Below are 144179 nucleotides of genomic sequence, written 5' to 3'. Positions count from 1 at the left end.
ATGGGCCTAGTTTTTCTCAGCTATGGATTTGTTCAAAAGTCAAACACATTTCTTCATAGAAGGAAAAATATATACAAGACCTCACCCTGTCAAGAGCCAAAGTGGAATCTAAAGTCGTGCGGACCTTGAGCTGATGAGCCACATTGCTACAGCAGAGAATGCTTGTGGAGAGAGGTCCTGATCTCCAGACAGTGACAGCCTGGATTCCACTATGAAACACTCCCTCTAGCCTCAAACCCACAGACTCATGTAGCAGAACAACGATGTCTCATAACAGAGAAGAGGGAGTTTGTCTTAAGGTGTTATTGGAATTTAGTCCACATTTCTCCTTCTAGTATACCTCTAGCCAATCAGTTACTCTGAACGAGTTCGAGATAGACATGGACATGACTTGCACACACATTTCATTTCACCTATTATAGCCTCCAGCTGAAGCTCCGTGGGGAGCAAAAAGGGTAGTGTGGACTCTGAGTCCAATACCTTATGTTTGCAATATGCAGTGGAGGGAAACTGTACATCCAGGATCTGGGAACATGGTGATTTTACATAATCCCATCCAGTGCAGACTGAGTCCTTAGTGCTTGCCTGTATGTGACATTTCTCTAAGTATATCTGCCAATCTGTTATAATCAAGAAAGTCCCAGTGAGACACTGAGCGAGGCATCTGCACACCTGACTTTAGATCCCTCCTTTCTCAAAGACCAGAAAAGTCATGTGTTCGCATGAAGTGAGACAAGATGTCAAAGGAGTTTCTACAGTGGCCACATTGTCATCCTTGGCTATTCAAGATGGTTCACCTGTGACAATGCCACCAAGTCACACTAGCAAAGGGATGACCACAGGTGCTCACTGTGGACAGGATGGCTGGGAGAAGTATTCAGTGATGTCATTCCAGGATTAAACCTGGGAAGCATGAAAGCTGGTTCAGAGTCTCCAAAGGGAATGAATGTCTGTTATTCTATGGTTCTCTTTAAAACACTCAGCAAACAAGGAGCTACAAGAGGGCAGTGTAAGCTGGAGAATTCAAATTGGCTCTCTCAGTAATAAGTACTAGGGAGCGCCCAGAATATAGCAGGTAGCTGCTAAACGGTTATAGAGAGAAGGGAAGAGATAGGTTTCTTTTCGTCTCAAGACTTTCATAGCAGGAGTGGATAAGAGGAATTGAGGTTCAAATATGAAGTGTCCCCAAAAAGATCAAGTGTTCTACACTTGTTTCCCAGCTGATGATCCTGAGAGGTGAATGAATCACAAAGTATAGAGCCCCAGTCTAACCAATGGGCTAACACAGTTTAATGATGTTGTTGGGAGTTGATAAATAACTATGAGGTTTGGTCTAGGTGATGAAGTCAGGTCACTGGGTGTGGGTACCATCAAAGGATAGGTCTTTTGTTCCCAGGTACTTCCTGTCTCATGCTGTGCTTCTGATAACCATAGTGAACGAAGCTCCATGCACTTCTGCCATGAGGTTTCTGCCTTGTCATGGGCCTGAAAACCACAGGACCAGCTGCCCATGGACGATTTCTAAAAATGTGTAGCAAGATTGTAAATTACTTGTTTTAGGCACTTGTCCTTGCAATGACTACTAATGCAAAGAATAAAGAAAATTTAGAACTAGAACAAAACTATTTTTAATAACAAGGCAGGCTATAAAGAAATGTTCTTATTTTAAGGTACCAGCCAGAAGCAGAGCTGCTATTGAAAGATCTCTAGGGAAAGAAATCTATTGAGAGGTGACATTAAACTCACTTCTTAATAGCAAAGAGAGGCTGAATAGGCAAGAGGAGTGATGTAAGGAAAAAGCAAGATCAACAGTCTTAAGTAAGAAGTAGACTAAGAGCACAGGAGAGGAAGGACATGGAATTGAAGGAATGGCCAAGACCTGAGCCACATCCAGAGAACCATGGGGGACCAGTAGGCTTTCTTTGGGTTGTTGGAAGAGAGAGGAGTCAGCTGGGGTCAGACTTAGATGGATAAAAGGAATTAAACAGACTATCTGGAAAGAAGTAGAACACTGAGAGGGTGAGGACCAGGTGGTTTGTTCATGCACAGATGAGGCTCTATTTTGCTCTTAGAGTAGGGATAATTCCTGGGCCCCACAGTCCCTATTTTTAATATAGGGAAAGTCATTTCTGGAAATTACATAAAAAATAAGCATGTAAGAAGGAGATGGTAACTCCACTTAAACATGTGTGTATATGTTTATATAATGAAAGAGTGGTTCTCCATGACACTGGGGTCTCCATAAGAGAGAGAACATGCAGGAACATGAAGTGTTGGTCTTTCTAGGTCTACTGTACATGGAGTATAGTGTTACTACTAGAAGCTATAGGTCACCGAATAAAAAGCCCAGGCCAGCTAGAAGTTCCAACAGTTTCAGTGCTGACATGGAAGCTTCCTCCCTGCTGCCCCATATCAGAAGGTGCTATACGGACTGTTAGAGGAGAAAAGAAAAGTCTTATCAAGATGCTAATCTTGTGATCTACGATAATGACTGGCCTAGAAAGCTTTACCCAGGGATGCAAAAGTGTCATGAATGTTACAGGGTAACCAACTACTTTTTTAAAAAAATGGATTTAGAGTCTAACCTATATGTGGAATCATATGTAGGGGAGACATTTAAGAAAAGCCTGTGAATGGGAATCTCATAAGGGTAAACCTACCACTATATTTTGCTAAATAAACATAGTATCAAACTGCATCCTAATTATGCATCTTTATTGTATAAAGCTAATACACATACCCATAGATTAGTGTACCTCTTAGTCTTCATCAGAGGAGTGTCTTTGTGTAGGGGACAGAGACTCATGTCCAGTCAAATTGTGAAAAATAAGTGTCTATGAAGTGTTCAGGCAAATATGGGACATCTACATTACATACATTCCCTCAAGGCTCAGAGAACATTGTTCAAAAGGTGATAAAAAGATTTTAAGAGCCAGAAGTTGGAAATGACTAGGCAAAATGGTGTCTTCTGCATGCAATAGAACTGCAGGATTCATGAACCCATAGCAGATGTGACTGCAACATAAAACCTGCACAAAATTAGGTCAATCAACAATCTAGCATGAATAAAAAGTTCATGTGTACCCACTTCTAGTTGAAGAACTATTGACAGTTGATGTCTACGAGGGGAAGGAGAATCACTTTTCTTTAGGGGTGTGAGCCCTAGTAGGTCAACCATATAGTAGATGGCCCCACACTCATGCCTATGAGTAGCACAAATTGGATGCACTGGAAAAGAAAATAACACAAAATAAAAGAAGATATGATGTTGGGAAGGGGATGGAGAAAAGGAACCTGGGAATAGTTGGAAAGGGGAGGAGTGAATATGGATAAAATATACTGTATGCAACTGTAGGCATGTATGAAATGCTCAAATAATATTTTTAAAATTTTATCAAGAGAAAAAAAGGAGAGAGTGACAGAGACAAAGAAAGAAAGAAAGAGAGAGAGAGAGAGAGAGAGAGAGAGAGAGAGAGAGAGAGAGAAAGCTTCTCATGCCTAGAGGAAAAATGGAAGTCAGAATGGAGTCTGTTTTTCCATGAGCAGATAATAAAGTGAAGGTAGACTGATTAACAGTGTGTGTATGGGGTGAGGGGGATTCTGGGAGTATGTGTGCCGACGCATGCATTAGAAAGACGTGGGACTCTGGGAAGCTGTAGTCTGCTCACAGGTAGAGTGGCCAGGTCCAAGGTGACCTGAACAATGATTTTGCCCAACTGAATTATGTGTCATAAGAGAAACACAAAGGGAACACTGGAGAGTAGATCACTTTCCATTTAAGTACAACAGAGATGAAACTACCTTGAAGCTTGGCAGAGGGAAAGAGCAAGGATCAAACAGCTAGATGCACTTAAGAATCCAGGGAGGCAGGACTCCCTGATAAATTAAAAGCAAAACTGAAAACACCTTCAATGATTGAAAACATATAGAAGTTGGACAGTGATGGTGAGGAAAATGTATGGAGCCCTCCCGTACTCCCACTCCCCCACTTACCCACTGCTGGGATTAAAACTCCTAGTTTCATCCATACAGAGCAAATGCTTTAACATTGAGCTATACTCCAAAGTCTTTTACTGGTCACATTCTAGTACTTTTATTGGTGGTATGTTAATAATATTTCCCTAGCTTATGAATTTAGAAACTAATTCTACAAAATTGTCCTGTGTGTTAGGCAAACCTGGAATAAAGTAGGCTTCTACCTGAAGCCAACATCCTGCTCTCTTTTATTTCTCCTTTTAGCCTTGAGGCTAACTGGAAGAATGCACTCCTAGACCTCAGTGTGCGTATTGGGTGAGACTGAGCAAACCAGGAGACTAGAAAGGAAAGATCTCCCAGCAGGAACGGAACAGGAAGAGCCCAAGCCACCGGGATATGAGGAATCCCAAAAAGGAGCTGATGTCAGGTACTGAATGGGGAACACACTAGGTCACGGGCACCACTTGTAAACGAGAGTTAGAGGTGGCAGTGACCACCACCCAGGCCAGTATTCTATGAACTAAATGAAAAATAGAAAGATTGGATCTAGAAAGAGAATCAAGCACAGGAGCCCTGATCTAGCTTCAGGACAGGACAGGCCCCGTGGAGGGAGCTGCTGCAGATATTCATGAACTAGTTACAACTCTTGTTTATAAAATTCTCATTTAGGGAAAGAGAAGGCATACCTACTCCCTACTTGGTAAGAAGAGTGGGGACCCTTGCCAGGAACCTAAGCAAGATAGAATGAGGAGTGGCCACTAGTGCATGGGAATGACAGTATTTATGATGAAAAGTATCCTGGTCAGGATAAACATGGGAGAATGGGGCTCTAAGGGACCTGAGCAGGACTGTATTATCAGGGAAGTTCTCTCCATCTTCAAAATGACTCAGCAGGGCTCTCAATGCTCACATTTGTGGCAAAAGTAATTTGCCTTTTCTACCTGTGCTGTGATGACCTGCTCTGTGGCTATTTGAGCGGCAGAAGCCTCAAGGGATCTTGAATGGGTGTTGAGCCATCAGAGGAAGATGAGGTGAAGGTAGAAAGTTCAGTAATGGTATTTAATTCTGAGACATATGAAAAATGGCTCCCTTCTCCTTGATAAGCATCACTGCTCTCCCTGCAGGGATACACATGAATCATTCCAGGGCCCATTACAGGAACAATGTTGAGTGGAAAGCAAAGGTGCGACTTAATGAATTCAAGCTGCCAATGATCAAAGAGTAACTGAAAGATCAGAACTTCCGGGACAGAGGATGCTGTTACTGGGACAGCTCTGCTGCCCTGTTGCCCATGAGCATCCATGTGTGAATGGAACAGTAGTAGTGAGTGTGGCAGCCAGTCCTGGTTGGATGCTTGGATCTCAATAACCCAGATGACCAACAAGCTGACTAACCGGAGCTTTATCACTGAGGTGATTGGCACAGACCACCTGCTCTGGAGCCCTGCCTCCACCCTGTACCAGTAGTGCTTCTGGAAAGTCCCATGGCCAGAGCTTCTGAAGCCTTCCCTTATGCTGTAGGCATGAGAATACTGCCATGTTCAAAGACTGAAAACATTCAATAAACCAATGTGTATAATGTACATGGCATATAGTAATTTTTCCATAAAATTCATCTTTCAATTATTCTTCACTCTACTGGGGAGGAAAGAAAATGTCTGGTGTGTTCTTTGACTCTCATGTAGTACAAGCTAAAATAGTAGACTCCCCTCTATTTCCCTTTGGATCTTACTGGTCATCTTGACCTCCTCTACCTTTCTGAGGACCTTCTAGGACTACATGTGAAAACACTCTGGAGATGCTAGGAATGTCTATCTTTGGAGACAGTATACAGACAATGACCATCCAGTCTCTACTGGTCTATTGGTGTGTCCCAAACTAACCTGCTTAGAGAAAACCCAAAGGAAACCAGTCAGCAAGTTCTTACACCAGGAGAAAATTGTCTTTGCATGACTCTGGAGTGCATCGTTTTTGCTACCCTGCTTTAAGCTCTGGGTGGACAGTGTTACCAGCCCTGCCCAGATTCCCCCGGATCCACAGATGAAACATAAACACACGTTAACTAATTTTCAACATGCCTTATTGGCTCAATGGGTGGGCACATCTAATCTCCTGAGGCTAGTGTAGCCTTCCCTATACTCTTGGCTTAGCACCTCTTAAACTACCCTCAGTTTTAGTTGCTCAGTTACCTTTAGTCCCATCTTAACACCCCAAATTTCCCTCAGCTTAGTTGTTTCTAACCTCCTGCCTGGAGAAGTGGCCTATGGCTGCTACACCTGAGATCTCACGTGGCTGGTCAAATTCCGCCCTCTGAAGTATGAAGAAATTCTCTCTTTTCCTCTGTGTCTCTTAGCCTGCCTCTGGAGACCCAAAAGTCCTGCCACTTATCTTCTCCCCAGAAATTGGACTTGGGTATCATTATTGATTAATCAAGGACCAATTGGGGAATAGTATCTTAGCATCAGAACCACCCTCTACACAACTCTGACGTCATCTTCCCTTCTAATGGGACCCTCTTATCTCAACCACCAGGGATGGTGCCTATCAGTGAATTTATACAAAGAGAGGTTTGCATCCATCACTAAGACCCATCTCTTCTTTGCGGTGATTTTGACTCAGATGGGGTCAGTGTTACTTTTGTTCTCTGAGCCTGGGCTACTTGTATTCACCTCAGGCCATTATAGAGTATTATAAGGACTGTGTCAGGGGATGTGCAATAAGGACTTGTCCCTGTGTGACTTTATACTGTAATACTTCAAAGGGACAGCAGAGATTTTCACTGGCAATGCCACTGCCCTTATAAAGCCTCACTAGAAGCCCTGGCTTCCACATCGTCTGGTTCCATCAGGATCGTTGACTTGAATTAGTTGAGAAATACTTATACTAATAAATACTAATAAATAAATACTAATAAAGTCTACTTCTGGGGTATCTATGAGGAAGCTTCCAGAAAGGACTAAGAGGTTCACTCTGAATGTGGTGGCACCCATCTATAGACTGGACCCTAGATAGAATTAAAGGGGAAAGGAGAAATATTTTTGTTTCTCTATTTCTCTCTGCCTCTCCTCACTCACTCCTTTCCTTCTTATTCACCCCTGAAAAAAATCCTAGCTCAAACCTCAGTATTTTGCTCAAACATCCCCCTTCCTAAGATGAGTTTCTAACTTCATCAGAGTCTCATCATCACCTTAACCTGCCATACATGCTAAAGATTTGGTTTCCAAAACTCCATTTTATATACACTCTGGGAAATGTGTACTCATTCAAGTTGGATGGCCAGTATAATATGTCTTTCAGTTGTAGGTTTGAAATTTTTCTCTTTCTTGCTTTTCCTGCATATTCTTCTCTCTCTCTCTCTCTCTCTCTCTCTCTCTCTCTCTCTCTCTCTCTCTCTCTCTCTCTCTCGTGTGTGTGTGTGTGTGTGTGTGTGCGCGCGCGTGTTTTAAAGTATGGTAAGATGGGCTTGTGAGATGGCTCAGCACGTAAGGCTGTTTGCTCTGAAAACCTAGAGACTCCAATTCAATCCCTGACAACTGTAACAAGATAGAAGGAGAGAACCAATACCACAAATTGCCTTCTGACCTCCATATGTGCTCTCCAGCAAATGTATCCACCCCACATATGAATATTTTAAAGACTGTGTAGGTATACCACATGTGTGATGCATGACCCCCACTATGCATAGAAATGTACAGACAAAGTCTGTACTTGAAATTAGCAAGTCAAAGGATTTGGACAGCTCTTGCCTAGAAAAGCCTGACATTCACAAACACGAGCTCTAACTTTAACTCGGGCATTTTCCCTACCCTTTTGCATTCTGTCATGGCATGAATGGCTAGATGTCCCACACTGGAGCCAGCCATTTAATGGATATCAATTAAGCCACATCTCTAAATTCTGTCGGAGATTATTAGGAATGACTTTGATTGTTAGCAGTAGCTTAGCCTCTGAGTACGACAGTCAGCAGCTGCTTTGGACACAATTGACCTGTCCAAAACTACTGAAACTGTGGTTTCAGTAGTTGCCAGCTCAGGGCAAATGTTTAGAAGTTTGTAAAGGAACAAACTGAATTTGTGATTTTATATTATGGGGTTTCATATATATTTTATACATGGATTACATATTTAGGCATATATTATATATAGTATATGTATACTATAATGTATGTTGTATATGTATTATCTATATAGATATAATTAATTAATAACATTTCCTATACCATCTTTGAGCCCGTTTCCCTAACTTCTTACTGCATAGTTAGACAAAATAACAATTTTACATGCTGTCTAGGGTGATACATGTAAATGGGCCTTTTATTCTTGCGGCTGTTTTCTGAGGCAGTGATGTAAAATTTCTCTAGCTATTAGGCATGGGATGAAAACTAGGGAAAGTGACCAAGTTAGCAAAATAAAAAGGTGGGTCCATGGAAACTGGACGACAAACACTCTGCCTAAAAACATTCCCAATAATCAGAGCTGGTATGGTTCACTGGTTTGCACAAGCTCTTGATCCTAGCTATAGCACCAATTGAAAGTACTCAGATTCTGACAATTTACAATGTTGTATTACTTCCAGCTAAATAAGTGCAAATTTCTCCAATATTCATAAGAAAGTAATTTTGAAGATGTATACCCCAGTTTTGTCACCAAAGAAGACAAAGAATTTGGGGTAGATGAATGGATTAGGTCACTGATCCACTTAGGTTAACTAAAAGATAACAGTTTTCAATCAGACCCAAAAATATAAGTTCTACCCTTTTTGTCCAACACCACTATCCTTATAAAATCTAGTCTATACTGTGATGTAGAAAGACTGCCTCTCTGCTAAGATATCTCCAAAGCCAGTACCTGCTTTGCCAAAGCTCTTCTGTAGTCTCCCCCAAAATAACATCACTCACCCCTTAAACTCTCCAGCTGCATAATCTGGGAAAGCAGACACCTATACTTTCCTTCTCCTTTAAAAACTCACTTGTTTATTTATTTAATGTATATGAGTATTCAGTCTGCATGTAAGTCTGTTCACCATACATGTGCTTGATTCTCAGGAAGGTCACAAGAGGACATCCGATTCCCTGGAACTGGACTTATAGACATATGGTGGTGGGATGAATCCTCTGCCAAAGCAGCCAGTATTCCTAACTCCTGACCCATTTCTCCAGACTTCAGGCACCTTGCACTTTCAAACCTTTGTGAATCTGCCCTTCCTTTATGTGCACATACTCTATGACTATTTTCTCTGCTTCTCCTCTTAACCCTAACCCACATACTTTCCTTCACATTCACACTCAGCTCCCTCTGCTTTAATTATTTTACTGGTGCTGTGACAAAACACTATGTCTAAGGAAACTTATACAGAAAGAAGCTTATTTGGACTTATGGGTTCAGAAAGGTAGGAAGATATAAAATGAGCAAAGATCACAAGCTTTTCTGTCTACCAACAATAATCTGGCCAAAAAATAAGTCAGGGAAAATATCTCATTCATGATACCATCAAAAATTAACTAGGATTAAACTTCAGAGTGGCTAATGACTTGTACAATGAAAAATTACTAAAGAAAGAAAAAGAAGACAATAGAATATGTCCCATCGTCATGAGTTGGCAGAATTGATATTGTGAAGATGCTATGTAACTGAGAGTGCCTTCTCTGAGAGTCCAGAACAGGATTTTAATGACATTCTTCACAGAAGCATAAATAAATTCTAAAATTCAAGTGAAAATACAAAATCCCCAAATAGCCATGCAATGAGAGCTAAGCAGGCTGAGCGATGCTTCAGATATCTCAGCACTAGAGCCATGACATCAAAGACGGCATGGTGCTGGCACAAAAACAGACTTGGAAAGCAATGAATTGAATAGAATATTCAAAAGTAAACTCACAAACCTGCAGTCACCTAAAATTTTAAAAGGTATCAAAAACATACACTGAGGATCAATAAATGGTAGTAGGAAAACTGAGCAACTTCATGGACTGGAATGGTATTGAATACACCTCTCTCACTCTGTACAAACAACAATTACTTCAAAACGGAACAGAGACTTGGTGTTCAAAGTGCTGGAAGAGAACATTCAAAAGCTGGCATAGGCTGACAGTTTCTGGAAAATGATGTAATAGAAGAAAATAACTCAAAGAATGAATAAGTAGGATTATGTGACATAAACAAGCTCTGTTTGGCAGAGAAACGAGGAAGAGGGAAGAGACAGCTTACAAGTGGGAAGGACTCTTCTGGAACCATTCAAGGGTTAATGTCTAGAATATGTAAATAATAATCAAATCAAACAGCAAACATCTCAATTTTTCAGTAAGGAGACAGTTCTCAAAAGAAGAGAACAAATAGATAACAAAGAGCAAACCACTGAACTGAGAAGAGGACCCCGTTGAAGGAATCAGAGAAAGGACTGAAATAGCTGAAGGGGCTTGGGACCCCATATGAACAACAATGCCAACCAACCAGAGCTTCCAGGGACTAAGCCACTACCCAAAGACTACACATGGACTGACCTTGGGCTCCAACTGCATAGGTAGCAATGAATAGCCTAGTAAGAGCACCAGTGGAAGGGGAAGCCCTTGGTCCTGCCAAGTCTGGACCCCCAGTGAATGGGATTCTACGGAGGAGGGCGGTAATGAGGAGAGGATGGGGAGGGGAACACGAATAGAGAAGGGGAGGGGGAGGGGTTAGGAGGATGTTGGCCTGGAAACCGAGAAAGGGAATAACATTTGAAATGTAAATAAGAAATACTCAATTTAATAAAGATGGGGAAAAAATTGGAAAGTTCAAAATTCCTTAACCACCGGGAATTACAAATTGAAACTACTTGAAAGTAAGTCTCCCATTATTCAGAATGGCTGACATGTAGGGAACGAGTGAGGGAGGAGAGATGGCTCAGCAGTAAGAGCATCCACTGCTCTTGCAGAGGACCTGAGTTTGGTTACCAGGACCCAAGGCAAGCAGCAGCTGTGGGTAACTCCAGCTCTGGACACGCTGGCACCCTCTTCTAGTCTCTCTGGGTACTACATGTCCATTCGCACACCCTCCCTGAGCAAATAAATACACGCATAATTTAAAGATAAAAAAATCAAGTGACGGATATGGTAGGGACGAGAAGAAAGAAAGGGACGATGTAAAAGAGTGAAATTCTATTTTAATTAAAATGGAAAAGAGAAAAACAACAAAAACAAAATAGTTTTTAAAAATTAATGACGATACACACTGGTGAGGATGTAAAGAAATAGGGTCCTTTATGTGCAGTGGTTCGAGTATAAACTGGTACAGCTGCTATGAAAATCAGCATTGAATTTTCTAAATAATAAATAAATAAATAAATCTACCATATGACCCAGCTGTCCCTGATGACGGTATACCACCAAAAACTATGTCCCAGTACAAAGACACTTGCACATACATTGTTCACTGCTGTTCTATTCATAACAGCAAGGACGTGTAATCAAGCTAGATGTTTATCAACAGAAGAACGGGTGAAGAAAATATGGTACATATTCACAATGGGATTTTATTCTATTTTAAAGAAAAATAAAATCATACTACTTTCAGAAAAGAAAAAACATGAATATGAAAACTACTATGTTACAATAAATAAGACAGAAATAAAATATGGGAAGTTTAAATCTGTGTGTGTGGGTGTGTGTGTGTGTGATGAAACTAGAAAGGGAACTGTAAAAGGAGAAAAAGAGATCTTAAGTGAATACTAAAGAGGAAAGGGTATGGCATGAAAGCAGAGACACCCTTGGGGGTGGGGAAGGAAGGGTGTCAGTAAAAGAGGTCATGTGGGGAAGGAGATATAGGCCTACGGATTAATGAGAATGAAGCATCTACAAAAACATCGCAATGAAACCATGAACTATGCTTTCTGACTTGAAAAGATAAGAATAATAAGTAGCTCTATAACCAAGGAATTGACTCCAAAGCATAAATGGCTCCCTAAGTGTTTTGAACATCCACCTTTAAGTTGATGAAGACTTTTTTAGGATAGAAAGAGCAATGCTTTCTGATGGTACGCATATGCTTTTAGCACCGGTATAAAATTATCACATTGCCAGGTGAAAGGTCAATCTTCTGATTCATGGGATCTCTATGCTATAATCTCTGGGATATTTTTAAACTCACCTGAAGTCCAGAATTAATTCTTCTTCAAATTAGAATGGGGAAACAGATGGGGAAGACACAGCAGCCCTCCACTGCCACATCTCACTCCAGAACTGACACATTTCACTCCTGCTCACGCTCCAGAAGCTGGAGCTGCTCATGTGGGCATAGCCTAATTGCTAAGGAAGCTGGGTGTGATGACTATCATGGTTGTCATCTTGACACTTCTGGGAAGAAGGAAGCCTCAATTGAGACATGGCCTCCTTCCGATTGGCCTGTGGGCATGTTCTTACTTACTAATTGGTGGAGGAGGACCATCATCCTAGGCAGGCAAGCCAACTATGGAGAGCAAGCAGTGAGCAGTGTTTGTCTATCATTTCTGCTTTAGGTCCTGCCTCCAGATTCACACCTTGGTTTCCCTCAGTGATGGATTGATTACAACGTGTAAGCCAAACAAAGCCTTTCATCCCCAAGTTGGTTTTAGTATGAATGTTTATTGTAGCAATAGAAAACAAGCAAACACATAGGAGTTCCTTGAAAATACGGTGTTTGCTGGTAAATTCCAGATATTCTCCTGTAAAACTATCCTGACACAAATTAAAGTCACCTGAGAGGAGGAAACCTCAATTAAGAAAATGCTTCCATAAGATTGGGCTGTAGGCAAAACTGTAGGGTATTTTAGTGATTGAAGCGGGAGAGCCCAGCCTGTTCTGGGTGGTGCTGTCCCTGGGTTTGTGGTCCCAGGTTCTCTAAAAAGGCAGGGTGAGAAAACCATGTTTCCTAGGTCTGTAAGTAGCACTTCTCCATCACTCTGCATCAACTCCTGCCTCCAGGATCCTGACGGCTTAAGTTCCTGCCCTGACTTCCTTCGATGATGCACGGTGCTGTGGAAGTGTAAGTAAGAAGCCAAACCTACTCCATTTTGGGACCAGCCTCCTCCATCTTAAAAGTAAAAAGCAAACAAACAAACAAACAAACAAAAAACAGAGAACTTGACCTGCAGCAGAACTCAAGCTGCACCCATGTATCAGGAAGAACCCCATCCACGCTTGTCTTTGGCTAGAGTTACACTCTAGCTACTTCCTAGCAACAGTTAATCAAAGATTTGTCCGATTGTTTCAAATATACTTTCAGACATACAGTCTTGCTTCAGAGCACTCACCTGTTGGCCTATAGGTCCTTCTACTAGATGCTTGACAGACAGGACAGCTCCTCCCCACACCTTTACTTGCTCCTATTCTCCTTGTCCTGCTGAGGGATCAAGGCTGCTATGCCTTACCTTTCTGCCCCACATGGATTGGAGGAGAGCCCAAGCCTGAGCCTTTAATAAAGAGACCCTAATGCTATCACATCGAAGACAGCTCTTTGGTGGTCTTTTGGGATTGGGAACACTTCCTGGTACAACATAAACTGGGTGAAAAGAGAGAGGGGGGGAGAGGGAGAGGGAGAGGGAGAGGGAGAGGGAGAGGGAGGGGGAGGGGGAGAGGGAGAGGGAGAGGGAGAGGGAGAGGGAGGGAGGGAGAGAGAGAGAGAGAGAGAGAGAGAGAGAGAGAGAGAGAGAGATCTGTGCCCTGGACTACTTGCCTCCTGATCCTTCCTGCCTTTGTGGGTTGGAGGTGAGGTGTCACAGAGTCAATGACACAGATTTCAGGAGCAGGTGAGAAACTGCAGCAAGCTCACCTGAACACTGCTGTGAGCTCTTTAATACCCTGCACACATACCCCATTGGTCCCAAGAAAGCATCTCTTCTAAACAGCAATTCCTGATAGACAGGCATTGTCTGCACCAGCAATCCTTAGTCTCTCAGGCAGTCCTCAATTAGGTCTTCCTGTAAATGATGATGCTTTTTTGATTGCGCAACCCCCCCCACACACACACACCCATACCCACCCACGGCATTCCAGCCAAGTTTCTTTGGTCATGGTATTTCATCACAGCAATAGTACCTCTAATTAAGACACCTCCACAACAGAGGTGTCTTACATCACAACCAGGAAGGAAAGAAAGGGTCTTGGGGATTTTTTAAATTGTATTCATAGAATGTTGTAGGTAGTTGATATAATGGTATGACCGAGAGAGCTAGAATAATTTAGAAGGCGTTTCCTTTTCCAGAGGAAAGGAGGAATAAGAAGCAGCTCCAGGATGAGAAGGTGAGTGTGGAAGGATGAACCATAGTTATATAGGCAGGGATAGGACTCAAGAGGAATTCCAGGCGATGGAAACCCAAGTAGCTAAATGGAGAGGTACAAAGGTAAGGAATACATCTGTCAGGGTGGGGGATGGGTTGGGGGTAGCAAGCTGTACAACAGCATAAAGAGGAAGGGGAAATAAAGTCAGAATCCAAAGAATCTCAAATGCTAAGTCTAAAAACTTGGACATTGGCAACTGCATTAGTTAGTTTTTTTGTTGCTGTGATGTAAGTGACCAAAAGTGACTCGTAGAAGAATCTGTTTCCTTTGGCTCACAGTTACAGGGGGATGAAGTGCATAACGGTGAGGACACCACCTGCTAATGGCAGGAACAGGAAGCTGGCTGACCACATCTTCAACCTTAAAAGCCAAACAGAAAGTAAACTGGAAACAGGGTAAGGATCTAAAATCTCAAAGCAGTCTGCGAAGATGTGCTTCGTCCACCCAGTTTGCTGCTCCTAAAGTTTCCATGACAACCCCAAACAGTACCACCAACTCGGACCAAGTTTCCAAGTACAAGAGTCTAGGGGAAAGACTATACATGGACTGACCCTGGACTCTGACCTCATAGGTAGCAATGAATATCCTAGTAAGAGCACCAGTGGAAGGGGAAGCCCTGGGTCCTGCTAAGACTGAACCCCCAGTGAACTAGACTGTTGGGGGGAGGGCGGCAATGGGGGGAGGGTTGGGAGGGGAACACCCATAAGGAAGGGGAGGGGGAGGGGGATGTTTGCCCGGAAACCAAAGAATTATTATTAAGTATTAAATAAATTAAAAAAAAAGAATTAGAAAAAAAATACTCTGATATTTCTGGTCAAGCCCAATTCAAGTCTGTTATTTCATCCATCCTTACTGATCTCTATCCTGAGACATTGGATCTATAGTTGTGGGGGCGGGGGACTGAGGACAGCCTGTTGCCTGTGAGAGAAAGAAAACAGTATGTATATTGTTCTGCTTGACCTCTAGCCTTCCCTGCTGCCCTTGCCACCTTTGCTTTCCTCCCAGGTGCTCACGGTCTCATTCACGCCTCCCGTAACCTCATGAGCAGCCTGAGGCAACAGTGATCTACGATGTTCACAACTGGCTCCCCATTTAACCTTTACAAAGTATTTGATAAATGTATGTTAAAAGAAGGATAAAGGACTCCTGCTACATTTACTTACTTCTATTTATGTATGTGAGCCTGAGTGAGTTTATGTGCAGGAACTGCTGGAAGACAGAAAAATGAGACCAAATCTCCTGAGACTGCAATTACTGAAGATTGTGAGCCACCGTGTGGGTGCTAAGAATTGAACCTGGAGGGCTGGAGATGGCTCAGTGGTTAAGAGCACTCACTGCTCTTCCAAAGGTCCTGAGTTCAATTCCCAGCAGCCACACCTGTCTGATGTTGTCTTCTAGTGTGCAGATATACATGCAAAGTACCCAAATACATAAATAAATAGATCTTAAAAGATTTAAAAATAAAGGAATTGAATCTGGGTCCCCTGGAAGAGCAGCCAGTGCTCTTGGCCATATAGCCATCTCACCATATTTTCTTGAGTTCTGATTGTTTGAGGTCTAGATGTAGTATTACATACTTTTTTTTTCTTCTTTTTTCCGGAGCTGGGGACCGAACCCAGGGCCTTGCACTTGCTAGGCAAGCGCTCTACCACTGAGCTAAATCCCCAACCCCCAGTATTACATATTTTTAATCCAAGCACTTAGGAGGCAGAGGTAAGCCGAGTTGTAAGTATAAGGCCAGCAGCCTGGTCTATATAACAAGTGCAGTCTACATAAGTGCCAAGCTAACCAGAGCTACATCCAGAGCTACATCGAGAGACTCAGTCTCAAATAAGCAAATCGTGAAGTTAGGGAGTTAGAAAGATGGCTTCTCAACTAAAGACACTTAATACTGAAATTGACAGCTTGAGTTTGATAGCCAGGACCTGCATGGTGGAAGAAGAAAGGAGTACTGAAAATTGTCTTCTGATCTACACATATGTTCCATGGTATCTGGACACACACGCACATGCACACATACATGGACATGTGCACATGCACGCACACAAAGATGAATGAAGAAAGGATGTTCAGTGCAATGCTACTCTGCAATGTTGAAAACTAGAAAGTATACCAGAGCAATGAATGAATAGTAAGTGTAAAGTTTTGAAACGTTAGTCAAGCATTGACATGCTAACTTAGGGGCAGTAAGAGAAAACAGACAAACAATAAATAAATAATAAACAAACAATAAATAAACAAACAGATACATTTTCTTAAGTATGTTTTTCTGATTCTAACAAAGTTTTTGCAGTAAAAACATATTCTACAATTTGAAAAGAAATGTTTGGGGTTTTAAATGTGCCCAACAAACTAAGAAAAAGTGAAAGGATAGAAATCATAAGAACAAGAGAATTAGGGTTGGAGCAATGGCTCAGTGGTTAAGAGCGCTGACTGCTCTTCCAGAGGTCCCGAGTTCAATTCCCAGCAACCACATGATGGTTCACAACCATTTGTAATGGGATCTGATGTCTTCTTCTGGTGTGTCTGAAGACAGCTACAGTGTACTCATATAACATAAAATAAATAAATCTTTTTAAAAAAACAGAAAAAAAAGAGTCTAGGGGAACCATTCCTCATTCAGACCACAGCAGTAATCAAATATCATTGGCGAAGGTGGAAGGCAGAAAGGGATCCGTGGGCAGTCTTCTAAGGCAGTCCAGGTTTCTTCGGTTTGACCCTGATTGAGTGCGTCTGAGGCTTAGGTCCAGAACTAAAACGGAAGAAACGAGATTTAGCGCCTGCGTATGGGCAGTGAGATTTTAAAACAATAATAAATACAAACCCTCTTTTGGACCAATGAGGTGTAAAAAGAAGGTACCACGGAGAAAATAAAATCCAGTAAGTTCAACGTTATTTTCTTTAAAATGAAAAGATTATTTTAGACCTTAGCTGCAGAGTTCTAGAATATTGGAAAATGCAAATGTATTTCATCATCTTACAAACTTCTTATTCAGTGGAAGCTGACCTTTTACCTTTGTGTTATATATGGAGGCCCGATTCATTCTGCTACGCTGGTCTCAGCTGCCTTGAGCACTGCTTCACAAGACACACAGAGTAAGCTGAAATACTGTGTGCCCAGGGCTTCGTGGGAGGTCTGACTTGCCAGAGGCTTGACTCGGTGTTTGCTATTATCATTGTAGTTGTGAAGATATTAAGACATGAAAGCTTGCCTGACACTATTTGCTATCACCAAGGCTTCAAGTCAACTTCTAAAGTTTCTATTGGTGCTTATTTGATGAACAGAGAGTTACGGGCGTCACAGAGACAATTTCTTCCCTGCATGTACTTCGTATTTACCCAAGTACCTCAAATCCCCTCCTTTTGTTCCTGCAGCCCTCCCCTTTCTCTTTTGTCCCATTCCTTCAAATCTTCCTTGCTGTAGTCAGTCTGTTTCCTCTCATTAATAAAAAGAATGTCTGAAAATTGTCTGTTTTTATACACTTGACTTTCTCCGGGTCTTCTTCCCTACTGAGTATCAAAAACTTCTCAATTTGTTGTCCAAAAGCCATTGTCTTTTAATTCAGTAGAGCAAGCGACAACTACTTATCGGAAAAGCATATTTATCGTGATTATGTAACCAAACTGGCAGGCTTCAGAGAGGTCAGTATATAGTGTAGGTAATCAGATTAGAGCTGCTGAGCTGGCTCAGTGAGTAAGGGGCTGGCTGCTAAGCCTGAAGGTCTGAGTTTGATTCCCAGGAATCACACACAGGGTGGAAGGAGAGAACTGACCCCTGAGAGTTCTCCTCTGACCTCCACACAGGCCTGTGGTACACATGCATTCATGCACATGCATGCACATACACAATTAAGTAAATAACTGGGCGTGGTGGTATATGACTTTGGTTGCAACACCCAGGAAGCAGAGGCAGGTAAAACACCGAGTTCCAGACAAACTAGGGCTGCTAGTGAAACTACCTAAAAAAATACAATTTTTTACATTATCAAAATTGATTATATTTGTCAATTGTGATCCTAGTATGATCACTCCTAGGCATGAAAACATCAGATAGCAAGTGTAAAAAGTAAATAGGCACTGCTAAATAGTGAGGAAATTAAGAAGTCACCCAAGATAGGGATGACCTTGAGTAATTCATGCCATTCTGGTTCTCTTCCACAGTTCCCCTGGGATTTTCTCTTTCAATTTCGACATTACTGAACATGTTAGGGAACAACAAATTGCTAATGTCTGAGCATTCTCTAATTGCTTTGCTTGTATGATAATCCAATACAGAAGGTGGCCCAGAAACTAAATCCAAGGGAAAATTGTACTGAAATGCCCAATGTCCAGCCAGGCAAACTTGTAATCCCAGTAGCACTCAGGAGGCAGGGCCAGGAGGATCTTGGAAAATACAAGCTTAGTCTGGATACAATAATGAGACCCTATTTTGATAGGTAGACAGACAGACAGATAGACAGACAGACAGACAGATGGATGATGGGTGGGTGGGTGGACAGATTAGACAAACAAACAAATGGATAAAATGAAAAAAACCCTGGAGAGCATGCTTGAGGAAGAGCCTTGCCTAAAGTGTCTGACCAGTAACTCCAAACCCTTGCCAGTTTATTCTGTTAGCTTCACCTAACAGAAGCATCTGTTATTGGCCCTGAGGCCCTGGACATTGCCTTGACCTTTCTGAATCTCCAGTCATTCGTGAGACTTTGGATCAATAATTCCAAGGTTGTGCAAGTATAGTTTTACTGAAAGTACATAAAAATAACCTAAAATTCAGTAAATCTCAGGTCAAGTTGCACAACATCAAAGTTGAGCCCCAGCTGCACTATCACTCTTTCCTAAGCAAAGCAGACAGAACAAAAGAGAAATCTTGCCTTTTAAAAAAGCTTTATGGAAAAAGAGCCTACTGCTAAAGGCCCATCACTCCAAGTACTTGGAGGGTTGAGGGAGGAAGATCACAGGTTCAGAGCCAGCCTGGGATACAGAGTGAGTTCAAAGTCATCCTGAGAAACTTAGTGAGATCCCCCGTCTTGGTATAAAAACTGGAAAGTCTGTTGGAGTCACATATCAGAGATAGAGTACCTGCCTAACGGATGTGTAATCTTGGGTTCCATCCTTAGGACTTGAAAAAGAGGTTTGACCAGCCCAGAATGCACCATTATGCATATTAGGCAGTCTGCCACAAGAGAGATATTGCCAGAAACTTATCGAAAGTTATCTTTGCCAGGGATAGTATTGATTGCTTAAGCCAGGGGTCCTCAAGCTGTGGGTTGTGGTGCTTTAGGGCTCGAATGACCCTTTCTGAGGGGTTACCTAAGACCATTGGGAAACACAGGTCTTTACACCTAACAGTAGCAAAATTATTGTTATGAGGTAGTAATTAAAATGATTTTGTTGGTAGGAGTCATCAGAATATGATGAACTGAATTAAAGGGTTGCAGCATAAGGAAGATTTAAAACCACTGGCTTAAGCAGTACTACCAAAGAGGCCGACTCTGAAAGACCTATTATGCAGCCATTTCTTAGTTACTGTTCTATAGGTGTGAAGAGAGATACCATGACCAAGGCAACACTCATATAATAAACCATTTAATTGGGGACTTGCTTGCACTTTTAGAGGGTTGGTCCATGATCAGCATAGCAAGAAGCAGACATGCATGGCACTGGAGCACTGAAGCAGTAGGTAAGAGGGCTTTATATCCTGATCCACTGGCAGACGAGGGAAAAAGAGGGAGAGAGAGGGGGGGGGGGGTGCTTGACCTGGGCTTTTGAAAGCTCAAAGACCACCTGCAGTGACATACTCCTCTAAGGCCATGCCTTTTTCAATAAGACCACATCTTATATAACCCTTCCAAATGGTGCCAACAACTGTGGACCAAGCATTTGAATATATGAGACTGCGGGGACCACTCTCATTTAAACCACTGCAACTCTCTCTCCATCAAACTAGTTTAGATATGTGCTACCAACAGCCTCATGTGGGAAAATCATTGGTTGGGGGCCAGGGAAGTAGCACAGCAGGTAAAGGCATCTACTGCCAAAGGTGATGAATTAGCTCAATATGTGGGACTCATGCAGCGGAAGGAGAGAACTCTCTAGTGCTTATACTTTTGGTGTGGTCTATAGGACCGCCACTACCAAAACACATTCAGTGTAATAAAAAAGAAAAACAACAGTTTAAATTTTACTTACCTCTGTGTTTAGATATATATGAGGAAAATTCAACTAAATGAAGATCCAATCATTAATAAGTGAACAATTAATAGATAGTCTGGGATAATAGAAGAGAAAATAGGATGAAGGCCAATTTCCTTTGGAAGTTTGATTTGCTCGACTTCATGGACATGTGACCAAATCTGAGAAGTCTGTGTCCAGTAAGCATGTGCCTGACCCACAGACATCATTCAGACTTAACGGGGAAGACAGGAAAGGACTGAGCAACCCATTTCACACCTTAAAGGCTTGCAGCTCACCAGACCCTCATCTTGGATCCTGGGTTAGTGACTTTCACATCTCTGTGGCAGAAAGAACAAGTCAGAAATGAAGGAAGAGTTACTATGGTGCAGGGTTGTAGACCATCCAGTCCACCCTGTCAGGGAGACATGGCTGAGACTATGGTGATGAGAGACTGTGATAGTAGCTCTCACACCATGTAACATCGGCGAGCAGAAACACTAGACTCAGGCCACTGCAACCTTCTCACATTCGGTGGGTTACTTTTGCCAAAATGGTTACACCTCATCTCCCCAAATAGCACCGTCGACCTGTACTTAAAACATAAGCCCTAGGAGACATTCCATATTCAAACCATGAGCATCACCGGGACCTAGTTCCTGAGAACTTTGTCCCACACTCGACACTACTTTTAGAGGTCATGAAAGACCAAAGTAACAGTTTTACCAAAGTCTAACTTGGTGGCCAAAAGTATTAATGGGAGTGTAGATGAAGGAGCCCCTGACAAGAAGTGGGGATGACTCAAAACCAACTAGCCGCATCCCCAGGAAGCCCATCCCAGCACAGCTCAAGACTCACAAAATTATAACCCAGGAGCCCTCTGCCCAGCTTGCTGGCAGCTCCACAATCCAGCTACCTCTTAGCACCGTGGTTCTGTTCAGAGTCTGGCACCCATGCAGTTGTTTACTCCTCAGTAATGCTGAGGAAGGGCTCACCAAAATCTTCCAAGTCTCTGTTCTCCCAGCATGTGACCTTTTTGGAGATTTTCTTTTTTTTTTTTTTGGTTCTTTTTTTTTTTTGGTTCTTTTTTTCCGGAGCTGGGGACCGAACCCAGGGCCTTCCGCTTCCTAGTCAAGCGCTCTACCACTGAGCTAAATCCCCAACCCCTGGAGATTTTCTGAGACTCGTGAGCGCAGCAGTTTGAATGAGATGTCTGTCATAAATCTGGGCATTGGAAACTTGGTCCCTAGTTGTTGATGGTTTGGGAACAATTAGGAGGCATGACCTTGTTGAAAGAGGTGTGTCACTGCAGGGCAGGCTTTGAGGTTTCAAAAGAATCATGCATTTCCCAGTATGCTCTGTGCTTCCTGCTTATGGTTTGAGATTTGAGCTCTCCGCTGTTCTTGTCCTCATGCTTTCCCTCTGCCGTCATGGGCTCTAAACATCTTAAATCATAAGCCCTGTTAAATGCTTTCTTTCAAAATGTGAATGCTTCACTCCTTCTTTAAATGAGGAAAAAGAATACCCTTGGCAGGGAAGGGAGAGGCAAAGATTAAAACAGAGACTGAAGGAACACCCATTCAGAGCCTGCCCCACATGTGGCCCATACATATACAGCCACCCAATTAGACAAGATGGATGAAGCAAAGAAGTGCAGACCGACAGGAGCCGGATGTAGATCGCTCCTGAGAGACACAGCCAGAATACAGCAAATATAGAGGCGAATGCCAGCAGCAAACCACTGAACTGAGAATAGGTCCCCTATTGAAGGAATCAGAGAAAGAACTGGAAGAGCTTGAAGGGGCTCGAGACCCCAAAAGTACAACAATGCCAAGCAACCAGAGCTTCCAGGGACTAAGCCACTACCTAAAGACTATACATGGACTGACCCTGGACTCTGACCCCATAGGTAGCAATGAATATCCTAGTAAGAGCACCAGTGGAAGGGGAAGCCCTGGGTCCTGCTAAGACTGAACCCACAGTGAACTAGTCTATGGGGGGAGGGCGGCAATGGGGGGAGGGTTGGGAGGGGAACACCCATAAGGAAGGGGAGGGGGGAGGGGGATGTTTGCCCGGAAACCGGGAAAGGGAATAACACTCGAAATGTATATAAGAAATACTCAAGTTAATAAAAAAAAAAAAAAATGCTTTCTTTCTTAAGTTGCCTTGGTCATGGTATTTGAGATTTTTTTGTTTGTTTATTTGATTTATTTTTGACATAATTTAATTACAGCATTTCTCCCTTCTATTTGCTCTCTCCAAACCTTTTCATACACCACTCCTTGCTCCCCTTCAAATTTTATAACCTCTTTATTCACTAATCGTTATTGCATGCATACGTGCATCTGTGTGTGTGTGTGTGTGTGTGTGTGTGTGTGTGTGTGTGTGTGTCTGTCTGTGTCTGTGTCTTTAAATGTAACTTGTTGGTTCTATATAATGTTGCTCGTATGCATGTTTTTAGCACTGACTAGTAAATAAGACAGCAAGTTTCCTCCTCCCTCCTCAGGGGAATGTTCCAGTTCAGAAGAAACTTCTGAACAATCTTAATTGTGGTGGGTTTTCTAAAAGAGGGTTCTTCTATAGCATGGGACAGAAGGTTTTTAGGAAATTATATAAACTCCTCTCTAGTAAAAGCATTTCTGACTGTGTCCAGAATCAGAACCCAGAGCCAGTTCAGGACTACTCTAAGTGCTGGCCAGCTCCCTGTGTTTGCTGGTTTGGGGGTGCTTTCCCTAGGCGCTGAGTCTGCTTTCCAGGCCTGGCAGTGCCTCTTTTTTATTTTGATCTTGATTTCTAAAATATTTTGCTGATTTTTTTTGTTTTGTTTTGTTTCTTGTGTGTTTTTTGTTTGTTTGTTTGTTTGTTTGTTTTTTGTTTTTTGTTTTTTGTTTTTTTTTTGCTTTAAGCCTAGCTGGCCAACACCTGACAGGTATTTGTTTGTTAGATTTATTATGTGTGTGTGTGTGTGTGTGTGTGTGTGTGTGTGTGTGTGTGTGTGTGTGTGTGTTTGTGTATGTGTGTGTATGTGCATGTGTGTCTGTGTGTGTATGTGCGTGTGCGTGTGTGTGTGTGTGTGTGTGTGTGTGTGTGTGTGTATACACCATTTAAGTATGATCCATATGTAGACAACAGATATCTCTGGAGCTGGAGTTGTGAGCTTCATGAACGGGTACAGGGGATCGAACTCAGGACCTCTGCGTGAGTACTACACCCTTTTAACCAGTGATTCTTCTATCCAGCCCCAGAACTAAGCCATTTTTAACAATGTCCCAGACCTTGGCTGATGTGCTATTCATCTCTATCCCAATGTGCAGAGACTATCGTGATTAAGAATTTATTCTGGCCTCGCATGGCTATAACAAGCAGTGGGTAAGAGATAAAATACATTATGTCATTATAGCTTGAGTGGCATTGTAGTGACAGAAGGGAATGAAGGACTTTGAAGGAGGTATTTTCAGTGTGCTACATAATTTAATGGTGGGATTACTTCCCCAAGTGCTGTGGCTTAGGAAATGGTCTCCCGTGTCAGTCAAGTGTTGTGCATCATAAAGGGTATGAAAGTCTATGCATATGATGGACAGATTTTAACAAGAACTGGTTGGCAAAATAAATGTGCTCCCCATCTCTCAACGCCTGCCAGAGCGAGCAGGAAGGACAGAGGTCAACAGGACTCTGAGAATGGCCTGGAAATGTACAAGGTAAGTGAAAACAGAAAATAAAATGCCACTAGATTCTCCAAGTCAATGCTCACTTTTTTTTTTTTTTGCAATGCTGCAGCACAAAAAAAAATGCACCACTCAAGGCTAATTTTGTAGATGTGCTTTGCAGCTTAAATATTGAAATCCTGTCAGACGTAGAAACTAATTCCCTCAATTTATATTTTCAGTTTTCACTGTCTCTATCCTTTTCTCACATTACTACAATTGCAGGAAAACAGCTTTGTTCGAAATAGGTGTACACCAGGAAAAAAAAAAGCAAAAACCTCACACATTCAAATTTTCATCATTTTGGAAAATGGATAGCGAATTGAACAGTTTTCGTATAATGAGATATTCAGAGTGACAGAACACATATGTGTGTGTATACAAAGACACAAAATGTGATATAAAAGAAACAAAAGAACAAAAGTTTGATAGGTATGTGGATTTTTATTTGAAATCCAAAAGCAGGTGTTATGGTTTAAATAGGAAATGTCCCCCGAGAGGACATTTGGGAGCAGGACTGCCAGCTGTTAGGCTTCTGGGAAGTGATTGTATCCAGAGGGCTCTGGCCTCAGGGATGGATTAATTCCCCTGAGGGAATGTGATTAATTCCCCTGATAGAATCTGGTAGTGTGATTGGGAGGGCTGGAAAGGTTAGACATGGGATTTAGCAGTGTGTTTGTGTGTGTGTGTGTGTGTGTGTGTGTGTGTGTGTGTGTGTGTGTGTGTAAGAGGTGTGCATAGGAAATATGAATCTCAGGCACTTTATCTTTTTTTTTCTACCTGCTGACCTCCATGAGGCAAACAGCCTTTACTACCCGTCACTCTTTCTACCCTGATTTCTGCCTCACCTCAAGCCCCCAACAAGGTAGGGCAGCTAATCACAGGGTCCACAACTTTGGAAGCTGTAAGCCCAAGAAAATCTTTGCTTCTTCAAAGTAGTTCTCTTCCAGATTTGTCACAATGACAAAAATGAAGCTAGCACAAAGGGTCACACTACTGATGGCCAGCGTCGTGATTATCTCAGTGGGATTATTAACTAGTGAAAGGTGCTGGAAAAATTGCACTTCCTGGTGGGTAGTGGTTACAGAAATAGATACTTTTATAAAATGTACTGTGACAGCTTCCATTTTCCTCTCAGAACTATTAAGAGCTGTCAGCTGCCATTCCCAGCTCCCTGGAATCTCAGAAGGGATCAGTGTGCCTGGAGAAAGAAAGGAGATGTGGACATGGGTTTGTGCAAGCAGAATAGCCAGCCGCCATGGATAAAACCCAACCAGAATAGCTGAGCTGGAGGTACCTGTGGGCTGGTGGCTGGAGAAGCTCCTTTGTGTCACAAATGTGGGAAGAGAAAAGAATAAACTCTCATTGGCTTTTTCGTTACAAATTACACTAGAAACTGTAAGGGGAGATTGCCAGGTAGAGGGCTTGAGCAAGCTCTAGTACATCCTGAGGTGGCCTCACAGGGAGCATCAGTGCAGACTGACCAGTGGCCTGCCTCCTCTCTTCCCCTAGGAACAAAGCATTTGTGTGTGTGGAAAAAAGCAAGGGACATTTAGTTCCTTGACAGCCTTGGGAAAACTCATTGAAGCTGGGAAAGGAAACAGAAAACATATCCCTATTTCTGTACAAAGGATGTGTGATGATGTAGGAATCAAACAGGATAAGGGACAGATACTCTGAAATCCACAACCCAGAACAAGAGATTAGTGTCTGAAGACGTTTATTTGTTTGTTTGTTTCTTTGTTTTTTAACTAGAGCATCAGAGAAGCCATCCCTTATCTCTTCTACTGCCAACCAGGCACAGTGGGACCTTGTAAACCCACTTTGAGCAAAGTAGGGTCACTTGGCACAAGGTACAATCTGTTTGGGGACAGCTCTGTAATTGCTGGTGGTGGAGCAAGGCTTCAGTACTTGCAGATGGCTCTCAAACTACTCCAGATGCCACTCAACAGGGCTTCTGGGCCCTAGAGCAGCCACTGAGGTGCTCCCTTGCAGGAGGTGGGAGAAGTGTAGTATTAATACTCTGCCATCTATCAACCTAGCAGAAGGTGGGAAGTAACCTTCCCGTGTAACACCAACAGTAACGCTGAGCACAAATGTCAATTCCTCCTGACTTATGTTTAACCCTTCGCAAGAGTTGAACTCAGAGTAGACACTGGACACTGAATCTGAGGCAAGGGCGCCATCTGGAGGCGAGAAGAGATAGGAACACTTGCTCTCAGGAGTGGACCCTACTGGATTGAGTCAGAAATTCACAAACATGGATGCTCTGTGATTGTTGAAATATCTCCTTCTCTGTAAGGTGGGAGGAGAGGGGTTGTTGGGTGAGGGCAGAAGCTTAGTAGATCACCTGCCCTGCAAGCTCCTTCCCCAACCCATAAATCCCAAAGTGTGTTTGCCAAAACTAACACAAAACAAAAGTCTGAGCTTGGAAATTTACATTGCAATGTAGACCAATGGATGAGGAGCAGCACCTGTCAGAAGTGCCCTGAAGTCAGCCAAGATTCTCTGCCTGTTCTGCTGTAGGGTAAACCCTTAAACAATGTGTATGGAGTAGGGGTGTAGATGGGGAGGGGTGATAAAATTCTTACCCAAGAGGATTAAGGAAAGAAATCAAAGAGCAAATCAACCTGTTTATGAGGAGAAGCAGGGATATAGGAACATGCACTGGGTTCAGAACCCTACATATTCAGTGGGAGGGAACACAAGAGTTCTGAGAAGAGTTCAGAGATTGTGGTGGTTTGAATGGTTTGAATGAGAATGGCCACCATAGCCTGGCTCATGTGTTTGAATACTTTGTCCCCAGTTAATGGAACTGTTTGTGAAGAATTAGAAGGTATGGCCTTGTAGAAGGAGATGCGTTACTATGGGTGGACTTTGGGGCTTTAAAAGCCAATGCCAGGCCCAATCTCTCTCTCTCTCTCTCTCTCTCTCTCTCTCTCTCTCTCTCTCTCTCTCTCTCTCTCTCTCTGCCTTCTACTGTTGCATCAGAATTAAGCTCTCAGCTTGGATGCACCCCACCATGATGGTTATGGATAAGTCCTCTGAACACTAATCTTTCAATTAAATATTTCTTTCATAAATTGCCTTAGTCATGGTTGTAGCAGGAGAACAGTAACTAAGACAAACACTTTGTGTAAACATAGGATGACTCCACCCTCCCACCACTGAGCTCAAGTTTTAAGACTCTTTTTGGGACAGCTCTTGGCTTTAGTAGAGTGCAGCTCAGGTCTGCTTCTTCCTTTGGGTTATCCAGGCACTGCTGTTCTGAAGAAAGGAAGCTTACCTGGGTGTATGGGTTGGTAGGATCTTGGAGGTTGTGAATGCGAGAGGAATAGCTTTCTCCAGAGATTATTTTCAATGAAACAGATCCCCTCTATTGGGGGCAGCAAGGACGATATAATCCTTGGGGAATGGGCAGGAGTTTTAGGGGTGAGTGGGCATTATTGGCTGGTGTCAAGGTGCTGGGAATGCTCCATTTACATGAAGAGGAATTCCAGGTGCTTCCTGGTCACATTCTTATAGGGAGAGAGGAAGTTTAACCTGTAATTTGGCCACCAGGCTATGTGACTATCTCAAGGGTGGTGGAGGTGGGGGTTGTGAGGCTTAGGTGCATTGGAGCATACAGGCCCAGAGCAAGGAGGAAGCAGCCATACTCCTGCTAGTTTCAGGATGAGATTTGGGGTGGAGTGGGGAAGGGAGTAGGACATATCTCAACCTCACCCTTGCTCTGGACTGACTATGATAGTAGCATGGCTTTCTGGTACCACAGTGCAAGAAGCCTGAAAGAGGTGAAGACCCACATGTTTGTAGTCTATAGCCACTTGCCAGCTGCATTAGACTTTCTCCAGCTCATCTCTAAATCCAGCTTAGCTCTGCCAGGGTTCCAGGGACTCTGTAAGAGTGGCTCAGGTTAGTCCTATGCCTCAGCTCTCTGATGAGTATTTAAAAACAACAACAACAACAACAATAAAAACAACAACAAAAACCCTATCACCTCTCTGAGTCACAACTGGAGTAGCTGTAACAAAGTAGACTTCAAACGAAAGTCTACTGTGCTGAAATATTTGACTTTCAAAGAAAGCATATCAACCCTAAGTAATGCATTAATCCAGATAGCTTCAAAATATGTGAAGAAAAACATCAAAAGCACTTGGACATGCAGGATCTATTGCTGTGGTTGTCCATTCTGTCCATACACCTCCCTCTGTAGTTCCTGGGGAGACTTCAGTGATATCTGTGTATCAGCCACCTTTGCCTAACTGATACTTACTGAATGCCCTTCCCAGACCAATTCACTACATTTAGTCCACTTAAGTAGAGTACACTCATGAAGATACTGCATACACCATAGAAGAAGAATCTGAAGAAGTATAAAATTGTAGAATATTATGAAATGTACTCTTAGATCCTGAAAGACATAAACTAAAGATCAATAACAAATACTTAGGGAATCCCTATGCATTGTTAAAGGAAGAAAAAATGCCATCAAGTCAAAACATTAGAATCTCTGGTCTGGTGAAGACATAACATTCCAGTCAGGCTAGGTCAATTACCCAAGGAATGATGGGTCACCTTAAACCTTGTGCTTCAGACTTAGAAGAATAACTATTTCTTGAATGTGACACTATACTTCCCTGTCCCTAGGGCAGCTCACCAGGTCTCAGTAGTACAACATCACACCTGCCTACTCTTCTAAATTATTCAGAAAAGTATAACTTCTCTATTTTCCCATTCTCTCTGTGCTGAGCCTGCTTTTCCCAACATTCTGGCTTTTACTGACATTTTGGACTCACTTGCTCTTCTAAGACCCCCTTCTTTATCATGTCCCCACTTGTCTGTCATTGTTTGACCTCCATGTTGGACTTTTGCCACGTCTCTCCTCCTGCAAGCTCCTGATCAGGTTTATAGATTATCTTCCCTGAGGGATTTCTTAATTCTAATAAAATTATACTCAATCCATTCTTAAATATTTTTTATTATCGACACTAAGAACCCCAAGAGGTGACCCCAATTTCCCTTGCATCATCTGATAACCACAAAGAGACCCCAAGAGTTCAGTGACAACATTTAGAAAATAAACCTATTTCCCCATGCCCTGGAGTAGTTTTCAGCCATAAAAAGGAATGGATTGCTTATATCACTACTATGGGGATAAAATTCTAAAACTTTACATTAAGTGAAAGAAACCAGACCCCAAAGACTACATATGAACTGTTATGAAATATAGAATAGGCAAGTTTATAGGATCAGAAACCTCACTTGCAGTTTCCACAGTAGGAATTAGATTGAAGCCTAACAGTCAATAGCCACACACATTTTTTTTTGTTCTTTCTCCTTTTTAAAATTTTCTTGAGATAGAATGTCTCCATGCCACCTGCTATGAAATATAATACAGTGGGGTACCTGGCAGGCTCACGAGAAATCACACCATGCCATGTAACAGACCTGGCATAAAGGAGGTTTATTTGGGGGGAAGAGAGGGGATTGAGGACCTGGATAAGTGGTTAAGTCAGATGTATGGAAGCAGAGCCGTGAGGGTAGACAAGGGGAGACAGAGAAGGACAGAAAGAAGAGCAGAATTGGGAGAGAAAGACTAGCTGGGAGCATGTGAGAACAGAGAGAGAAAATAAAAGAACTGGATGGCAAACAGTCCTTTTGTTCCAACCCATACTTGGCAGGGGCAGGTAATGGCAGCAGTTGATGACCTAAGCCATTGCTAGGTCCCTGGGATGGCCCTAGTGCAATCACCTCTAAGCCAACACAGCCCACACTAGCCTTAGAAATGGACTTAGAAGTGTCTCACCATGGAGACAGCAAACTGATGTGACCAGGACACAGAATTTGTAGCCCTCCTGTCTATGCCTCTCAGTTTCTGGGATTATGTGCTTGTGTCACTGTACCCTCAGCATGTCATTGTGTGGAGATGGTTACATTGTGCAGAGGATGGGGACAGTCATTTGGCTTGTGAATACATTAAAGGTCACTGAACAGCACTGTTGAACATTTTAAATACTCAAGAATATTACAATTTTTAACATTTACATTCAATCATCTATGTCCGTTCAACTAGTCCAAACATCTCTAAAAGGAATATTTATCCTAACATTCAGAGTCGGAAGCATTTCCTTGGTCCTCACAAATACTTGTAAAGGCTTAAAATGGGGTCATTTGCATAGGTCACCAAGGTCTACCAGACATGTGCTATCTATGGATGCCCAGCAAATCCCTGCCTGCAACTAGGAAGACTGAAAAACAGGGAGAGAATGACACACAGTCCCCTCATAACTGTGGAAGGCTGAACTGGAGATTTCAGCTGTGGACAGAGTGTAGGAGAGTAGAGATCTACACAGACACCAAGAGCTTGACCTAATCTAATGAGGGATGCCCTATGCTGTGGCAAAACTAGCAACAAGTATGTGAAACATTGCAGCATTCGTTCAGATCGTTATGAGAGTCAGTTCTTTTAAATAAACCCTTATTTACAACACAGTCTGCTTCAGACCAGTAAGACATACTTAGAATCTCAGACTCTGTCTACTCCTCTTTGCTTTTCAGTATGCCCAAGATTAAAAAGACAGTTGGAAGTAGTTTTATTTAATTTCTTAAGACATAGTCTCTATGTGGCCTGGATTGGCCTCAAACTCAAGATCTCCCTCTGGGATCCCAGGCACCTCCCCCAAGCTTAGCTCCAAATGAAGTTAACACTGAGATTATAAGTGTCCAACCACAGAGACATCAAACTGATATAACCAGGACATGGCAAAACTAATGCCTTCATCTTTTTGAAGCATCCAAGAAGCTGATGAATTCAAATTTCCCCAAACTTCATAACTTTACTTCATATCTGAAGAAAAGAGTGCCCCAAATCGCTGCCCTCTGGACAGGGATTTCACTCAAGATATTAAAGGAATGAGACTCTCACAATTCCCCTTTCTCAACTTTGATTAAAACACACATCTGTAGAAGCTTGCTTTATAAATACCCCCTGTGAATTCTCTTAGGAATTTCACTCGTTTATTTATTAAAGACAAATTTTTCTGATACTTTTTTGGGCATCAGAGAACGTTGACACTCCCAGGACAGAATGGGGACCAAAACAGCATAGACCTTCGACCCTTACATTATAGAGCAAGGCCCTGTCACTTATTCATCTTAAAAACACACAGTGTGGATGTGGCTCAGATGTTAGGAAGAGGGACTACGAGAAGCCACTAAGGGGAGTTTCTTAGACATGAGCTAAAAGAAGGCCGTTTGCAGAAATGATACTTGATGGAGGATGGATAGGGTGGTGCTTCTAGTGAGAATCAGTCATGTTAATGGTAGCCATTCTGACACACATTCATGGGTGTGGAAAGCCGTGATAGCATTCACCATTACAAGATGGCACCGGCTTCTGCTGCGCCAGCCCGACTTCCTTTCAGGAAGCTAGCTATGTGCGCATGTGCAAGAGTGTGTTCGTGCCAAGTCTTTGCCCACCCCGGGGCGTGCCTATGAGATCATGGGTAAGCGACAAATCAGGTGTGGACGCGCCGCGCTAGGGTGTATATAAGCAGCGCCTTTCTGGGCCCCGGGTCTCTCCTCTTCAAGATGTAATAAACGCTTTGCTGCAGAAGGATCCTGGTGTCTGTGCGTCCTTCCTGCTGGCGAGAAGTTGGGCGCGTGACACATGGGTGTATACCGGGCTCCCTTACAGGGTTCAAATTATGTTCCTTTAATGAAGAATGATATTGAATGATATTGAATGATCATCTACTCATTCAGTCATCTCTGATCCCTTTTTGAGATGTCTATCTCTATTCTGAGTTATGTCCTTTAAACACTGTGCAAACGGGACCTCCTTTTCTCAGGTTGTATTTTGCCAAAAATATTTCATCAGCAACTTACATTTTTATTTTCTAAATAGTCTCTTTAGAAGATGTCAGTTTTAATTTGGAAAACTCAAATGTATTATTCTTTTTCTATTACAGTCAGTATACTTTGTGTTCTAATAGATCGTTGCCCAGCCAGAGACATTTGGTTTCCATGTGCCGTGTCCCAGAACGTTAGAGTTTTGTTTTTAACTGTGAGCCCCAGGAAACCCTAACACTTAAGTCTATGGCTCATTTAAGGATGATTTTCTAAATGATGTGAAGAAAAGATTGAGACTCGAGTTTACTTATGTGATTGCTTAATGTCCCTGCTCCATTTATAAAAAGACAGTTTTCCCCATTAAAGTGACTTCAAGCTCTAATCAATTGACTATGTATACACTATATATGTATTCGGTGGTCTATTGATCTACCTGCTAGCCCTACACCAGAACTACATTCTACTGACCACTCATGCATTAAAATATCTGTTGAAATCACACAGTAGCAGAAGCCCTCTCCTAGCCTTCAACATACAACAGCCCTCCCCACCCCCCTCAGCTAGAGCCTAGGTATATGTGCAGTACACAGCTCAGAACCATTCAGAAAACACTACCCAGCAATTTTTGCAGGTTTTTATTCGAATTGCATTGAAACACAAGCAGAAAACACTTGTGTTTTCAACTATTAAAGCATCTTCAGACCTCCTCAATTCTTTAATCAGTTCTTTCATTTCTCTGAACAACTGTTAGTGGTCCTGAGTGAAACTGTTTTGTATAGATTTTAATAAATGTACAATTTCCTAATGTTTCTTATCACTTGGTGGTATTTTTAAGGAAATTTTAACATAGTTTAAAATGTTTTTATTTATATCTTATTTTTACTATTGATATATATTTATTTGCTATTTGAGAATTTCATGCCATGTATTTTGATCATATTCACCCTCCAAGTACTAGTACTTGGAGCAGCATCCCTAACTTCTCCCAGATCTGCTCTCAGCTTCTTCCCCAATCAACGTCTCTCTGTCTGTCTCTGTCTCTGTCTCTGTGTCTCTTTCTCTCTCTCCTTCCTTCCCTCCCTATTTAATAGCCCACCAGCTTCAATTTGTGCTAGCCATATGCTCATGGTGTGGATGCAACCTCTGTTCTAAACTAAGTTTTCTTTATTTTTCAACTTCTGTCATTCTTATGTTTTTGAGACTCAGTCTAACTTTGTAATCCTAGCTTACCTGGAACTCCCTATGTAGCTCAGGCAGGCCTTTAACTGGTGGACAGCTTCTCACCAGGATTATGCTTTTTTATTTTATTATGTTTAAATAAAATATTTCCTAGTTCTACATTTGTCCTTTCTTCCTTGTTTACCAAAAGTAAGTGATTTAGCCTTTAGTTACTCAAGTATAGATACCTTTTTATGACTAATTTAGCTTCATCATGGAAAGGTAGGTGTGTACAGCTTTAAGACTTTTCAATGTTGTTTACTCCACCAGCACTGGACAAGTTTCCGTCTCCACAGCCTTACTAATAGCTAAGGTTGTTTAACATATTAAATAATGTTTCCCAGTCATTTGTGTTTCTTCCTTTGAGAACTCTCTGTCATTAACCCACTTATTGACTGGCAGCTTTGTGGTTTTGTTGCGTAATTAAAAGGCAACCACAGTTGTAGACTTCCTTAGTCGAGCATCTCACCAGACCATAAGATTAATAAAGTAAATAAACAATTGAAAAATAGTAAAAACACTACAAACTATGAGCCAGCAAGCAAAGGTCTTTGGGCGCAGAGTGGTCTGAAGTTATTTTGGCACCTTACACTATGAGGAGCTAATGTGCTGAAGAACTTTTCTGTAAAGTCAGTCTGCTGCTCTACTGAGAGGCTGAGTCTCACGGAACTGATTCCAGTTCCACAATAGACTGATGCAGGTTTTGCCTGGCACTTGGAGAGGGCTTGTCTTCAAGCCCATGAGCTGTAATGTGTGCTAGCCTCTGCCAAGTGATGGTGCAACTTACCCTCAAGACCCAGGATCTGATGGATATCACATTTCTGGAGAAAGAAATACAAATCTGTTTTCCTACTTTCAAAACATGAGGTTTTTTTGTTTGTTTTGTTTTGTTTTTGTAATGACCAATAAAATATATTTATCTGTACAGGAAAATAGGCTGGTTCTAATTGGGAAAAGGGTAGTGATTTAGTTAATTTAAAATGACTTAAGCATATCCCTGGTATCTAGGCAGTTTCTTTAGAGAGGCACATATACTTACTGTCACTGGATCCTGGTTTATTTTTTTGTTTTTGTTTTTTTGATGTGTTATTTTTTTAAATGGGGGGTGGTATTAGGGAGAGGATTGGGAGGGGAACACCCATATAGAAGGGGAGGGGGGCTAGGGAGATGTTGGCATGGAAACCGGGAAAGGGAATAACATTGGATCCTGTTTTGAAGGCATCAATATTTCATTTACTAGAATCATTTAAACCAGCATACTTATCACATCTCCGAGGCACTCAGCCAGAGAGATAAACATCTAGAACTTCCATGAATAGCCAGCATCCACCATACTTGCCCAGAAAATGGACTGTAGTGTATTTTTTTTCTCAAATCACATATATTTTTGTCAGGAGTCATCTTTAAGGAAAGAGAAGATTCTAGACACAGTAGGACTCCAACTGATTGGCTAAAAGCTGAACATGATCTACCCCCATTTTAGAGTTATAGTTTGTGTGTTTGTCAGATGTTTTTGAAGCACCATCTATTAAAACAATCATTATGATAACAGCATCATCGTCATCATCGCTGTCATCATCTTTCAAGCAATACTAAAAATGGTTCTTTAAGTCCTGATTTTGAAATACAAAGAAGTGGAAGAGCAGAGATGACAACGGATTTGGCGCAGTCAGAAATCAGCTAAACTACCAAGCCCTCGAGCCTCGGCCACAACCAGAGCTCTGAGCCTTTTGCAGCTTCGTCTCCTCTGTCATCTGATGTCTCCACGCAACCAAGAGTCACCCCTCCTAGTGATATTAGATAAGAAAATCTCTGCTGCATATGCAGCTGGAGCCATGGTCATCCCCTCCTGCCCCCATCTCCTGTGTATTCTTTAGTTGGTGGCTTAGTCCCTGGGAGCTTAGGGGAATTGGTTGGTTGATACTGTTGTTCTTCATATGGGGTTCCACCCCTACAGTCCTTGCCCTGACGTCCCCATTGGGAATCCCATGCTCAATCCAATGTTTGGCTGTGCATATCTGCATATGTATTGGTCTGGCTCTGGCAGAGCCTCTTGTGGGGCAGTTATACTGGGTTCCTGTCAGTAAGCACTTCTTGGCATCAGCAATATTGCCTGGGTTTCTTGTCTGCAAATGGAATGGATCCCTAGTTGGGGCAGTCTCTGGATGGCCTTTTCTTAAGTTTCTGCTCCACTCTTTGTCCCTGCATTTCCTTTTGACAGGAGAAATACTGGATTAATATTTTTGAAGTGAGTGGGTGGCCCCACCCCTCAATCAGGGCTGTGCCTATCCACTGGATATGGTCTCTACAGGTTCTATCTCCCCTTTGCTGGATATTTTGGCTAATGTCCTTCCTGTTGGGTCCTGGGAACCTCTTGGGTTCCTGACATCTGGGACTTTGTAGTGGCTACTCTTATTTCCCCGTCCCCCACTGCTACACACCTACTTTTAAATTCCTGACCCTCTGTACTTCTCCTCCATCTCCTGCCATATCTGAACTGACCCCTTTTCCTTGCCCTTCCTATCTCCCTCCCAGATCCATCTCTCTCCCTCCTTGCCTGAGATTATTTTCTTCCACCTTCTAAGTAGGACTGTAGCATCCACATTTTGGTGTGATTTTCTTTCCTCTTGGGTTTCATATGGTCTGTGAGTTGTATCATGGGTATTCCGAGCTTCATTTTGGCTAATATCCACTTACCACTGAGTACATACCATGTGTGTTCTTTTGTTACTGAGTTACCTCACTCAGGATGATATTTTCAACTTCTACCCATTTGCCTATAAATTTCATGAAGTAATTGTTTTTTATAACTGAGTAATATTCCATTGTGTAGATGTACCACATTTTCTGTATTCATTCCTCTGTTGAAAGGCATCTGGGTCCTTTCCAGCTTCTGGCTATTATAAATAAGACTTCTATGAACAACGCAGAGCATGTGTCCTTGTTATATGTTGGAGAATCTTTAGGATATATACTCAGGAGTGGTGTAACTGGGTCCTCAGGTAGAACTATGTCCAATTTTCTGAGGAACCATGAGACTGATTTCCAGAGTGGTTGTACCAGTCTGCAATCCCACCAACAATGGAAGAGTGTTCCTCTTTCGCCACATCCTCATCAGCATCTGCTATCACCTGAGTTTTTGATCTTAGCAATTCTGACTGGTGTAAGGTAGAATCTCAGAGTTGTTTTGATTTGCATTTCCTGATGAGTAAGGATATTGAACATTTCTTTAAGTGCTTCTCTGCCATTTGAGATTTCTCAATTGAGAATTCTGTTTAGCTCTGTACCCCAATTTTAATAGGGTTATTTGGTTCTCTGGAGTCTAATTTCCTGAGTACTTTGTATATTTTGGATGTTAGTCCTTCACACACCCCCAATCTGTTGGTTGCCATTTTGTCCTAATAACAGTGTACTTTGCCTTACAGAAGCTTTTTGCTTTTATGAGGTCTCATTTCTCAATTCTTGATCTTAGAAAATAAGCCATTTGAGTTCTGTTCAGGAAATTTTCACCTGTGCCAAAGTGTTCAATTCTTTCCCGCTTCATCTTCTATTAGATACATCATATCTGGTTTATTGGGAGGTACTTGATTCACTTGGACTTGAGCTTTTTACAGGGACATAAGAGTGAGTCAATTTGCATTCTTCTACATGCTGGCCTCTAGTTGAACCAGCACCATTTGTTGAAAATGCTGTCTTTTTTTCACTGGATGATTTTGGCTCCTTTGTCAAAGACAAAGTGACCAAAGGTATATAAGTTCATTTCTGGGTCATTAATTCAATTCCACTGATAGACCTGCCTATCTCTGTACCAATAAAATGCAGTTTTTTAATCACTATTGCCCTGTAGCATAGCTTGAGATCAGGGATGGTTATTTCCCCAGAAGTTCATATATTTTTGAGAATGGTTTTTGATATCCTGGGTTTGTTGTTATTCCAGATAAATTTGAGAATTACTCTTTCTATCTCTTCAAAAAATTGGGTTAGAATTTTGATGGAGATTGCATTGAATCTGTAAATTGCTTTTGGTAAAATAACCATTTTTCCTATGTTAATCCTGCCAATCCATGATTATGGGAAGTCTTCCCATCTCCTGAGATCTTCTTCAATTTCTTTTTTCAGAGACTTGAAATTCTCATCATACAGATCTTACAGATCTTTCACTTGCTTGATTAGCATCACACCAAGATATTTCATATTATTTGTGACTATTGTAAAGGGTATCATTTCCCTAATTTCTTTCTCAGCCAATTTTTCCTTGAGGAGAGGAAGACTATTGATCTGTTAGAATTAATTTTGTATCCAGTAACTTTGCTGAAGTTATTTATCAGCTGTAGAAGTTCTCTCATGGATCTTTTTTTGGAGGGAAGGTCACTTAGGTAGCTTATCATGTCATCTGCAAATTCCTCCTCTTTAATTTTATCCCTTTGGCCTCCTTTAGTTGTCTAATTGCTCTGGCTAGGACTATATTGAATAGGTAGGGAGAGAGTGGTCAGCCTTGTCTAGTCCCAGATTTTAGTGGGATTGCTTGAAGTTTCCTCCACTTAGTTTGATGTTGGCTATAGGCTTGATGTATATTTCTTTTACTAAATTTATGTATGGACCTTGAATTGCGAGTCTCTCCAATACTTTTATCATGAAGACATGTTGTATTTTGTCAAAGGCTTTTTTAGCATCTAATGAGATGATCATTTGGTTTATTTCTTTGAGTTTGTTTATATAGTGGATTACATTTATAGATTTCCATATACTGTATCATTCCTGCATACCTGGGATGAAGCCTACTTGGTCATGTTGAATAATTGTTCTGATATTTCTGGGATTCAGTTTGTGAGAATTTTATTGAGCATTTTTGCACTGATATTCATAAGGGAAATTGGTCTAAATCTCTCTTTTTTGTTGGGTCTTTGTGTGGTTTAGGTATGAGTGCAACTGTGTTCATAGAATGTATTAGTATTGTTCCTTCTATTTTTATTTTATGAAATACTTTGAGAAGTATTGGTATTAGGTCTTCTTTGAAGGTCTGATAGAGTTCTGCAATAAAACCATCTGGTCTTGGGGATTTTTTGGTTAGGAGATTTTTAATGACTTCTTCTAGTTACTTAGGTTTTATAGGACTGTTTAGATGGTATAGCTGAACCTGATTTAACTTTGGTACTTGGTATCTGTATAGAAAATCATCCATTAAATCTAGATTTTCCAGTTTTGTTGAGTATAGACTTTTGTAATAGGATATGATAAATTTTTAATTTCTTCAGTTTCTGTTGTTATGTTTTCCTTTTCATTTCTGATTTTGTTAATTTGGATACTGCCTCTGTGCCCTCTGGTTAGTCTGGCTAAGGGTTTATCTATTTTGTTGATTTTCTCAAGGAGCCAGCTCCTGGTTTTGTTGAATCTTGGTATAGTTCTTATTCTTTCTACTTGGTTGACTTCAGCCCTGAGTTTGATTATTTCCTGCTGTCTACTCCTCTTGGGAGAATTTGCTGCTTTTTGTTCTAGAGCTTTTAGGTGTGCTGTCAAGCTGCTACTGTATTCTCTCTCCAGTTTATTTATGGAAGCACTGAGAGCTACCAGTTTTCATATTAGCACTGCTTTCATTGTGTCCCATAATTTTGGTTATATTGTTTCTTCATTTTCATTAAATTCTAAAAAGTCTTTAAATTCTTTCTTATTTCTTCCATGACCAAGTTATCATTGAGTAGAGCTCCATGGTCAGCTTCCATATGTATGTGGGCTTCCTGATGTTTTTGTTGTTGTTGAAGATAAGCCTTTGTTCCTGGTGTTCTGATAAGACGCTTGGGATTATTTCAATCTCTTTGTATCTATTGAGACCTGTTTTGTGACAAACTATATGGTCAGTTTTGGAGAAGGTACTGTGAGGTGCTGAGAAGAAGGTATATTCCTTTGCTTTAAGATTAAATGTTCTCCACTCTCTCCCTATTTATTAAATATAGTACTCAAAGTCCTAGCCAGAGCAATCAGACAACAAAAGGAGGTCAAAGGAATACATATTAGAAAGAAAGAAGTCAAAATATCACTATTTGCAGACAATATGATAGTATACTTGAGTGACCCCAAAAGTTCCACCAGAGAACTACTAAGCCTGATGAATAACTTAAGCAAAGTGGCTGGGTATAAAATTAACTCAAACAAATCAGTAGCCTTCCTCTACTCAAAGGATAAACAGGCTGAAAAAGAAATTAGGAAAATGAAACCATTCACAATAGTCACAAATTACATAAAATACCTCGCTGTTACTCTAATCAAACAAGTTAAAGATCTTGTACAAGAACTTCGAGTCTCTGAAGAAAGAAATTTGTAAGATCTCAGAAGATGGAAAGACCTCCCACACTCAGGGATTGAGAGAATTAATATAGTAAAAAAATGACCATTTTGCCAAAAGCAATCTACAGAATCAGTGCAATCCCCATCAAAACTTCAACCCAATTCTTCATAGATTTAGAAAGAGCAATTTGCAAATTCATTTAGAATAACAAAAAAACAGGATAGTGAAAACTATCTTCAACAATAAAAAAACTGAGGGAATCATAATCCCTGACGTCAAACTGTAGTACAGAACACTAGTGATAAAAACTGTATGGTATTGGTACAGAGACAGGCAGGTAGATTAATGGAATAGAGTTGAAGACCCAGAAATGAACCCACACACCTATCTATGGTCACTTGATATTTGACAAAGGAGCTAAAATCACTCAGTAGAAGAAAGATGGCATTTTCAACAAATGGTGCTGGTTCAACTGGAAGTCAGCAGGTAGAAGGATGCAAATAGACCCATTCTTATCACCCTGTACAAAGCTTAAGTCCAGGTGGATCAAGGACCTCCACATCAAACCAGATACAGTCAAACTAATAGAAGAAAGAGTGAGGAAGAGCCTCAAACATATGGGCACTGGGGAAAGATTCCTGAACAAAACACAAATGGCTTATCCTCTCAGATGAAAAATCAGCAAATGGGGACCTCATATAACTGCAAAGCTGTATATGAGGCTATTCTGTAAGGCAAAGAACACTGTCATTAAGACACAATGACAACCAACAGATTGGGAAAAGATCTTTACCAATCTTATATCTGATAGAGGTCTAATATCCAAAATATACAAAGAACTCAAGAAGTTAAACTCCAGAGAGCCAAATAACCCTATTAAAAAATTGGGTACAGAGCTAAACAGAATTCTCAGCAGAGGAATATCAAATGGCTGAGAAGTACCTAAAGAAATGATCAACATCCTTAGTCATCAGAGAAATGCAAATCAAAACAACCCTGAGATTCCACCTCACACCAGTCAGAGTGGCTAACATCAAAAACTCCAGTGACAACAGATGCTGGTGAGGATGGGAAGAAAGAGGAGCACTCCTCCATGGTTGGTGAGATTGCAGACTGGTACAACCACTCTGGAAATCAGTCTGGAGGTTCCTCAAAAAATTGGACATTGTGCTACCTGAGGACCCAGTTATACAACACCTGGGCATATACCCAAATGATGCCCCAACATATAACAAAGACACATGCTCTGCTATGTTCATAGCAGCCTTATTTATAATAGCCAGAAGCTGGAAAGAACCCAGATGCCCTTCAACATACAGAGAATGTGGCACATCTACACAATGGAATACTACTCAACTATCAAAAACAATCACTTCATGAAATTCATAGGCAAATGGCTGGAGCTAGAATATATCATCCTGAGTGAGGTAACCCAATCATAAAAAAAAAAACCCACACATGGTATGCACTCACTGATAAGTGGATATTAGCCCCAAAGCTCAAATTACCCAAGATGCAATCCACAGACCACATGAAGCTTAAGAAGGATGACCAAAGTGCAGCTGCTTCAGTCCTTCTTGAAAAGGGAAACAAAAATATTTATAGGAGGAGACATGGAGGCAAAGTTTGGAGCAGAGACTGAAGGAGTGGTCATTCAGAGCCTGCCTCACCTGGGGATCCAGCCCATATATATTCAGCCACCAAACCTAGACAATATTGATGAAGCTAAGAGGCGCATGCTGACATGAGCCTGATATAGCTGTCTCCTGAGAGGTTCAGCCAGAGCATGACAAATACAGAGGCGAATACTAGGAACAAAACATTGAACTGAGAATGGGGTTCCTGTTGGCAGAGTTAGAGAAAGGATTGAAGGAGCTGAAGAGGCTTGCAACCCCATAAGAACAACAATACCAACCAACCAGAACTCCCAGGGACTAAACCACTACCCAAAGACTACACATCGACAGACCCATGGCTCCAGCTGCATATATAGCAAAGGATGGCCTAGTTGGTCACCAATGGGAGAAGAAGCCCTTGGTCTTGCCAAGGCTGAACCCCTCAGTGTAGGGGAATGTCAGGGCAGGGAGGCAGGAAGGGTAGGTGGTTGGGGAGGGGAAACACCCTCACAGAAGAAGGGGTGGGGGATGGATTAGCAGGCTTAGTAATGGGAAACTGGGAAAGGGAATAACATTTGAAATGTAAATAATAAATATTCAATTAAAAAGGATGAAATGTTCTGTAGATATCTGTTAAGTCCATTTGTTTCACTACTTCTGTTAGTTTCACTGTGTCTCTGTTTCTGTGATCTGTCCATTGGTGAGAGTGGGGTGTTAAAAATCTCTTCCCATTATTATTGTTGACATTCAATGTGTGCTTTGAGCTTCAATGATGTTTCTTTTACCAGTTGTGGGTGCCCTTGCATTTGGGGCATAGATGTTCAGAATTAAGAGTTTTGTTTGGTAGATTTTTCCTTTCATGAGTATGTAGTATTCCGCCCCCCTTTTCTTGATAACTTTGGTATTTTATTAGATACTAGAATTGTTACTCCATCTTGTTTCTTGGGACCATTTACTTGGAAAAAAATTTTTCCAACCTTTTACTCTGAAGTAGTATCTGTCTTCATTACTGCGTTGCATTTCCTGTGTGCAGTAAAATGCTTGGTCCTGTTTATGCATCCAGCTGTTAGTTTATGTCTTTTTATTGGGGAATTGAGTCCATTGATGTTCAGAGATATTAAGGACCAATGATTGTTGCTTCTTGTTATTTTTGTTTTTAGAGGTGGAATTATGCTTGTGTGGTTCCCTTCTTTTGGGTTTGATGTGAGATTAGTTTCTTGCCTTTTCATGGGTGTAGTTTCTCTCCTTGTATTGAAGTTTTTCTTCTATTATCTTCTGTAGGGCTGGATTGGTGGAAAGATATTACTTAAATTTGGTTTTATCATGGAATATCTTGATTTCTCCCTCTATGGCAATTGACAGTTTTGCTGGATACAGTAGCCTGGACTGGCATTTTTGTTCTCTTAGGGTCTGTATGACAGCTGCCCAAGATCTTCTGGCTTTTAGAGTCTCTGTTGAGAAGTCTGGTATAATTCTGATGGGTCTCCCTTTATATGTTACCTGACGTTTTTCCTTACTGCTATCAATATTCTTTCTTTGTTCTGTGCATTTGGTGTTTTAATTATTATGTGACAGGAGGAATTTCCTTTTTGGATCCATCCATCTTGTATGTTAATGGGCATCTCTTTTTTTAGGTTAGGGAGGTTTTCTTCTATAACTTTGATAAATATGTTTGATGGTCCTTTGAGTTGGGAATCTTCACTTTCTTCTATACCTATTATTCTCAGGTTTGTCTTTTCACTGTGTCTTGGATTTCTCAAATATGTTAAGTTAGAAGCTTTTTGCTTTTTGTATTTTCCTTGACTGTTCTGTCAATGTCTTCAAAGGTATCTTCTACACCTGAGTTTCTCTCTTCTATCTCTTGTATTCTCTTGGTAATGCTTGCATCTATGACTCCTAATCTCTTTGCAAGGTTTTTCATCTCCAGGGTTGTCTTTCTTTGTATATTCTTTAATGTTTTTATTTCCATTTTAAGATCTTGGATGGTTGTGTTTCCCTGTATTTTTTTATGAGATTTATTTGTTTCCTCTTTAAGGACTTCTATTTGTTTACCTGTGTTCTCCTGTATTTCTTTAAGTGAGTTATCTCCTTCTTAAAATTCCTCTACCATGTTTGTGAGATGGGATTTTAGATCTGAATCTTGCTTTTCAGGTGTGTTAGGGTTATCTAGGGCTTTGTGTGGTGGGAGAACTGGGTTTTGATTTGTCAAGTAACATTGATTTCTCTTGTTTATGTTCTTGCCCTTGCCTCTCGCCATTTGGTTATCTCTGGTGTTAACCGGCCTTACTCTCTCCAACTGGAGCCTGTCCTTCCTGCGATCCTGGTTCTGTCAGAATTCCTCAGAATCCAGCTGTCTCTGTGATCCTGTGATTCTTGGATCCTGAGATCCTGGGTGTGTCTGTGCTCCTGGGAGTCAAGCTGCCTCTGGGATCCTGAAATCCTGGTGTGACCAAGTTCTTGAGATACTGTTGTGTCATAGCTCCTGGGAGTCAAGGTTTCTCTGGGTGTCGCAAGAATGGGTGGGGAGCCAGAGTCCTAGGTCTGTTCAAGGCACAGGTGCAAATCAGAAGGAACCCATGCCACTGGCTGGGTGAGGGTTCATGCCTTCCTGGTACCTATAAGGGTTCCAGTTAAGCTGTGTGTTGGGAAAGATGTTGTGGCCTCAACTGTGATCTTGAGTGTGTCAGAGCTCCAGTGACCCTGGCTGTGTTCTATCTCCTGGGAGAGGAGCTTCCTCTGTAATCCTGTGATCCTGGGCATGCCAGAGCACCTGGGAGTCAAGCTTCCTCTCAATGTTGTGGACTGGGTGCAGAGCCAGTGCCCCAGGTCTGCTCCAGGCATAAGTTCAAACTGGGCACAGGTTCAAACTGGAAGGAACCCATGCCTCTGCCTGTGAAGGGGTTCCTGTGTCCCTGGATTCCAAGGGTCCCAGTTACTCCAGGTGTTGGGGCAGATGTTGTGGCCTCACCTGTGATTCTGGGCATGCCAGAGCACCTGGAAGTTGAGCTTCCTCTGCATTTTGTAGGAGTGGGTTCAGAGCCAGTGCCCTGGGTCTGCTCCAGGTGCCCAAGCTTTTCTTTCTATGCTGGAGGATCAAGGGCAAATCATCAAGTTTTACCAAGCAAGTAGTCTAAATTAGCATTTGTATTTTTTCTCATCTGTTGGATTTGTTCTGATTTTGTTGTTTTGTGTTTGAGACAATGTGTTGTCTGTAGCCCAGACTGGCCTGCCTGGGTTGATGGGCATCTACAACTTCAGACTCATACATCCCCTCACTTTCTACCATGGGTCAAACGATATTCCAAAATTTTATCTGTTAATGTTGCTGATTTCTAACAGACATAAAATCCTGTTTCAAGGCCTTATTACCAACCTCAAAGTGCAAGGCATGCTTGTGAAACACTAAGTTGTTTCTAACAGTTAAAAAAAAACTAAAACAGTGGTTTTCAACCTGTGGGTTAGGACCCTCTGGGTAGGAGAGGGGGGAGTCAAGTGACCTTTTCACAGGGGTCACATATTAGATGTCTTGCATATCAGATATTTATATTACAATTCATAACACTAGCACAATGACAGTTGAGAAGTAGCAATGGAAATAATCTTATGGTTCAGAGTTACCACAACATGAGGAACTGTATTAATGGGTCTCAGCACTAGGAAGGCTGAGAACCACTGCCCTAAAAGAATGTAAGTACAGTGGGTGACACTTTAGTCATCTGAAGAATCTTGAATGTTTCTGGCATCAGTAGTCTTTATCTAACGGTTAAGTACCAATGCACCCTCAGGAAGTTGCTGAAAGTATCAGGCACGCATGTCAAATTATACAAAATTTATTCCCATAAATTCCTAAATGTTTTAGGAAAATAAACAGGGCTGGCATGTGTGACCATCTGTCACCTCCTGTTGCCCTTCCTAAAGCAAGCAGTGCCTCAAGTCTTTCAGAGCTGGCCTGCCCTAATTAGCTGATGGCATGCACTTTATATTCTGATTATTCCTTAAATGTCACAGTAAACCAAGATATTTGCTTCTTTTAATCAACTAAAGATTTCAGTTTTAAATACATTTCTTTTCTCAGACAAGGGATAGAATATACAGTAGAGAAGTTCTTTACTAAGTCCCTAGTCCCTGGTTTTGTGAGACAGAGTCTCATTATGCAACAATGGCTGGCCTCAAACTCAAGATCTTTCTGCCTCAACCTCCCAAGAGGTAAAGGAATTAGATGTGTACCACAACTCCAGTATTAAAATGCACTGTTTAAAATGACAGTCTGAGGAATTAAAGAGATAAATCAGAGATTAGGAGCCCATACTACTCTTATAGAGGACTGGAATTTCACCCACCACGTTCAGTGGCTCAGGATGGCTTGTAACCACAGGGGAATCTGATGCCATCTTCTGGCCTTCACAAGCACCTGCATGCACTTTGGTGGTAGTGGTAGAGTGGGTAGAGTACAGACCATACATGCAAACACAAGAATCCACATATAATTAGGGTATTGTTTTTATTATTTAAATGTCAATCTGTGTTTCTACAACACTCAAGTCAAGATTAGTGGAGTCTTGGTAGATAGTCTTTTCTTAGCTTTTACAAACACACACATTCAATTAAAAAGGTTATGAAAGAAAAACACACTGGAGGTGTTTTAATGAATAATCAGTTATGATACTGATAATTTCTTAGCTATCCAAATTCAATGCTTATCTGAAATTTTGAATAAGAGGTTTGAATAGTCTCAATAAATTAAGACATAAATTATCCTCATTTTCATCCAAATTATTTTGGTTTTATTTATGAGAATTTCTTCCATGTTTAGCTGATTTAAATGGAAGTGTTTGTTGTCACAAAGGATAATTTGTTAACTCATTTTTCCATTCAAATGAAGATAAAGTCACTTTTCAAAATATAAATATTAGCTTGGCAGAATTAATACTTGTTAGCCCTTGATGCTTGAAGACCGTCAGTGTTTGCAAAAAGGAACACTGAATTATGGTGTTCAATGACAGTGACCTACAAATTTCTCTGGCAAAGATAATTTTAACCCATAAGTGGGAACAAATAATGCAAATTCTGAGAGAATTCTGGAAGAACAGTTCTAGTCACCAAGAACGGGTCATACGGGTTTGTAGAAAGCATGTCAATGAGGGAAAGGAGTCTTTCATATCTGAAAGCAGCCGCAAGGATAGAAGGCTTGTAAGAATCGTCATGGAGATATCTAAGGAGGAATGGGTGTACTGTCATTCTACAGGAACTTACACAGTCTCATTCTTGGTCCAGATTTTTGCACACCTTTTCAGTTTGGCAGATATTCTCTGTATTTTTTAGTTGTTGTTGTTGTTGTTGTTGTTGTTGTTGTTGTTGTTGTTGTTGTGTTGTTGTTGTTGTGTTGTTGTTGTTGTTCTGTTGTTGTTGTTGTGTTGTTGTTGTTGTTGTTGTGTTGTTGTTGCTATGATGGAATGCTCTGGCAAAATCAATTTAGGTGAGAAGGTACATTTTGCCTCGAAGTTCCAGAGGGGTTTAGTTCATCTTGTCAGAGAAGAGATAGCAACAGTCAGGGAAAACATGGCAATAGGACAGGAAGCTGTCTGTTCATATTTTTATCCCCACACAGGAAGCAGAGAAAGATAGAGAATGGAATTGAGCCAAGGTTAGAAACCGTCAAAGCTGCCCTCAGTGATATAATTCCTTCCGCAAGGTTCCACCTCCTAAAGGTTCCATAAGCTCCCTAAATATCACCACCAATTGGTTCCAATCCATGAAACTGTGGGGGATGCTTCTCAGACATTGCACCAAATCCTCACTCTTCAAAGCAAGGCACTGTCTTTCACTTCTCACTGAGCCCAGCACCTCACAATTGACAGCTCTGGGTTACAGAATAGTAATTCTGGGCTGTTGACCACAATTAGAATTTCTCTAGTTCATATGTGTGGGATGGTAAATGAGAGCCCTAGGCCAAACCTCACAAAAACCATCAGGTAAAAAGCGCAATATTCACAAAGGGAAGAATCCCAGGGATGTCAAGCTTTTCGTGGAAGTACGTAGTTTTCCTTCTTTCTTCTTTGGCTGTTTCATTCTCTTTCTGTTTTCTGATGTTTAAGACTGCCTGCAACATACTGCCTAACCCAGGATAGTCTCAAATCTGAGGACTTCAGACCTCAATCCCTCTTCAAAGTGTGAGGATTGTGGACGATGCCACCATATATTGCTTTAGACCAATTTTACCTTTGCCCATTTCACTTGACTTCATTGTCCCCTGAAGCGTGCTTGAGGCTACAAGGAAGATATTTTTGGCTGAAGCCATCAAAGTAGAATAAATGAGCATTATGAACAGCTTTCCTTCACTTCCAAGTAGACATGTCTATTGCATTAATTCCTGAAGGGTGAGTTTCTTTATTGACTGCGCTTCATGCTGTTTCCTGGATCATCACCAAGCCTCCTGCCACCTGACCAGAGACACAATTAATAGCCTCTACAGGTCATATAGCATTCCTGCAGTTGTCACCTGAGCAGCATGAGGGGGCAGCTCTTTAAAACTAATTAAAAGGAAAACAGTGTGGAATAGAGGAAGCTGGGGAAGATGGGTGGGAGAAACAGAGTAGGGTTCTTTCTGTGTGCATAACTCAGTTCTTAAAAGGAAAATTCAGTTTGAACCTCAGTTGAGTGAAGGAGGGGTACAGTGAAATGTGAAATCCAATTATTTCAAAATGATACAAGCCAAGCCACCTCAGCACTGAGGTTAAGAATATAGAATTAGCCTGGGTCTATCTAGTCCCTATATCATCTGACTATGAAGCTTATATCTCACAGCCTTCTTCATATTGCCTTTTAACCTTTTCTCCTATACTACTTTCTATAAAGTCTCCTTAGAGAGAGCATGCATGCCTCACACTGCACTATCTTGGCCAATTTCCCAAGCACAGAAGGAAATTGAACTCGTGTGGTCAACTTTGATCTAGATATTTCCCTATGCTTTATCCCCTGTCCTCCAGAGGCAAAGTAGGTGCTTCCCTTAAGTGCATTGATTTCTTAAATAATTATGATTTTGGAAAGATTAATTTCAACCATTACAAATATTTTTATCAATGTATTACATGGATGCCCAGATGTATCTGCCAGCCTACCTCGGTACCCAAGGATCCCCTTCTATGTTCATGTCATGTGTGCACATTTTAAGGAAACCTAGATTCTGCAAGTGAGAAACAAGGTGATATTTGCCTGCCTTTGGCTCATCTCACTTAACATGATTATCTCAGGTCCTATCTGTTCAAACCCTCTCACGATTTGTCTGTGAAATGCAACACTAGTAAAAACCCTCCTGGCTCAGAAGGCTCTGATCCTTAAACAATCAGGTTTCCCTTCATTTCAAAACCTACCTTGAAGCTCACCAAGGCCTCTAACTGTATCTGGCTTATAATTTATCAGATCAAAGCATGCCGGTTCTGGCCTAATTTAGTCATCAGAACATGTTTGTTTGTCACACTTTGCTTCCAACTGTGGAGTTAGAAAAGCAAAACAAAACCAAGAGTACAGAGCTGCAGAGAGATGGAGGCGAGGGGCTAAGCAGTGACCTCAGTGAGTGCAGAATAATCATGGAGTCTGGGAGATGTGAGCAAAGACCAGAGAGAGTCCTTATCTTATTGCCCAGCAGAAACTTTTCATTTGTTTAGTTTGTGCAGTAACCTGTCTTGTTCTGAATAATGTCAGTACATAAAGCAGAAAAATGGTCAACTGTCAGACAGGACAATACCCAAAAGACATAAGGAAAATACACATAGAAGTAGCACAATTTATCAATGGGCAACTGATGCTATTGACAGCTTACAAAAGAAGAAATACAGATTGCCAATAATGACCAGTAAATATTCTGCATCATCAGTCACCAATAAAATGCCAGTCAAAAGCCGAAATACCATCCCACCCCAATTAGAAAAGAGCTATCAAAAGTAAATGCACAAATGTCCATGAAAACTTGAAGGACTTCTTATTCAGTCTGGGAGGAAATATAAATCAGTGCGGCTGCCATAGAGAATAATGCAGAAAGAGAAGGCAAGCCTGAAGGACATTAATATCTGTGATGATTTGTATATGGTTGACCCAGGGAGTGACATGATTGGAAGGAGTGAACCTGCTGCAGTAGGTGTGGACTTGTTGAAATAGGTGTGTCACTGTAGGTGTGGTCTTAAGAGCCTCACTCTAGCTGCCTGGAAGTCAGTCTTCCACTAGCAACCTTCAAGGGTTGAAGATGTAGAACCCTTAGCTCCCCCTGCACCATGCCTGCCTGGATGCTGCCATGTTCCTGCCTTGATAAAACTGGACTGACCCTCTGAACCTGTAAGTCAGCCCCAATTAAATGTTGTCTTTTATAAGACTTGCCTTGGTCATGATGTCTGTTCACAGCAGGAAAACCCTAAGACAGAAGTTGGTACCAGGAGCTAGGGTATTGCTGTGATAGGCCTGACCATGCTTTCACTGGAAGAATGTGGATTTGGGGACTTTGGATTTGGAAAGCAGTGGAATGCTTTAAATGGGGCTTAATGGGCTTTCCTACTAGGAATGTGGAAGACTTTGTTACTGAGAGTGTTTTGAATTGTGCAGACCTGGCTTAAAAGGTTTCAGTGGAGAATTTAGTATGTGCCTGGAAACTGTTTTTGTGATGTTTTGGTAAAAGTTGTGGCTCAATTTTGCCCTAGTCTGAAGAGTCTGCCTGAGCTAACTGAGGTAAAGAGACTCAGATTAATTGTATTGACAAAGGAAGTCTCAGAAACGCCCATCATAGACTATGTTCTCTGGTTAAGTCTTATGAAGAACATTTTAAACAAGCATAGTAAGCTGAGAAAGGAAAAATGTAAAATTTATGGTTCAAGTATTAAAGGGGCACAGGGAGTGAAATGAAACTGAATCCTATGTTCTGGGAGGTTAGCAGATTAAGGAATTTGGGGACAAGTTCCTACCCAGCTAAATTTAGATCCAGGCATGGTGGTACAAGCCTTTAATTGCAGGAGATAAAGCCAAATAGATCTCTGAGTTCAAGGACAGCCAGAGACAGAACAACTTCTAGGTGAAGAAAAAGTTAAATCCAGGCATGGTGGTACATACTTTTAATCCTAGGAGACAGGCAGATATCTGAATTCAAGGTCAATCTACAGAGCAAGATCCAGGACAGCCAAGCTTAAGCAGTGAAGGAGTTAGAATAGAGGAAGCTAGTGATAATTTAATAGAACAAGGGGGCATGTTCCAGCTCCTACAAGCAGCAGGATTTGGCAGCTTTGACCATGTGTCTCTAGCATTACAGTCAAGAGGAGAAGGAGACTACTGAGGCAAGTGTTCATTAGCTGGAAGTAAGAAATTAGTGGTAATTAAGAAGAGACCAGCATCACTGAGGTGAAATCTTCTGGGAAATGTTTTCTGACAGCACAAAGAAGCTGTGTTCCAGAGATATCCAAACTTGTATCTCATGCTGCAGCAGTAATCGGTAATGTGTAAGAATAACCCAGGTGATACTGGTTTTGAAGGCATGAAGGGGTCATGAAGAGCAGCTGAGGCTTGGTAGTGTAAAAGACCATGGAAGTCCACTGGTGGATGTGCAGCCTCAGTTGCAGTTGATGACCCAGGACTGAGGGGGTCATGCAAAGGATTTGAGGCTTGGCTCTATGAAGAGAGCCTGTGAAAGGTTATTGGTGAAGTCTAGTTGCAGTGGAAGACCCCAGTTATTGGAGATACCAGTACCATGAGATGATTACCAAGAACATCAACAGCAGCAATGGAATGGATCAACCTGAGCTTAGAGTGCTTCAGAGAGCAGAACTAGAGAAGCGAAACAAGCCCTTTGGAGGAGCCCAGAAGATCATGTGTGGATCCCAGACATTGAAACAAGAAGCTGTAATATCGAAGTTGCTTTGTAGATCCCAAGATGTTCAAGATGCCAGAGCCATAGGAATTCTGAGGAACTCTGCTAACAGGGTGTGGAACCAGCCCAGGAAAAGAAGTTTCTTGTAGTCAACAAAGAAAAAAAAGGAGTTAGAGATCTGAAAACTGCTTTAACATGGAGATGCAGAGTTTGGAGTTTGCCTAGCTTGTTTCCTGTCTTGATTTGGGGATTACAGCTAAGTGATTGGATGGATCTTAGAAGACACTTTGACCTTTGAACTTCTAACATTGTTGAGACTGCTATAGACTGTGAGTGAGTGCTTTGGAAGTTTGACTAAATGTACTTTTTAATTATGCTCTGGCTAGATATGGCCCCCATAGACTCATGTGTTTGAACAGTTCTATGGGGGCGAGGGAGTAGAATATGATGGTTTGTATATGCTTGGTCCAGGGAGTGGCACGATTAAAAGGAGTGGCCATGTTGGAGTAGGTGTGGACTTGTTGGAGTAGGTGTGTCACTGTGGGAGTGGCCTTAAGACCGTCATCCTTCCATTAGCAGCCTTCAGTTGAAGATGTAGAACCCTCAGCTTCTCCTGCACCATGCCTGCCTGGATGCTGCCATGTTCCTGCCTTGATGATACTGAACTGACCCTCTGAACCTGTAAGCCAGCCCCAATTAAATGATATCTAAGACTTGCCTTGTGCATGGTGTCTGTTCACAGCAGCAAAAGCCTAAGACAAGATCCCAAACTCAATAGAAGGGAAATCAGAGTTTTTGAAAAAGGCATCTATAACACAAGCCCTATACCAAAAGCCCAGGAAAAATTACAGAAAGCAGGAAAGAAACATTGTAAGAGACAAGTATCAGGTGAGAAAGTGTCTTCTAGTATATGACAGCAAAATCATGCCATGAAATCTCCAAACTATGCTAGCCTAAGCAAGACCTGTACAGTGCTAGCACTGGTTGACATTCCAGCATAGAGAAATGTCATAAGACTCCATACACAAATGAAGAGCTCCCTGCTGCTGAGATGGGGGTAATCTATCTTCTCCTGGGAAGATCTGCCTAGTAAGTTATCCAATCTCTCATAGCTAGCCCTAAACATGAACACATATGAGCAACACCTAATGGGCTTAGTGGGTTATATGTTTATATGATTAAATGTTATTTATATATTTACAATAATAACTAAAGAAGAGGTCATAAAGTTGAGAGGGAGTGGGGGCAGAGTTTGAAAAGGGAGAAAGTAGGGTACAAATTATGTAACTTAAGTATTCATTTATGACAACATCAAAATATCACGAAAACACTTTAACTTTTAAAAGGCCTATTGTAGAAAATTAACATTTGCATTTGTTTAAATATGATAGTAAATATCCCCAAATTCATGAAAAATCAGTGTGTGATATAAAATTTGCCAGATTTTAAAAATCCTAAAGAACTAACGGTCTAAGGTGAATCTAACATATGGGTTAGGTCTTCTCCTATTGGTCACGAACTGAAAGAAACTCAAGTGACACACCAGACACTTTCACACTCATGGCAGCTCTATTCACAAATAAAGTCAGCTTAGGTACCCATCAATGGGCAGAGAGTACATGCCATATGCACACGATGAAATACTATTCAGTAAGGAAAAAAAGAGCAAAGTCCTGTCATATGATGGGACTGAAGGGCACTAGGTTAAGTGAAATATTCTAGAAACAGAAACACAAATATTATGTATTATATTCATGTTCATAGGTGGGAAATTAAGAAGTCAACCTGAATACAGAATAGTATTACTGGAGAAAGAAAGTGAGGGTCCTGAGTTTGACCAATGAATGGCGTGCACTGTAGCAATGTATGTGAGCCTCATTATTGTCCAAAATTGGCATGTTAAGTATTTTTATAGTGTAAGTACAGGCTAGTGAGTTTCATTTTAAGAGCTTCATATAAAGCATGCAACATAGATTGATCATATTCATTATGTCTTACTTTCCTATTTCTGTGGAGAGACACCAGGATGAAAGCAACTTATAGAAGGATTTTATTGGTGATGACAGTTCCAGGGGGTTGAGTCTGTAGACATCATGTCAGGAAGCGTGGCAGCAGGCAGACAGGCATGGTTCTGGAGCAGTAGCTTAGAGCTTATGTCTGATATACAAACACAAAACAGAGAGAGATGACTGAAAATGGCATGAGCTTTTGAAACCTTGAAGCCCATTCCCAGTGACACTACAACAAGGTACACCTTCTAATTCTGCCCAAACCATTCCACCAACTATGGACTAAGCATTCAAACATATGAGCCTATGGGAGCCATCCTCATTCATAGCACCTACCCATCACTCTACCTTAAACCCCATCCCATTCTTCTGATAACTTTTCTCTTGCTAATAATCCCCCTTCTAAAATTCTCCCCTTTTCATTGCACCCCATCCCCATAACAGTTTTCATACATGCAAGAAAATAGGTGCTAATTGTCTTTCTGAGTCTGGCTTATTTTGCTGAACATTACGAAGTCTGATTCCACATGTTTTTCACCAATGACATGATTCAGCCTTTCTTAGTGGCTGAATAATACCCTGTTCTGTATAAATGATGTGTTCACCATCCTAAGAACCCACCGATGGATGGTTCACCAGTATGGTTCCATACTGTAGCTCTTGTGAATAGTTTCCAGAAGGAACTTGCAGATACTGGTGTTTTACAAGGTGACCGATTTTTCAAGGGCCTGCCAAGAAATGCTGTGATTAGGTTACATTCATTTTTTGAGGAGCTTCCAAACTGATTTCCAAAATGAGCAGACCAATATCCATTCCACCCAACAGTGCACAAAGATTTCTATGGTCCCATATCCTCTTCAGAATCTTTCTTTTGAACATGAGAACTATACAAGAATTTTTTAGTAACATTTGGATACACTGAACTTGAATGACATAATGATATCCACCAACTCAGCTGGAGTTGCCTGTCTAATCCATCTTTCCCCTTTCTCATCTCTGGTAGACCTCTCTCAGTATCTCTTTTTCCTTTGTTCCCCCTTTCCACTAAATTCCACATGAGAGAATAAAACCTACCTGTCTTTGTGCAACTGCTTTAGTTTGCCTACCAGCCGATCTTCCTGCGAATGGCATAATTTCATTCTAAATGGTCAAATAAGTCTGCATGGGAAATACACACCTTATTTTATTATCCACTTAGTATGTTCACAAGCATCTAGGCTGTCACAATAAACACAGCCACGCAAGTCTTCTGTTGTAAATGAGTGGAAGAGCTGGGCTAGATGGTAGATCTATTTATTTCCACAGTGGCTGGACCAAATCACATTATCACTAACAGATATCCTTCCCGAGTACTGTCATTTGTTTTCTTGGGCACAACTGTGGTGTGTAATATTTAAAAACAGCCATGCCATCACTGGCTAGGCACAGACTGGCAATCTCGGTCTGTTCCCAGCCCAGTACCAAGACTGCATTATTTCCCTTTTGCCAAAGCCTGTCCCACCAAAGTTGGCTCACCCTCTCCAGAGCTCAGAAATCTCTTTCTTCTCCCCATAGCTGGCTGCTGCCAAACCTGTTCAGCACTCCCAAATTTCCCTGGCTTTAGAGCTGGGGCTCACTCTCACAAACCCATGCTGCCGTTACCTTTCCCTGGAGCTCAGTTGAATCACCACAGAATGAAAACACCAGACAATCTTAGTTTAGAATCAACGGATAACACAAATGCTGGGCACAGAATCTAGCATCCTAAACTCCCCCATGCTTTTATGTTAGAAATCTTCTGGTGATGGATCCCGATGGATTCTGCCACCAAACTAACAGTCCCCAGTCTGCATTGTGTCTGCCTTGCTCCCACTGAGCAAAAGTTTCCTCCTCCTGCCTTCCTTCTTTCTCTCTCGGACCCAGAAGGCCAGCCTCCTTCTCACCCAGTGATTCTTGTATTTACTATTTTAATCAGTTAGGGGGAAATTCCTCTGAACACAACCATTCTGCCTGGGTTAGGTGAAGTCTCACAACAGTTTTGATATGCATTTCCCTGATTACTGAGGATGCTGCATGTTTTATATGTGCCTGTAGGCCACTTGTTTGTTTTGTGGAAGCTTTTTAGTTTCTTCTAATATCACTGAATTTTTGCTATTATCTCTTGAACTATTGAAGAAAGTTTATACCCATGCCTAGTATGTTCACGTATTCCCTATGTTTTCCTATAGACATAATAACACTCTGGATTTAGTTTGAGTTTAAGTACTAAAGATGGGAAAATATTTTCAATCTTCTATGTGGACATTCTGTTTTGCCAGAATTGTTCATTAGAGAGACATTATTTTCTTTAACATGTTTTGGAAGCTTTGTTTCCTCCACGAATGTGATTTTTTTTCTTTAACTAGTTCTTTAGTGTGTTTTGACCATATTCACTTCTTTCTCCACCTCCTACAAGAATCAATTCCTTCCCTATCCACCTAATCTTGTCTCCATTTTTTTTTACAAACAATCAAGTCCAATCTGTACTGCCTGTGGCCTTCCTCTAGAGCATGTTCAATGTGTCAGGGGCCATACCCTTAAAGAAAACTGACTCTCTCTCTCCCAGAAGCCTTTAATTGCTAATAGCTATTCAGGTAGAGCTGGGACTTCATTCGCACCTCCCCTCTGCGTGCTGGAATTTTGCCTGGCTTGAGCTTTTACAGGCTTCGTGTATGCTGTCACAACCACTATAAGCTTGTATGTGCACCTCCTCTGTTGTGTCCAGAGAACACTATTATACCTACTCATTCACTGTCTCTGGCCTCTACAGTTTTTCTACCAACTCTTCTGGTACCTGAGCCTTGGAAGCAGAAGGTGTCATAGAGCTGTCTCCTGTAGGGATGAGCAAGCTTCAGTCTTTTACTCTAAGGACAGTGACCTATGTGGCCCTCTGAAGTTTGCACTGGTTGTTAGCTGGACTGGAAGAAGAATTTAAAGCTAGAGCATCTGCTTCCCCATACCCAAAGAGCTGGGCTTGATTAAAGGTGAATTAGCAACGGGAGCAACAAGGAGCCAGATATATACATGAAGTAAAAACCAGGTGTAAACTCAACATCCATATCCCTAACAACAACAGCAGTGAAAGGCATGTACATAAAAAGATAGTAAATAAATAAATAATGCTCTTTGGGAGTACCCAAGTCTGGTTTCCAGAACTTACCTTGAAACTAAAAACTATTTATAATTCCAGTTCTGGAGAATCGGATGCCCTCTTCTGGTCTCTCTTACTCTCTCTCTCTCTCTCTCTCTCTCTCTCTCTCTCTCTCTCTCTCTCATACACACACACACACACACACACATCTCTCTTGAGAGAGAGAGAGAGAGAGAGAGAGAGAGAGAAACAGAGGCAACACATCCATACACATAAAATAAGAATAAGCAAATCTTTAAACAAATATGACAAGAAAAGATGGAAAAGATAAATAAGAAATGGGAAAACATCTTTTAACTTAAAATATTCAAACAGTGAAAGGCAAGAATCCAGAGAAATGTAAAAAGTTTCCACTTCAGGTCTCAGTGGCTATTCTTAGCCAATCAGTGCTTTCTGGGTTTTGCTGGGGTAGGTGCTCTTTGGAGAGATTGAAATTCATCCTTTCCTTCTCTTGTGTGTTGTTCACCATCAATCACGGGACATGGCTTCATAGACAGCTGGTCATTGTGACTCTCAGTCCCCTGCTTACTAGTTCAAAGCAGGATAGAACCAAAGCTTGTGACCTGGAATTTTACAGAGAGAAGAGCACCTCAATGAACTCCCCTAGCTGACCTGACAGAGTGGAACTGTCTGTCTGGATGACAGGCAACCCTGTAAAGTTCACATGGAGAGTGGGCAACTGTCTTCAATGGCCAGACTTGTGCACGACATGTGCATGACAATGCCTATATTTTCCTCCACCCATAAGAACTGTTTCCCAAGATCTAGGTTCTACACTCAATTAGAGAGGCTTGCTTGGTCTCTCAACCCTCTTGGCATGTCCCCCAAAGAGCCAATCCCAAAGAAAAATGATCACCGCCCCTATGCTGCCAACAGAAATCTCATTGTATCTGTCAATGGCTTGCTGCAGCTTCATTCTGCAAGGCCATACTGGGGTGGCAAGGCAGATGCTAGGCAGAACCTCGTAGTAATACTTGCTCCGAGTTCCAGGTGACAGGAACCAGAGAGTGGCATCATCCCCACACAGAACGCTTGGACTCCTGGGAGGTTTCCTGTCTCAACACTGCACTTAAACACAGGGAGACAGAACGTGTCGCAAATGGCAGCCTCTTCGCAGCTTACAGAGTCGGCGCCTTTTAACTGCTTTTCTGATCTGCATCTGTTTCTGAGACAAGTTTTCTACTGTGCACTGGAGTCTTGGGGAAAGCTGCACCTGTGTTAAGCATTTTCTAATGCTGATTGACTGATTAGGACGTGATGATGCAGAGCTGGGATGATGATGAGTCAAGGGCTAATTATCTTGGGCTATCTTTAGCTGCCTAGATAGCCATTTATTGCCCACCTAACATCCTGTGACTACCAATAAAGTCTTTTTGGAATGTATAAACAGTCCCCTAGCTTCCACCAACCCAGAGTCTAAGAATGTTGCCCAATTACACCTAAGTCGTATAACAGAGAGTTCCTCACTCTTCTGTAACATGCCTTCCTGGTATTTCTACCAATACAACTTTAACATTAGTGGCTCATGGTTTTTCTTTGTTCCATTACTATGAAAACATCATAATATTGCTGCCATGTTGAACCACGGAATATTAAGTAACTTGAATTTGTGTTCCCAGGCCATAAACATTTACATCTGGACACTTGCCTCCAGAATAAGCTCTTACTGCTTTGAGATGAGCACTGGTTCATCTCTCTCTCTCTCTCTCTCTCTCTCTCTCTCTCTCTCTCTCTCTCTCTCTGTGTGTGTGTGTGTGTGTGTGTGTGTGTGTGTGTGTGTGTGTGTGCACAAGTGGTGACCAGATATGGATCCTGGATACCTTTAATAACTCTTCACCTTATTTATTTTGAGACAAGACCTCTCATTGAACTGCAAGCTTGCCAATTGGACTAGATGGGCGAGCCATCAAGCCCTAGGATCCTCCTTTCTCTGACTTCCCAATTGTAAGATTCCAGGCATGTGCTACTATGTCTCGCAATGAAGTAAAACTCAGATCCGTATGCTTGTGTGACACGCTTTTACTGACTGAGCCACTCCCCAGCCCCAAGAGCTTTGACCCCTTGCCATTTTTCCCTGTTTGAGTTTTGTATTTCTCCCAAGCCACAGCTCCAAGGTGAGGGCTGACGCAGCCTGTCTCAACTTCTGTTCACATAAGCAGAGTCTCTGGGCCTTTCCTAGTCTCTTGCACCTCCAGTCTTTCCTTCTGTCTACCCCTTCCATCTCCTACCTCATTCCTACCATTTTCTTCCCGGCTTCTATTCTGCTGACATAGCTCTTCTTTATTTTATTTTATTTTATTTTATTATTTTAAGGTGAGTCCTTTCTCCCTTGAGGAAGCACAGAACAAGCTTCCTGGTCGATAACAATGGACTTTAAAGACTTTTTTTTCCCTCTTTGACTGTATCATCAGATATACCTGAAAAATAAGTATCTTTCAAATAAAGCAAAAAAAATGAACAAACTGAAATACTTCAACAAGAAGAAAAAACTAAGCCATTACTCTGCTGTGGATCATTTGGGGTCCTCAGAGGTGACTGCACTTAGATTTTTGTGGAAGAGCATTTTGGCCTCTGAAGTGTGCCTTTTAAATGAAGCTAAGTATTTATTTTGGTATCTCTGGAGAGGCTGCAGCAGAAAGGCCAGGTCACTGCAGGGGAGATATTCTGAGATCACATTTATCTAGTCCAGGCCTGGGAAGCTGGCTTCAGAAATTAGTTCAGCTATAAATCGTCTAGGCTGTGCTCTGTCTCCAAACACTGCATTTTTCATTACATAGGGGAGCTAATAAATATCATCTTTTATTAATGTAGGGCAGCACCCTTGACTCGGAGGATTTTGTTATGGAAAAAGACACAGTTTAAAAAGAAAGTTTACTGTAGAATCTTTCATAGACGGGTTCATTTGTAGAAAATAAATAGGGCTGGAGAGATGGCTCAGTGGTTAAGAGCACTGACTGCTCTTCCAGAGGTCCTGAGTTCAAGTCCCAGCAACCACATGGTGGCTCATAGCCATCTGTAATGGGATCTGTGTGTGTAATTGTATACAAAAAATAAATAAATCTTTTAAAAAAAGAAAATAAATACAAAATCACAAAACCCAGGTCCTACCACAATATCGAGCAGCCATCCTTGGATAAATCGATCTCTATCTCCTTTGCCCTTGGCCTCTTCGATCCCAGAAAGACACTAGGTTGGATCTCTGGAGATCAGTGACTGTGGATAATGTCTGCTTAGCCACAACGAAGGGATCACTAAATGAGAGGAACGAGAAGTGTTGGTGAGAACTATATTGGACAAGAACTGATGGTTGTGATCATGAAGGAGTCTGGTAATATGAAGTGTGTGTTTGTAGGTACAGCCTACTGAGTCCACTTAATCTTGCTCTTCTGTATATGTGTATAGGGCTGGCTGGTCATTTGGGATTGGATAATCTATCAGGGTACTCTTACTGGTGAAGACTGATTCTCTGTCTCTCTGCAAAGGCTGTGTACAGCTCTTCCTCTAAGGGTGGGACTTTTAAGAGATTACTTTCATCCCATTCACACTGGCAAAGCAGCTAATGTCCTCAATGTTCAGTTCCTACTTAGGTGACCATATCGTTGAGGTTCTCTGTCATATTTAGAAGATACTATATGGCAGCAGGTACCCTGGTCCTCTGGCTACTATAATATTTCTGCCTCCTTTTCTGCCTTGGGTATAGGGGTTATATTGTGCATGTATCAAATGGGATTGGATATCTCATGGTTACTTGTTCTTTGCATTTTGACCAGTTGTGGGATTCTGTAATCGTCTATACTGCTACCAAAGCCATTGCTAGGAAGTCATTTACCAGCTCTGTCATGAAGTAAATCACATTTCCCCATAGGAACAAAACCTCGATTGGAAGTGCATACCAGAACCAGTAAACATCCAACATACTAAGCTATGATAAAACTGACCCAAGGAAAAACCACTCCAGTTTCTCCAAATGACATACCAACTTCCACAAATGGATATGAGTTGCCTTCAAACATCTTGAATGTGTCTTTGATTTAATTTACGTGCAACTGATTTTACAACAGTTCTATAATTGCCATGCAAATCCCAATATAAAAATCATAAATGTGGAATCATGATATTGCTGGGCTGAGAAGAGAGAGTTGAGAGATGGACTTAGTGGCTAAAATATCTTAGTGAGACTTTGAAAGAGAAATTAAATTTTGTATTGGGTTTCACCACCCGGCTCCCAGACTGCATCACTTCTTGTTGAGTAATTGTATTAACCCTCTAACTGGTCTTGGACTTCCTACTTGTGAGCTTTTGACCCATTTGCACACAGTAAGATTTAAGAACGGCAATCTAGTATCAACAGTGTGCTTAAAATGCTTCTGCTTCTATTGATGGGTTTTCTGAAATACACATCCTGAACTTTGAATGATGAGCCCTGTCTAATGTGAGCCCTGAGTGCAGCCTTCTGACTGGCCTTACTCTCCAGGGTCTAGACCACTGTGTCTTTCCTTAACTTACATGTGATTTGCTTCTTCATTCTTCTTTTGCCTCTACCCAAAGCTCGACTCTCCTCTCCTCCTCTAATATCTCATCATCCTCAGACTCTTATTTATATAAGGTCTTTCGTGATCCTAAGAACACAATTAGCTGCCCTATTACCCACACATCAAACACCTGACCTTCCTAGAAAATGACATTGACGCAGTGGAGAGTGATACAGTAACAGAGTGCTTTCCTAGCATCCATAAGACCCTGTGTTTAATTACCATCTCCAGAAAAAATAAATCAAAAAGAAATTACTTTGAGGCCAAAGAGATGACTCAGGTATAATGGTATAATGGTGCCTGTCACCAAGCCCAGTGACCTGATTTGGTCTTGGGATCCATGTAGGAGGAAAGAACTGATTTCCAAAAGTTGTTCTCCTCTCTCTTTCTCCTCTCTCTCTCTCTCTCTCTCTCTCTCTCTCTCTCTCTCTCTCTCTCTCTCTCTCACACACACACACACACAAGATAGATAGATAGATAGATAGATAGATAGATAGATAGATAGATAGATAGATAGATAGATGGGGAAAAGTTATATAGTGCACTTTACCTTTACTTAATTCGTGGTTTGGGTGAGTCTTTTGGCTGTCTTTCTGACTTATTCCATTGGTTAGCAGCCACAGCAGTGTTGGAAACAAAGCAGGTAGTCACAAATATGTGTGGAACAAATTTCCTTAGACAGAACGCCAGAAAGAAGGAGAAGAAGGGAACAGAAGAGAGGCTAAAATAGAGGTAAAGCGGGGAGAAGAGAAGAGAAACTTTAGAACTGTGTTAGCACAACCTTCTGGCTAGAATGCATAAGGGAAACGATTATCACACTCCCTTGCAGAACTGAGGGAATGAAGCTCCTAAGATAATTATAGTGCTTTATAGAAGGCCTATTTTGAGTGTCCCAACCCAGCCCAACTTCAAGTTGAGACTTTTGTCATCATAAGAGAGAAGGACAGGATGCATACCAGATATATGACTTAAATGAAAGAAGTCTATATGATCCCCATATCTATCATCAGCACCCCCAGTCTCAGGGTAGATCTCTCTGTTTTGGGATAGATGCAACTTCTAGTGGATGGGACAAAAATGATTCCTTCTGAACTGTAGCTTAGATTCCAGGTCTTCTTATTTACCCCATGTCTTAGTTACTTTTCTATGTCTATAATGAAATGCCAAGGCAACTTACAGAAGGAAATGCTCATTTGGAATTTATGTTTCCAGAGGGATGAGAGGCCATCGCCATCACGTCAGGGAAGTACCGCTGCAAGTGCCAGGCATGGCGCCATGAACAGCTGAGAAATCACGTCTTGAACACAAACAGGAAATAAATCACACTGGTAATACCATATGGCTTTGAAACCTCGACCGTGCCCACCATGACATACTTCCTTCAGCAAGGCCACACCTCCAAAGTCTCCCCAAACAGGGTGACCAACTGAGGACCAAGTGTTCAAATGCCTGAGACTTATGGGGGTCATCTCATTCAAATCACCACCGTGCCCCTGAAAATCCGAAAAGAATTGTCTGAGTATATCCTTCTGAGTGAGGAAAACGTGAGCTTCATGAGTGGGTGTCTGTTAGTCGTAAGTGCAAATTAGTATAAGAATTTGATGTAACACTAGATAAAACATTGATATATGGATGGGAGAAAATGATATTACTTTAGCACTCAAGACTGTGGTCTTCTGCTGGTGTTTCTTTCTTAGCATTCTCTGCTGTCCATGCGAGTTGAGCCACCTTCTTTAACCTCAAAGGCAGAGGGAGATAAAAAGTTATAACGGGATGTCTGCTAATGTCCACTAGGGAATGAGGCTTTCATTTTCTCATCCTTAGGAGGGAGATAAGATTTAAGAAGCAAAAGCATTCTTTTGGGGCAGGGTGCATTGAACTGCTTCAAGAGAGAAAAATCTTTACTATTTGAAAACTGACTGTGTCAATATTGCTACCTCTGTCTTCATTTATGAAGAAGGAAAAATATCTACAGAGGACAATTGCCACCTGTAAATTGATGCCTGCTTTATCTCCACCCCAGTCCCTGAGTTTTAATCATAACAAAATGGACTTTTAAGAGTCGTCATGCAGAATAATAAGTACCAGTGACTTCAAGAGCCTACAGAAAACTGATCTTAAAGAACATATCTTTTTCTTTGCACTTGAAAATAAAGATGAATTTTAAAATTCTATCTTCAGGAAGAAAACAAATGAACTACAGACTTTCGTTTGCTTTATACCCTCTAAGCCAGAAAAATTCATCACAGTAGCCAGACATTTTTCCCAGGTCACAACCTTCAGGGAAGATGGTTAGAAAGCCCACAGGGGCTGAAGCTAGCACTTAGCATTTTGCCACCACAGGTGGAGTTTAGAAAGGACTACATATACTGTCAAAACAGAACAAGCAAAGAGTAATTTACTCAGCAAACTTCTCAAGCCTCTAAAACACAGACATAACAAGATTTTTGCAAGCTTTGAAAGTGAATTCTCAGTCTGGCTATAGGAAGAAATATATTGACAATGCATCCTCATGGGCAGAAGACAAACACCAATGTGTAAGTTGCTATTGCATGCAAGAGGATAGATTCTGAAAGCTTTTAAAGTATTTGACAAACCTAAAGCAGATGATGTAAAAATTGACCTAACTCCTGTACTGAAGAGAATCAGTGGCAGTTGATTCTAGCCTGTCACTAGTGATCACTGTTGGCATCAAAAGCCATTTGGGCAGCCACTTCTGGCATTTCACTTTGTTGGGTTTCAGGGTCTCCATGAAACATGCGTATATGCAAAGCCTACTCTGAGCAAGACAACCTCGGCTAAGTCTCATGTGGAGGCGAAAACTTGCAGGAGAATAACATTTTGACAAGGATACTCAAGAAGGGAATTTTTCAATAGGTCAAGCTGAATTTTAACCAGTAGATGCATGGCTTTGATGTGGTTATGGGTGGTTTCTGTCAGAGGGAACAAAGAGTGAGACAGTTCAGGAGATGGTAAGTGGCTTAGATGAAAGGTGGTTCTGATTAAAATAAGGAAACTTACTCATTAATTGTTGATGTCAAGCAAAAAGGATGCTAGAGTTTGTGCTCTCATTACTGAGTTTAGGGTTTGGAATACAACATAATGACACACCTAATGTCTCTGCCCCTACTTCTGAGTTGCTGATAGAAGAAAAGAAACTTTGCAGATACGATTAAGTGTGGAGACCTTGATATGGGGATAATACAGTGGACTACACGGGTGGGCCTTTCTTGGGAGAGGCCAATGAGTGGGCCGGGGGATGCAGTGTCACAAAAAGCGATGGAGAGACCCCGAGAGAGGAGACCTTGTCACTCTGAGGGTAAAGAGGCATTATGGTGATGCCAGATAAAGACAGCGTGGAAACTCAGACCTCAGGACCACAACTACGAAGAACCAAATGTCACCAATGCATGAATGCTGGAGGAGATGAATTCCATCCCTTCTGAGCCTGCCATTAGCTCTCGTGGAAAGAAGCATGGCCCTTCAACACCTAGAGTTCTGCCTCCTGAAAGGCACTCCTGACGCTGACCTGAAGAGCTGGAATATAATATATTTGCATTGTTTTCATATTACAAAATTTGCAGGAATCTATTACCATGGCAACAGACACATAAGTAGTTTACCTGCAATTTTGCTTAGTATATAATTAGTCCTCAACCTCTACAGAAGATAACTAGTCTTTGGGGTAGTTTTTTCTGTATAACAGTTTTGCTTATTTTAGTTGTTCAGTAATTTGATACATTTATATAATAAATTTGAGTCATTTTACCCACCCTCCCATCTTCCTCTCTCCTTCCTCTCCTGCTGGGAATCTTCCCAACAACTCCCTCTCTTACATCCACATCTTCTTCCAGATTTTTTAAAAAAATATGAGTGTTTTCTATATTTACTGTGACCCTAGTGCCTGGAGATGACAAAGGAGAGCATTAGATCCCCTGAGACTAGAGTCACAAACAGTTGTGAGCTGCCATGTGGGTACTGAGTTCAAAGCCTGGGTCTCACCAGAGCAGCCAGTGTGCTCTGAAAGGCTGACCCGCTTCCCCAGCCACTTTTGCCTGTAGCAGGTTGAGGTTATTTAGTTTCTTGCCTGGGTAGGTGTGGGAGGTTATTTACTTGAGGAAGGGCAGCTTATCAGTGGCTACACAACTGAAGAAAATAAAACACTTCTCAACAGCCATCAGTTGTCAACATTCCTACAAGTCTGGTGCAGATAACCACAACTGCAGTGACTCTGTCCTGTCTAGAACATGAATTCTCAAACTGTTTCTATGCTGATTCCAGATTGAGAGCTGCCAGTTCTTTGAAAGGAAGGATAGAGAAACTCAAATTCACCGTGTTGATGACCAGCTCCTAGTCCTGGACTCGGTATTTTCACCAAGAATCAAGAATAAGTATATACGAAATAGATGACTTTGGAGGAGGATAAAGCAAGGCTAACTTTTAAACTCGTTATTTATTTCTGTGTGACCTTAAATAACTTACTTCAATTCTATACCAGTCCCTAAATGGTAAGCACGCCTCTCGGCAGTTGGGTGCAGTAGTGCAAGCCTGACATCTTAGTAACTTGGGGAGCTGAGGCTAGACATTTGCATGTTCAAGGCCAGTGCTGGCAACGTGGCAAGTACCTGCCTTAAAACAGACACACAAACAAAAAACCTGAACAATTCCCTGTTAGGGTGATGTAAAAGGTCTACACCTTTATGGCATAGGAGCAAATAACTGTAAAGTACCTCGTACATAATAAATTCGTATATTCCAGACTCTGATGTATGTGTGCGATATTGGCGTGCATTCCTATGTGATTTCACAAAGCCAGCAAAGAAGAAAATAATTTGTTTCTTCATAAAATACAGTGTGATGATACTGATGTTAATTCCACCCAGAAATCAACACTATGTGCCAGCCGCAGAAAAGCACAGGAAAGTTTACCTTCCAGTGGTGTTTTGGTCTGGGAGACAAGGTCTCTCTCAAGATGTGAGACTAGAATCCTTATGGTGGGTGGCAGAGAGGAAACTGTATGGGGCTGAACAATGGAACATCAAATCCTCACCGTGGAACAGCTATTCCGAGATCCACTTACTCTCAGTTCTTCTGAATATATTTAGGAGAAAGTCTCCATTGAGAGCAGTCTAGCGCCTTCCCTTCACCGGCTTACTGCAAACAGAATAAGCTCGGATCCTTGGCTAGCAGCACGACTCTACAGAACCTGGCAAACATCGCCTTGGCGTTTCTGCGCCTCTCCTGCAGGAGTGAGGGGAGGTTTCCTTGAAGAGTTTTTAAGTGGCCCCCTTTTAAAGAAAGGCCTTAGGGCGGGCAGTACCATCAATAGGGGGAGAGTGAATGAAGGCGTGCCAACTTAATCGCAAGGGTGAGTACTGAGAACTAAGTGTGCTAGGCACGGTGCAGCACAGAGGTGTGCGCGCGTGGTTGGTGTCAGCTAAGAGGAGAACCACCTTCCTTGAGATCTAAGAGCAGCCATGATGGATTTTTTAAAGAGGTGCGGAGGAAGGTGACAGGCAAGCAGAAGGCGTGGTGTGCCCACAGGCTCATGTAGCAGGCAGCTTTCTGATGCTTTTGAACATCGAGCAGCTTTTATTTCACTTAAAGACTTTGCTGGGTTTTGTTTTATCGGTTTGCTTTTATCCTCGAAACTCTACACCTATTCTAAACCTATTTCAAATGAGCTTGTTTGTAAACTTGCCTAGGAGAATGGGGCTGACTGTGTTTGGTTGCTAAGAGCTTTTCAGCAGAAAATGCAGAGTCCTTCACTGTCACTAAGATGGTTTCCTTCAGGAAGACAGAGAGTCAGAACCTAAGCCTCACTGCATTCTCAGGGCCAAGGTCAATAGTAAATCTCATGCTAATACCTGGGGTTCTTCCACAAAGTACCGCAAAAAAAGACCTTGCAAGTTTGAAGAGGGTGCCAATTCCTTTGTAAATAAGAACACTCTTTTGGGGCATTGTTCACTGTAAAGTATTAAAGACAAAATACTTTGGGAACTCAGAAAATATTTCCATTAGAAACCTTCTTAATAATAATGACAGGAGAAGAGAAATCCCAGACAGAATGAGACATATTTTCACCTGAACGCAAGCTGGACCGAGGCAAGATCGTTTCCCCTTGAGGAACTGCTCAGGCTGCTGTCTCTCGCTCCAGAAGCTGCTCTCTGTAGGTGGTAAGAGTTTGTAAGGTGAATACATTCTACTCTAGCCCAGATCTAAGAAAGGAAGCCCAGGAATTTTAAGGTCAAGTTTTGATCACAAACAGCCCAGAGCTTTAGACCTAGCTCCTTCCCAATGTCACACACTACTTTATTGGTGTTCCTGCAATTTTAAGTGTGTGTAGTAGCTTCTCGTGACTAAAATCATGCACACTTCCTGGTGCAGAGAACCTGCCCATAGGATATGGCCCTTGGGGATAATTATGGGCGTTAGATAAATATCACAAGCCTCTGAAAGCTTATTTATTTATTATAAAGGATGCAACTCAGAAAGAGTCTAAAGAAATGGATGAATTAAGCAGGTCATAGGCCCAAGTCTTCTATAGGCATCCTACCTCACCCCAATACTTCAGTGATTTTGAAGCCCCTAGACCCCATCTTTCAGGAGAACTTCAGTGAGTTTTATTACATAGACCTGATGAGAAATTACTTTTCCTTTGTAACTGAGCTTGGCTTACAGCCCCTCTCCTCTCACATTAAGAGAAAGGGTAAACCTGAAAGGCCCAACTCTCTAGACCTTGATCTTTTCAGGGGTCATCCCTGCCCCCTCTCCAGTAGTCTCTAGGGATATCTGAAAGACACTTTATTGACATAAGCTCAGACTTGTTCAACGAGGCTCCTTGTGAATAGTAATAAAAGCTGTTTCTGTAATTCAGGAAGCTCCAAGGGAACAAAACTAGGACAAAGGCCAAATATGCATTTCCTATCACACTGTAAGTGAGTAAATGAGCAAGAGTGCACCAAAATGGGAAAGAAATGGGCAAAAGAAAGAAGGAAGAGAGGAAGGGAGGGAGAGGGGATGGGAGGGAGAAAACGAGGGAGGGAGGGAAGGTGGGAGGGAATGAAAATAATTCTTCTGCCACTACCACTCTTGTTGGTTGAGCTACTTTAAGTCTCCCAGGAAAAACCCCCAGGAAAAACATTGCTTCAACACTGGTCTCCACTTCTCAGAAAACACCATTTCACTCAGTGGGTGCTTGCTATGACTTCCAAATAAGCCCCCTCCCCACAGACTAAATTATGTTGTCTAGCCCAAAGACAGCCATTATTTTTCCTAGGCGTGGGGCAGCAGCTGAGCAGCCAGGGTAGTTCAGGGCAGCACCAGCTATACCTCCTTCTCTTGTCTAAATGGCAAAAAAGACCTTAGTGGGGAGGTACAAGGATAAACCATGCAATCCATCAAGCAGGCCTCTCCCATCAAACCTCTTAATCTGGAAAAATAAGCGACAAGAACCTGACTCCTCCTCAGGTATGGACTTCTACAGAAATGTTAGGAGAAGAAACAAGAGGCTCCATGTCTATGTACACAATGAGTTCCAACTTTATACAGTGTCTTAGGATTGCTATGCTGTGAAGAGACACCGTGAGCATAGAAACCCTCATAAAGGAAACCATGTAATTGGGATGTCACACAGTTTGAAAGGTTTAATCCATCATGGTGGGTAGCATGGTGGTAGACAGGTAGACATGGTGCTGGAGAAGGAGCTGAGAGCTCTACATCTTGATCTGCCATACTCCATTCATCACTGTACTATGCGTCAGGTATAGCACCTATATGTGGCTGCAATTAAGCATTGTCTGGAAGCCACAGTAAGTAGCACAGGAGAAGCCTAACAAAACAATGCTGATGCAAACTTCTAATGACATCATTCCTGTTGAGAGCTACATGCATCAACTAATCTCAGACCTGAGGCACCTCTTCTGGGCACACAACATCTGCCCAGCCAAGTTACTCCCAAACAACATTGTAGCATCTCATCTCTGACAGAAAATGCCTGCACATTCGACTTGGGCCATTGACAGCTTGGAGAGCAAGACAAGCAGGATAAAGTGAGATATATTCTGAATCCATATATCAAACTTCACCCTTTCTCTCTTACTCTTGAAAGTCATTTTAAATATATACATCAACAATAGCTATCAGTAGAGAGTGGCCCAAATGTACTTTCATATACGTAAGAATGAAACTTCACTCTTAACAAATTTCTTGTAACAAATCTCATGATTCAAAGCCCAGGGTGCTAGGCATTTCTCATTAGTCCTTCACAGTAAAACTTTTTACATGCCATCCAGAGAAGTAGTAAGAGTGACCTTGCTCTTGTGTTTTGCTCCTTTCACCATGGAAGCTCTTATACAAAAGGACTCAGTAAGATTCCCATCCTTATCTCCTGGGAACTGAGAGATATGTACCACACTAGGCATTGATTGTCTGTCCCCTGATATGTGACAATAAGAAATGTGCAGAGACAGAAGGACACAGATGATAGTCACATACAGAGGGGAGTCCTGGGCAGAAAGACCCAGCTACACCCAATACAGCTGTACAGCAAATATTCCACCCTTCCTCAAATGGCATGACGCACCTCAATGTGTCTTCAATGATTTCCTTTTACTGGCTGAGCAAGTTCAAGTTCATGGTTTGTTCTTTTATTCCATATAGTCATATGAGCTGCAAAAATTAGAGAGCAGTCAACAGTCCTACCCAGCCATGGTGCCTGTGGACCCAGCATTGACCATCCCTGCAAGATACTCCCAAGGATGCAATAATAGCCTTCATATCTTGGTATTTACCAATAATTTTTTAAATTAAATTATGCCTGATCAACAGGCGGGAAACCATGCTTGGAAATGGAAACCTATCCAACTATCTGGGAGTAGTTAGATCATGAATCTTAGAGGATAATCTCTATTTCATTAGCCAAGCATAATTCTTAACTTCATTCTAAATATTATCCTTACACCCACAGGTAAGTATGGCTCTCATCTCTCATCAAAGAAATGTCTTTTTGCATCAGACTGTCACCATTACAGGAAACCCCAACTGGACAAAATGCAGGAAACAGTTATGAGGCAGTCAGCTCCAAATGACATGGTTCCTCCACCTAAGGCTTAGGACAAATCATGGAAGAGGGCAACAGAAAGATTGTATGAGCCAGAGGACCAGGAAATCTGTTATAGTAATGTATCTCCTTAGACTTACAAGGAAGTCTCACCATGATACCTCAACCCTATGTTTGTGTAATCAAGACTTAAATAAGGGCAACACCAGCAGACAGACTAATATACAAAGAGGCAATCTCATGGAGCCCCACTTCTAGACAAAGAACTACAAATAATCAAGGAATGCTGAGATATGAAGAATTACCATTTCCCAGGCCCATAATTGGCTATTCAATACCAAGGTTATACAGCTCTAAAGCAGAGAGGAAACTGGGACCTAAATGTTCAAATGTCTGAGCCTATGGAGGACATTCTCATTCAAACCACTACAGATACTAAATTTTCTTGTCAGAACCAATAAATTCTGGCACCTGTTTACTTAATGCAAGCTCTCCCTTACTGCTTATCTTCTGCCACCTAAATATAAGGGTGTTTTAGGTGGTCTTCAGACATCTGAAGATTTTTCTGCTTTAGGGCTTTGGCATTTGGGTTTCCTTCTCCCTAAATGTGATGTCTGATCTTCGTTGCCAACTTGCCATGCCTGGGAAGAGAGAACTCAATTGAAAAATTCTATCATATTGTGGGCATGTTTGTGGGACATTTTCTTGGTTGCTAGTCAGTGTGGGAGTACTATCCCAGTATGGGTTATATCATGCCTAAGCAAGAGTGCCTGGGCTTTATAAGAAAGACAGCTAAATGTGAACCTTGGGTGAGCTATTAAGCAGAGCTCCTCCATGGTCTCTATATCAATTCCTGTCTATAAGTTTCTACCTTGATCTCTTCCCTGGCTTCTATTAATGATGAACTGTAAATTTTAACCTAGAATGAACTTTTTCCTTCATAAGTTGCTTTTGGTCATGGTGTTTATCATGGCATCAGAAGCAAACTAGTTACAAAATTTCTTTGTAAGACCAGAGCCTTCCCTTTGTTCATATTTCAGTCCAAGTCTTCTTCAGGTAGAATTTCTTCCCCAGGCATTGGTTAGAACATTTTCCTCTATTTCGGGCCACCATTTCTCCCAATTATTAATTTATCTATTCATTTTAGTGCTGGGAATATAACCCAGCCCTTACTTTTGCTAGGAATATATGATTCAACAATGCTACACCACACTCATTCTTTGCCCTTTAAACTGATTGTGTCACTAAGAGAATGTAATTTCCCTGAAAGCTCATACCCAGAAGTCTTCCCTGTAACATAACTCAGACTCTTGCATAGTCCTGATCTTAGTTTGATTTTATTTGATGTGCTTAGACATCACAACAACAAGAAGAAGAACAACAACCACAAAACAACTTATAAAGGAAAAAAATCATCTGACTTACATACCCCAATTATAGTTGCCCATTGAGAGAAGTCAAAGCAAGAACTGAAATAGAGCCACAAAGGAATGCTGCTTACTGGCTTCCTGTCAGGTTCATATTCAGACAATACTTTGCTTGTACCTCCCAATGTCATCTACCTAGGGGTGGCACTTCATATAGCAATTTGGGAATTCACAAAGCAATCATCAATCAATAAAGTGGCCCACAGTGATGACCACAGGCCAATGTCATGTAGGCAATTCCTCAGTAGAGATTGCTGCTCCCTAGCTATGTCTAGGTTTGGATCAAGTTAACAAAAGCAAACCTGTACAGTCCCAGACCACAGGTGGTACAATGAGCAAATGAGTAGCAGGTGGGTGTGGGGATCATCTGTTCAGCACCATGCACATGTGGGTAGGGGGTGGGGGTGAGATTATGTATCCAACATCAAAAACAATGGGTAATAGGTTGGTGAAAGATTATCTGTCTGCCAGTATTACATACAAATGGGGCATGAGTGTGTATGGAATTATCTATCCAGCATCATATCTATATGGTTAGTGGGTAGGTGAGAGATTATCTGTGCAACATCATAGACAAATGGGTAGTGATTAGTGTGGTACTGTCCAGCATCATATACAAACGGGTAGTGTATGAGTAGGGGATTATTTGTCCAGCATCATACACAAATAAGTAGTGGGTAGGTATGGGATTATCTGTCCAGCATCACACAGCTGGCAAGACTTAAGCACTCGGTCTATATGGAATAAAGGTGACAAAGTTGATGCAAATATTTTCAAGATTGGATTCTGCATCTCAATATCCCATTGGTCCAAACATCTATTCAATCAATAAATGAATATTCAGATTCCTTATCAGTGTCCGGCTCTGTGCTAAGTGTTGGAACATTAAGGGAAGAATACAAAGTAGCTGTCCTCCAGGAGATGCTATTTTAATGGGATAAGACTGCCTGAACACTTCCTAAAGATCTGATCTCATTTCAGAAAAGAGTTGGTATGTAGACACAGAGAAGGGTGGATAGCACTTAGGGTTTCTGAGACCAGGGATGGCTTGTTTAGAAAGAAAATCATGACCATGTTACTATGGACAATGAGGATGAGATCGAAAAGGAGGCAAGCAGACCATGAGCTGATGTCACAGAGACAGGAGCCCAGCTCTGCAGTCTGAGACTTCAGACCCTTTGTTAAGTGTGATGTCAGGACTGTGAAGATTCTGAGCTGGGGAGAGGTGACAGATACGATCTAACTTCCATTTTGAGATGATTACACAGGCTTCCAGGTGAAGATGAGATTCGAGATGAGTGAATTAGAGTTTGGAACACATGCCTTAGTCTGGATATCCTGGAACAATTTGAACTGGAGCTCCTAACCTGACAGGATAGAAGAAATTAGGTGGGTAACTGCCATCATGATGGACCTGCTTCCTCAGGATGACATACAAGTAACTGTTGGCTACTCATGCCTACTCAAGTGCTAGGGAAAACCTTGGATTCTCTTTCTAAACTTTGTATACTTTGTAAACTAGCAAGGCCCCTACCTGAGGAGCTCCAGTAGACAGACCCCAGGTCTCCCAGACCATGTCTTAATGGCATTTCCAGTCTCTCTAATAGTCACAAAGGCCATTTCAGTCCCTCAATTAGACTCTTCCCAGATTATTCTAATCTTAAGTGAAAAATCCGAACAAGATCCCACCAATCCCTGAACAGGAAAATCCACCTATCCCTGAGGTCCACCAAGACCAAGACTTGAAATCCCACCAATCCTAACCCTGGAAAGCTCTACCACCTAAAATAGCATATATAAAGTCTGTGTCTTAGTTCTCTGCTGTCCACTCCCAGGAGCAGAGGCAGCCATCCCTGGATTCACTTCTCAATACCCTGGATGCTCCTACTAAATCTCTTTTATGAGATTTGCTACCTGTTGTGGCATTCACTGGAAGAAGCCAAGAAGCAGAAAAAAGAAGGGAAAAAGCAAAGAAGTAGAGTGGAGCTGGGGCTCCTGTGCTCCTGAGCTCAGTGGGGGATACCCTTGTAGCAGTAATACCTCTGCTTAGGAGGATTCCTCCCGGAGCTGGGTGGTTCCTGGGCTTCCAAGTCCCAGGATACCTTCTCATCCAGGAAGGCCAAAAGTAAGAGGAGTTTGTGCAAACTTCTGGGCCATGTTTACTACACATGTAAACAGGTTTGATATCAAGTTTTGAGTTAGACATGGTATTTCCACAGTGAGTTCAAGAAAGAGGTCAATGATGTGCTTAAGTGCATTTCTATCAGAATTCAGTAGTTTCCAAGTATATTGTTCTGATGAATCTAATACATAGCATGAACACTCTGTCTCCTATGAATACTTCTGCTTCCTATTACTAACTCTACTTCCTTTCTGCTTCCTGGTATGCCCAAACTTCAGCTACAACTCATAAGCTTGAATTTAGCCCTCAAGGTTTGTTTATTGTCCTTTCTACCATTAATTTTCCCCAAGTTTTTGCCTGTGAATTTTGAAAACAAATTCCAATTACCTGAGGATAGCTCCTTGGATCTGAACTTACCAAAAGGACTTGGTTTAAATTAAAATACCTATGACCCAGTCCTGAACAAGGCTAGTTTAAATCTGGAATTACCCCAGGACTAGCCTTCAGGGAAACAAATGCTGTGATTGAAAAGTTATGGTCTACCAGACTCTTCCTTAATCATCTCACAACATCCTCCAGGTTACTTTGTTCAGGATTGCTATGATTCATGTTAAGAGATTGGTCAGCCGGAGGCTAATAGAGTCTCTAATGCAAAGAGAGCCAAATTCAACTGAGTTCTACAAGGATTAACATTTTGGCTTGCCATTTCTTTAGTCAATCTTCCATTACAATTAATAAAATAAACTTCCGTAGTTTTCTACCATTAGTTATGTTTTGGTTATGATATCTGCTTTGCTATGGAGCAAAGTCTGGTCATTCAGTGACAAAAAGCCATGATCAAGGAATGCCTCAAGTCAGAGGATACTTTCATTAAGAACATGGTTTAATCTTCACTGCCATTGCTGAGGTCCTCTGAGAACACTGTGAAAGCAGAAAAACCGATACTCCCCAGCTCAACCCAGGCAGATGGATTATTCAGCACCACACTGAGCCAGTGTCATAGTCTACATTCATTTCTGTTGTGTGAATTTTCCTGAGAAGACATGAACAAATGTCTTAAGTCACCCCAAACCATGTACTACCCATATGTGGGGCAAGTGGAACCGTGTCACCAAACAGAAAAACTAGTAAGATCAAGCAGATTAAAAAGCCCTGGCAATTCTCATAATTGAGAAGAGTGGGCGCTTGAATCTGCTTCTGACCCAGTTACTGTCCTAGAGCACATGACCACGACACCCCACTAAGAAGATCATGGCAACTGGTCATGTAGCATAGAACCTAGAGTTTTTCATGCTAATGAGGTGTCTAGACTGACCCTGAGGTTTGGTCAATAGGCTTCCCTTCCTGGACATTCCTTCCTGCAAAAGGTATTTAATTTCTTGTCTACCCTGAGTAAGTTGTATGCGTCCATTTTCCCCCATGAATAAACAATTTGGACAAGTAAAGACTGTCCTTATCAAGAACCATTGTGGGAGAAGCCTTTGTTACCCAACAATACTGCCTAAGTCTCCTAAAGAAGACCTCTCTGTGCATCTGACACTCAACCTGAGCTAAGCCAGATTCTCCTCCCCCCCACCCGTTCCTCACTGGCTAGCCCATTCCCAACTCCTCTCAGTTCCCAGCAGCATCTGGATGTCCTGGAGTTTGGGAACTGCAGTGTCAAGGATGGAATGTAGCCTAGCCCCACTGCATTTCCTCTGCCCAAATGGCATTCACACACTCCAGCAGCAAGGTGAAACACAGACCCCCACCCACAGGCCAAAGAAATTATTCCAATCAGATCTAGCTTAGTGAGTGACTTTATTGGGGTGACTTACAGGGCTTGAATGATTCAAGGGCATCTATATCATCAAACCCCACATCGATATATGAAATAACTCACTAAAGTTGCATCTCTCTGTTGCCCTGATCGAAGTCTACCATTTTCCAGATAGCCTTTAGGGCTCAGTGCAAAATGGAGGACTCCCTTCAGTGGCAGAGTTCTTCTGTCTCTGACTTTGTCCAGGGAGTTCAACACCCCACCCCACCCCCCCAGCTCCCCACACCTCTACCTGCAGAATGTCATATAAACTTAGATTACAGGTTCAACTTCTGTGCTGGTTTGTATATGCTTGGCCCAGGGGAATGACACTGCTAGGAGATATAGCCCTGATGGAGTAGGTGTGTCACTGTGGGTGTGGGCTTTAAGACTCTCATCCTAACTGTCTGAAAGCCAATGTTCTCCTAACAGCCTTCAGATGAAGATATAGAACTCTCAGCTTCTCCAGCATCATGCCTGCCTAGTTGCTGCTATGCTCCCCCCTTGATGATAATGGACTTCTAAGCTAGCCTCAATTAAATGTTGTCCTTACAAGACTTGCCTTGGTCATGGTGTCTGTTTACAGCAGTAAAACCCTAACTAAGACAACTTCTTTTCTCCCGATAAAAACTGATATAGCTAGCACCTGAGATTTCTGGAATGCTAACGAGGCATCTTGGGACTTTATACCTTACAGCCAATGAATGACCTTTGCCCGTCTTGGGTATTCTGACCTCTCTCCCCAAAACTATACAAGCCTTGAGTCACCCCAAGTAAAGTTGATCTGCCTCCCCATAACTGATCCCTATGGTATCATTTCCACATGTACTCATATCGCTTTTGAACCCCTGCCCCAACACACACATACACACACACACACACACACACACACACACACACACACACACACACACACACACACACACAAAGTCGACTCTGCTCCCTTTGCCCTCATGGACCTATATCAGATGACAATCCCAAGGGCAGGGCATGTCACATCTCTGGAATGCCCTGCCCAATTTGTAGGCGGCCTCTTATCTCCAGTGATAATTTACTATTTTTGACCTGGAGGAGGGGCTAGTGACTGTCATAAGCTTTCTGAGTTTCCTACCTCCCTCCAAGAATGAGTGTTTCACCACTGAACTGAGAACAGGACCCCTGTGAAAGAATCAGAGAAAGGACTGAAAGAGCTTGAAGGGGCTTGAGACCCCATATGAACAACAATGCCAACCAACCAGAGCTTCCAGGGACTGAGCCACTATCCAAAGTCTATACATGGACTGATCCTGGTCTCCAACTGCATAGGTAGCAATGAATAGCCTAGTAAGGGCACCAGTGGAAAGGGAAGCCCTTGGTCCTGCCAAGGCTGGACCCCCAGTGAATGGGATTATTGGGGGAGGGAGGTAATGGGGGGAGGATGGGGAGGGGAAAACCCAGGTGGAAGGGGAGGGGAGGGGTTAGGGGGATTTTGGCCTGGAAACTGGGAAAGGGGATAACATTTGAAATGTAAATAAGAAATACCCAATTTAATAAAAATGGGAAAAAAAGAATGAGTGTTTCAGCGTGGAAAAACTAGCTACCCAGTGGTTTTCCAGAGATGCTCTGATGAAAGATTATAAACTAGAGGTTCAAAGCAATTGATGTTTCATCTCATACTTTCTAAAAGTGAGAAGTTCAAGCTGTACGTGCAGGGCTCCACTCTAAGCCCAAGGAATAAGACTCTGAGACAGGGTCCTTCTATACCTTCCCTAGCCTCCTTAGCTTGTAGAAATGTCATTCCAATCACTGTTTCCATTTTCCTGGGGCCACCTTCCCTCTTTGTCTACACCCAAATTTCTCATTTGTTTGGCTTATTTTATTTCCATGTCTACGAATATTTTGCCTGAATGTATGACTGACTGTGCTGTAATGCACAAAGAGGCCAGAAGGAGGTGTCATATCTCGCTGGAATAGGATTAGAGATAAATGTGAACCAACACATAGGTGCTAGGAATCTAACTCAGGACCTCGAGAAGATCTTCACCATTAAGTCATCTTATCTTTCCAGCCCATAAATTCCCCTTACGAGAATACCAATGACTCTGAAGAAAGGATTCTGTTTTCCAAATACAACTTTATCTTAACTAATTCTGCATATTATAGCACTAGTCCCAAGTGGGACTAGTCCCAAAAGAGTCACAAGTGTGAGCTACTGTATCCCCTGTGAATACCATTTGACCCACAGAGTTCACACCACAATTCCAGTTCTTTGTGAATTGGTTGCTTTCGGGTACCCTTCCACATACCTGGTACCAAGTTTGAAATACGAGCCACAACAGACATTTTCTTCCTCACAGCTGAGAGGGCTGTAACATGCTGACTTGCCTGGCAGAGGCTTGCTTTATCCATTTGACCCAACACAATAATAGGCATTCTCTTTCCATCTTGTATATGGTGGCTTTGGGGACATTTTATATGATGCCCTACTAAGAGCACACATTTTGGAGGCATTTCCTCCAGCATCTATTAGTGTGCTAAAACAAATTCCCTCATGCAATGACTTCAAAAGCACAGTTCCAGGGTGCTCACAGAGAAAGAAAATGAGGTACTAAGTAGCCTCAGCTTTGTACTGGCAAGAGACAGAGCCAGGATTTCCACTCAGGTGGACCTGACTCCCAGCCTGTGTGGGCTTATTAGCATATTATCCTGCTTCCTGGATACAGATATAACATACATGCCTCTCCTATTAATTTTATACACTTTTTATAAACTTACTTCGTTGTGTCTTTCACCTAATAACCCCTCTCACCATTCTTTTTCCATCCTTTCCCTCCTTCTGGTCTACTCCATCCCCACAAACAGCTGCACATCTCTCTCCAGCAACCTCCGACACAGGCCGATATTTTCACAAATTGGTACCATCATTAAACAATGGTTCTTTTCCACACACCGTGTTTTTATTCGCAAAAAGAAAGAATGTAGAGGGCTGGGGATTTAGCTCAGTGGTAGAGCGCTTGCGTAGCGAGCGCAAGGCCCTGGGTTCGGTCCCCAGCTCCGAAAAAAAAGAAAAAAGAAAAAAGAAAGAAAGAATGTAGCTTGCTACATTTGTGAATGGAGCAGAACCCATGGATTTCAAGCTTAAGAAGAGGCTAACTCTAGGAATTCAGTGGATCATGGTCATGGTCGTCATCACCTTGTCAGAGGCTCCCCGTTGATCCCTGGAGGCTGACCTGAATGACGGGAGGGCCAGATCTTGGCAGAATCGCTGAACCAGGCAAGAAGCCACTGTGATCCCCAAGGAGGAAGCTGGTTGTATTTCACATTTAGACTGCATTTGCTGAGAATAACTGCTGCACTGGAACCACAGAGAACCTGAAAATGTTTGTCAGCCATGTGATGTTTCTGTGGTTGTTTTGAGTTATACATACTCTGATGAAGATTCTCCTTCAGGTAAAAGGTTAAGGCAGTACATAACCACCTTTCCTGCCCCTGGGAGCCTGTGATAAACACTGTCAGGACTTAAGGTGAATGTCACAGAGAAACATAAAAACACTTAATGATGGACCTTGTTTGATGGATCCAAGAATTCTGCTCTATACCCTTGGAAATGTAGCTTCTTATATGAAAAGAAAACAAACAAACAAAAGTCCTACCCTCATCCTTTCTTAAGTATCTCTTTTCCTAATGACCTTTTCTCATAGACTAAGTCATATCTCTCCATAATTTATATGTTGAGACATAACTATTAAGAGTATAATCAGAATAAATGGGATTATAGAAGTGACCTCTTAATTCTTTGGAAGTTTTAAGATGATATTCTTATGAGAAGAGAAAGCAGCTAGATGTGATCATACTTGTCTAAAATTCTGGTGCTCTGGAGGCTGCTGCAGAAGTATCCTGAGTTCGAGGCCAGCCTTGATTCATAATACAACTCTGACTTTTAACAAGCAGACAAACACACACACACACACACACACACACACACACACACACAAAGGCACACACAAGAGGTATTGGATCAAGTTCTCTCTCTTTTACTGGCTTACAATCTCTTCTGCCACCCCCACCCCCACCCCCATTGTCCATTTTGCAGTGAAAAGAAGGTTGTCTACAGTCAAGCAGAGCGTGAATCACTACCCCTGTGGCTCTTGATCTGTTTTTCTCATCTTCAAGAAAATGTCTGTTATACAAGCCTCCAAGCTTGTTGCATTGTATTATTTCAGCCTGAGATAAATTACTCTCGGATTCCCCAAGCTGTCACCTCAGCTAGGCCACTTCCTGAATCCTGGGGGTCCTGATCCCTTCAGCGGCCTGGGAGCATCCCAAAGCACAATTGCCGAATGCACCATACTTTGATGTCGGATTGGAAGCATGCTGGGTAATTGCAATGTGAAGCTGGTAACAAAATCATAAATTTGATTAGAGATATCACTTTTCCTAGAGATTGAAACTAATTAGCACCCCCAGCTCCATGGGGAATGTCTCACTGTTTATAAACCATGATGTTTCTTGATCATTTTATCCAATGTCTGCCTTACAATTGACAGATTCGTCCCCTCCTTCCTAGCCTGCCCTAGGAAACTCGATTGGACAGAAAATGTGCCAATATTTATTTTACCCTTATCATGCAAGGTGTGTGGGATGGGCTAGAGTAGGTGAGCCCACCTACGACAGCAGACAAAGCTTCCAAAGTTGTGTCCCCTCTCTCCCGGTCCCTGGAAGAGTGCTATTCAATAATGATAGTTTTGTTTTATGCATGCACGCATGTGCACACACACATATACACATGAATATATATTTCCTTCAGGCTATGAGAGATAAAAGCTTCCTGAACTTAAAATGCTTTTCAGCAATTAGGATTCCACTTCATTCCACCTTTATTACTCATTTTCTTCTGAGCTCTGGTGAGTTTAAGTCATTCCCATTTCTAAGTTGATTCATCCACAAAATTCACTTTCACCCAAAGCTCTGTTGATGAGACACTGTGTTCCTGTTACTCTGTGTAAGCTTAATGTGATTTAAATACACTTCAGGAGACAGCATGGAAAACAGCCCCAAGAAAGGACCCATATAAAACATGACCCCTCCCTTGTGTAGGAAATGGGCCATGTGATAAGTTCTCTGCTCTAAAAGTTCACAGTTTGGGAGATCAACCTGTCTCACACAGATGCTCTGCCTCCGTGTGAGCAAAGCTAACTCAAGCCAGAGACTAGGAGAGGCACAGCTATGTATGGAGATCAGAAAATATTGTCATAACTTACATAACCCAAATAACTACCTCGTTTAGCTTATAAAGACAAGAGCATGGCGGCTGCTTAAACATAGGAAGAACTCAGCCAAGGAAAATGAGTCTGGTCTTTGGAGACTCATAGACTGGAGAACTGTATATGAAGTGGACAATGCTATGTGTTGAGCATTCCTGCTTTGCCGAATGCTCGTCTGTGAGCACAAGGACTTCCTTATCTCCCATGCATTACTATAATAATATGAGTGAATTACTAACCATAAATTGCACACAGGCTAGATGTGTGGCTCAAAGTTTGCATACATATCTAACAGACATGAACCTTGGGTTTGATCTTAGCATCTTAAAGACAAAACAGGAAACCAAGAAAGACTGACAGCAGTATTTAGTCTCTTCTCCTCCATTCACTTCCCTACTGAGATGATTCAAAGAATCTGATCATAACTCAGCCTGTCATTTAATCTGCTTTTCATGGCAAAGGTTGAGTGGCATATGCAGAAGTGGTCCAGGAAGTCATAGCTGCATGTGTAGACCTGTTGTATCACTCTGGAGCCCACCAGGAGACAAAGTGAGAAATTAGTCTTCAGGATCACCTGAATGTTATATGACAACTCCTTCATTCTTCTTCCACGACCCTGGTGTCATACTCAGCGGCCTCGCTAACAGGCTGGATTGGCCTGAGTTCCACTGAAATCAGAGGTAGAGGAACCCGCTGCCTGTGGCCAATGACTGGAATATGCCTGCAAGGGGACAGAAATTCCCACCAGAACACTGAAATAGGCAAAGCAGGAGTGTGTTGTTGAGAAAGGCTGCAAAATGGGACAACTAGAATTCCATCTGAAGGATGACTGACGGCCCATGGAACCTTGGGAAGTAGGCTTCAAAGTATCCACCCGCGGATGGTTTCTGTTCTCTGGCAATCAGAAGTGGTCCCATAACTCTTGAGACCTCACAATTTGATAGGTCTTTTCCTCTCTCTCTCTCTCTCTCTCTCTCTCTCTCTCTCTCTCTCTCTCTCTCTGTCTCTCTCTGTCTCTGTCTCTCTGTCTCTGTCTCTGTCTCTCTCTGTCTCTCTCTCTCTGTGTATGTGTGTGTGTGTGTGTTGTGTTGTGTGTGTAACTAAAATCTAGAGTTAGAATGGAAATCTCAGTCTGGCACCATTGACTTGCCAAGAGAAGAAGCCTGAAGCATGTCGTCATGAATAAGAAGTGGCTACCTATCACAGCAGTCTTAAGTTGATACAGGACTAATCACCCCAGTAGCAGGAAGAAAACTGAAATTCTATGAATGGATTGTATGATACTATGCACGGTGTGTCTGACACAGTCCACCTGCTGGATTATTCATCCTCCTTGTACCCCATATTAACTTCCATTCATCGTGTTGTTTCGTAACAGAGGCAGGAATATGCTCAAAACTGCAGTTACTGAAGAAAGGCTTAATATCAAGTGCTACAGCAAATCTTGAGCCATAAATGAGTTTGCTATTTTTCTCTACCAATTATATTTTCTCTCACTCTGCACACAAACCCTTAGCGGCTGAAGGTTTCCCACTTCATGGGGTCACCCATGCAGGAACTGGGTCCCTTGCTAAGATGCTGTCGATGAATTACATGTGACCTTTCACTATAGATACCAGCAAAGAAGCATGAAATGAGACACCAGAGAAGTCTGCAGACCCTGGAGATTATTTCCCTGATCCCATTGCACAATTTCCTTGGCTAGTTGACCTGTCTGCCTAAGATGCCTAAAACAAAAAGTTACTGTACTCCTTCAGCTTTACCCAGAGGAAGAAGTTGAAAATGTTTATGTTCAGGATGTTTGCTAGAAATCGCATTCAGGAAAAGCCTCCTGGAGGAAAGAGGTAGATTGGATAGAGAGAGTACCAATGTAGAGGCTCCAGGGCTGTACAGGATCTCACTCCGAACCCTGGGGCTGTAATGATTCTTCACATTAACTTCACCCTAGCAAAAAGCCATTATCTTGATTTGTATGTACAGTGTCATTTGTTCTTCGATATTTCAAATAATATATTTTGATCATATTTTACTCCCTTCAACTTCACCCAGAACTTCCCCTACTTCTATTTTGTGTTTTTCTACTATCCCTTAGCCTGTTCTGGAGTGTTGTTTATAAACCCAATGTTACTCAATTCAAGAAAACCGATTCTCTCTCTCTCTCCCAAAACCTATCAATTTTCAATAGTTTCTTGCCTAATGATGGAATATTGTGCCACTTCTCTTCCACAAGACCAGGATTTTTCTAACTTGAGCATGGATGACTTCTCTGAGATCAGACGCAGTCTCTGTGAGCTCATCTATGCATCTGCTCTGTTACATCTGGAAAACACTGTTTCCTGGAAGCTATCCACCACCTGTGGCTCTTCCCATCTTTCCTCCTCTTTCTTCCAGATAGATCCTGAGCCTTGAGGTGTGTGTGGAAGGGGTGCTGGATCAAAATGAAAACAAAGACTTCAAAATCACTTTCTGCACATTTTTCAGTTGTGGGCCTCTGTGCTAATTATCATCTACTGATAGAAGAAGCTTCTCTGACGAGGGCTGAGCATTGCATCGATCTGTGGGCATAGTAATATGATGTTAGGAGTTGTTCTGTCTCTATATTCGTATAGCAGTATAAAAGTAATAGGAACCCAAAGATTATTTTCTTTTTTTTTTTTTTGGGTTCTTTTTTTCCGGAGCTGGGGACCGAACCCAGGGCCTTGCGCTTCCTAGGTAAGCGCTCTACCACTGAGCTAAATCCCCAGCCCCTCAAAGACTATTTTCTTAATTCCATCCTACAACTTCCTTTGCCTGTTAACCTATCAGCCTGAGAAGTCCAAAGCAAAAAGTTCCTGCCTTTCTTCAGATTTTCCTAGAAGCAAAAGTTGACAGGCTTTGTGTTCAAAAAGTTTTCTGGGGATAGTACCTAGGACGAGTCCGCACGGAGGACAGAGAAAATCAGGGTTGGTCCTATGTCCCATCTTGACCTCATTAACAAGGTCATGGTAGGGGTTTCATCTCATGGAGAAGACATTAAGTCTGATCACAGGGTGGTGAGTTACCCCTAACGTTCTTGTCACTATTGAACTAATGGCATGTTTTGGGCATATCATTATTGTAGGTTATAGGTTCATAGTTGGGTGAGATTAATGATCACTTTCCTTTTCCAGAAGAATGTATCTCCTACCACCATAATGCTAACCACTTAAGAGTGAAGCTTCAGTTCATAAAGAACCAATAAAAAATATGAAAAATCCAAAATAAAAAAGAAGATGAAACTTCCTGTTAAATGCCAGTTAGATCTGTGTTTTAAGACATATAAGTATGTGGTATCTTCAGCAAGATGATCACCACACCAAATTGTGGGAGGTAACCAAAAATATTGCCTATAGCCTGCAATATTTAGGAGGGCTATCGGATCGCACTGGCCAACAGCTTAAAACAATGTAACCTATATCCTGTATTAGGGGTCTTATTTAGTAGCATATGATATCTAAGTTGTGTATTCCCCAAGGCCATTGAATGCTAACTCCATTTAACTCCTTTTTTTATGGATATATTCTAGGAAGTTTCTATATGGCTTTTCAGAAGCCTTTACTGTTAGTTATCTATCCCTACTCTAACCTGCCCTCCTACCCTCTATTCCATTTAAGCCTCCCCCTTAATCTCCGCCTTGATCAGATGTCAGCTGTGATATATCTCAGGGAAGAGGAATCACTTGAACAAAACAACTCTGTTTAGCTGAGTCCAATACCTGAGGATGATGCTTGTAGGCCATCTACTGCTCTTGATATCCTAGTCTTGGCTCTGAAGTAGAGCTTAGTGATACCCAACAGCATCCATACTATGAGTCAGAGCTTCAAGTTCAATGAAGCCGTTCTATTTCCTATTAAGAGCATTCCTCTGGGGAGATAATCTTCAGTTCAAATGAACCTAAGGTTTGGAGAAAGCGATACAGACTACAAATAGGGTAAAGAGTCGAGTGGAAGCATAAAATGCTATGTCTGTCTCATAGCTCCCAGACAGACTTATATATTCCAGATACTGGAGACAAAACAAACAAACTACATATCCTATGCTGTTTAAATCATGTACAACAATGCTTCTGGAATGCAAATAAGACATATCAAATGGAGCTATTCCTTACCAATAAAGTACGTGTCATGCATCAACTGGTACTCTACTCTATAGGGCTTTCTATGGCAGTGCACTATGCCCTGGAAATCTGCTGGCTTTATTTTCTGCTGTGACACGAATATGTTTTGCAAGAGCAGTTGTAATGTTTGGTGCTTCCTGCTCATCATATATAACTGGCACAATATATTTATTGTAGCAAACCAGCATAGAATTCAGAGTATTATTCACAAGATCTAAGTCTAGGCAAACTAGATTATGAGAATTAAAAGATAGTCGGAGTACATAGCTGATCTCATGTGAAAGAAATCTGCCTTTGACCTTGTTTACTGATAAACATTGATAAAATGCCACAGAGTACTAGAGACAGTTGGAGTCATTCTACTAAAGGTTTTACTTCTATTTTAGGAGCACAGCTGTGACATCTTTTTAAAGAAGATTTTATTGTTCGTGTGTGTGTGTGTGTGTGTGTGTGTGTGTGTGTGTGTGTGTGTGTGTGTGCTTGCATGCGTGTATGTGTGTGTAAACATACTAAGTCCATTTAGAGTTACTCCAAGTATTGAGGGATGGCCACTTGAAATCGGATTTTAAGGTACTATCCTAGCAGTATAATGAAATCATTTCCTAGTATCCTATATCAAATTGAACCTGGGTCATGGATAAACATTCTATGTAAATGAACTTTTTCTGGTCTTATATTCCACCTGCCTCTGCTTTTATTTACTTAATTTGTTGAGATTATAACATGGTTACATCATTTCCCCCTTCACTTTCCTCCCTCCAAATCATCCAACATACTGAGAGCATGAGAAATAGTCTTTCCCAGGGAAGAGCATAACAATTGGTTTGTCACCTCTGTTTTTGACATTCAAGATTCATCCCCCACTTTTACCAGTAGGTGTCATCTAGAATATTCAATTACTTTGGTGTGTAATCACTGTTATTTTGAAGCAAGGGATAGACTTATTTGTGCAATATTAGACATGAAAATACTTACCATCTAGAAGCAGTGGGAATGGGGTGGCAGTTAAATTTATATTGGAAGATACCTGCCAGAGGCTAGATCCTTTCAGAATCCTCCAAGAACTAACCTTGGAGAACCTGTTCTAAAAATAAGAATTTTTAAAAAAGAGCTACTGTACCCCAAGAATTTTGAAAAATCTGGAAGTTTCATGTGGTCAGGCATTTCATTTAAATCTCTTCACCAGAGTCTGTAAGTTTCTATTCTTTCCCTTTAAGGACCCATATTTAAGCATAAAAATTCTGTCATGGGTAGATATCTAAGTCTCTTTGGTAGTCCTGTCACTATTACAATTAGAATCTGGGCATGAAGTTCAGCAAAGTCAACTTTGGCCATTATCACTATTACTAGGCCTGAGGTAGAAGGTAGTGGTTTTGGACAAAAACCTATATAAGAAATAAAAAGAAGCAAAGATTGACAGAAGGGAAATTGTGATGCATACATGACATGACCTCAGCTAATTTGGCAAGAAAATGTCTGCTCCACCCATCAGTTATATCCAGTAGGCTGAAATACCCAGGTCCATATATGTTTGCCCAACTCAGTCCCATTACATGAGCATTGTGTAAGATGAGTTTTGTTTATTTGTTTGTTTTGTTTTCTTTGTTTGTTTGTTTGGCTTTGCTATCACAGCTGAAGCAAACCACATGAGGTCTGATACCTGGAGACCTTCTGTAGTCTGCACTTCTTAAAGCTGATAAATTCATCTCTAGGTTTCCTACAAGGATATCCTAAGATACACACACACAGTCCTTCTGACTTCCATAGTTTCCGGATGATACACCTCTTGTTGATAATCAGGTGTGTGCAACATGGTATTTATGTTCCCCCCAAAGGTTTTTGAAGCAGTTTTAAGGGACCAATAAGTCCATACTGTTTGGCTGCTCAGGCTGTATCTAAACCACTGTTTTATCATCCATATCATGTACAAATGAGAAAGTTAGTGATTCTGATGCTTCTGTTAGCAGATAATAGGACAACCTCAGCAGCAGTTAACTCCTCGTGGGTCAAAAGCCCAGCTTAAGGCTCTCTATTCTTCCTCCAAATGAAAGCTGAGACAAAGAATTATATCAGTATATTTGGAGGAGTGTTCCAGGCTACAGAGATACAATACGGATAATATAAAAAGTGGTTAAAAAAAGAAAAAGAAAATATTCTTTTAAAAACATTAGTATTGACTACCTGTGATGTGAACTATTGATGCTATTTTATGAAATGAGTCCTAAATTTTCACCTGCAAGATGAATAAGGGGAACTGTTTACACATCTTTTGACTTCAGCCTGTCATTGACCGGGGATGGCCTCAATTAATGCTTAGAGTTCCAGTTTCTATACTTCAGAGAAACAAACCAATCCTATCAAGTGTTCCACAGAAGCTCCTGCAGCTCTAATGAAGAGGCTCAAAGCATCCTCTCAAGGCAAGTGGAGAAGCTCAAACCTTACAAGTAGGGATCGAATCGTTCATGCATTGGGAATAGCAGGACCAGGTGAGGTACATATAGAAACCATTTTACATGAGGACCAAAAGCCAGAGAAGTGGAAGTTCTTAAAAATCAATGAAAAACAAATACTTTGTTAAGTCTCAAACCAGGGACAAATGGCTAACTGAACTGCCCATTAACATATCAAAGCAGATCTGGCTACCAGTTTCCCCCAACATCCCTCAGTCTCCCACAGGGCCCTCCTGGACTGCATATTTGACCCTTACCCTGAACTTTCCCGCCCAGGTATTGGGATAGGATTTCCTCTCACCCTTTCCACCCCTAACTTTTCTGACCCTTATGTAACTCCCCCATTTTTTGCTATGCCAGTTTCTTGGCCACCCACTTAATCAATGACTTCTCTCCCCAATTCTCTCTTCCCATGGTTTAGCTCAGGATCATAATCAATCTGAACTCTCCCAAATGTCCCTACTTTTAACTATGCAGTCGGTCCCCTTTATCTACAACAAACCTCATCCACCATACCCAAGAGCAATCACATCCTGCCTTCCTTCCTTTCCTATTTCTTTTCTTCATTCACCCTTCCTCCTTTGATTTGTCTCTGCTGCGTGCTTGGTTACAGCAGTGATGAAGCTTACTCCCCAAGAGAGGATTCTTTGCAAAGACAAAGGAAATTATTTCCCTTTCAGGTCTATGGGGATGACAGCAACTCCAGCGGAAGCGGGGCCCTGGCTCATTGAGTGATTTTTTTTTTTTTTTGGACTAGTGAACAAAACTCTAGGGCAAGCTCAAGCAAGTGGACTGCGCGTGTGGAAACAGCAGGTGCTTGGAGACCCTGCAGAAGGGAGATGTCAGCAATTTCTGGCACATAGAACAGTGTTTGGAGCAGAGCTCAACCTCAATGACACAATAGATGAAGGACTTCATGATGGAGGAGGAGTCAGAGGATTGGATAGTCACAGAGAATGAGGAATAAGTTGAAACAGTAACAATACAGTTTTTAAAATAAGGGGGGTATAAATCTTACTACTTAGGGAAGTCTTCAATCAGTCCAACCCAGAGGAAACTATAGGGAGGCGTGGCCTTTAGGAATAGGAACCAGGTAGCGGGCAATAAATAAGTAGTGGTATTTGGTGAGGTATTAGTGTGGTTTGGGGGTGTGGGACGATCTAAGAAAAAGAGCTGAAGTGCTTTCTGGTGAATCCCAAGCACCATACACAAAGGCATAAAGCCATCCTTCCTTCAGCACCACCCTTCCACACTTACAGTTATTATATTTATAATCCCTCCACACTTCCTTCCAGGTATTTCAACCCTGGCTCAGATGCTAATAAACTTGAGAGAGAGAGAGAGAGTTCATAAGAAATATCTCCATGTGACCTGCCTGTCTCTTAAGAACATTTTCGAGTCTGCCTTTGGTTTCTCCCTGTTCCTAGCATGGAAATTCAGTTGCTCCTGGCTGTACTAGAACGCAGATAAAGGCACACTTCGATATTCAGTAGAAGGAGGAGAAGGCCCAACCTATTTATGTGTTTACTTTGTCATGGGAGGGGGATGCTTGCTTTGTCTTGTGAAATCGATGACAACTTACAGCAAGCCAAATCCTCCTGGATGGTAATGGTCTCCTAGAGGTGCCTGTGATGAGCTTTTGCATTTTGCTTAAGGGGACACTGTAAATTATCTGAGCAAGGCTGAACCAGTAAGGACAAGGAAGGAATGCTAATGTTGCCAGCTTCCTGTGGAAGGGTGGGAGTTAGCGCCTCACCACTGTCTCTTAGCAGGCTGTCACGGGACACCAAAGAGCCTCTGTGTGGAACTACCCACAACACTCTTCTTCTGCTGATTCCCTGATACCAAATTTCTCCTGACCATCAGTGAATGTTCCTGTCATGCATTCTGCTGATGGAAATAAATGTTCATAAGATCCTAGGGCTCTGGAAAGTTCAAGTACCTGGCAGGAGGGCTGGATATGAAGACTTGGTGAGTTCATTAATGACTACATTCTCATTCATACACACCCACCTCATTCTTCCCTCCACAGCTTTCCATTTTCTTCTTCATCTATAAGTGCCTCACCCCCTCTTTCTCCTTTCCTTCTATTTAAAATTACTTTCATCAGGATATTATAGAAAAGAAAGGCATTCCTATGACTTTTTTAGGGAATAGAAATATTTATTCTAATTTTTATATTGATATTTCTTATCTTCACAGAAAAAAATTCTCAGTCTGAAATTCAGTGCAGGCTCATGGCTCGAGAATCTTGCTAATGACTACCCTGGGGTCCTAGAGATTCTAGTCCAAAATCCCAGTGTCCCTCTTCCAGAAAGAAAAGAGAGATGGAGATGACCTCATAGCCTAGATGGCTGTGAGAGCTCTGGCCAGAACTCAAATGTGCTGTCAGCCTGGCTTCCTTCAGAAGGTGAAAAGAGAAACAGATCTCACAGCTGCAGCCTGGGTGCTGTTAGGCAAGGAAGCTGCAGCTACTGTTGTTCATCAGAGTCACCGTGCTTACAACAAGCATCCTTGTGGAGCACAGATGTTCTGAGTTGTTCATGATGCACATCTACTTCCGGTGAAGTCAGTACAATAAGGAAGAACTGACAACTTGTCCAACCTGTCCCAAGATGGCAGACCAGGTGTGGGCTGTACTTTGTATTCTTTCTTCCTCTCAGGGTTCTTCAGAGAGACCTTGTGTATGGTAGTTGGAGTTGCGAGAGCTACATAATATGAGGTAACCTCTCTTTGTAAATCATCCAATATGGCAGATGATGGTAGGTAAGGTTCTGGACTGCAAACAGTTTCTGAGTTGCTTACACCACCACCTATCAGTATGTTAAACTGAGACTTTCTCTGAAGATGGGCCTGAGAGCTTCCTTTATAGGCCCTCTTCTATAGTCTGCTGTATGCTCTTTAAAACCAAAGGCTTTCCGGACTACTTCTGAGAACTCCTGAACTTGACTTACTGTGAAATAGGACAGAGGAAGCCTGAGAGTGATTTGTGTGGATGCTCACGTTCAGACAACATTGCCCCAGATAGAAACTCTAACAAAGAAACCACAGCTCTGCATTGTCTTGTACTGTTTTTAAGTGCTTGGCACAGAGCCTGGTACATACAGGATAACTCATAAATGTTGGAGGAGTGACAAATGTGTGGCTGCAGATTCCCCAAGATGCTCTGATGTAAGCTTTCCTCTCTGCATTATTTCCCACTCGCCTCTCTCCATGGATGAGCACAGCAGGTTCTTTCTTTGTTGTCTTAAAGAAGAATGGAAGAGAGACCACAGCCCAGCTGGCAAAGTTTCACCAGTCCTTTAAGCTTTTGAAGTCCTCAAGGAGATGTGTGTGATATTAGTACAGACACTGAGGAGGGGCTGCCAACGAGGAAAGCAGATAGTGAAGGAGTTGTCCAAGATGAGAATGAGGCTCTTGAGCTGTAGGAGAAATTTGTGGCTTTCAGAATCTTTAAGAATTTAGTGACTGTCTGCAGAAGGGCCCGTCTTAAACAGTTGTGTATCTGGGATGTCCACTTCCACAGTGTTAATTATTTTTGTATCATTATGATATATACTTGAAAGAAACAACTCGAAGAATAATAGATTTACTCTGGCTCACGCAGGGTGATTCCAAGGGATTTTAGTCATGGCAGGGAAGGTATACCAGTTACTTTTTCTATTGCTGTGATAAAACACAATGACCAAGGCAACTCGTAGAAGGGTTTATTTGAGAGTACAGTTTAGAGGTCCATCATTGTTATCGCTGAAAAACATCCATTGTGCATAGAAGCCATGCTTTAGTCATCCCTCTATTGTCGGACACTTAGTTTTATATCACAGATTAGTTGTTACGAGTCAAAACTGATGAATAAGTCTCTTGAGATATGGAGATCTTTGGGTAAATTCCCCTGGATCATGTAGAAGATCTGTTATTAGGTTTCTGAGAAACCTCCATACTGACTTCAATAGTACCTGGAATTCTTTTTATCATCTCTGCCTGGTGTGTGTGTGTGTGTGTGTGTGTGTGTGTGTCGTGTGTGTGTATACACTTCCATGTATGAGCACCTGTGTATGTATGTCCATGCTTGTAAGAGCTTCCTTTTGCCCATATCCTTACTTAAATATATATAGATAGATAGATATACTGTACACATTATATATTAATATATATCCCATATATGTATATTGGGCTTTATTAGCATGGCTAATATATATTTAATGTATGTGTGTAATCCACATGCATATTTTTATTTGCATGGAATATATATATGTACATATATATATATAATTTATTAACATAGCTTATAGTCTGTGGTCTAGTTAGTGCTACCATAAAAGGCCAAAAACACAGTAGTTGTTCAGGCCATAAGACTGGATGTCTCAGAAGCCCCAATATAATGCCAGAGTCCTGGAGAATTCCTAGTGAGCTGCTGGTTTTCAGTCTATGTTGAAATCAGGAAAAAGTAGGAGCTAATCCCAGTGAATAGCCATAGGATAAATGAACTTTCTAGTAAAAGTCAGAACAAGCAGACAAAAACAGAAGCTTCAATCTTCTATGTATTTTATGCAGATTGCCACAGAAAGGTGTGGCAAGTCTAGGTGGGTATTCCCACCTCAGATGATTTAATCAAGAAAATCTGCCGTTTGGGTTATAGCTGATTCCAGCCACTTGAATTTAGCTGAACCCATATGTAGTCAAATTGACAACCAAGATTAGCTAGCACAGATATAGTTTTGTTCTTGGGGTTGGTAAAATTGAACATATTTTATTGAGACTTGTCTGTTCTGGCCGGACCACCCAGTGCTCCTAGGGACTAGACCACCACTCAAGGATTGTACAGGGAGGGATCCATGGAAACAGATACATATGTAGCAGAGGATGGCCTTGTCTAACATCAATGGGAAGGGAAACCTTTGGCCCTGTGGAGGTTTGTTGCCCCAGCGTAGGGGGATGCTGGAGTTCTGAGGTAGGAGTGGGTGCATGGGAAGCCCCCTCAGAGAGGCAAATGGGAGAGGAGAAAGAGTAGATGGGATGGAGTGGTTATAGAGGGGTAACCAGAAAGGGGGATATTATTTGAGCTGTAAATGAATTGAATGATTAATAAAAAATTAATTAAAAAATGTTTGTTCATTTTATTAACCATTTACTGACTGGGTTATTTGAGTCCTTGTTTTGTTTGGGTGGTGGTGGTGGTGTGGTGCTTGTTTTGTTTTTTGTTTGTTTTGATTTGATTTGAGCATGGTGGCTCTCTGTGTCATCCAGCAAAATTGAGAGCCCCCTGCCAGAGGATATAAGAACAGAATAGGAGCCACAGCTCCATCCTGTGTCCTCTGCAGCAATCTTAAAAATTGCTCTAAAGTTTTAGGTATATCAACTCAAACCAAACAGGGTTCATAACTTTTATACAGAAAAGAAGAAAAGAGTTTCAGAACTACCTACCCAATGTGGAACAGAGATGGAGTTCAATAAACTATTTTAATGTAGACTTATTGCAAGGGGGGAAGTAACACTATGCATTCCTCACACCCTACCCTATTTAGGTGAGTTCCAGCTGTTTGTCTGTCTGTCTGTCTGTTTGTTTGTTTGTTTTTTTGAGGCAGGACAGTGTCTCACTATGTAATTTAGCAGGCCTGGGTGTAGATCAGGATGCCCTTGAACATGGTGCTCTATCTTACTCTACCTCTGGAGTGTAAGATTAAAGTCATGTGTCACCATGGCTGGTTCTCGAATCTGCATTTTAACTAGAGCTTCAAGTATATATATATATATATATATATATATATATATATATATATATATATATATATATATTCAGCAGTTTGGTGTAAACACTGCTTCTGACCCCTGGCCAGATGTGCAATCTCTTTCCCACTCTAGTGAGTGCAGTGATGGTAATATCATCCGATGATTTTTTTTTTTTTGATGGCTCATAATGATACTACGCCTTCTAAGAAGCCCTGTTGGTTGCTGGGGACATGAAGTAATCACTTGTGAGGAATAGGACGTTCTTCAGAAATTATCTGGGTCTGAAGGACTTCTTCAGAACTACATGTTCTCCTGCCCCCAACACGCCCATTTTCTTTGCTCAGATTCCACGAGGTTATTTTTCTGCACTTGGGAGATGAGGAGCAATTTTCCCACATCTGCAGAGTCTCTGTCTGAAGATTTTCTTCTAAGTCTGGGTAGTAAGCAAAGGAAAGTAGCAAGGAAGCCAAAGATGGCGGCATACAGTCTAGAAATGTACACATGCTCTAGAGATTCCTCTCTAATCTCCAGCCTCTCCTGGACTCCCCAAATGGTGGTCGTGGTGTTGGTCAGGATTAGGAAGGAAAGCCAGCCTCAGCACACTTAGCAGAACACACGGAATCTTAAAGAGAAGACTTATGAGCCACCTCGTTTACTATTTTGGCACTAAGGATTAGCAGTTAGGTCAGAGATGAGTGGACAACTGGACATAAAGTTGCTGACCATTGATAGAAGACAGGAGATTTTGTACTTGATACTTTACAAGCTCAATCAAAAGCCTTCCTGAAATAGTCCAGAGGGCAGCATCTGGGTAGGAAGCCAATGTTCTCTCTGGCCATCCTATGGATCTGGGAGTTCTGGGGAGGGTGGCCCCATTTGGTTCAAGCCATCTCTCATTAACTAGAGCTGTCAGTTCCTGGGTAGAAAGCTGATGGACAGCTCTGTGAGGGATCTCCAAGAGGCTAGAGTAGCTGATTGAAAACAACGGAAACACAGAGTTGTCACAGCTGTTGTCATTTGAGAAGAGAACCTTATGGCTTCAGTTGGAGAAAATGTATTTTCCAGTCTGATTGAGCTCAATTTTCTAGGATTGTAGCCACTAGCTCTGTTTTAGTGTGGTATGTTATTGCCTCACACCCAGAGATGAGTGGACAAGTCCACAGAAAATCATTTTTAGTTCTTTACTGGTCATACAGCTTCACTAGAAAGTAGCTGAGGTCACCGAGGGAATGACACTGTGATTAGACTCCTTTCATGCACAGCCCGTGCCTGCTCCATTCTTGAAATATGTGAGTGAGTTTCTGGATAGAAAGCTGGAAGTTCCCTCAAATGTCTAAGAAGTATGGTTGGGGAGGGAGAGAAAATTAACATTGGCAAAAGCAGAACTTGGGGTTTTGAAGGTAATTGATCAATTTCACTAAGAATGAAAGACTGGCCCGGCGCTTTTATTTCTTAGTAAGGGGTGACGGCTTATAGACAATTCCGCAAGGCTCCACCCAACAGCTACCTAACAACAGCTTACCTAGCCACCAGCTGGGTACAAGCCAGGTATATAAGAGCGCTCTCTCTCTCTCTCTTCCTGTCTCCCTCTCTTCCTCTCTTTCTCTCCCCCTATCTCCCCACATCCTATCCCCCCCTTCTTTACTCTTTCCATCTGTCCCCCTGTGTTTCTAGCTGGCCTTTCTTTCCCTTTCTGTCCCTCTCTGCCTCACCACCCACCTCTTCTGTCTTCCTGGTCCCCTTCCCTTTCCCACCAATAAATCAGAACACTAGGTCTTTCACAGGGCTTGATTGTGTAGGGGACACCACAGTTACTCTTTCCTGCAGCATCATACCTTTGTTTTACAAAACACAGCACACCCCATGGTGCCTCTTGCAACACATCTGGTACCCCTGTTTACATATTCTTGGTCACTTCCAATTAGAGCCAGGTCTGTGTGAGGCCATGCCACAAGCTCAGACCCCTTTAGACAGCTTCTGTTGCTCGTGCCTGTGTGCTTTTGCCCCTCCACTCCTCACCCTGGACTTGTCAGAGAGAGAGGTGGGATAGAGAATCATATGACTTTCAATAGAGCACCTTGAGTTGATAATTTTAGGAAAAATTTCCTCCCTCAGGGGTCCCAGAAGAATAGAGTCCCTTTGCTAACAGGGGCTCCCTTGTATCAGCTCCTTCTAGCTTTCATTTCCTCTGTTTCACACACTTTCAGAGCACCTCCATAGTGAACAGTCTGTTCCCAAGTGTTCTTCACAGCTAGGAATTTGCTGAAAACTCATTCCAGTCCCAGACCCTTCAGCATCCCATTTCCTTGGGATTTTGGCCCGGAGTCAGGTCTTGCTCCATATATATTTTTGCAACTCCAAAAGAAGTTTGATTTGTTGCTTGACCATGTGGCTTCTGGTATTCTTCAGTCTATGCCAGGTTTGTGTAAAATTCTTTGGGGGAACACCTGCTGTCTTAGTTACTGTTCTATTGCTATGAAGAGACACCATGATCAAGCAACTGTTATGAAGAAAGCATTTAACTAAGGTCTTACTTACAGGCTGGGAGTTTCAAAGGGTAAGTTTATCATCATCATGGTGAGAAGCAGATAGGTATGGCACAGGAGCAGAAGCTGAGAGCTTCATATCATAATCTGTGGGCATCAAGCAGAGAGAGAGAGAGAGAGAGAGAGAGAGAGAGAGAGAGAGAGAGAGAGAGAGGAGAGAGAGAGAGACTGAGTCTGGTGTGGATTTTTAAAACCTGAATGGCCATTCTGATGACAAACCTCCTCTAATAAGGCCACACCTTCTCCAACAAGGCCACCTCTCCTAGTCCTTCCCAAATAGTTCCACTAACTAGAAGTCAAGAATTCAAATGTATGAGTCTATGGGAGCGTTCTCATTCAAACCACTGTTCCTGCTATATAACAAAATGAGTCCCGTCCCAAGACAACTGTAAATGCTTTGAGAAGACAAATGGCCTTTCATTTCCTTGCATTTGGTTTATTTCTCCTATGGATAATACCTCATCTCTTGATTCTCCTTGACTGTAGCCTAGGTACCTTTTTTGATACAGCCTTACTGGTCCCATCCCTGATAACTAGTTGGGAATAGTTAATTTATTTCTTCCATCTCTTGGTCATAGCAGTTATTGATCTAGGGACATTTAGATCATGATTTAGAGTGTCCAATAATTCTCAGTCCTGAGACTTTTGTGAGAAATTTTGTTAGCACAGTATTTTCCCTCCTAAGATATAGTTGCCAAGTTGATGGAAGTTCATGCCTGACACCTTGGGTGACACTTTTTTGCTACCATAAATTGAGTCTGTTAAATGTAATGACAGCTTAGGGAGAAGCAAGGCAGAGGTCATGGCCATGTGATACCTTCACAGTTCCTGAGAGGATATTCTTTCTCAGTCATTAGGGTATAGTAGAAATTATCTGGGTTATCATTCAGGTCAAGGTGATAGCGATCCCAAACTTAAAATCAAAGCATCATCATTTGAAATGAAGTTGGTAATCTCATCTTTTGTCTACATACCATTTTCATGAATTAGTAGGCAGGGAAAGAAAAGCACAGACAAAATGGATGCTCTGGTTCAGTCTCCAATAATCAGAAACACGTTTTCCTGTTCTTAGTGATGAGGAGCACAGTTTGGTATCGGCTTTTTCTCTGCGGTGCTGAGGTGAGAACTCAGCTTAGAGTTTCCTGAGGCTACAGCCACATGTAAGACGGTTCAGATTCTAATGACTAAGTTCATGTAGATTGAAGGCAGCTGTTCTCATGTTTTCCTGGAATACAAAATGACTTTGCTATGAGGGGACGAAAAGGAGGACATGAAAGATCTGGGATATTGGGAATCAGGAGGAAATCATGTTCTTATGACAAGTGAGATGACAAGTCTTTAGACAGAGTGCATGAGAAGTAGCATTCAATCAGGAGGTCAGGAGGAGAATGTAGGGATCCAAGCTCCCCACAAACATGATAAGTACCTAGAGGAGATAGCAACAAAGATAACCTACATTGGTTTGAGCTGCTATTACGGCTCAAGAGATGCAATGGTCTATCATTTTTCTTCTTCCAGGTTATGAACAAGTTGAGATGTATATATGAACACACACACACACACACACACACACACACACACACACACACACACACCATCTTTACTTTTGATGATGTTGGATTAGAAATGATATTTGGACCCAAGGCCGAGTATTTATAACTCAAATATAGCAGCACAGCCATCCAAGAGAAGGTCTTCTCAGTTTAACTGAGGAAATGGTCCAAATGTCCTGGAAGGAATGATGAACATTGTTAAGAGGTAAACATGTCCTTCCCTACTGAAACAATGGACCCCAAGAAATTTGAATTTTTTCTAGGAATCTGAGGTAAAGGGAAGACTAAAGCTCTGATATCAGTCCAAGGAGAAACCAGGTATCTCTAACAACTGACAGGACCAACAGTGATGTGTGTTCTCAATGTGGGGAAGGTGAAGCAAGAGAGAGGAAGAGGGTTGGACTGAGTAGACCACCATATTTCCTCCTCCCCCCTCTCCCTGTTCAATCCTTATTTCCTCTTTCTCCTTCTCTTTCTCCTCTCTTCGTTCTTCTTATGTCCTTCACGTCCACTCCTCCTTGTTTTCCTACTCCTTTCCTCCCCTCTCCCCCAACCTCTATTCTGGTGTGGCCCTTCCCTGACATCAAGAATGCAACCTTCTCCCTCTGTCTCAGATCAGAGATTTACAGCTGCTTCTTGCTCTTGTTCTCTTGGTGTGACTTCTACAGTCTTCTCTAACCTTTCTTCTACACCCATCTCTCCTTTCTTTTGTAATAAATGTTCCTCAATTTTATTTTAGAAGTCATGCCCCAGTCACTCTTAGTTCAAGTGTAATTCCTCACCCTAGTATATCTAGATAGAGTACCTCCTTGACACTGTGACAGAACCAGGACCCTGATAAGCCAGGTATGGGTCAGTAGCAGAACTTTTATTAAAACATATGCTAAAAAGTACATTTAAACTGTGGTTGCTGAGTTCTTAGTAAAATCAAACTGGTGCTAATGGTAATGACCCTTTTCCTCCCTTTCCAGAAGTTTCCTTGGTTGACATTCAAGTTGGTCTGCATTCACATCTAATAGTGCTGGCTTGAGAAGAAAGGTGACTCAGAGGAAAGCGAAGCACAAGGAAACAGAAAGCAGGAGCCTGGCAACAGTAACTAAGCCCTAAAGAATTGAAATAGCTCTGAGGGTGCTTTGGAACATCCTTTCAATAAGATTCATAAGAGGTAGAATACTTTCAACCAAAGTATTTCTACTCATAAACATGGAGCTCGTGTGTCTTTGACCTCAAGCAAATAGGTCAAAGCTTTACAGTACCCAACCTGAAGCATACAGTCACTGTCACCTTACACTAGAAATGTATCAGAAACAAAAGGAGTTCCTATTTCTTGGAGATTAGATTATCCAGGGGAGAAGGGCAATAGATCCACTATAATATATTGTAGTAGTCAGAGGAAAACAAGATGCACCAACAATAGAGTTGCGAGTATTATTCAGAAAGTTCTAGAAGGTTCTAGTGGGAAGCCCCCTTGCTTTGAGTGGAAGTTAAACAGATGCAGAGAGTGAGCCATGGTGCTATTCAAAAGAAAGGATTTGTAAACTGAGGGGATAGTAGACACAAAGCCCTACCTCAGGGACACACTTCATACTTGGAGTGTACACTCCAGCAAGGAGGGTATGGGTCCTGGAAGCAGGATATGGGTCAGTAAGATGATATGGAATGAGGGTGAAGCAGGTGGAGCAGGTAGCAGAGACTCAAATGTGGCAAAGTGTGAGTCTAAACTGTCAAAGCCCACAGCCACTGATGCACTTTTCCCAACAAGGCTGCATCTTCTAAATCTTGCCCAAACTGTGCAATCAACTGAGACAAAATATTTAAATGCCCAACAGTATGGGAGACATATCATGCACACCACCCTGATTTCCTTTCTGTTTCCTGTCTACTCAAGCTACACTTTTCTAATTTCTCTATCTCTTGCTCAAAAGGTATACAACTGTCTGGTAAAGAAACATCACGGGATGTCAGGATGCCACCTCAAACAATGTTAGCTCCTATAGTGGTTTGAATGAGAATGCCCCCCTTGGGGACATATATTTGAATACTTGGCCCCCAGTTAGTAGAACAGTTTAAGAAGAATTAGAAGGTGTGGTTGTAATGGAGCCAGTTGATCACTAAGGATGGGCTTTGAGGTTTAACATGTCCGTGCCATTCTATTTAGCCTTTCTCCCCTTGCCTCACAGTTGTTGTCTCAGTATGTAGCATCACCCTTGTCTGCCTGCTGCTGTGTCCCCTGTCATGATGGTCATGGACTCACCCTCTAAAGCTGCAATCCCTCAATTAACTCTTCAGTAAGTGGCCTTGGTATCTTAGCATAACAATAGAAATGTAACTATGTCAATCCCAACCTCCCTTCTGTTTTCTAAGAACATATATATATATATATATATATATATATATATATATATATATATATATAATTTTTTTTTACTTTCTTATTCCTGGCTCCCCTTGCAAACCTAAATCTTTTGTAATTTGAGCTGATATACCTACTTGAACATACATTTCACAGATAAAAATTTTAGACTCTGAGATTGCTGTGTTTTAGGTCCAGGCAAAAGTAATTCTTTTAACAGAGGGCAAATCTTTGGTTCACATGCTTGTTCTTTTTAGTGTTTTAATGATCACAGAAGTGGGTTTTCTACCAGACCTAGACTGTTCCTTTGTCCTCACCTTTATGACATTACATGGTCACATGGCGTGTTCCCAACGTGCCTCAGTTTTCCATGTTCCCTTGATCAGTGTTTACCCTTTTTGTACTTCTGAACACTCCATTTCAATTAAGAACCTACCTCTTCTGGAGCTCAAGACACCACTATTACAACCACCAGGAGCTGTGAGACAGCACTTGACGCATTGCTTTATGGTATAATAGGCACAGACAGAAAGGCAAAACAAGGCATTCTCATTTGTAGGTAAAGTTCTTGCATTTTAGAGAAGTGGAGAAATGTGTCTGAACCTGAAGAGCTCGTGGACTCCTGTCAGGTGTCAGCCCCAGGGGTCCAACCTCTCATCAGCACATACCCACCTTCTAAATTGCTCTCCGTGGTGTTCTTTCTCTGCCTCAGGTCCTCCACTGTGGTGTGAAGATGTGCTCGCATGTGTCAGCAAACTAGCTATCATCATCTCCCATCCTGTGGTGCAGTAGTAAAACCCAGAGCCAGATGATAACGTTGGATTCAAGACAGTGCAGTAGTAAAATGTATTCATGAATTTGTGTGTGACCTAGAGTTTACACCAAGTTTGATTTATATTTAAATTGTGTCTGCCTGATTGGCTACAAAGGAGTTTGTGATTTTTAAAAACATCACTATACATTATTCCATAGCATGGTATAAAAATACCATCAAGTGCATTTTCAGCATAGTAATACATTTTAGAATGGTGGAACTTTGATGGTATAATTGAGGCTGAACTAAAATAATATGGTTCAAGGGAGAGATTTGAGAAAGATATTCAGAAAGAGAAATTTCTGTGCAGCTGAAAAGCGGTGGTTTTAATATTCAACAAGTTAAATGCAGCTTTCTGCAATGGTACTTGGCATATCTGTAAAATGCAGAAAAGATCTCTGTGCTTCTGGGGCCTTTCTTCTATGGCTAATTGACCATTTGCTCATCCTGACCTTGGAGATCATTTGTGTAAATGCAATTGAAAAACTACATTTAGATATGACTCTAGAAAGCTTTTCATAATGGCCATTTAAAGAAATCAAAGCGATTTTATTAATTCTCAATTTCATAAACCCAGCCAAATGGAGAGCAAAATTCAGAGACCTTACCATGGTAGAGGAGCCAGCAAAGCTCTCTTTATAGCTCCTTTCTCTCCTGATTAACCCTTCCCTGACCTTCAGGGTCCCACTCAGCTTCCTCTTTACCCCATTTAAAAAAAAAAACCTCCTATTCTGTGCTTCATGCATACCAAGGTCAGTTCTAGTACATCCCTAAGTTTGTTCTGGTTGATGGCTCCTTTTTCAGAGAGTTTTCAAATTGAAGGCATGTGCTTTTTATATAGGGTCAAATATAACAGAATGAAAAGCAATTATACTATCTTAGAGTAAAATAGATGGTAAAAATAACTGAGGTAAGACACCATCATTTAGTATTTTAACTTCTACATAAAGGTGAAAATTTCCCCAGGGATTTCCCCCCTTAAAAATTGATATAATGGTATATGTGTGAGAGGACCACAAGAGACACGAAACGAAGACAGCAGAGGGAAAGAAAACGATGCCATTTATACAAGTGATCAGGTTAGTGCTTGTAGGCAGCTGAGTATCCTCCCTGCAGTGGGCCACTCAGTGCTGCTGTGGGGTTTGCTATCTAGTTAAGTTTACTGAGGGCAAAGAGGTCTGGAGTACTTACCTTTCAACTCTCATTCCTTGTCAACTGAAAGAGCTCTGGGTGTGGTGGGAACCTAGACCTTTGCTCATGCTGTGCTGGAGGAGAGAGCCTTAAGTTGAGAAGTCAGGAGCGTTTAGAAGTACCATTGACAGATGAGTGTGGAGCTTTGGTGAATGGGGACAAGAAACAGTCAGCTGTAGCCTTGCTACAAAAGCATCTTTCAAATGTATCTGGGACAGAAATAGCAGTGATAAGAAGTTTGACATGCATGTATATTTGAAGATTTTTATTTTATGTTTATGAGTGCTCACTTCACGTATGTATAGTCATCATGTGCATGCAGTACCTGTGAAGGCTACAAGGGAGTGTCAGATCCCTTGGAACTGAAATTATAGACTCCATTGTGAGCTACTATGTAGGTGCCAGGAACCCAACTGAGTCCTCCCCAAGAGTAAGGATCATTTTTAATTGCTGAACCTTCACTCCAGCCCCAGGTTGACCTATCTTACATGTTGGTTCTACTGAGTCAACTTTTAGAACCACCAAGAACTCTGTTGTTCCTTAACCCCTCTTATTTTACAGAACTCCTTCATGATTTAAGATTACTTTGCTACCCCAGTTTTCATACCAGATAGAACTACGCAAAATAACATCTACATGTAGTGAGTACTGAACAGTTGTTTCTGTGGCTTTTATTATTATCAATGGTGATATGTTCTCCAATTTACTTGGATGTCCTAGTCCTCCACCTGTGGGTTGATAGTAGGCTAGAAGCACATACAGTGGCTGGGAAGAAATGGATGAGACAAGGGTAGAAACTTAATGCCTATGGAAGAATAGTTAATCCGAACTTTGGGTCATTAGGAACAATTCACAATGGCAGGAGCATAAAGAGATTGATCAAGTTGACACCTAAACATTCGAGGCAGAAACTGGACTAGAACTAGAAGTGAGTACAACCCTCAAGATTTGCCTATGGTGACCACCAACTAAACCCACTCTCCTAAAGGTTCCACACCTTCCAAAATGGCGCCACTAACTGAAGATCTAGTGTTCAAAACAAGAGTATGTAAGGAATATTTCAGACTCAACTTGTAGGATGATGTCATTATGCAGCAAGGCAGGTCCAGGATAAGGTGAAGCCTATCATTAGATGAGAAGAAAGGATAGGTGGGGGAAAGTCTAGGAAGGAGAGAGGAGGAGGAGCAAAGGAGGAAGATTGAGAGGGAGGAGGAAGAGCAGGATTCTGATCCAGGTGGTCTAGGTCAATTTTATCTTGTCTAGATGTGCCATTTCTATCTTTATTAATTAGCAGTGAATTTATTCTGTGGATATAGTGTATATTGAGAATTTAACACATAAATTTGATTATTGGGTTACAGTTTGTTGAGTCTTGATTTTGCCGGGTAGTTGGGAGTTCATACTTGAACTACCAAGGGGCGGTTGCTGGGAGTGTGGGCAGAGCTCATGGCAGGGAGCTGCAATAAGCCAGCTGCTGCTGGACTTCTAGAACCATGATTTTGCTGGGTAGCTGGAACCAGAGTGTTCACAGCTAGCAGAGAGCTTCTGGGGAAGATACTAATCTAAGATAAATTAGCACTAGTTCAAATAGCTCCCCAGAATTAGAACTAGCAAGAGAGTGTGATGCCAGGGTATGCCCAGGAACTGGTTCCACCACTCTTCTTATTTTTACCACAACACAAAGGCTTGAGTGGCCCAAAGAAGGGACTAAATCTATTCTCCTAATCAGCATTGGTGCTTAGGGTGCGATTCCACAAACCATCATACTTTATAAAGACTGACATATCCAATGTGAGAAGAAATACTGACTGAGCTAAATTGTAGTTTGAGCTGTCAGTATCTACTTTTGAGTATAAGGCTTTGATTTTCCTTCACAAAGGGCACGGGCCTCTACAAAGTCAGTAGGAATTTGAATTGTTAGCACCCCTTACCTGTTTGATTCTGTCCCCCTGTAGCCTGTTGCAGGTGGGAGAAGCTTTGTGTTGCTTGGGTTTATAGTGTGGGTACCTATAGAAGTTGTTCACTGGGATTACAGAAGCTCCTGAAGCCAAATCTTGAAGGTCTCATATGTCAATATCACAGAGACATCTGAAGGAGCTGAGATGCTGGGGTATAAAACAGAAGAAGGATGTCGGGCCAAGGCCACAGAGCAGATGCCCAACCAAATACCTAGATGTTTGCCCTGTTATCCTGGGAACAAGTAGAGAACTGGAATTATAGAGAACTTACATAGGGATGAGAATGGAGGTGCCAACCTGGCAGGGCCTGACCTGAACAGTGGAAGGAGGGAGGCTACCCTTGACACTGTAAGGATAGTGTGTGTGTGTGTGTGTGTGTGTGTGTGTGTGTGTGTGTGTGTGTGTGTGTAATATCAACTAGACCATGAGAGAAGGGCAATAAGGACTGAATTTGACTAAGAACAGAGGAGAAATCTTCAAGTCACCAGATGGTACGTCTGACACTTGCTTTGAATTTGAATTTGCCCCACTGACTTGTGGAACTCTGTGACAGAAGCCAAGAACAGCAGAGGACCAAATGTTAAAACAACTGGCAGTCTCTCCTTCTCTATTTGTCTTTTGTGAGTCCTACCCCAGTGCTAACCAGTCTCCTGAATACCTTCACAGCTCATTTCCTGAGTCAGTCATCATGGAAAACTGTGATCTTTAGAAAAATTCTTCACTGAGTTGACATGCATCCTGGCTGACTTTGCTCTCTGGAAAGGTTTGTTTTTGTTTAAAAGGTTAAGTTCAGTATCTGTGTTCTATGAGGCTAAGCTAAGAAAGAAGGGAACTATTGTCACCCATAATTCAGACTCCCTGATTTGAACCACAAAACTATTAGGTTCTACTTCAGTGGAAATCAAATTCCCAGATCTAGAACAGAATGCCAATAACCTGATTTTCTCTAGTCATTCAGTAATAACCTGATCTCTGCAGGGGTGTCTTCTAACTCTTACAGTGCCTACATTAGCAATCTCCTGGCTTCCGGAAAGCTATGGTCTCTGCTTTTTTCTGCACAGTTAAAACTAGAGTAGTTGTTTGGACTTTAATGGAGAACAGCATAGGTACACTAGCATGGGTTGAGAGATTTTGTTAGGGAAGAAATGAATCTTTCTTCACCACTCCATTTCTGAAAGACTTGGGGAAAGAATTCAGCATAGATAGATTCATGTGCCTACTCACAAATCAAATGTGTTCTTTTCTGCCTTCCCTAGAATCTTCTTTTAAAAATAGTGTTTAGTATTTTAATTCTACGTATATGTGTATGCCTGTGTGAGTTTATAGATACCATATCCATTTCAGTGCCTAGAGGCCAAAGGACATTTGATCCCCTGAAACAGGAATTACAGGTGGTTGTGGGGCCCAACATAGGTACTGGGAATTGAACATGAGCCCACTGAAAGAACAATAAATGTTAATAGTTGAGTCACGTCAGCAGCTCCCTAAGACCTTTCCAATTGCTGTCAGGGAGAATCAATTCTAAAAATGGGAGCATTCACCTCTGAGAAGATCACATATAATATGCCCACAGAACCCATAAGCTGTGATTGCAAGAACACTTGGACCTCTATATCTACTTTTCTTCTGATACTAGGCCCAAAGGAGTACATACGTGTGCCCACAATTCCTGCTGCTTTCCCAAAGGCCAGATTGGCACCATGGACCCCAGGCAAGACCCTGACCGCCAACACCTCTTAATGAATACCCAACAGCCTTAAACTGCACCCCATTCTCTGGGGTCCATTTTCTAGCCCAAAACTCTTATTGCTTTTTAGAAGCCACACCAGCACCAGAGATGGCAAATAAGACCTTGTTTGATGCCCACCAACTCTCATTAACACATACCCAACAGTTGCAAACTCTATCCCCATGCCCTGGGCTCCAGATTCCGGCCCACAAATTCAGCAGACTTCTGATTTCCCAGAGGCCCTGCCAATCCTAGGGACCTCCGAGGCAACATTCATACCCAAAACCTCATAAGTCATACAGGCCATACACTCTCCTCATCCCCCAGCAAATACACCCTACTAGACCTGAAGACTCACTAGCCACCAGAACTCCAGGCCACTTTGGTCAGAAGAGCAGAGAAAAAGCAAAAACCAAGAGAAACAAACATCCACAAAAAAAGAAAAAACCATCCAAAAAGATAAACTCAGAAATTAACACCTAAGTCTATAATGATCCCAAATCCAGATGACTAATGGCCAGTGTAGCAACAATTAGCAACACCAGTCAGAACAATATGGCACCACCAGAGTCCAGCTATTCTACCACATCAAGCCATGGATATTCCAAAAGAGCTGAAGCACAAGAAAATAACCTTGAATCCAATCTTATGAAGATGATAGAGCCCTATAAAGAGGAAATAAATAAATTTCATAAAGAAATATAAAAAATACCATCAAATATTGGAAGAAAAATGAATAAAAACTGTTCAAGACCTGAAAAATGGAAATAAAAGCAATAAAGAAAACATAAATCGACAGAATCCTGGAGATGGAAAACATAGGGAAGAGAACAGGAACTACAGACTCAGTCATCACCAACAGAGTATAAAAAATGGAAGAGAGATTCTCTGGTGTAGAAGATGTGATTGAAGAAATTAATACATTGGCCAAATAAAATGTTAAATCTAAAAAGTTCCTAACACAAAACATTGAAGACATCTGGGACACTGTGAAAAGACCAAAGACCTAAGAGTAATAGGAAAGGAACAAGGAGAAGATTCCAAGATCAACGGCACAGAAAATATTTTCAATAAAATTATAAAAGAAAATATCCCCTACCTAAAGGAACAGATGCCTATAAATGTTCAGGAAGCTTAGAAAATAGCAAATAGATTGATACAAAGGAGAACCCCTCCTCCTCTGTCACAGAATAATCAAAACACTAAATGTACAGAACAAAGAAAGAGTTTTATGAGCTGCAAGGGGGAAAGGCCAAGTAACATATAAAAGCAGATCTATCAGAATTAAACCTGACTTCTCTACAAGGACTCTAAAGCCAGAGGGTCCTGGACAGATGTCATGCCAGCAAAGACTACTATACCCAGCAAAACACTTGATCACCAGAGATGGATAAAACAAGACATTCCATGACAAAGTGAAATTTAAATAACATCTATCGACAAATCTAGCACTACAGAAGATACTAGAAGGAAAACGCCAATGAACGATATCAACTACACCTGAGAAAAGGCAGGAAATAAATAATTTCATACCAGCAAGACCAAAAGGGAAACATACACACACAAACACACACACACACACACACACACACACACACACACACACACACACACACACTACTACTACTACTACTACTACTACTACTACTACTACCACCACATCATCAAAATAAGAGGAATTAAGAGTTATTGGTTATTAATCTCTTAATATTAATAATCTTAATTCCCCAATAATAAGAAATAAGCTAACAAAATGGATTTGAAAACAGGGTTCATCATTTTGCTGGATAAAAGAAACATAACTTGCCATCAAAAATAGACATTACCTCAGATTAAAGGGATAAAAAAGATTTTTCAAGCAAATGGACCCAAGAAGCAAGCTGGTATAGCCATTTTAATATCCAACAGCATAGGCTTTTTAACTAAAATTAATCAAAAGAGATGAGGAAGGGCATTTCATGTTTATCAAAGGGAAAAGCCACTAAAATAATGTCTCAGTTCTAAATATGCATGCCCCAAATACCATGGGACCCAGATTTCTAAAAGAAACATTACTAAAGACTAAATCATACATTGAACCCCACATATTGATTCTCAACAATAAATAGGTCATCCAGACAGTAATGAAACAGAGAACTTGTAGAACTAAGAGAAATTATGACTCAAATGGACTAACAGATATCTGCAGAACCTTTCACCCAAATAGAAAAGGATACACTTTCTTCTCAGTACCTCACGTAATTTTCTCCACGGTCACAAACAAAACCTCAACAGATACAAGACAATTGAAGTAACCCCCTGTATCTTACCAGAGCACCACGGATTAAAGTTCAACTTGTGCAGCAACAGAAACACAAAACCTACAAACTTAAGGAAAATGAACAACTGTACTGAATGACCACTGGAAGGAAAGAAAGAAAGAAAATTAAAACTTCCTAGAACTCAATAAAAACGAATGCACAATATACTCAAACCTATGGGACACAAGGAAAGAAAGTTGTGTTAAGAGGAAAGTACATAGTTCTGCATGCCTTTATAAAGAAATTCGTGAGATAGCATGCTAGTGATTTAACAGCACATCTGAAAGTTCTAGAACAAAAGAAGGGAGATAATCAAACTCAGGGTTTAAATAAAATAAAGACAAAGAGAACAATTCAAAGAATAAAAGAAAAAAGGAGGTTGTTATTTGAGAGAAAATCAACAAGAAAGACAAAGCCTTAGCCAAGCTAAATAAAAGGCAGAGAGAGAATATCCAAATTAAAAAAAAATCAGAAATGATAAGGGGTGAGATAACAACAGTTACTAGGAAACACAAAAAATCATTAGATATTCAAAAATCTGTATGCCACAAAATTGGAAAATCTAAAAGAAATGAACAATTGTCTCAATAGACACTACTCACCAAAATTAAATCAAGACCAGACAAACAATCTAAATAAACCTATAACCCCTAAGGAAATATAAGCAAGTAATTAAAATTTTCCTCACCCCCCTCCCAAAAAAAAAAAAAAAAAAACAGGGGCCAGAATTCTACCAGACTTTCAAAGAAGAGCGAATACTTATACTCCTCGAACAATTTCACAAAATAGGAACAGAAGGTACATTGCCAAATTCATTCTATGAGGCTACAGTCACCCCAATACCTAAACCACACAAAGACTCAACAAAGAAAGAGAATTTCGGACCAATTTCCCTCATAACTATTGATGCAAAAAAAATACCCAATAAAATATTTGCAAACTGAATCCAAGAATACATTAAAAACACCATCTACTATAATCAAGTATGTCTCATCCCAGAGGTGCAGGGATAGTTCAAAATACAAACATCTGTCAATGTAATCTACCCTATAAAGAAACTGAAAGAAAAAGTCACATGATCACCTCATTAGATGTGGAAAAAGTCTTTGACAGAATGTAACATCCCTTCACGTTAAAAGTATTAGAGAAAACAGGGATACAAGGCATATACCTAAATATAATAAAGGCATTGCCTATACAGCAAGCTGATAGCCAAAATCAAAATTACACTAAAATCAGGGACAAGAAAAGGCTGTCTATTCTCTCTATATCTACTCAATACAGTGTAGATTGCTGTCTATTTGTAGGTGAGGGCCGGTACAAGATAAGGCTAGAGCCTGTGATTGGGCAGAGGAAAAAGAAGGCAGGCTGAGAGTTTTAGAGATGGGAAAGATAGGGATTGAGAAGGCAGAAGGAGAGAAGATGGAGGAAGTAGAGGACGAACGTGATCCACGCACGTGGCTTTAAACAGTCGCAGGTAGCTATGAATATCATAGAAGGGATAGAATAACACAGGACAATTTGTCCAGTCTAGGCGGGCAGCTTGTATCAATATCAATTGGCTCTGAGTTCATTGTGTGGGTGTTTTGTGGGTTGAGAATTTACTGATATAAATTTGATTGATAAATGACAAGCCTTTAGAGTTTTTATTTTACTGGGTAAAGGGGATTTGTTACAGCTAACCACAGGGGGCAGATGACTGGGAATGTCGGTAGGTTCTACAGCAAGTGAACCCCAAGTTGGGCAGCCACTGCACCCATGAAGGCAGTGGGAATTCCGGAGCCAGAGAGTACTGGGTGATGGTGTGGATTGATTTTTAATATTACACGCAACAATATAGTTCTTGAATTTTTAGCTGGAACAATAAGACAACTAAAGGAGATCAAGGGGATACAAATTGGAAAGGAAGAAGTCAAAGTATTGCTACTTGCACCTGATACAATAATATTAAAAAAGTGAGGAGGATCCCAAAAATTCTATCAGGGAACTCTTCCAGCTGATAAACACTTTTGGCAAAGTGGCTGGATATAAAACTAACTTAAAAGAAAAAAAAATCAGCAGTTCTCCTGTATATGAAAGATAAATGGGCCGAGAAAGAAATTAGGGAAATAGCACCCTTCACAATAGCCACAAATAATATATCAACACTTGATTTTTGACAAAGAAGCCAAAATTATACAATGGAGAAAAGAAAGCATCGTCAGCAAACGGTGCTGGTTATCTGCATGTAGAAGAATGCAAATAGATCCTTATCTAGTGCCCTGCACAATACTCAAGTCCAAATGGATCAAAGACCTCAATATTAAACCATATACACTAATCTTGACAGAAGAGAAAGTGGGGAAATGCCTTGAATGCATTGGTACAGGAAGTAGCTTACTGAACAGGACACTAATCACGCTGGCACTAAGATCAACAATTAATAATGGGACCTCATGAAACTGAAACTTCTGTAAGGCTAAGGAACAAAAAGAACCCTACCATAATGGGGAAAGATCTTCCCCAACCCTACATCCAACAGAGAGCTGATATCCAAAATATATAAAGAACTCAAGAAACTACACATCTACAAACCAATTTAAAAACTCCAGTTTATATGTAGGGTACAGATTTAGCAGAGAATTCTTGACAGAGAAATCTCTAATGGCTGAGGAGGAGCACTTAAAAAAAAATGTTCAGCATCCTTAGCCATTAGGTAAATGCAATCAAAAGGAATCTGAGATTTCGTCTTATACCCATTAGAATGGCTAAGTTCAAAACTCAAGTGTCAACTCCTGCTGGCCAGGATGTGGAGCAAAGGAAACATTCCTCCATTTCTGGTGGGAGTGGAAACTTGTACAACCACTTTTGAAATCAATTTGGCAGTTCCTCAGAAAATTGGGAATAAGTCTACTTCAAGACCCAGCTGTACCACTCCTGGGCATATACCCAAAGGATTCTCTACCACAAGGACACTTCCTTAATTATGTTCAGAGCAGCTTTATTTTGTAAAAGCCAGAAACTTCTGAAACAAACTAGATGTCTGTGATGTTTTGCATATGCTTGGCCCAGGGAGTGTCACTATTAGAAGGTGTGACCTTGTTGGAAGAAGTGTGTCTCTGTGGAGGTGGACTTGGAGACCCTCCTCCTAGCTGCCCGAGGATGCTCAGTCTGTTCCTGGCTTCCTACAGGTGAAGATGTAGAACTCAGCTCCTCCTGCACCATGTCTGCCTGGATGCTACCATGCTCCCGCCTTGATAATGGACTGAACCTTTGAACCTGTAAGCCAGCCCCAATTGAATGTTGTCCTTTATAAAACTTGCATTGGTCATGGTATCTGTTCACAGCAATAAAACCCTAACTAAGACAATGTCCCTCAACCAAAAAACTGGATAAGGAAAATGTGGTATATTTACCCAAAGGAGTATTACTCCACTATTTAAAACAATGACATCATGAAATGTGTAGGCAAATGGGTAGAAAAGATCATTCTGAATGAGGTAACTTAGACTCAGAAAGACAAACTTGATATGTACTCACTTATAAGTAGATATTAGATGTAAAATAAAGAATGGCCATGCCACAATCCTCAGACCCAGAGAAGCTAAGTAACAAAGAGGTCTCAAATGGGGACACATGAATCTCACTGAGATTCATGGGAGGATGAGGTAGGCTAAGGGGAAGAGACTGTATGGAAATGGGGTGGGGATAGAAGAGGAGAGATCAGGTGGGTGGGGGTAAGAGGGAAAGAGTATTAGGAGAGACAACTGACATCTGGTGAGGGGACCATCACTGAGAACAGCTAGAAACCTCAGGCGATGGAAACTCCCTGGGTTCTATTAGAGAGAACCTAGGTAAGACTCCTAGGTTCCTGTAACCTTGCAAGGCATCCAATGCAGGGCTTGGGGTACCAACACAGCCATAAAATGTTCAGCCTAAAATTTGTCCTGCCTACAAGATGTGCTGGGACATAAGCCTAACATAACTGTCATCAGAGAGGTTTCCCTCATCAACTGATGGAAACAGAGGCAGACACCCACAGCCAAATTTTAAGCAGATCTTGAAGAATTCTGCAGATGTGGGGAAGGGAGCATTGTAGGAGTCAGAGGAGTTAGGGACACCACAAGAAAACCTACAGAATCAACTAGCCTGGAACCATAGGGACTCACAGAGACTGATCCACCAACAAGGGACCTACAAGAGACCGATCAAGGCCTTCTGAATACACAATTGTGCAGGTTGGTGTTCGGGTGAAACTCCTAACAGGGGAGCAGGAGCTGTCATATTTCTGTTGCCTGTTTTGGGGACCCTTTCCTCCTCCTGGGCTGCCTTGTCTAGTTTCAATAGGAGAAGATACACCTAATCTAACGGCAACTTGATATGTCAGGGCTGGTTGGTATCTATGGGAAGCCTCTGCTTTTCTGAAGAGAAAAGGAAAAATGAGTAGGGGGAGGGAAAAGGAGGGAAAGACTGGGAGGAGAGGATATAGAAGAAACTGTACTTGGGATATTAAGTTAATTAATTAATTAATTAATTTTAAAATGTCCAACCCAAGGAGAATGTGAGGAAGGCAATCTCACTCTGTGGATACTCTAAATTTCTAATGATTGAAAGAGAGGATGAAGATTTCTTCTCAAACTCTAGGTGTAAAAAATAACAAACATATTAGGACTAATCTCAGAAAATAACCCCACCAAGAATCAGGAAAGAATTCTAGAGGGTAAAAAATCTATCATAAAGATCCTGAGCTAAAGTTTAAAATTTGGTGCCTAATAAGGTCTTTTTAATATGGCACTTAAAAAACTAGATCATTCTTCAGCTCACATATAGGCATACCTGGGGAAGACACAGGGTAATGAAACAAAGTCATGACTTGTATAATGCTTTGAGGAGCTGTTAGTGTCTGAGCAGATCCAAATAAAGACAAGGCTAACTGGATGTGGGCACACTCAGAGGAGGGCAATAGGGGAAGGAGCAGAAAGCCTGTGGATCAGAAAGAAAGCACACAGTTGGAGCTTTATGATGCTGGGTCCGAAAGTTCAAACGTTCTCAAGAGCTCAGTGTTTCTCAGGCTGGATTCAGAGTCATAAACACCTCAATCCATTCTCTGTCCCAATCACTGCTCTGCTGTTTAATGTGTTTTTTTTTTCTTTTCTTGTAAGACCATATATGAAGCATTAAAAAAAAAGTCATGTGCTTTTATAGTTGTTGAACGTGAATAACAATCTACTATAATTTATTATGGTGTATTTACATATTTCTATGATAAAACATATGTATAAAACAACACAGCTGGGGTCTGGAGAATACCACAGCTCTTTTTTTTTTTTTTTTTTTTTGCAATCAGCAAGAGGGTTTATTGGAAAACACAGGTACCTGCGGGCACACAGTCTCTTCGGAGGACTTGCGCGCCCAGCAGCTCCAGCATGGGGCTTTTATAGGGATTGGGGAAGCAGAAGCAGGCGTACAGAAGCAGATGCATAGTTACGGGGATTGGTGGATTCAAACGAGGCACATAGACATGTTCACATATGATTGGCTATTTCACATGATGAGGTAATAAGGTATAGCTACACACATTGGCAGGTTTGGGGCGTCCTGGATGTCGGGGGCTGGGGGCTTATCTCTTCCTGCCAGGTGGCCTGTGAGTCAGATCCAGTACTCCTGGTCTGTTCTGCATTCCAATACCACAGCTCTTATGAGCACTTTCTTTTCGCCAAGGACCTGGGTTTGGTTCCCAGCACCAACATGGAGGTTTATAACCATTTGTAACTCCACCTTCACCAGACTTTATGCCCTTTTCTGGGCTTCACAAGCACTGCATACATGCGGTACACACTCACAAACACACAGGCAAAACACTTTGTACAAATGAAATAAATGTATGAATTATCATTTGTGATTGCTTGGGGTCTAAGAAAGACAAATTCTGGGGCTTTGTTTGCTTCTTTTTGTTCCATAAGTTTCAGATGCTTCATCAAGATTTGCGTGACAGCTTTTAATATATATTATGGTACATATGTCATACTTCATTAAACATTTTAGATGTGAAGAAAAATCGGGGCACCAAGATTTATATTTTTCAACCCCACAAGAACAACAATACCAACCAACCAGAGCTCCCAGGGACTAAACCACCATCCAAAGACAGACCCATGGCTCCAGCTGCATATATAGCAGAGGACGGCCTTGTTGGGCACCAAGGGGAGGAGAAGCCCTTAGTCCTGCCAAGGCTGAACCCCCTAGTGTAGGGAAATGTGAGGGCAGGGAGGCAGAAAGGGATGAGTGGATGGGTGGGGGGACACTCTCATAGAAGAAGGGGGGTAGGGGATAAGATAGGAGGTTTATGGGAAACTGAGAAAAGAAATAACATTTGAAATGTAAATTTAAAAATATCCAATAAAAATCTTTATGTTTTTACCAATAAAAACCATAGTCTTTCCATCTCTCTGGATCTTAGTTTATGCACTTTAGGAAATGCTACAGTTTAGAAAGTAAATGGTAATATCTAAAAAATTCTGAGATTCTTTTATTGTGATTTAATTTATATTTATTTATTTACATATGCTTGCCTTTTTGAGACCAGGTCTCTATATGCAACCCTGGCTGGCCTGGCACTCTCTTATCTAGGTCAGACTGGGTTTGAATTCATAGAAAATCACCTGCTTCTACCTCCCCTGTGCTACAATTAAAGTCATACGCCACCCTGCCCATCAGTGATTGCATTTATAAATGATGGCCTTGTGTTCAAGGTTAAACTCTGCTCATCTTAGTCTATGTTGGAAGAATATTTGTAATCAATTTGAGAAAGGCTCCCATACAAAACAAATTGATTGCGCATTTGCTGACTTACTGGTGTGGAATAAGGTAATATAAATCCAACGACCATTTTTCAAGTGCTGTGTACAGAATAGGACATGGAGTTTATAGAGAAAAAAAAGAAAAGAAAAGGTAGGTGAGCAAACAATTCTGTTTTAGGATTGTGCTTTAATGGAAGTAGAAGGAACAGAGACATACATGTGACCCAGGAACTGGGGGTAGACAGCACCAAGGAAGATTCATGATTCATGTATGTGCATCTATTGATCTGAAAGATAGGCCTTGCATTTACTTAGATGAAGAGAAGACATGAGAGACAGATGTTTTCATTTCAATATGAGATGTCTCAGTATAGTCACGTTCTGAATGTTTGGTCCCCAGCTGGTGGCATTCTTTGGGAAGACGTTTTATAAATTTTAGGAGGTGTTATTTTAAGTGGAGGAAGTAGTTCAATGGAATTCTCTAGGAGATGCACCACTGGCAATGCCTGAGAGTGTTTCCAAAGAGGCTGAACTGTGGAGGGAAACCCCATCCAGGTTGTAGCATCCTGTGGACTAGGGTCCTAGATTGAACGAAAAGGGAAAATTAAGGAAACAAACTGAGCGCCATAATTTGTCGTTTTCTGTTTCTTGTTCTGTCTAGATGTCACCATGTCTGTGAACTGACATACTTCCCCTCCAAGCTGAACTCACCTCAAATAAACCTTTCCTAAACCTGCTTGTCATCATTTATTTGGTCATGAAACTGGGAAAAGTAACTTGTGCTAGGATACAATGTGGCTGCCATCTCCTTGTCTCCCTTTGTTCTGTTTCCTGGCCACCGTGATGTGAGCTTCTCTGGTACATGGTGCCTCTTTGTGCTGTGGTGATGGACACCTATGAGCCAAAAACAAGTCTTTCTTATTTAAGTTGTTTGCGATGCTAGAGTCAATCATGGTGTCACATAAGGAAACTGACACACTAGTAGGAAAGACAAGTTAAAAGGAACAGCATGGAATCACAGGATCTGGATTAGAGCCCAGATGAGACTCCAGAGAGTCTTTCTGTTATGCTAATATTCTTGCCTTGAGTGCTTTTGGAAAGATTTTGTGTTGGAGGAACTTCTGTTGATTTCTTCAGAGCTGAATGAAACTCATTGCTGTCCTCAAACTGTAAGCCTCCTTCATCTCAGGACAACCTTACCTGCATGCTGCAAGAGTTGCTCAACAGGTTCCTTGTTTATTGTCATAATTCAAACAATTCTGCAAAGCACACATCATAATGTCATAATTCATCACCATGTTGTTGTTGTTTTCCCCATTTGTAGTCCTATTTAATAGTTTTCTAAAACTCGCAAAAGGGGGGGAGAGAGAGAGAGAGAGAGAGAGAGAGAGAGAGAGAGAGAGAGAATGAGAATGGGCAAGACCAAGACCATCTCCTAACTCCCTAGTTGATCTTTGATTGACTGATCTCACCCTGATTTCTCTCATCTTGACTGCCTATATGACAGCCTCAGCTACCTCCTGCAGTGGCCATCTGAGAGACCTTTGTATTCCAAGGGACAGTCTGAGGACCATTGACATATATTCCACAAAAGCCTGTCTACCAATGGAAACTTGTTGATGAGGAATTGTATCCAAAACTTCCTCTTAATGACAAGTTCTTTCTGTTTCTGGCTTTGTTTTCCCCATAAATAATTTCTTGGGTCTCTTTTACCACTCTTGCTAACATCCCTTCTCTGGGAGAGATGTCAACACCCTCCCTCTCCTCTTAAGGTCCCAAGGACAAACTAAGGTATGATTCCACCAAAGCTCACTTTTGGGAACCAATGTCAACAGTCAACAAGTCAAGCTGTGATGATCTTTTTCTAGAAAGCCCAGCAGAATTCCTGAAGATGGTGGCAGGGTGGCTTGGAAGATAGTTTTGCACAACAAATACACAGACACGCACACACACACACACACACACACACACACACACACACACACACACATTACTTAAGTATATATTGCTTAAGAAAACATCCTGTTCTGTTTATGCTGGACATCCCTGACCTGTGGGCAAAATTTATTTCCATGGTTGAGTGCAAAGTTGATCACATTTAATACTTTCTTTCAAAGAGAATGTATTATTACCCATTCCAGACTGGAGGCTAAAAGTGCAAGAGCGTGGGGTTAGAGAACATACAAACAGTTACTTTAGTACCTAAGTGATGTTTTCTTCACTCATGTTGAGTGCCCACTTTAGATGTGACTTGTATTTCCTTCCAGGATCATACTCCATGATGCCTAAGCATGTATTCTTTCAGTCTGGCATTGTATATACAACATATTATTTAAAGAACAATAGTATCATCAAAGGCTCTTGCTGCCCTGCTTCAAGAATTTTCCTGAGACTACTGTTTGGAGAATGTGATGATCCAGGACAGCAGCCTGCAGGCTCAGGGCCCTGACACTCTTCTCACTTCAACACTGAGAGTTATTGTGGCTCCGGTTACAGCCAGTGTCATTCTGAATGGATCTGCTCTGTGGGGTTTTGTTTTGATTTGTTTGTGTTATTTTGCCCTATAGAGGACTAAACCTCAGGTCTCCCGCATACTATGCAATCACCCACCACTGACCTCTACACTCAGACCTTCTTCTAGTTTTTTGGTTTTGCTTTTGGTTTTCTCTCAGAGTCTCCCTGAATTTCTGGGGCTGCCCTTGAACTCGCAATCCTCATTCCTCAACTTCTTGAGTCAGTTTTACCAAGCTAGGGGTCTTCCCTCACCCTTTCTCTTTGTTCTCAATGGAACCAATTCAAGGGTTTTTTAACCAAGTCTGAGGGGTATCTTACTGACTAGTAAATCGTGAGAGCCAGAGCTGGCTGTGTCTAACGCTCATAGTCTGCTCCTGATTGAAACCCCTGGGCTTCAGTTGCAGTGCCTGGACAATGCCTAGGCAGCAGTGCTCATCTTTCCCTAGGACTCTGAGGCTCTCTTCCCCACGCCCAACCAATACCTCAAATCTACTGTGTGCCTTAAAAATATTAAAAACGCAGTGTGGATTTTCTGTGCTTCTGTTACCACTTCCTTTCTGGTTTCCTTCTAGAATGTTTAGCTGCTTGGCGATTCTGCTTTTCTCTGTGGCTTTTGATGTGTTTATAGAAAGGTAAGGGGTGGGGTATGTTCTATGGAGGTGTGGTGAGGTATGAGGAAAGGAGGTGCCTCAGCAGGCCCATGCTGAGACATCCCTTCCCCCTGAGGAACCAGCTACATGATAGTATAGTATAGAATAGAGGTTATTCAGGGCATGGAGAGGGGAGTTAAGAGGATAGTAGGGAGAGAGAGAGAGAGAGAGAGAGAGAGAGAGAGAGAGAGACAGAGACAGAGACAGAGACAGAGACAGAGACACAGAGACAGAGACAGAGACAGAGACAGAGACAGAGACAGAAGAGAAGAAGAGGAGTGAGTAGAGGAGTGTTGCCAGGTAACTATGAGGGTGGAGCATAGACAGAATGCTAACAGTTTTTGCTTTCTTTCCTTTTAAAAAAGAAATGTATTTACTTATACCTTAATATATGCATATATTATATAATATATTATATATTATATACATATATAAAGTATTTGCCTACATATATGTATTGTACAGTGGCTAAGGAGTTTAGAAGAGGGCACTGAATCCCTCTGATTGGAGTTAGCAGACTGATGTAAGCCACCATGTGGGTGCTGGAAACTGAATCCAGGTCCTCTGCAAGAGCAACCAGTGCTCTTAACTGCCACTTCCAGCTCCTGACTTTAAGTTGGAAGTTTAGCCAAAGCAAAAAGAGTAAGATGAAAGCAGTTGGCCTTAACCTTCTTGAACCGCATTCCTGCTGAAGGGAAGGAGAACTCAGACCAATGTTTTTAAGATTGGCACTGATTTCCACCGCGGCAGGTAAGACTCAGGCTTAGAGCTTGGGCAGATATAGGGCTCTTGGTGCAGGAGAGAAAGAGCACTTCTCTGATTAGCATGAATCCCTCTGATTGGATTCATATACATATACATCATATACACATGCATATACATATACATCACATACATATACATACATATATATATGTGTGTGTGTGTGTGTGTGTGTGTGTGTGTGTGTGTGTGTGTGTGTGTGTGTACAGGAGCTTGGAGCTTGTGGAGGTCAGAAGATGCATCGTATCTCCTGGAACTGGATTTACAGATGGTGGTATAGTGGTGAGCCCTCACACAGTTGATAGGAATAGAGCTTAGGTTGGTCCTCTGCACGAGCAGTTAAGTGCTCTCAACTGCAGAGCCACGCCTTCAGCCCACAAAAAGTGATCTAAGTTGAAATAATTCATGTCACCGTGCAACAAAAAGACTTCACATGTCTCCTCCTTTCAAGACCACTGAGTGCTAAAATGAGTCAGTTGAGTATATCCACTGAAGAGAAATTTCGCTACAAAAATCCTGCTCTTCTCCTCTTTATTGTTCAGGCCTACACAAGCCAACTGTTCAAAAGCTACTTAGAAGCCAAACAATTGGAAATATTCAAATCAGTTCTAAATTTACCTTTGTTAATATGTATGACTTACTGGCTAGAATATGAATTTCAAGTTGTCTTGTTCGCCCAGCATTGAAATAATTAACATCCGCGGTGTGATAGGCTAATACATATTCATCACCAGCATGTCCTGCAGGGCTGATTTTGTCAATGGAACCCAGCTTTCTTCACTGAACTGGTTCGTTTTTCCTTCATTTTCTGAATACAGGAAATGAAGGGAACGTTTAGAAAGCAGTCTGCCTCCACACTGTCGTGTTTACTGCAAATTTGACTTCCGTGGTAATCAGTGTTTCCTGTCACTTATAGGAAATAGATTGAAATTCAAGAAACTCCTGTTACCATCCTCTGATGCTTTATTATTTTCTTCATTTATTTTTCCTTAAGTCACCTTCAGTGCCTGACTGGAATGAAGTGTGATATAGGTTTAGAGACCTCCTTATAGTCACCCCCGACAGCACAATGAACTAATGCACTTGGGTGGACATTGCGTTTAGTACAGTAAACCAAGCACAGAAAATAAATATGGGATCTATGAAACCTAAAAGTATGGGTGCCTAGAAGTGAAACAAAAAGAAAATGAGCCAGTTTACACTTCCTCTGTGGATGTTATAAAAATACTGACCAAAAGCACTTTGGAGAGGAGGAAGCAACATTTGTGCAGGGTAACTGGACTGAAACTCTGTTAATATATGCATACGGTTTAGCAAGACTATACAATGATAGGTTTCCATACAGCTTTTTCAAAGGATTTTAATGCTACTTATTCCTCCCATACCCCTTCTTCTTGCCCTCCAACCCAACCTGTTTAACCTCCCTACCCCATTATGCGCCTTCCCTCTTCATAGTATCTGTTATACTATACATATTTGAAATTGAATCTCAAAGCAGTTTCAATTCGTCTTTTTTCCCCATATAGCTAATAGCATTAAATACTATTAAAATATTTACTGGCTATACATGTCTCTTTTTCTGAGATCTATATTTTCAGTTCTTTATTCCACTTAATGACGAGATGATTTGAGTTTGGCTGTTTAATTCTTACAACCTTTTATGTAATATGATTAGGAACTCCTTGTTGCCTGATTTGCAGTTGGGAGGTATTTTCTCCTATTCTGTCTGCTCCTCTTCACTCGGGAGACTATTGCTTTTGGTATTCAGAAACATTAATTTTTTATGATCTTATTTGTCAGCTCCTGGGGTTATTGTCTGTGCTATTAGATTCTTTTTCTGAAATTTATTGCACAGGCCTGTATCATGAAATGTTTTATGTATGTTTTCCTTGAGTACTGTGAAATGTTGAGTTCTTATATTAACATTAAAGTCCTTGGTATATTCTGAGCTGTCTTTTATCGAGGGTGAGAGTTTCATTCCTCCATAAGTGGATATCGAGGTTTTGGGTTTGTTTTTTTTTTTTTTTTTGGTTTTTTTTTTTTTTGTTGTTGTTGTTGTTCAAGAGGTTGTTTTTTTTCCCAATGTATATTTTTGACCTACTTGTCAAAAACTAAGAGGTTGTAATGTAAGAGGTTATTTCTGTATCACACTGTTGAGTTTTCTGTGTGCTCCGCTGTATTCCCCTTTATTCGTTAACGTGCTTCTTTGAAGGCTAGTTCCATCCTACCTTTATCACTTGGGCTTGTGGGATAATTTAAGGTTATATATTGGGGGCCTCTCACCTGTTATTTCTGCCACGATTGCTTTGGCTATTAGAGGATGTTCTGTGCTTACATATGAATTTTAGGGTTGTTTATTCGAGGTCTGCAAGGAGACCTAGAGAATTTTGAAGGGAATTGCATTGAATCCATACGCCATTTTTAATAGTATAGTCATTTCTGAAATATTAATTATAGCAAAGAGTGTGCACAGGCGATATTTCTATACTCTAACAGAGTATTTTCTTATTTTTAACTCCTTTTTGCCCCAAATAATTTTCTGTTACCTCAGGTATATGTATATATAAAATAGATAAATTACATGTAAAAATATATTCAAATTGAACATTCGAAGATAATACGCTATAGTTATTTTCAAATGACTTTACATACACATAATCTTACCATTCGTTACAATAAAGGCAAGTGTGTGTGTAGTAGATGAGTGGAGTGTGTGTTGTGTGTAATTATTAAAAAACAATCCCACGCTATTCCCACTAAGCTCCAGTAACTCAGTCTCCCCTGCCCCATTGGGAGCTGCAAGCCTAGGTCTTCCCTGTTTTGGTTTCCCTGCCTCCAACCTCTCATATCTTCCCAGCCATCTACCCCCTGCACCTACCTGTCCAAAACCCGCCTCACCCAGTCAAGTCAAAACTCCAGAGGCTTGTGATTTATCAGTCAGGTTTATAACAGAAAATTCTCAACTCACAAAACACCCAGAGAACTCAAAACTCTATTGATATTGATACGATCTGCCTACCTAGATTGGACAAATTGCCCTACATTACTCTATTGCTCTGCTGTGATATTCATAGCTACCTGTGGCTATTTCAAACCGCGTTCTGTCCACAGCTTACCTCTTCCTCCATCTTTCTCTATCCTTCTCCCTGTCTGTCCCCTGTCCTCTCTCTGAAACTCATTTTTTTAATTTTTTTATTGGTTAATGACATTTTTTTCTTTATTAACTTGAGTATTTCTTATTTACATTTCAATTGTTATTCCCTTTCCCGGTTTCCGGACCAACATCCCCCCAACTCCTCCCCCTCCCCATCATTATGGGTGTTCCCCTTCCCCATCCTCCCCCCATTGCCGCCCTCCCCCCAACAGTCTAGTTCACTGGGGGTTCACTCTTAGCAGGACCCAGGGCTTCCCCTTCCACTGGTGCTCTTACTAGGATATTCATTGCTACCTATGAGGTCAGAGTCCAGGGTCAGTCCATGTATAGTCTTTAGGTAGTGGCTTAGTCCCTGGAAGCTCTGGTTGCTTGGCATTGTTGTACATATGGGGTCTCGAGCCCCTTCAAGCTCTTCCAGTTCTTTCTCTGATTCCTTCAACGGGGGTCCTATTCTCAGTTCAGTGGTTTGCTGCTGGCATTCGCCTCTGTATTTGCTGTATTCTGGCTGTGTCTCTCAGGAGCGATCTACATCCGGCTCCTGTCGGCCTGCACTTCTTTGCTTCATCCATCTTGTCTAATTGGGTGGCTGTATATGTATGGGCCACATGTGGGGCAGGCTCTGAATGGGTGTTCCTCTGCCTCTGTTTTAATCTTTGCCTCCCTATTCCCTGCCAAGGGTATTCTTGGTCCCCTTTTAAAGAAGGAGTGAAGCATTCGCATTTTGGTCATCCTTCTTCAGTTTCATGTATTCTGTGCATCTAGGGCAATTCAAGCATTTGGGCTAATATCCACTTATCAATGAGTGCATACCATGGGTGTTTTTCTGTGATTGGGTTACCTCACTCAGGATGATATTTTCCAGTTCCCTCCATTTGACTATGAATTTATAAAGTCTTTGTTTTTGATAGCTGAGTAATATTCCATTGTGTAGATGTACCACAATTTCTGTATCCATTCCTCTGTTGAAGAGCATCTGGTTCTTTCCAGCTTCTGGCTATTATAAATAAGGTTGCTATGAACATAGTGGAGCATGTGTCTTTTTTATATGTTGGGGCACCTTTGGATATATGCCCAAGAGAGGTATAGCTGGATCCTCAGGCAGTTCAATGTCCAATTTTCTGAGGAACCTCCAGACTGATTTCCAGAATGGTTTTACCAGTCTGCAATCCCACCAACAATGGAGGAGTGTTCCTCTTTCTCCGCATCCTTGCCAGCATCTGCTGTCACATGAGTTTTTGATCTTAGCCATTCTCACTGGTGTGAGGTGAAATCTCAGGGTTGTTTTGATTTGCATTTCCCTTATGACTAAAGATGTTGAACATTTCTTTAGGTGTTTCTCAGCCATTCGGCATTCCTCAGCTGTGAATTCTTTATTTAGCTCTGAACCCCATTTTTAATAGGGTTATTTGTCTTCCTGCGATCTAACTTCTTGAGTTCTTTGTATATTTTGGATATAAGCCCTCTATCTGTTGTAAGATTGGTAATGATCTTTTCCCAATCTGTTGGTTGCCGTTTTGTCCTAACCACAGTGTCCTTTGCCTTACAGAAGCTTTGCAGTTTTATGAGATCCCATTTGTCGATTCTTGATCTTAGAGAATAAGCCATTGGTGTTTTGTTCAGGAAATTTTCTCCACTGCCCATGTGTTCGAGATGCTTCCCTACTTATTCTTCTATTTGAGTGTACCTGGTTTGATGTGGAGATCCTTGACCCACTTGGCCTTAAGCTTTGTATAGCGTGATAAGCATGGATCGATCTGCATTCTTCTACATGTGGACCTCCAGTTGAACCAGCACCACTTGCTGAAAATGCTATCTTTTTTCCATTGGATGGTTTTGGCTCCTTTGTCAAAAATCAAGTGCCCAGAGGTGTGTGGGTTCATTTCTGGGTCTTCAATTCTGTTCCACTGGTCTATCTGTCTGCCTCTGTACCAATACCCTGCAGTTTTTATCACTATTGCTCTGAAATACTGCTTGAGTTCAGGGATAGTGATTCCCCCTGAAGTCCTTTTATTGTTGAGGATAGTTTTAGCTATCCTGGGTGTTTTGTTATTCCAGATGAATTTGCAAATTGTTCTGTCTAACTCTTTGAAGAATTGGATTGGTATTTTGATGGGGATTGCATTGAATCTGTAGATCGCTTTTGGTAAAATGGCCATTTTTACTATATTAATCCTGCCAATCCATGAGCATGGGAGATCTTTCCATCTTCTGAGGTCTTCTGCAATTTCTTTCTTCAGAGTCTTGAAGTTCTTCTGGTACAGATCTTTTATTGGCTTGGTTAAAGTCACACCGAGGTACTTTATATTATTTGGGTCTATTATGAAGGGTGTCATTTCCCTAATTTCGTTCTCGGCTTTTTTCTCTTTCATGTAGGGTAAGGCTACTGATTTATTTGCATTAATTTTATACCCAGCCACTTTGCTGAAGTTGTTTATCAGCTTTAGTAGTTCTCTGGTGGAACTTTTGGTATCACTTAAACATACTATCATATCATCTGCAAATAGTGATGCTTTGACTTCTTTTCCAATCTGTATCCCTTTGATCTCCTTTTGTTGTCTGATTGCTCTGGCTAGAACTTCAAGAACTATATTGAATAAGTAGGGAGAGAGTGGGCAGCCTTGTCTAGTCCCTGATTTTAGTGGGATTGCTTCAAGTTTCTCTCCATTTAGTTTAAGGTTAGCAACTGGTTTGCTGTATATGGCTTTTACTATGTTTAGGTATGGGCCTTGAATTCCTATTCTTTCCAGGACTTTAATCATAAAGGGGTGTTGAATTTTGTCAAATGCTTTCTCAGCATGTAATGAAATGATCATGTGGTTTTGTTCTTTCAGTTTGTTTATATAATGGATCACATTGATGGTTTTCCTTATATTAAACCATCCCTGCATACCTGGGATGAAGCCTACTTGATCATGGTGGATGATTGTTTTGATGTGCTCTTGGATTCGGTTTGCCAGAATTTTATTGAGTATTTTTGCGTCGATATTCATAAGGGAAATTGGTCTGAAGTTCTCTTTCTTTGTTGGGTCTTTGTGTGGTTTAGGTATAAGAGTAATTGTGGCTTCATAGAAGGAATTCGGTAGTGATCCATCTGTTTCAATTTTGTGGAATAGTTTGGATAATATTGGTATGAGGTCTTCTATGAAGGTCTGATAGAATTCTGCACTAAACCCGTCTGGACCTGGGCTCTTTTTGGTTGGGAGACCTTTAATGACTGCTGCTATTTTGTTAGGAGTTATGGGGTTATTTAAATGGTTTATCTGTTCCTGATTTAACTTCGGTACCTGGTTTCTGTCTAGAAAATTGTCCATTTCCTGCAGATTTTCAAGTTGTGTTGAATATAGGCTTTTGTAGTAGGATCTGATGATTTTTTGAATTTCCTCTGAATCTGTAGTTATGTCTCCCTTTTCATTTCTGATTTTGTTAATTTGGACACACTCTCTGTGTCCTCTCTCTGGCTAAGGGTTTATCTATTTGTTAATTTTCTCAAAGAACCAACTTTTGGTCCTGTTGATTCTTTTTATGGTCCTTTTGTTTCTACTTGGTTGATTTCAGCTCTGAGTTTGATTATTTCCTGCCTTCTACTCCTCCTGGGTGTATTTGCTTCTTTTTGTTCTAGAGATTTAGGTGTGCTGTCAAGCTGCTGACATATGCTCTTTCCTGATTCTTTCTGCAGGCACTCAGCACTCTGAGTTTTCCTCGTAGCACAGCTTTCATTGTGTCCCATAAGTTTGGGTATGTTGTACCTTCATTTTCATTAAATTCTAAAGGGTCTTTAATTTCTTTCTTTATTTCTTCCTTAAACAGGTTATCGTTGAGTATAGCATTGTTCAACTTCCATGTATATGTGGGCGTTCTTCCCTTATTGTTATTGAAGACCAGCTTTAGCCCATGGTAGTCTGATAGGACGCATGGGATTATTTCTATCTTTCTGTATCTGTTGAGGCTGTTTTATGACCAATTATATGGTCAATTTTGGAGAAAGTACCATGAGGTGGTGAGAAGAATGTATATCCTTTTGCTTTAGGATAGAATGTTCTATAAAAATCTGTTAAGTCCAATTGGTTCATGACTTCTCTTAGTCTGTCTACGTCTCTGTTTAATTTCTGTTTCCATGACCTGTCCATTGGTGAGAGTGGGGTGTAGAAATCTCCTACTATAATTGTGTGAGGTGCAATGTGTGTTTTGAGCTTTAGTAAGGTTTCTCCTTGTATTTGGAGCATAGATATTTAGGATTGAGAGTTCATCTTGGTGGATTTTTCCTTTGATGAATATGAAGTGGTCTACCTTATCTTTTTTGATGACTTTTAGTTGAAAATTGATTTTATTCGATATTAGAATGGCTACTCCAGCTTGCTTCTTCCGATCATTTGCTTAGAAAGTTGTTTTCTAGCCTTTCACTTTGATGTAGTGACTGTCTTTGTCTCTGAGGTGTGTTTCCTGTAGGCAACAGAATGCAGGGTCCTCGTTGTGTCCCCAGTTTGTTAATCTATGTCTTTTTATTGGGGAGTTGAAACCATTGATGTTGAGAGATATTAAGGAATAGTGATTATTGCTTCCTGTTATATTCATATTTGGATGTGAAATTTTTTGTGCTTTTCTTCTCTTTGTTTTGTTGCCAAGATGATTAGTTTCTTGCTTTTTCTAGGGTGTAGCTTGCCTCCTTATTTTGGGCTTTACCATTTATTATCCTTTGTAGTGCTGGATTTGTAGAAAGATATTGTGTAAATTTGGTTTTGTCATGTAATATCTTTGTTTCTCCATCTATGTTAATTGAGAGGTTTGCAGGATACAGTAACCTGGGCTGGCATTTGTGTTCTCTTAGGGTCTGTATGACATCTGTCCAGTATCTTCTGGCCTTCATAGTTTCTGGCGAAAAGTCTGGTGTGATTCTGATAGGTCTGCCTTTATATGTTACTTGACCTTTTTCCTTTACTGCTTTTAATATTCTTTCTTTATTTTGTGCGTCTGGTCCAATCTATTTGCAGGGGACCTGCAGCTCCAGTGCCCCTATCTTCTGGTTCCCAGAGGCTGGATACAGTTTCCTCTGGGGCCAGGGATGTGTGCAGGAGTGGGCAGTATGGGTGGTCTCTTCTGCTCTGCAGTCTCAGGAGTGCCCACCTGTGCGGGCGGTGAGCTCTCTCTCCCACGGGGTTTGGGAGCAGTGAGCTGTCTCTCTGAAACTCTTAACCACACCTTCCTTTTTCATTGTCCAACCACAGACTCTAACCTTATATTCCACTTGACCTCACCTGTATACAGACAGCAACCTTCAGGCGTGCATTTTCATTTTTACATAGAGAATTAAATCTTGGCTGAATACTTGATACTATTGAATTCAAAGCATGTTAACCTCTTTTTCACAGTTCATCAATAATTTTATTTTATAGCCATCAATAGTGAAAGTTGCTTTGTATAAAATGTCAGTACAATTGGTAGAAAGGAATTTAGAACTAACTTAGAAGATGCTGGAAAGTTTTTACTAATCCTAAGATTAGTTCCACATAATAATTTCTTTTTTATGACTCTCAAGTAAGCAATTGAAGTAGCATGTTGAAAAGTTGAACATTCTCCAATAAATGCAAATATATACAAACTTGATGCTTACACTTTAAAGAAAGTGGGAAAATGTTTGAAATTTTTCTTTTCCCTGATGATGTTACTAATTTTACGAGCATAAACCTTTTTATAGTAAAAGCACTCCCATTCATAAGATACAGTAGTCTTGAATCTGAGACTAGATATTTCTTTCAGGCAGTGTCTGTCGTATTGCATGACAGTATGCTTGGACAAAGGCTGCTATGAAGCCACATGATACAACAAAGTGAGCACTGCCAGAAAGACTTTGGAATCATTACACATCCAGTTTTTAATTAGTTGTTGTCTGTGGAGTATTTAGAAGTATTTACATTTGCCATATTTGTGACCTCCACACATATCTATATGGCTACATGTGATTTTGTTACAAAACCTCTAGTGGATATAGTGAAAATTTAGGAATCTTTGTTTCTTAAAAAAAACACAGAAATATTGTGTGGATGCACTTTCAGTTTAATTCCAGGTATGGAGACATGGGGTTGCTTCAGACTGTCCACAGCAGCTGACTGTGATTTGCCTTGTGCTCTAGCAAAAGCGTGGTTTTGCCAGCTTCAGTTAGTTTCTGTAGTTGTGGGGAGTTTGGAATTCTGAGAACTTCAGAGGGTACACAAATGCTAGGGTCCTAAGAGCAAGGGTGGGTGGTTGTAGGTCATTCAGGGGGGTTGTTGGTTGGTTGTTGTTGGTCATTTTGTTGAGTTGTCATCTGAAAAGAAGAGACAGGAAGAAATTAACTAAAACCGTTGAGCCATCTCAGCAGCCTACCAAGTAGATGTCTCTTCAAACTTGCGGTTTAATGGCAAAACTTAGCCAGGTATGGTGAGATTCACCTATGATCCTAGCATGTAGGAGGGAAAAACAGGATTACTGCCAGTCTGTGGCCACCCAGGCCTACATAGCCAGTTCCAGGCTACTTGGGGGTATATAACAAGACTCTGTCTCAAAAGTCTAAAGAAAAAAACAAAATAGAAGAAGAAATTTTATATTCATTTGGGAGAATATGGAAATCCTACACAATGATTCAGGGAACAGAAAAATATGTGACAATTCTTATCATCAAATAAAAATTGCTTTTACTTTTTTTGAGATAATATCTTAGGTATTATAGCATCCCTTTCCCAGTTGACACTGGGAAAGGCATTTCCTTCTGCTATGAGGAGCACTAGTAAGCTTGCTTTCCTGGGACAGCATGACATGAATGTGTAATGTTATGTTATTTGTCTTCATAAGCTTAGTCCCAGCCATGGCTGGCTGAAGAAAGGCTTTTCGTTAGGGAAATTAACCAGTTTTCAGTTTAAAACTTAATTTGGGATTATCATAATTTAATCTCTTTGACCAATAAAATTAGTTAGGTTTCCCATTCTTGTGGGAAAATTCCAAACAAATGGCTCTCAGGAAAAAGGGTTTGCCCTGGCTTACAGTTGTAGTCCACTGTGTGTGGCAGGGTAAGGTTCATAGTGGCAAGGACATGTGACAGAACCTTCTCAGGTCTTTGCAGACTGAGAAGCAGAGGGCTAAGGCCAGAGGCAGAGGCAAGTGTAATCCTCTGCTCCTGATTCCACAAACCCACATCTGCCATCTGGCCACACATCTCAAAGACCCTGCCACCTCCTAAAACAATGACACTTCCTGAGGTCCAAGTACTCAGACAGGTGAACCTGTGAGGCCCATCTTACACTCAAGCTCTCTGCTTGGAAAAGAAGTGAGGTCATGGCCTTCTGGAACTGAGAGGCCAGGAGCCTGGCCTCTAAGGAAGCTCTGATTCTCACTTGGGCAAATCTAAATGATGTGGAAGAAAAGTCACAGAGGTTCCGAAGCCTTACAACAGTCACAAAAACTATGAGTCAGAGGGACCACATTTCTCATAACTATAAAAGCTATGTTTCATTCTCTGGACTATTGCATTCCTCTCAGAGTGCTGGAAATGGTATGGACAAAAGTCAAGACTCCCACTTATGAATCTTGAATCTGTGAGTTTTGTTTTTGGGTATTTTCCTTCTTCCAGAATTGATTCTGTTTAACAGTTCATATCCCGTAAGGGCATAGCATAAAATTGCTGTTGGCCATATCATCAGAAACACATCTTCAATGCCTCTTGTCATCTGAACCATTACATCGCCACAACTCCTCCAGAATCATCACTCCTGTTACTACCTGTCTACTCTTGATGCTTTTGTCTTAGATTCATGTCTCTTGTCCATATTCCCTCTCAGTGGGAACACTGACAGACAGATGCATACGTTTCACACAAAGTCTTTAGCAGTCTTTTCAAATGCCCCTTGCTCAAAATGATCATCTGCCTGTGAGACATGTAATTAATGAAAGGAATGCTTTCTTGCCTTTGGGGTATGAGCCTAGGGCCCTTCTCTGCTCATAGGCCTATGCAGTGTTAACATGACTGGGATTTTAAGTGAGACACACAAATTATATTTCTGAGTTGCATTATATAGTGAAGAGAGAAAGAGAAAAGAATGGGAAAGGAAGTCCTATATATTCTCAGAGGTCCAGTCTGGTCCAAGCCTACGATCCCTGATATTTGAAAGCATGAAGCCCTGACGTTGTTCTCACAAGATGGAATGTTCATTCTCTTACTTTACCTTAGTTGCAGGTACATGAGCAGTTACAGAAAGGCAGATGAACTCTAGGGAGGGCGTTTATTTTTTAATTAATTAATTTTATTATTTGTTTACTTTATGTCCTATTCATTGTCCCCCTCCAAGTCATCCCCTCCCCATAATCCTTCCCCCCTTCCTCCCTTTCTCCTCTGAATGGGTTGGAGCCACCCTGGGTTTGCCCCCACCCTGACACATCCAGTCTCTGCAGGGCTAGATGCTTCCTCTTAGGGAGGGTGTTTTAAAATGGACCTTTTAAGGAACTGTATGTACCGTCTGTTTGACCCTTTTGGAGTTGTGCCTGGCTTGCCATTACAGATTTATTATTAACTGCCAGCAGGTGAAGTCAGCAATGGCACTTGGAGGCTCCTGGGGAATCTCACAATAACTCATATTATTATGATCATAATCAATTTGCACTTATTTAGCAATGATTCATACTGGTGTGTGTGTGTGTCCGTGTGTGTGTGTGTGTGTGTGTGTGTGTGTGTGTGTGTGTGTGTGTGTATTAGGGGGAAGGGAATGATGTTCCAAAGTTTCTGTCAGATGCCCTCCTCGGTCATTTACAACGTTATTTTACGATCCAGGGTCTCCCAGTGAGCCTGATTCTGATAGGCTGTCAAGCAGTTATCACCAATGTTCTACCTGTCTCTGCATCCTCTGTGGTGAGATCACAGATATGTGCTGCTTCACCCAGCTTTTTATATAGGTATTAAGGATCCAAACTCAAGTCTTCATACTTGAATAGCAACCGATTTCCTGGCTGTGCCATCTGCCTAGCCTGTACTGAGTCTGTATATTCATTTGTCATGTGAGGGAGAGCATAGAGTTGTCATGACCTCACTGTTATGCACTTTAGGACCATCTATTTTCCTGCAATTGCTAATTTTTTCTTTAAAGCTTAATAGTATTCATCTGTGTATTGAATATTCATATGTATAATTTTTAGTGTCAATTTGTCTGATGGACAACTATAACAAAGAGTCTATAAAGATAACTACTTTTCTAGTTCAACCCTAATATTGGATTTTTGTTGTTGTTGTTTTGAGTCATGGATAAGTGCATAAAATATACTGAAAATTTATGATTTAATATTCAGTTTCCATTTCAAATGCCAGTTATAATTGTTTATAAATTCCTTAAGACTTTAAGTCAGATTAATTTTGGTATGTTGGCTTATTTTTGCAAATTTGTTTGTTTTTTTTAAATAACAAAGTCTTTGTAAAAAAAAATAGCACTATAAAAATAATCCCAGTTCAGTATTTCAAATCTCCAAGTTTGCCTCTCTGGTGGTAGCTGGTGCTATTCCTTTTAGTTTGCTTGAAGTGTCTTTGTTATTGTAGGAATCCAAGTTTCCCCTTGTTGACATGGCCTTGTGGAGATAGATATTATAAAAGCTAAATTCATCTGGCTAAGCTACAAACTAATTTACTTAACTATAAATTAATGAATGGTCCTAACTGCCTTTTGCTATTTCTGATAAATGGTGTCTTAGTCACACTTTTTGGCTCTCTAATGAACTTTCCGAGGCAAGGTAACTGTAAAGAAAATCAATTTATCTTGGATATATTTCTGGAGGTTCACATTCCAATATGGATGGCACCAGTAGATTGACTTTTGAGGGCCTAATGGTATATAACTAGGCAAGCTGTATAGCAGGGTACATTTGGGAAAGAGGTTACACTTAAAATCTCTGGTGATTCAGGGGCCAAGGTCACCCTTACAAAAACCAAATGATTTAAGGGTCCCATGGGAGCTACCTTGATCTATCTAAAGGTAGCTCCTCTCATGACATAAGGAATTCTCTCTAGGCCCCATCTCATAAAGCTCCCCTACCTTCCACATCACTAACACTGAGATCAACCTCCCAACACATTCTGGGGGATATATTCAAACCACATCTAAACCACAGTAATTGACACTTTAGCACAATTTGGCTTTGAGTCCCATGTCATGCCCTTGCTTGGTTCCAGAAACTTGACCTTACTGAGGTGACAATGGAATGAAGAAATGGCACATGGACAGATACACAGAGGAGGCTGGGATCAGGTAGACTAAGCTCCTTAATAGAGAAGTCCTAGCACCTCCCAGAAACACAACTTGTTTATTACAAACAGTTGAATGGTGAAACATAGTTGTTGAGCAAGGAGGTGGCATTATCACACACAGATAAACAAAAAGGCAGGCTTATTGTATACAGATGAACAAGGGGTAAGGTTAGCTAATCCCAGGAGGAATACTTTCTGTAAGGGAGCAGCCGTCAGGCCATAAATTTCCCAAGGAAGAAAGTGGTGGTTGAATTTGTCTTCACATACTATCAACATGTGCATATGGACAAGCAGAAGCCTCTAAGCCTCACCCCAGGAGTAAAAGGATTTGTCATTTTTCTGTGAGTCTGAGTTTAGGGTCCTTGGCTGGCTCATATCAACAGCCTATGTTTGTTCACTCAGGACTTTCCATACTCAGGACTTGCATCCCACAGCCTCACGCTCTGTTATGTCTGCTATCAGGACTTGTCAGCTTGGCCTCACTGGTTGGATAAAGTAGACTGCAGCTCTGAGCCTTGAGTCTTGCTTCTATGTCCTATTCTGTCATGGACGTCCTGTGGAGAACTGCAGACTCCAATTCTGAAGATTTCCAGTATCTCTGGATTAGCTCACAATTTCAGAGGGTTCCTTCTGTAGTTCCCTGGTGTCATGTGCTAAAGTGGACCATCATGGTGACAGGGTATATGACAAAGGATTTCTTCAACTAATGACAGACAGAAAACAGAGACTAGAGGGACTAGAGACAAGGCATACAGCCTTTAAGGCATGTCTCCCTGCTCCAATGAGGGCCCCAGATGTTCCAAAAAGCCATACCAGCCTGAAACTAAGTGTGATATATTTGGGTCTGTTGAGGACAGCTTATGTTCAGACTGGAATGAGGGAGATACCAAAGCTTATCTGAAGCTATAAGAGAACAGCTGTGAGACTAGTCTTAATATGGGACAAGAGAAATATTCTCTCTGCAAGGAGGGAGGAAGAGGTGATGGACAGGTTGAGAGGAAGGAAGAGGTGATGACAGGTTGACAGGGAGGAAGAGGTGATGGACAGATTGAAAGGGAGGAAGAGGTGATGACAGGTTGAGAGTGAGGAAAAGGTAATGGACAGGTTGAGAGGGAGGGAGAAGTAATGGACAGGTTGAGAGAAGAGGAAAAAAATGGAAAGCAGTATTACTGTTAGCCATAGCCAAACTCTTTAGAAAAATGAAGAGAAATAAACGACATGGATGCTCTAAGTAGATTTTGACGCAAATCTGATGACAGGCCTGAAATCACCAAAGGGCTCGCTAACGTTCCTGAATATGGCAAACATGGTGTTGACAGGGTTTGCCCTTTCCCCTTGCCTCTCCCTTGCTAAAAACTATTAGATTATATTCCTAATGCTTGCCCCCAAGGTCCATTCCCTTAGCTGGCCACTGACTCATTCCGGAAGACCAAGATCCAGCTATAAAAAGGTCCAGCAAAGAAAATCCATTATTAGTCTATGCTGGCTGACCTATCCAATCAAAACTTAGCAATTCATCCTAACACAAACACCCCCCCTTTTCTGCTTAAAAACTGCTTCTGCAGAGTTATCTGCTGTCTGTCTTTGTCCAGTACAGAAACACCCCCTCTCCCTTCCTGGGACTATGTTTTCCATGTAGGGTAATGAATCTCCTTTGTGCTGAGAATTTGGTGCCTGGGTGTGCTCTGCACTATTTTCAAAGGACCCCCTTACAGTAAGTAGGTGCATGGCCACACATGGGGCACAGCAGCATAAAAGCAAAGGTTAGGGTCCTATGTGGATTTTCTGAGATGTTTTAGAGGCTCAAAGTTCCCCAAATTATAAAATTGAAAATAACAAAACAAAGGAAATGAAATGTTCGGAAAATACCATGAAACTGAAGATTTTTCTTTTTTCAAACTAATTGCATATTTCATTCTATACATTCAACTCTTTGCTTTCATCCCTGAGCATTTATTATTACATGTTTTTAAAAACCTTTTTATTGTTTCTTTGCAAGTTTCACATCACCCATCCCAGGCCTGCTCACCTCTGCCTCCTTGATATTCAACCATTTCCACTCCCAAAATAAAAAACACACAAGCAAACAAACAAAATAAACAAAAGGAGACAAAGCATAGAAAACATGTCGCCACGGAAGCTGTGGTGTGTCACAGTTTGTCCCACAGTGTATCCTTCTGTCCGCACATCTTTACTTGCTAACATTCATTGCAATGAGTCATTGGTGTGGTTCCAGGTCTCTGGTTTCTGTGACACCATCAATATTGGTTCCTCATCAGGACTCCTCCTTATGCATTATCTTGTTGTTGCCATGTGTCATGGAGATCCTGAGGCTTTGGATCAGCAAAACCGACCCTTTCAAGCACCAGAACAATTCACAGATGATGTAGATTTGGGGGTGGGTCAACTCAAAGCTCTAGATCTGGGCCTTGGTGGTATCTGACCCAGTCAGCCCACCGAATGTCCTTATCTGCACCACCAGAGCAAACTCTCCAGCACTGCTCCGGCTAGGTCAAACAATTCCAGAGCTGTTTGCTCTCTCATCTCCTCGGGGCCATCATACCCAGACATGCCTCCAGAGCCTCCTCCACTGAGTTGCCCAGCTGAGGCCCGAGTCTAGCTCCCCAGAGAGAAATAGTCAGTGAGGGGCGTGGCCAGTTCTACACAGCCCCTGAACATCCACGTGGTCCCAGGTGGCTGCCCAGACCAGGAATGACCCCATGGTCCCTAGTGGTAAAATGAAGCAGGGACATTGTCTCTCACTCCTGCCACTGCTTGGCCATGGACCCAGGTATGACCCTCAGCAGTAGCACTGATTAAACTTCACCATGGCTTCGGGTGGTGGGGCTGGCTATTCACAACAGGCTATTTTTCTCCCTCACATCTCCAGGGCCATCTCCCTCCACAATGCTCAAACTGTTCTGCTTCTCTCTCTGCAATCAGTCCACCACATACTCGCACACTGTAGTGCTTCCCACTGCAGGCAGGCCACAAAGCTGGACTCTGAGCAGCCTCCTCTTGTCTTTGCCCCGCGGAATGGTAACAGTGACGAGAGGGCTTGTAGGTGTCTACAACCTGCCCGTATGACACGGCAGCAGACAGGTGTATGGATGTCGTCCCCCTCCTGCACAGTGTGGAGTTTCAGCAGGCGGGCCTCTATATGACCTCTGCTTGCTCTGCACAGTGGAGAGAAAGGCAGGTCTTTGGGCATCTCACTCTCCTCCCCAGAGCCAGCACAGTGTGGCATGGTGACATGGTGATTGGCAGGTCTCTGGATGTCCCCTGACTACTTTTAGCCTCTATTGCCATCAACACAGCCTCTGGATGCTCTGCTGACCTCCTTGTCACTGACCTCACCACAGCAGCCAGAGGTCCCAGCCCAAAGCAAATGAAGACCTGAAGATCTTCTAATGCTAGTGTCAGAAATGTGGATGCTTGAGGGTTTGAGTGGTGGCCATGTCATGGAACAAGTGAGGTTCATCAGTACCAAGCACTTAGGAGGTCCCAAACTGCTGAAGAGAAAAGATAAGCCCAGGAGCTTAAACACCCCACCTCCATAGCACACTTAATTAGCATCAACACTTAAACACCCCACCTCCATAGCACACTTAATTAGCATCAACACTCTGTTAGAGTCTACTGTTTAGATTATGTTTTCAGAACTGTAAGACCAAGGTCCAACATTTCTCACTTGTCTGAGAGGCTGTGACTAAGCCTGTTTCCCCCACCTATCAGGCCATCCTGTAGAAATGGAGGACCTTGGCCTCCTCTTTGCAAGGCTCCTTCCTCACTGCTGCCTCACACAGAATCATTTAGAAAGCCTCCTGAGGTTTATGAGACAGGATTAAAAAGAAAAAAAAAAGGAAAGAAGAACATTATCATGGAAAAGAAAAAGAAAGGTCCACAAGTCCCAGAATACAGTTGATAATTCTCTCTGAAGGTCAAAATCAATAGGAAAAAGCACGGACATTGTGAAGCTCACACACAAAGGCGACACTCCCTTTTCAGAGAAGGCTCTCCAAGAGTGAAATAAACCCTTTTCCTCTCCAAGTTGTTTTTGGTCAGTGTTTTATCACAGCAAAACTAGAACAGATGGTGGTATGTAACTGCCAAGGAGAGAAGTCATCATGACAGTGTTTGTACTCAAAATGGAGTCAAAGGCTGCTTGTAAAATGGATTCTCTCCGGGCAATGTGTAGCCTGATATTTTTACTCAATATGGAGTAACAGTGCATTATATAGCCTAAACCCAACACTTCTTGTATTTAAATGACAATTTCCAATACTGTGAGTTTTCACGACAACTCTGTCCTTGAGAAAAGTGAGTGGGGAATACTCCTAGGTAAGATGGCAGCCCAGGAGCTCCCTTCCTGACACCTCGGAAGGGTGAAGGAAAAAAACAAGGTCTCTTACAAAAAGGGAAAGGACAGAGGAAGGGAAGGAGGGAGGGGGGAGGGAGGGAAGGAAAGGAGGGAGGAAGGAAGAAAGGAAGGAAGGAAGGAAGGAAGGAAGGAAGGAAGGAAGGAAGGAAGGAAGGAAGGAAAAGACCACACAACACAGTGAAAGAGTAAGTCAAGCTGCAGGCATGTAGTTACCTAGTGTCGGAGAGTGTCAAGAACAGGGTAGATCCCCCCTCCTCTCTCTCTCTTTTACACACACACACACACACACACACACACACACACACACACACACACACACACACACCAGAAAGGGAATTCATCATGATAGTCAACAAGTGCACTAAAATCCACACTGGTGAACCAATGAGTTTTTATTGGGTTAACTAACAAGTGTGTAGGTGAGGAGTTGCATGCAGGAGCAGGGATGACTCCAAAGAAGTTGTGTCACAGAAAGCTCACCTCAGCATTGGTGACAATTCATGAAAGCTGCAATACAGGAACTCTGCACAACTTACAGACAGCTTGACAGCCTGTGAGCCCTCCACATGTAAGCTTGTACGACTTCCTGTTCAGTTGTTTATTCTTTATATAGTAATCAGGCATGGCCATAGACTGTCTTTCAATCTTGAGTCTCCTGGATATAGCCTTGTTAATTGGCCTGATCCTTTTGAACCTTTCCTTTCTTCCTGGAGGGACTATTCAAATTCAGAGGAAGAAGCCCTACAACCAAGGGGAAGTGGAAATTTGATCCAAAAGGTAAACCAGAAGGGAGCCTGGCAGAAAGACAATGGTGGTTCCCACCCTCAAGACACACCTCCCACAAGCTTCACATCCAATTGCAGTTGAGACAGTAATTCCTGAAGAGTGATTCCATTTTATTTACAACAATTTGGGGATTAGCAATGACTGGGTTTCACTCTGAGCAGGAAACTGAACTAATGTGGGTGCTTGACAATTAGGACTCACTACATCTCAAGAGAGCTTAAATTTAATCCACCACAGCCCCAAGGATGGAAAGATTTGGAAGGCTTTGTTGAGAGAAGATGGGCAAGATGTTAAAAAGCGTAAAAAGTGATGGTGGTGGAGGCTGGGCTCAAGAAATTAAGTTCATTGGAAAAAATAGTTCACCATTAAGTTCACACTAATGACATTTCTCATCGACTGGGAATAAGCCTGAAATCTGATAGCCTTGAGTTGGAGATTCATGGGTGGAATCACCTTCTAAAGCCACCTATGTAAAACCGTCACTGCTACAGAACACAAGAATTCTGCAGTTTGAACCAAACAATGGGTACCCACAGTTACATTCATCCATCAGAATGGTTACTATGCAACACATCTTCAAAGTATGCACACGAGTTCTCTAGCCAATCAGAGTTGCACACTGTGGTTGTTTCCATGTTCCCTATACACTCAGGAGATGCTTCCTGCTTCCTTCATTTAGAGTATTAGTCATCCAAAAGGTATGATGAGTGCCAGGTCCAAAAGTCCAAAAGAAACTCCACTTCCCAAAATTCCAAAAGGTGGTTCAAATATCCAGAAATGGGTTCAGTCTGGACTATAGGAGATAAGCCAGCATTCCTGAGGAACTTGTGAAGCTCTACAAATTTGTGAAATTCCTCTTCTACAAAAAGAAGTCATTTCCCCTACCACTGGCTGAAGGGACAAATGGCTGCCTGTGGTACCTATTAGCACACTAAAGTGTGTGCTGGCTCCCTGAATTTTTCATGTCACAAGTCAGTGTTACCCATTTCAAAGTCCATGCTAGGCTGGCACCTCCACCTCACAGCCTTATAATCCTACTGTTTCTGGCATGGCTTTCCTCTCCCTCTATGCCCTCCCCCTGCCCTCTTTCTCTCCCTTTGTTTTTCTCAAGGCCAGGTCAGTTCAGTTTACTTCTTTCTATGCTCTGAACCCTAGAAGATGCCTCCTCCTCCTCCTCCCCCTCCTCCTCCCCCTCCTCCTCCTCCTCCTCCTCCTCTTCCTCCTCTTCTTCTTCTTCTTCTTCTTCTTCTTCTTCTTCTTTTCTTCTTCTTCTTCTTCTTCTTCTTCTTCTTCTTCTTCTTCTTCTTCTTCTTCTTCTTCTCTCTCTCTCTCTCTCTCTCTCTCTCTCTCTCTCTCTCTCTCATCTACAATAAAAATGTCCCCCTTGGGGGCTGGAGAGATGGCTCAGTGGTTAAGAGCACTGACTACTCTTCCAGAGGTCCTGAGTTCAATTCCCAGCACCCACGTGATGGATCACAATTATCTGTAATGGGATCTGATGCCTTCTACTGGTGTGTCTGAAGATAGCTACAGTTTTTAAAAAATGTCTCCCCTTAACCATAGCACTGAGCTATCTAAAAGGAGATACTCTCTTGATTCTAGAAGATGAGAGAACCTATTCAAACTACAGATCACAAAGGCAAAATTAACCAGCAGAGGGCCCCGGTATGCAAAGAAGTACAATTACTAGACAGAAGTACAGCCCTAGCCTACATAAGACAGTTGTCCTACACAGCTCAACACCCATAGGAAAGAGGTCACAAAATCAACTCAAGCCCCACCTCCACTGTACTATATACTCCTCTGTCCTTAGGATCCAGAAAAATAAATATCTTCAAAGCTTTTCCGTTTTCTCTGTTCCTTCTTATTTAACACATGAACTTCTCCTTTTGTTCATTTTTACTGAGCTTTTGGGAGCATTTTGGTTTGTTTGTCTACTTTGTCATATTTAAAAGGATGATTATTATTCTCCTTTGTATACGAAGCTAATTTCAGTTATGTGCCTCTTTAGTATTGGACACACTAACTTCCTCCTCCTTGTTAGCATTCTCTCTAAGCTCCACCCACAGTTACCTGGCAACAACCAGGTGCGCCTGACACTATAAACTGGCTGTTTGCCCCCTCCTCACTCTCTTGCTCTGTTGCTCTTCTCTTCCCCCCTCCATTCTCTTCCCCCTTCTCTCTCCATTTGCCCAATGAGACCAGGCCTCTATTCCCCTCCCCCGACCCCCTCTCTCTCTGCCCCTACTACCCTTTTAACTACCCTCCCCATGCCCTGAATAAACTCTATTCTGTACTATACTGTTGAGTGACTGGTCCCTCAGGGGAAGGGATCTCTCAGCATGGACCCGCGGAGGCACTCCCTTTCCCCATACCTCAACATACCTCCATAGAACATCTCCCAACTCTCTTCATCTTTTTATAAACACATCACTCCTCCTCCTTCTCTTTCTTTTTCTTCTTCCTCCTTCTTCTTCTTCTGCCCCTCCACCCTGCTTACTATATATGTTGTGTTTTATAAAAAGACAGAGCCAAGGATATGTTTGATAGAGACACCATGTATGGTGAGGTGAGTGGGGGTGCCTCTGCGGGCCCATGTTGAGACATACCTTCCCGTGAGGTACCACCATACAATGGATATAGTATAGAATAGAGTTTATTTAGGACATGGGAAGTGGAGTTAGGATGGGAGTATAGACGGAGACAGAGGACACAGGGAAAGTAAATGGGGGTGGAGGAGGAAAGGCTGATCAGAAACACATGGCGGGGGAAGGGGAGAGAGGGAGAAAAGGGTCAGGGAGAGAAGGGGCAAAAAGTAAGAGAAAGAGAGCAAGACTATAAGAGAGTAAGAGAGTAAGAGGGTAAGAGGTCAAAGAGGGGGCAGACAGACCTTTATATAGTGAGTCAAGTAACTGTGGGGTCGAACCTAGAAGGAAATGCTCTTTCCTATTTTGCTTTCAGTATTTCTTTGACTTTATTTTACCATCTTCAAAGAGTTAAAAAAATTGTTTTTATTTTCCTTCTTACAATTACATGATTTTGTTTTTTAACTTTCTCATTGTTGAGGACTTTCTATTTTTTTCTGATATATTGTTGTTTTCTTTTCCCTTCCCCAAAATTATTCTCCTTCACTCATCTTCTCCTCCTTTAAATTTATTTAACTTTATGTTTCCTCTATTTTTCATCTTCCTCAGCCTTCTTGCTTTATCTCATTCACTTATTATTTCCATATTTATCCTAAAGGAACTTCAACTTTGTACATTATGTATTAGTTTTGCAACTTCATATCTCTGTATCATATTGTCACTGGTTCCATGGTAGTGGTCTTTGCTTAATCAGTAAGAGTATTTCCATGCCCTCTATGCTTTGATAGTTGTCACTGATTATTTTCTCTTCTCTGAGTGATAACTGTAAGTTGACCCTTGACCTAGTTTGCCTTCTGATGCTGATCAAAAACAATTTGGAAAGGAAAGTGTTTGCTTTGCTCACAGTCCCAGATTATAGTCTATCATTGACTGAGCAAGAATCTGGAGGCAACAAGAATCATGGCAACAAGAAGCCATGATGGCTCAAAGCTGACTGGCTCACTCTCACAGTTTGTTCAGTCTGCTTTCTTATCCCAGCCAGGACCACTTGCCCAAGGATAAGACCACCCACAATTGGCTGGGACCTCCCACATCAGTCATTAATCAAGAAAAATACCACCTCGGGCTTACTGACCAATCTGATGGAATCATCTTCTCTATTGAGGTTCCCTGCTCCCAGATGACTTTGATTTGTGACAATGTAAGGAAAAATTCAGCATTACGTGCCTTAGGAGTAGTCTGTTAAAGAAGATTTCCAAATAAAATCAGAAAAATGTTAAAAATCACAAAAGAAGAAACATGAAAAAGTAAGTCAAGGTTGTTACTGATGACATCATATACATTGAATAAGGTAAACTGCCAGGGAAAGATTTTAAAAGCTTGCTGGAGAACAGACAGAAACAAATTGTGTTCATCCAAGACCTTTGAAACCAGGTCAAAACATAAAGAAAAGAGTAAGAAAAATGGATGAGAAACACAGCAATATCAAAAGAGAAAAGTCAGTATCATGAAAGAAAAATTCACCAAGAAAACTGAGATTAAAAAAGAAAAACAAAATACTAAGGGTAGGTAGTGCATGCACCCAGAAAGTAGAGGGAGGTAGATCTCTGTGATTTTGGGGCCAGCCTGGTCTAAATAGTGTGTTCCAGACCAGCCAGTGCTACATGGTAAGATTCTATCTCAAAATCAAACAATATAGAGTCAATCAAACAGTAGAAATGTCATGGGTGGGCAAAAATCAATACATTCAAACATCAATACATGAAAAAATATGAGCATGGCCACAGTGTAAGATAAACCTGGGATACTATTACCAGAAAACAAATCTCTGGAGTCTGCAGAAGAGAAGGAGGAGCAGAGATTGAAACTTAAAATAGAGAATGTATTTGAAGAAATCATAGCATAAATTTCTCTAGATCTAGAGGATGAAATGAATAGTTCCTCCGTATGCTTACAAGAGAAGTTCTGAATCCTAACAGACATGGCAAGAGAAAGCATATTTCCATGACATATTATAATCATGGTGTCAAAAACATAAAATGAAGAGACAATATTAACAGCCACATAGAAAACACACGAACTCAGCTGCAAAAGCAAACACAATAGAATGACATCATACCTTTCACTAGTAACCACCCAAGCCAGCAGAGAATAGGATATATTTCATGCCTTAATAAGCGACAACTGCTGACACAGATTGCTCCATCAACCAAAGCTACCTTAGAAAATTGAAAGTGAAATGAGGAACACTCTAGTCAGGGTTCTCTAGAAGAACAGAACTGTTAGCGTGAGTATATACTATAGAGAAGGTTTATCAGATTGTCTTGCGATAGTGGTCACATAGCCCAACAATGGCCATCTGACTACTGGAGAGGCTGAAACCTGGTAGCAGGAAATCCTGTAAAGGTAGAGAGATCTCTGAAGATACAAACTGGCGTAGAAGGCCTGGCCAATTCTTAGAGGGTTGCTGGCCTTAATGCAGATTAAAAGAAGCTTCTGCCTTCAACATCTAGTGGGAGCAGCGACAGAAACAGAATGGAGGCACTCACCAACAAGAAGTGAAGGCAGGCAATCAAGTAGCATTGATTTTTTTTCCTTAAACCTTTTTTACATCTGCTGCCAACAGTTAAGTGACACTCAGTTGACTTCAGAGTCAGCTGAGGTGAGAATCAGGATTAAGCATCACAAATTTACTCCTTAGCAACTTGATGCTCAAATATATTTTATGCCATGCTTAATATTCAAATGACGATATAACAAAGTCATAATTCAGCCTAACATGATTTAAATATCCTTCCCAATATGACCCCAAACACACTCCTCTTCTCTCCGGAATAGATGACAAAGTCCCCTGAGAACTACATAGTCTTTTGATCTCCCATAACTTAAATATGATGTGAATTTATACTGAATTTATGTCATGTCAATCTATGCTACATAACAGCAATTAAATGAGAAGAAAAAATATATCTGTTTACATATTAATATATATTCATATGCATATTGTGAATATATGCATGTTGTGATGGTTAACTTGACAGGATCTAGTCTGACATGGTAGGGCAGTGCAAGGTTCCTCCCTTTTCTATTCTTGCTGAGACCATTTCAGATTTAACTAGAATTTGATTTTCTTGATGGAGAATCCTGTGGAAATTTATCCAACTCTGTTCTAGGTCCTGAAGCCAAAATGTCCCAGCTAACTTATCATAGCTTATGTTAAACTGCCTGCTTGTGCAAATACCACCCCACCTCTCACAACTATTTTAGCTTCTGTAAAATTGCTTGCTTGTATGTAGGACATCACCCTGCAGCCACAGAATGAGATACCAGGATGTGGCTTTGCCTTTAGTCCCTTGATCTAAATGCTCTGGGTACATTTAGGTCCTGGATACCTGAGTGCTTAAGAGTGAGCCTTAGCGGGGCTGGGGATTTAGCTCAGTGGTAGAGCGCTTACCTAGGAAGCGCAAGGCCCTGGGTTCGGTCCCCAGCTCCAAAAAAAAGAACCAAAAAAAAAAAAAAAAAAAAAGAGTGAGCCTTAGCTACCAGGATACTCCCTTGAATGAGATGAGGGATGAGAGATCCATACAAAAGCAAGAGGTTTATTGTTCCAGCATGCTGGGGCCAGCCTATATCCAGAGGAGAGGTAACCATGCGATCTGTTAGTACAGTTTTTATACATTTTGCAAAGGGTGGGTGGTAGCAATGGTGATTAGGTGTGCAAGCATTGGTGGGCTCAAATGACTTTTAAGGTGATTGGTTGCCACTGGCTCAGGCAGCCTTTGACCTACATTCCTAGAGCTGCTGTTAGATAAGGCTGGGACAGCTCTTTCTGGGAGGGAAGGGCTGCCTGGCATCTTGAAGGCATTCCAGAAACTGTGGCCAGATAAGATTGAAACATGCCTTCCTGGATGGGATGGCGAACTGAGGCTGGTTGAAAATTACCAGCCCTTTTCTTTCAAGTGTAGTACCAGCCAGCTGGAATAAAGACTATCAAATGGTTATAAATTTAGTCTGAATTATCTCTGGCAGGCTCTCTGTAATACTAGAATCACCTAGGAGACAAACTTCTGGGCATGACTGTGAGTAAATTACTAGATTGGGTAAATAGAAATATAAGGGCTATCTTAAATGTAGTCAACATCATTCTATGATGTCCTAGACCTAATGAAAAGAAGAAAGCACGCTAAGTACCAGCATTCCTTGCTGTTTCCTGACTACTAATACAATGTAAACAGTTGCCTCATGATCCTACCACCAGACTTTTCTGCTATGATAGACTATGCTTTTAAACTTAGCCAAAATAAACCTCTCCTTTCTTGAGTTACTAAGTCAGGTATTTTATCACAGCAATTTAAACAAATACAGAAAATTATTTCTGTATAATAATTTATACAAAAGTAGGTCCATTTCTATGATAAACCTGACCCAACTGGTTGAAGGGATGAACATGAGACTTTTCAGCTATAGACTGAAAGAATCACGGAATGGGGTAATTAGACCTTAGTAAGATATTTGAATGGATGTTTGGAACATTAGAGTGCCAAGAAAAATGTAAGAAGTAGATGCTTATTTCATGATGTTTCATTTCTCTCAACAGTTAAGCTAAAGACAAATTGTGTTACATTTTGTCAGAAAGCACAGCTATTTCCTGCCAATATTTTGAGAATTTGAGTGGAACTGAATTAAAAGTTAAGGAACAAGATTTGTTTGGGAATGGAACTTTAAAGATATCAGAGCATTCTGGCCATGAGATGGCTACTGCCCACCACTCATAAATCTATATAATAAGAGAGTTTGCAAAAACATAAAAAAACTGTGAAGGAGAAAAGTTCCACACCCACGGATCCCAGCCCGCAGCAGCTCTCTGCTCCCAAACCCCGTGGGAGAGAGACCTCACCGCCTGGTCAGGTGGGCACTCCTGAGGCTGCAGAGCGGAGGAGACCACCAACACTACCCACCCCTGCCCACATCCCTGGCCCAAGAGGAAACTGTATAAGGCTTCTGGGTTCCTGTAGGGGAGGGCCCAGGAGCGGCAGGACCCCCACGCCTGAGACACCGCTGGAACCTGAAGGAAACAGACCAGATAAACAGTTCTCTGCACCCAAATCCCGTGGGAGGGAGAGCTAAACCTACAGAGAGGCAGACACGCCTGGGAAACCAGAAGAGACTGCACTCTGCACACACATCTCGGACGCCAGAAGAAAACACCAAACGCCATCTGGAACCCTAGTACAGGGAAGC

At 41.6% G+C, this 144179-nt stretch overlaps 1 long non-coding RNA gene across 1 annotated transcript; it reads left to right on the top strand.

Annotated features, from left to right (window-relative positions):
- Positions 1–72353: 72353 nt before the first annotated feature.
- LOC134485116 (uncharacterized) lies at positions 72354–75627 on the top strand. The gene is made up of 2 exons (XR_015654861.1): positions 72354–72539; positions 75503–75627. It is a non-coding gene; the product is annotated as an uncharacterized LOC134485116 (long non-coding RNA).
- Positions 75628–144179: the final 68552 nt, after the last annotated feature.

This window comes from Rattus norvegicus, chromosome 1, assembly GCF_021556685.1.
Source record: "Rattus norvegicus strain SHRSP/BbbUtx chromosome 1, alternate assembly SHRSP_T2T, whole genome shotgun sequence".
NCBI classification, from domain to species: domain Eukaryota; kingdom Metazoa; phylum Chordata; class Mammalia; order Rodentia; family Muridae; genus Rattus; species Rattus norvegicus.
The sequence above is the reverse complement of the archived record's forward strand: the minus strand, read 5'-3'. Positions and strand labels throughout refer to the sequence as shown.